Below are 144,179 nucleotides of genomic sequence, written 5' to 3'. Positions count from 1 at the left end.
AGTTTTATGTGATTTTACAGGAAACATAAGTCTGTTAACTAGATTTAAGAAGGATTTAAGATTTAAGAATTCCAACTCTGAAATTCTAGAACAAAAAATTAGATCATTATTTACAAAAACTCAAAAGAAATGCAAATACTTTGTTTCTAAACACTTTAATTACTAAGAACTTGTAAAAAAAAAAAGGTTACGCATGTTAAGGAAATGAATTAATTTTAAGATAAATCACGGTTGCACCACATGACATTTTTTTAAGTCTATGGCCAATTCATCTAGATGAAGAAACACCAAAATCACTTAGAATTATGTTTGTGTACACAACATCCTTAATGTTTGAACAATTGCAACAGGTATTATTTTTTTGTATTGTAAAATTGTTATACGTCATCGACATTTTGCTATTGAATTCTGTTTGATCATATGCATGTCAGTTGTTGCTGGTACCTGTTCTTGTTAAACTAGCAACTAATCATCAGGTACTAGTAGCCTACTTATTTTTCTATTTATTAGATACAATTACCCATTTATTATACACTATATTATATTTCTAAATTGTTATTGGTAGCATATATAGGCTACATTATATATTTCCTTTTTATGAATATCTACAAGTGGCCAACTGAATTGATCACTATTCAATCCACTACTTTTGAAATAAGTACTAGTATCTAATAAATAGTTAATAGTAAAACTGGAAAATATATGAATCACTATGACATTACATACTATACTAATAATTAAAACGTACTACTTAGTTTTAAGGAATACGTGTTCAAATGGATTGCCATTAAAGTTTGATCTTGAAGAATTCACCACAGCATTTGTGAAGTTTTGAAACTAAATTTGTGAAATTTTTGAACATAGAAACTGGCACTCTGGTGTTCTTAAATGATTTCATCGTCTTATATGAGCTGCCTAAACTAATTTACTCATGTAAATGTAAAGTTGTCTGCTGTACTGCTTTATACAGGGACCAGCTTTTATGAGACCAGGAAACATTATATGGAGTAAGTCAATGTATCAGAACCCTTCTGATTAGCTGGTGGACCATAGGGAGTCTGGCAGGCAAGTGAGGCAGAAGGGTCTTGCTGGAACAGGACAGAATGTTTGCGGCGGTTAAACAGCATGAAGGGGCGTCACAACAACATCTAGTGTCAAAAACGCAACATGTGCTTGTGACCTGCTTTGCTATGTTTTTCAGCAGGGGTGTACTTTTGCATTGGTTGAACAGTACAGTACTCGTTCTGCTCAGGGCATCAGCACAGCCAGAAACTCATCATTGCTGCCTTGTCAGACTTATTCTTATTTACTTAAAATTTGTCCAGGCATAATCAAACACCTTTAAACATCAGATACTATTGAAAGACAATTATAGTGGTTAAAGGTGGGTGATCTAATGATAACTGACAGTAGAAGACAAAAGAGGAAAGAGTACTGATATTTGAAATTGACAAATTTCACAAAACTTTCCCCTGTCTCTCACAGTTGTAACTGGAGCGACATCAGGGATTGGTCGAGCATACGCTGAAGAGGTCAGTAAATAACAGTTTTTTTGAAAACATTAATTACATGGGAGTGTAATAGCACCTGTTTTTATACTAAAACGTTCACTTAAGATCTTTGAAGTTTGTAATTAACTATTAATCTGAGATGCATAGTTAGGGTTTCTTAAAGCTACATGCAATATTTGACTGCGTTTGGTGACTTAAAACACCCTTAGCCATCACTTAAAGTCAAGTTTGCTCTATAATTGTCATTAAAATGCAATTTTAGTGCAGTGTTTGATTTTATAGGCGAATTGCCATAATCCAGATGCACTAGTCATTTCCGTTTTCCAAAACCGTATGGATGTGGTCAAGTATTTTAACAGATTAGAATCCGGCCCTCTCTTGGCTGTGACAGTGTGTTCTTGTCCTCAGTCAAGGAAGTGGAAAGTAGTCTGATTAATGAGAGGATGTCCACCATACAATGCGTTTGCAATCTTCCGTATCTTATCAAAACAGTGAAAGACTCCTGTGATTGACTTCCACAATGGCTTTCATTCATATGGAAAAGTACTTACTAATTCACTTCTATTTACCTCTACCTCTATACACATGCACATATATAATGTTTCTTTTACGTATTTGTATCTTAGCTTGCCAAACGAGGATTAAACATTGTTCTGATCAGTCGCTCGGAAGAAAAGCTTCGCAGCGTTGCCAAAGAAATAGGTGAGTTACAAAGTGGAAGTGAAGAGAAAAATTTCCACAGGTTGGAATTTGACAAACCATAACGTTTTAAACTGTCATGAACCATATTTGCATATATACTGCCAAAAGGATGGTCTGATATTCAGCTCAATTGTAATCCATATTTAATCTATGTTCTTTTAGCCAGACTAGTTTTTTTTTGTGGGAAAAACTATGTATTATTTGTAAAGAGTAAAAAGAGCATAAATCAGCTTTGTTTTGTTTGTTCCAGAGTCTCAGTACAATCGACAGACACATGTGATTCAGGCAGACTTTACAGAAGGCCATTCCATCTACCCAGTTATCGCACAACAGCTAGTAGGGCTGGAGATTGGAATTCTGGGTAAGATAATGATCAAGAATGATATCTTTATACAATGCAGTGAGGATGGTGTAAATGAATGAACTGAATTTTGACAAGCCTCATAGGGGTCATAGCTTAAATGTTTTTCATTCCTGGGTCCAAACTACATACTTTGTAGTTTAGTTTTACATGACCATTTTTGCTACTGTACCTTCTTCTATATAAAATACATTTGTGAAGACTACAACTCTAAACTGCTAAATGTGGGCTATAAGGCACTGAGGTTTTATACAAATAATATATATAACTTTTATATATATATATTTCAGTTAAGCTGCAATGTGATAAGTACTATACAAAATAAATAAAATTGGAAATTTCAAATAAATGTCAGCTACACAGCTTTTTCTGTGTTTGGTCATTCTTCCCCTGTATTTTACTTTAATCAGCTGTTAAATAACTGGAATAATAGACTAAATTATTCTCACCATCACCTCTAGGTGTTTAGGAGCAATGGGATTTACCTCTGCCTCATTATTTCAGTGTAACTAGCTGGGGCAAATACCAAATAGGACTTTTTTATGTGTAAATATTAGCAGTAATGTAATAATGTATTTATCTCTGTAAAGTCACAGATGCTGTTTTCCCCCCATCTTATTTTCTATGGTGTAATGTCCATTTTTCTTAGCAGGAGCTCCATGCTATCAACAAGTAGGATAATAAAATACAAATCAATAAAAAGTTGAAGATAGGTGTATAAATGATTAATTTCTTCTCTTTTCCCTATAGTGAACAATGTAGGGATGAACTATATTGGGGTTCTGGCAAATTTTCTGGATGTTCCTGATCCAGACCAGGTCTGAAACACCTTTCCTACACCACACAGCTTGATTTTATTATAATCTGAATCCATTGCATGAGAGTCTACAATATAAAGTACTTTCTTCTGTTTCCAGAGAATCACACAAGTGATAAACTGTAACATGCTGTCTGTCACTCAAGTAAGAATATCTGTATGTGAACCTGTTTACACATGGTTTGTCATACAATATATCATCTCATATATCATCTTGACATAGTACTAGCATACATTGATTACATAGGTCATTCTAAAAAATGGGTGCCATTTTGTATCCTACATATGCACGTAAAAAAAAAAAAAACTTGGCTATAGATGGAAATGGATTTAACAATGGATGTATATAGATATAATCCAGTATTGTCTTTACTGTTACTTTTGATAAATTTAATGCATTCTTGCTGAATAAAACTATTTCTTTTAAAAAATCTTACTGATTCCAAACTCTTGAAAGGGTGTGTATTTATATTGTGGTAGATTTTTCCCCTACGCACCTGACTTAGGTTGAACCTGATGTCCTCTATACTAGAAAATATTATACTCAGTTGAGTTACCTCTGAACGCACAGGTTGATGCCTAAGCCGCAATCTAACCCCACCAAAGAGCCGAACGATGTCTCGCCCCCTATCACTTGGGAATAAGGTCTCTAGTGTTCTTAACGCGATCCACACTATCACTTGGTAGTAAGGTCTCTAGTGTTTCGCTAAATACCTTGCTGCGCAGCATTAATGACAGACAGACTTCAGAAAATGTCCTTTAAATGCTTTAATCACGGCCGGGAGAGCTCTCAGAGCAGTTCTCCAGAGAATCTCACCCAAAAAGAATAATACATCAGTTTTTATAGGATAAAGGCAGACACATCAAAAATAAGATCTATCAATATGATTGATTCAATTGGTAAAGCAAGCCATTTTCACCCTCTGTTACTGGCATAAGCAAAAATATCTCGAATCATCAAAAACGTTGTAAAGGGTTAAGAGTTCACTTGATTACTCAATATATCATGATGACATCATACAGACAAAGAACAGAACGTTTTGGTACATTGTCCAAAGTTTGTCACAAGGTTAGGCCTGGAAGGGGAAGTAAGATTTAGTTTGTTATATTGTTAGACCTAGAAGGGGAAGTCAGGTAAGAGTTTGTCATAATTTAAAAGTCTGATTTTTAGAGTTAGGAACATGGTTAGTTCTAAAAGATTTTTCCTCTCTTCTCTATTAAAAATCCATCACAATATATACATATTTCCAATAGTCTGGGAAGATCAGTAAGATTTATTTTTCGTACATAAATGAATAGTTTTATTCAGCAAGGATTAAATCGATAAAAAGTGACAGTAAAAACATTTATAATGCTACAAAAGATTTCAATGCTTTTCTTTTGAACTTTCTCTTCAACAAATAATCCTGGAAATAAAAAGATTAATATTGGTTTCCACAAAAATATGAATCATCATAACTATTTTTAACATTGATAATAATAAGAAATGTTTTGCATTAGATCAGCATATTAGAGTGATTTCTGAAAGATCATGTGACGCTGAAGACTGGAGTAATGATGCTGAAAATTCATGCCATCACAGGAATACATTATAATTAAAAAATTTTAACTGTATATTGGTTTAAAAGAAAGGCCCTCATAACATATTATCTTCTTATATAAAATGTTACATTGATCTGTGATTCTGATACCGAAAAGAGTTTGGTGGCGACGACAACAGTGATGCCGATAATAACGTTATCAGTTGTTTTGTAGATGTGCAGACTCATTTTGCCAGGCATGGTTGAAAGGTAAACCCGCAGCCGGCTCTGATCTTATCTGTTCAATTATGAAAACTGTGTTTATGCTTTAACTGAGGGCTTGTGTTTACTCTCAGGAGAAAAGGCCTCATTATAAACATATCATCAGAGGCAGCCTCTCAGCCTCAGCCAATGGTGTCAGTGTATTCTGCAACTAAGGTACAACGTTGTTACAAACAAACCACATTTCACATGCTTCTATATTTGAATAAAATACGACCTCGCACAAACAAAAACACTAAAGTGACTAAAGTGTGTCTTGCTCTTCTCTTACACCCAGATATTTGTTACATATTTCTCTCGCAGTCTGCATGCAGAATACAAGTCAGGAGGAATCACGGTTCAAGTAAGTCCAGTACTAGTAAACACCTTGTATAAACATTGTTTGCCAAACGTTGATGTTATTTCTCTTCCTTTGTCCAGTGTGTAGCCCCGTTTATGGTCTCCACAAATATGACTCATAATGTGCCGGTGAATCCACTGGTAAAAAGTGCTGCTTCTTTTGCTAGAGATGCTCTGAACACTGTAGGTTACACAACGTACACAAGTGGATGTTTAACTCATGCACTGCAGGTAAACACCACACACAAATCAGTTTGTACAGTGTGAGAATGCAGCTTTTATACACATTTTTGATCCTCCTCAATACACAGTTTGTACTATATAAAGATACAGGGTTGTGTGATAATGTAGAAATCTGAATATGTTAAAGAAAGATAACTTACCACCCTTTGTTGTTTCAGCACATTGCTCTGTCCATTTTTTTCCCGGGCTGGCTGCGTCTCACGTCCTTTTGTGTAAAACTCATGGCAAAATTTGCTCGTACCATTGAACCAAAATTAAAGGAGAGGATGGCGCAGACAATCGACAAACAGGACTGACACAAACCGTGGATCACAGAGATGTACATAACACACAAACATATGCCTAATGATATTAATAAGAATTATACACACAAACTGTTTCTACTGCAGTGACGGGTAATCAGATGCATTGTAACAATACACCCACGTTTATACATTTTCTGTTAAGTTGGCAGATCTAAGGTCTATGTACAGTGTATTTGTATAGGAATCAGATTCAGCAGTATCAAACTATTGACCCTTTTCACAGAGTTCAATGACATTTACACTGAGCTGGGTAAAAAAAAAAAGAAAAAAAAAAGAGGTCACTTATGCTTACTAAGGCTGTGATTATTTGATCAAAAATTGTGAAATTACAATTTAATATACCTTTTATTTAAAATATAAAAATATTCTCAATGTAATTTATTCTGCAATGCTGAATTTTCAGCATAATTACTCCAGTCTTTGCACAGTCACATGATCCTTCAGTAATCATTCTGGGTTCCAGAAGTAAAAACTCTGTTTTTTGAACCAAAGATTTTGAATCATAACTTGTACACCTTTAAATACAGACTTACTGTGAGCTACGAGGTTGTACATAATCATGTTTAACAGCGGAATTCCTGGTGAAAAACTACATTAGCCATGATGCTGTACAGAAAATAACACCAATCAGAGACGAACAAAGCAAAACACACCAAAATTAGCTCTCTAGCTCCGCCCACTCCCGTGAAGCACTGTATTCTAAATTTGGAAATGTGAAAAAGAGCCATAGGACAGGACTGGAACACATTAACTACTTTATTTATTGCTTTTCCATAATGTGACATGAACACACTCTAGGGTGGAATAGAATTATAATTTCAGCATAAAGAAATAGTAAATGAAGGAAAAAGATGACAAATGTTTTGTTTAATCATTTAATATTAGGTTTACAAACTCTACATTCAGTCATATGATTAAGCTATTGCATATACAGTGCTAGTGCTGGGTAATTGCAGTACATCCTAACTGAACTTCCTGTTGAGCTAAATTGTCAACCAAAGATCATGATTGTATACTGTGATTGTATGAATCTATTTTTGAAAGTATATTAATCTTAATGATGTGCCTTAATTTCTGATTTCGAAATATTCCGGATTATATGTAAACTGGATTGTGTAATCGCAATTTTTACATACTTAAAGCACTGTGGAATTTTTTTTTTTTTTTTTTTATATAATTATGTATGTACAGAATGGAATTACTCTTATACAGCTATGATAAAGGCCTGATATTCTTGGGCTTCTGCATTGTTTTTTGTTAATGCTGACAAATTAACACATGCGCAAATGTGCAAAATATTCAAGTATTATCTATAGCCAGTGTCCCTTTTCAGTTCCCAAAGACCAGCACAGACTCAACACAAACATCATCATCAGCTCGGACCAATCAGATGCCATTCATGACCTTTCACCTCTGCCTTCAGCCAGTCAGAACATTCAAAAGTACAAAGAGCATTTGAACTGTAAAAACGGCAGGGTGCATAACAACAAAAGGTACTGCAAATGGTCTGGGGGATTTTGTGAGCCCCACAATATGAAATCCAGACCTACTAATGAAAACAGGTGCACAAGAAAACACTTTCACTCTTTCTCCCTGCTTTCTCATACAAGCACACACAAAAATGTAATAATAATAATAATAATAAATAACATAGCATGTCTGTCCATATGATTATCCAGTAAATACACCATGAACGCGCAAATCCATTGTAAGAACTCTAATCGGAAAGCTGGGAACAGCATTTCTGCCCTCGCACCAAAAATGACCTAAACCCCTGAGGACTCCTCATTGAGCCTGCAAGCTCTGCCTGGGTCAGAATTGGTTCAGAGGGTTTGTTTCATTCTAAGAAAAAGCAGAAATGATTAACAAAACGCCTCAACAACAGTGCATCACAATAACAAAACGGAGAAATGATTAACAAAAAGATTCAACAGTACAACACAATAACAAAAATTGAGTGAACGGGCTCACTTTGCCCTATTACTGTGCCAACAATAACCATGTCTCATTTAGACAAATTCTTTCCATCCCAGTTAAAGTCAATGTTATTTTTTCCATACAGTGTCTTGCACAAACACAAAAACATGGATCACAGGATCTGTTTAAATATTTACACTGCATTGCAGACACTAAACTTTCTGTTGATGCGATCAAACGCATGAAGAACGCAAAAATAATCGCACACTGCAACATGATTTGGCAGTATACACCCATAAACACAAGCCGTTTTCACCAATAACACACACTCCATCCATCCATCTTTAAATAACATTTTTACCAAGAGCACAAACGCCACCCATTTTTGATGGTCTTCAAAATCACCCACCATTTAAGAAGTACTTATACACTTGTATTCTGCTCACTAACATTTCAGATTTTCCTCTCTATCACACAAACACGCTTTGGTTATTGTTTCTCAGAGCTCAGTACATGTGACTGGTGTGACCCCGTGAATCAAGAGAGCTGGGCCCAGGTCCCGCGTCAAAGCGTCCAGCTGCGTCAGGTACTGCTGTGACAGCTCCGAACTGGAGGGAGGGTGGGGCAAGTACAGGAAGCGCACCGCTGCTGGAGAGCTGTGTTCCTTCAGTAGGGCATTCACAGCACGCAGGAAGTCTTCAGACACCTTTTGCCTCTCTGAGCTTTGCTCTCTAAACATGCGTGCCACATTATCCCACGCCACAATCTTAATAGAGGCACGGATCCTCAGCTTGCCCAGCAACTCTCTAAATTGCTCCTCTTTAGCCAGCCAGCCCTGGTCTCCCGATTCAGACTCCACACAAACGAATATACGTAACCTCGCACGACGCCACCTGCTGGCCATGTTTAACACGCACGCCATCTGAAGCAGGAAAAGACTGCACACGTCTGCGGAACTGGCACTGTCAGGGGACAGTAGGTTTGTCGGCCACACGTCGATGGTGTCCACGCTGTCATTTCCCCTAATGCATGTTACACCTTTGCTATCAGGCGGTAGCTGGAAGAAGTACCTGGCTAAACAAACATTCTTGCCCATTTTTATGGCATCAAGGATGATGCTCACATACTCCTCGGGCTGCAGCGTGCGAGGGCTCTCCGCATGGCGCACCAGTGGAAAATGAGCCTGTAAGGAAGGGAGGTCAACCCCAAAATTATCCCCCTCACCCCTATCGCCCTCGCAAAAGACAGGGTCCTGCAGGAAGTAGTCTTCTGGGTAGCAGTTGTCATAGAAGCCCAAGACCAGGGTATTAGGCTTCATACCTCCTGGAAAAGAAGAGAATACATAGAAGTATTGATACATTTTTAATAATTTGATTCTGATTTGAAGATTCTCTACATGTCATGTTATGCAGAGCAGAGTTTCAAACTCATTTAAACTGTTCATTAAAGGAGAACTCCGGTCAATTTTAACATTGAGCTAATTTTTTTGTACATTTGGAGTGCTGTCAGTACAGAGAACAACGACAAAAATCGGTGTTGCCTACAACGTGTTATCCTCTTTTTAAAATTTGCACCCTGTTGACTTCAATGGGGCAAGTTTTAAACCTGCTTTTAGCCTCTTAACATCCTTGATGTGTCATTACAAGTGCACAGGTCATGTGAGTGATTCCTTCGGAGTGAACGCGGGTGAATCTGACTGCAGTAGATGTGAAAGAAATATATAAAAAATGATGTTTATTCAGCCAGCGCACATACCTGTATTTACATCCTGTTTTCGGTCGAAGTCCACAGTAGTCGTTTGTCGAGTTCACGCGCGTGATCATAGGTACTAAACCTATGCGCGTGAACTCGACAATCGATTACTGTGGACTTCGACCGAAAACAGGATGCAAATTTTAAACCGAGGATAACACGTTGTAGGCAACACCGATTTTTGTCGTTGTTCTCTGTACTGACAGCACTCCAAATGTACAAAAAAATGAGCTCAATGTTAAAATTGACCGGAGTTCTCCTTTAAAAGAACTCGAACAGTTTTTGATTTACTAAAAAGAACCAGCTCACAGTAGCCATGAATCATACATATGGACAAACTCATAGGAGTCATTTGTTTGTGAAACAGTCTATACTGATTTTGTGTGTTTTTGATGCACTAAAAAGAACCGGCTCACAAGATGCCTAACCGCAAAAGTCTGAATGACACAAACAGTGATTGTTTACAGCCAACTCAAGATTATGTTCAGCTAAACTGAAGGAAGTGCTTTCTTTGAATACATTTTAAAGTTCTCTTACAAACTGCTCTAAAGGGAACGTGTTGCTTTTTTCCTTGTGATTTGAGTACTTTTATGGTATTTTTTTTAGCAGTCTATGTGTTTTAATTTGCAAAACAATTGTTTTTTTTAAGTGAAACTATTTGTGCTGCCAACTTGTCTAGGACTCTCTGTCTGTAATTTCACTGGCTAGGCACTTGGACTTTGTACAGTAACAATGAAGATCTAGAATCTAATCATAATAGATGCTTTCTGGCTCTGTGTCAAAAAGATAACCTGATCAGGAAATGTCTCACCCAGTCCAGTGATGCGGAGCAGATGTTGAGTGCCCTGCCTGACGGAGGGAGAAAGAGTCAGATCCACAAAGGCCTTCACACCCAACTTATCCACCAGACTCAACCAGAAATTATACTGCGGCTGCACTGGGTCTGAGGGCAACATGTCTGCAAGAGAGAGTTCAGAGAGATTACGTTTGGTCATTTGCTCCTTTCCATTCCGTGTGCAACAACATGATAAAGTAAAATGAGTTTACAGGAGGAAGAGAGGAAGACTATTTAGTATAATAAAGGGATAGTTCAGCCAAAAATGAGAATTCGCTCATCATTTAGACATTTGTTATTAAGAAAATATTTTGAGATATTAAGTTTTAGAAATGTTTTTTGTCCATCCAATGGAAGTCAATGCGAATCAAAATGGTTTGGTTATCAACATTCTTCAAAATATCTTCTTCTATGCTTCGCAGAAGAAGTCAAACAGGTTTGGAACGACATAATGAGGGTGAGTACATTTTTGGGTGAAGTGTCCCTTGAGGTTCATGAACTATGTTCTATGGGGGTGGATGAGCCCGGGTTACCAGCCAAACTGACTGAAATGAACAGATTACAATTGAAACATTACATTAGCTGCAAAAATGTAAACGAAACAAAACAACATTAGGTATTTTGGTGTATCCGACCTCCCTGAAAAGTGTAAAAGCCCTGTGACTATGTGATGTTATCAAAACATGGCTCTGTTTATTTGAGCATCCTGACCAGACCCACACAGCAACAATGACCCCATTTACATAAACTCAGGAAATGTTTATGCAACTGCACATAGTTTTTGGAGAAAGCAGCATTCTAAAACATTAGGTATACATGATCGCTGATTTTTTCTTTAAGAATCGGAGGAAGCAGTTAAAACGTCTGGATTTCAGCCAGAGACTATAAAAACACATAAGTGGTTACTAACAAGGGTAGAAACTTTTGGTCTATTGGTCTTGTGAAACTTGGGTTCTCTCATAAAGCTGCCGCCTGAACCTAATACCCCTTTTGTCCTACCTAGATCTCCGATCTGTACATGTCCAAGAACAAACAGCCCTCCTTTCTTCAGCTGGTTGACAAAGCAGATGAGCTGACAGGAGGAGCGTGGGTTCGCCACCATCAGTAAGACCTGTGGCCGCCAGAACTTCACATGATCCTTACGGGAGTCTAACATCAGAAGGTACTTCCTCACCTGAAAGAGCAGAGAAAGATTGTCTTATGGATTTAAAATTTAGTGCATTCACATGTGTTTTGTGTGCGTGTGTATGTACCTGATGGAAGATTAGTGCTTGGCTGATGTAGCCCCAGCTGCTGGTGGGAGAGCGGTAGTGCAGGATCAGCAGGAGGAGTAGCAGCAGGACGATACTGGCCGAGGAATACACTGGGTTTATCACGAACATCATTACCACACAGCTGACAATACCCAACAAACACGTGTGCCAAGAGAAAAACTGAAATGTGGGCCTGGAAAGAAAGAAGAATGAAAATATAGACTGTTCAAAAAAATTGGGGTCATTACAATTTTACGAAATAAATACTTTTATTCCGCAAGGATGCATTAAATCAATCAAAAGTGACAGTAAAGATTTCTATTTCATGCTGGTCTTTTAAACTTTACACATAATATTTCTGTTTTTACTGTATTTTTTTTTATCCAATAAATGCAACCTTGGTCAGCAAAAGAGACTATCAAAAACATACAACCGACCCCAAACTTTTGAAAGGTAGTGTACATTTACAAACTAAAGAATAGACAGAACATGTCCTTTGAGTGATTATCAAAAGCAAACTGAAACACCACCTCAGGGTAAAAAACAATAAAAAGGTTATTATTAGACAAGTTAAAAATAAGAGATTCTTACACTGTGAGATAAAAGTCATGAAGTCGCAATTACAATAAATAAAGTTCCAGATGCAAGACATAGTCACATTATAACATGAAGTCACATTGTGAGATATAAAGTCACAATTACCTTATAAACAGACAGACAGACAGACCAGTACCTGAAGTTTGGAGCGGAGGCCCATTCCAGAGCCAGACAGGCCAAATCAACCGCAGCATACGCCAACAGGTAAAACACTGTCACGATACCAGCAATCACATTCAGCTGTCCTGCAAACAGCGTACACTACAACAAACACACACACAAAATCTTAAAGGCACACAATGCAAGATTTGTACCTTAATATAATAGCTTCGAAATCATTTAGATGGTAATGTTGTATTACAAATTTATTAAAGGTTTAATTTAGGTTCCAATATAAACTGAGAAAGTGTAGCACCTGTTATGATGATTATATCAAGAGATTCCTGCCAGTCCTGTTCTCTAAATGAGTCAATTACTGAGACTCTCACCCTTTGTCTTTTCCTGATCATTAAGCTCAATGTACAGCTGTGCTTTTGTCTCTTTGATAATGTTAATGTATGGGCGATCTAGTCAGGCTGATTGGATCACTGTTATGCTGATGAGATCAGGGCTGCGGAAATTCTGGATACTGTATTTGCATACTTTGTAAAGGGAAGGTCTCCACCTCTTCGTAAATCCCTCCTCCTAAATGTATATAAATTGCGATGTAACGTTCCTTAGTTAGACTTGATTGGATGACTACAGCAACGCACAGCGAAGTCCTCAATAAAGAATAACTTCTGCTTGAAAGATATCCCAACGCCTCCTGGTCTCTGCTTTGACGCCACTGGCAAAACCAGCAATGCAAGTTTGAGAGGTCCCCGACAAATCTCGCGAGAATCACGACTTGCTTTACGGCACAACGTCACATACATCAACAACATATGAAGCAGCCTCTATGGAAGACACTAGCACGCATTTCAGAAGTGAATCATGGCAGAGACGACGAAGAAAGCGTGGTCGGAAGAGAAAACGAGGAATCAGGCCGTGAGTGCAGAGACGGCTCTGCGTGAGTGGTATTTACGACAGTAGCGTTAAATACAAGTACTCCACAGCGACTCTGTTTGAGAAAAACAGAAACTGCATTCTGTGTGAGCCTTTAACAGACATACTCTTTATATTTTACGTGTCACAGAAATAGCATCCAAAGACATATGCACACAGCTCCCTGTACCTGCACCAGGCCCCAGGTGTAGAGCACAGATACCCATGGGTTCCCAGAGCTGGAGGTGACTGCAGCCGGAGCCAGAGGCAGACCTGAAACCAGATCACACACACAGCACAGATCAACAAACCCATGACACACCCCAACAGAGCAGTACTATCATCTCACTCCAGGATACTATTACACCATCATATCATAACAGTCTCCTCAAACTCAACCATGTAACTTAGTTACTGCGTCAATGGGTGGTTGACAGTATGATTTCCTAAATCCAGGGAATTATACTGTTAGGACATGTTAGGTATGTTTACACTACCATTTAAAAGTTTGGGGTCATTTTATTTTTTCAAGAAATTAATACTTTTATTCCAAAAAGATGCATTCAATTTGTCAAAAGTCAGAATAAGTACCTGAACACTGTTACAAAAACTTGCATCTTTTTCTTTTGAACTTTCTATTCGTAATAAAATCCTGAAAAACTGTAAATGAATGAAAAAAATTTAATGATGCTGAAAATTCAGCTGTGCCATCATATAAATAAATTACATTTTAAAATGTAATAAATTAAAAACAGCTATTTTCAGTTGTAATACATTTCACAGTATTTTACTAATTAATAAATGAAATTGTTTTATTGCAGCCTTGGTGAACAAAAAAAAATCTTTCAAAAACATAAAAAACAAATCTTACTGACACCAAACTTTTCAACACTAGTGTATAATCATAATCAAATAGTAATTTAGTAAAGAGTCTTGGAAAAAGTGTGTGACATTAAATCATACAAGAATTTAAAATGTGTTATATGTATATAATGTATATATATAAAATATTCTTAATCTTTTTCTTTTATGCAAACAATCCGAAAATAGTGAACTGATGTTTCCTATTTATACTTTAAATAAATGTGTACTGGTGTTGTGAAGAGGCTTGCATTCTAGATATCTTACATTTATGCTGTTTTACGCTTGTTTATTCCTTAAATTGAAACTTTTCAAGATGCTTTACATAACTTTTCTACAATAAGTTTCTATATAATAATAATAATAATAATAATAATCTGTAATAATTCTGTCACCAAGATCCCACTGTGTGACAAATCATTTTCTGTGATTCCTGTGAATGATTTTTTAAATATATGTTTTGACAGGAAAAAGTGTGAAATTTTCATAAATAAATTCTCAATAAGAATAGATTGTTTTTTGATTCTGTCAATTAACCGATTTCAGTAGAAAATGATTGAAGGAAATGTGTTTTGATTCTTTTAGTAAAAATGTCCCTTTTTTACCTTCTTGCACAGAACATATGACCTCTCACACCATATAACAGCCTAGAAAATGTGACAAAAATGAAACAAAACTGAAAAATATTCACTAATCATTTTTCTTAGGAACCATGAATACCGTTTTCCAAGTATTGCTCAATAACAAGCCCAAGTATTTTCCGATAACACTTCTTGTGGAGATGTCAACAACCAAACCATATATCACCATCTCAGTATCAGTTTCCAGTCTGAAATTTGTTCCTTAAAAAGACCAAACCCTCAAACGCACACTAACCAAAAAGCTGGTCCAGAGCAAGAGCGTGGAGGATTCGGGAAGCTCCTATCATGGAGCACATAGCAGCTGAGAGAGACGCGCAGTACACCCCAATCGTCACCAGCGGAGGCCACACGTTCACACGCTGCAACACTGCATAATCATTGATCAACAACAACCTGAGAGAGAGAAACCAAGAGAACGACAGGAGGAATAAAGGAGAGACGAATGAGAGGAAAAACAAAGCATTGTGTAAACGCATAATGTTTTTCCATGTGTGTTCCATGAGTGTCGTTAACGGCACCTGTCGCAGGTAGAGCTCAGGAGCAGGAAGAGAAGCAGGTAGACAGTGAAGGTGTAGGACACCGCTATGATAGTCCCTTTAGGTATTGACTCACTGGGGTCCTTCAGCTCACCTGAGGAAGTGAGACAAATCAAATGACATGTTTTTGACACTCATCCGTTATAAGAGTTATGTTATGAGCATTGTAAAAGGCAACACAAATACATCAGCAACCAAAAAAGAGAATCCAATTAAAGTAACTGCGTGAATGGTGTATGTGGGCGTCTCTGGTTTTGTACCCGACATGTTGGCTCCTGCCATGATGCCTGTGCAGCTAGTGAACATCACAGCAAATACAGTGGCGAAAGACATCATTGTGTTGGTACTGTAGTCCAGAGAGTAGCGCGCTACAGGAGGAGACATATGGACAAAATTCATGCCAGTGCAGTAATTATTTAAATGAATGAAAAGAGCTTTATGTGTGCTTCCTGATGGATGACTGCAATACAGAGCCTGTTATATATGACTGCATTTGAGGTCATCCATAATCTTCCAAGTACTATGCAAACTATTGTGTGTTTGCTATTGGAACAGTTTTATGATTTTAGTGGAAAACTACATTTTATTACTGTACTTGCATGTACTTGTACCACACTACAATAATATCGACACCGTGGAAATTCATGGAGAATTTGCTGTTAACATGTTTGTACATAGGTCAAAGATAACTTTCTGTTTCTGCTGTTGGTCTCGGTACTACTGTACTTACAGTCACGCTCAAAAGTTTACATACGCCTTGCAGAATCTGCAAAATGTTAATTATTATGACCAAATAATAGGGATCATACAAAATGCATGTAAGATATTTTACATAAAAAGATGGTTTACATATAGTCCACAAGACAAAAAAAAAAAGAAGCTGAATTTATAAAAATGACCCCGTTCAAAAGTTTACATACCCTTGATTCTCAATACTGTGTGTCGCTGGATGATTCGAAACTGTTATATTATTTATAAATATCTCTTAATTAAAAACTTTAATCAAACATGCTTTAGTTTAAACAATCTACAAGTCTTTACTATTAAATTTGATCAACTGAATGTATCTTTGCTGAATGAAAGCATTCATTTCTTTAAAAGAAATCTTACTGAACTCAAACTACAATTATATGCAAAAACTCATTATAAACTTCCTTTCCTTGTAAATCAAAATGTTCTTTTGAGGAACGTTCAATTCTTCTTTTGCGTTTTTCAAAATATCATTAGAAAAGTATAAATATCCAATCCTTTTTTTCCACTAAATGTTTTATTTAACATACAGGACTCCATAATTGTGATCAGTCTCATTTGTCTTCGAAGTATTTTGAAATATAACTGCTAAAGAGCATCAACTGTCATCGCCACAACAGTCAGTATCATTATTGCATTGATGATAATCTCACTCACGTCCAAGGTTGTTCTTTAATGTAGTGCCGTTGAAGCCTGTGTAGCTGGGGTTGACAGTGACGCTGTGGTTGTTGTCGTATGTGTGTGTGATGTTGAAGCTCTGTGGACTGAGTATAAGGGGGCTGATGATGATGGAGATCAGAGACACCGTCACCACCAGCAGAATGATAAAAGAGGCTTTGGCGTAGATATGAGCACCGACCAGACACACCACCAGACATAGCAACAGCACTATAGAGGAGTACAACACGGTGTACCAGTAACCCTGCGGCAACACATGCAGCCCCTGTGACACAGCAGAGCCTGGAGAGAGAAGAAAAGAGAAGCTTCGCTGTAAAAAAGCTCTGTGTTACTGATTTAATTTGCTTCAAAAACAGTGTGCTTCAATGCAGCGCTCACCTGGATCCTTCCCGAAGACGTCCAGTATGGCCTCCACCAGGCCGAGGACATAGACGCCACATGCACATACCTTCGCCAAGTAAAACATCAGGCCGATACTGCCTCCAAACTCTGGCCCCAGAGAACGACTGATCATGACTAATACTAAAGAGTTAAACGTCAACAACAACAATATGCAAACACTCAAGAACAACAAATTCCAATAGGAAGGGAGCATCCATATGACTTTGACATAGACTTTGGAGGGAGGAAGGCACCTGTTTGTCAAAATGTAGCCGTTTGGAATGCACTTGGCAAAGAATGAAAGAATGTAATTTCTTCATTATCCTCACCTTAACCCTGGTTTTAGGGTTAAGGTTAGGGTTAGTCATTTAGTCGGGGCTAGGATTTCATTATATCAATTAATGCCCTCACAAAGATAGTCATACAAACTTCATATGAAATGCATGAAGAAAATGTCTGTAATATAATCACAAACAAAACAACTTAAAGGGTTAGTTCACCCAAAAAATTAAAATTCTGTCATTAATTACTCACCCTCATGTTATTCCAAACCAGTAAGACAAATGAAGATTTTTTTTGCTGAAATCCGAGAGCTTTGCATCCTCACATAGACTGCAACGTAATCACCACTTTCAAGGCCCATAAAGGTACTAAAGACTTAGTAAAATAGTCCATGTGACTAAAGTGGTTCAACATTAAAAGCACAACATTTTTTGTTACACTGGTTGAAAATCTCCTCATATCTTGATAGCATTCACAATGTTAAGCGGTCTAAATGTATTATTAATTTATATATATATATATATATATATGCCAGTGGAAGGCATAGAACCATAAGATCCTTCACTTATTTAATTTGGTCAGAATTAAATTCTACCATTTGTGTCCCCTGTCAGTCAACGTGTGTTTATATAACACTGCGCAGCCTGTTCATGCAGACATCATACGTCATTAGCACATTCTCGTACACTGTGCAAACAGAGTAAGAATGGCAGGCAAACAACCTAACTTTCCTTCTGAACTGACAACAAGTGGAAGATTTTCATGTTTGACAGTACAGTTACAGTTGTACCGGTGACTTTGCCCTATGCAGAAAACTCAGTGAGATTCGACTGTGCTGCGCTATGTCCTGACATCGCATATGAATAAAGCTGAAATACAGTGCATTCTTTCCTTTATGTCAACAGGTCAACTTCTGAATTGGAGTCATTTCACAATCACACACTTATGTACACAAGCAAGCGCTTCTGTTTCTCCCCTCACTGTACTGTAAAGTTTTCTCAGAGGTGAATAACACATGATGTAATCCGAATCGCTATAACGTTGTCTCTGGTCGTCTCGCTTCTGGCCTGTGTGCTTTCATGTGTTTTGGAGGAGGCGTGTCTTTGGACGGTGATTTGCAGGGAGGGTGGGATCGTATGCTTTCAATGCTAGCCGGCTAAAGTTAGCATTTCCCAGATCACCTATTGCACCTTTAATGTTATGAAACGACGAGAATACTTTCTGTGCGCAAAAAAACAATGACTTTATTCAACAATTTCTTCTCCTCCGTGTCAGTCTCTGACGCTGTTCAAGTTGTAAACATAGTGCAGCACTTCCGGGTTCTACGTCAGAAAGCCGGCTCAGTATTGGCCGGCTCCTGCGTCAGCAGCTCACGCATGTGTCGAGGTGCTCCTGTGAACAGCGTCAGAGACTGGCACGGAAGAGAAAAAAATAGTTGAATGAAGTAGTTTTTTTTTTTTTATGCACAAAAAGTGTTCTCGTCACTGCATAACATTAAGGTTAAACCACTTTAGTCACATGGACTATTTTAACAATGTCCTTAATACCTTTCTGGGCCTTGAAAGTGGCAACTACATTGCAGTCTATGGTTGGGGTCTGAAATCTCTCGAATTTCATAAAAAAATATTTTCATTTGTGTTCCGAAGATTAACAAAAGTCTTATGGGTTTGGAGTAATTAATGACAGAATTTAACCAGAAGGAGAACCAACCCTTTAATTGATTCTGTTTCTTCTTTATCTTGAACTTTCCTCCCATCTAGCTTAAAAATGAATCGACCCTGTGTCAAGTGACCATAAACGATAAAATGACTTCCTTGAAGTGACCATAGCATGCAACCTTTGTTAAAGGAGAAGTTCACTTTTAAAAAAAACTTTTGCTGATAATTTACTCACCCCCATGTCATCCAAGATGTCCATGTCTTTCTTTCTTCAGTCGAAAAGAAATTAAGGTTTTTGATGAAAACATTCCAGGATTTTTCCCCATATTATGGATTCCAATGGGACCCAAACGGTTCAAGGTCCAAATGACAGTTTCAGTGCAGCTGCAAAGGGCTTTAAACGATACCAGACGATGAATAAGGGTCTTATCTAGCGAAACGATCGGTCATTTAAAAAATAAATAAAAAAGTTTAAGTTTTATAAGCACAAATGTTCGCCTTGCTCTGTTCTGTGATGCGCGTTTGTGACGTCACGTAATACGCAATTACGTTGAAAAGGTCAAGTTTGATGTGTTTACAAATGTGCGGGAGGAGGACCATATACATTTTAAAATGTATTTGTGTCAGTTTAACGTTTAAAATGCCCATTCGTGTGCGTATCCTAGGTGCTTTAATATTAAAAAGCCAAAAAGAACATTTTTCAAGCGTGACCTTTTCAACGTAATTGCGTATTACGTGACGTCACGAACGCGCATCACAGAACAGAGCAAGGCGAACATTTGTGCTTATAAAACTTAAACTTTTTTATTTATTTTTGAAATGACCGATCGTTTCGCTAGATAAGACCCTTATTCATCTTCTGGTATCGTTTAAAGCCCTTTGCAGCTGCACTGAAACTGTCATTTGGACCTTGAACCGTTTGGGTCCCATTGGAATCCATAATATGGGGAAAAATCCTGGAATGTTTTCATCAAAAACCTTAATTTCTTTTCGACATGGACATCTTGGATGACATGGGGGTGAGTAAATTATCAGCAAAAGTTTTTTTAAAAGTGAACTTCTCCTTTAATGGACTTGAAGTTATCGAAGGGCTGGCCCTTTGTGAAGGGATTCAGTTGTTCACTTTCATTTGGAAAGCCCCTACAAATGGTGTCCCTTTACCTAATAGAGTGCAACAGTCGGGTTCCAGAAGTAAAAATTACATTAATTTTCATCAGTCCACGTTATTTCAGCGTTTTTGTTTTTCAATAATTGTGTTTAACAGTGGAATTCCTGGTGAAAAACTACATAACCAGAGAGTCAAAAAAACAACACACACCAAAATAGCTCTTTAGCTCCGCCCACTCCCATGAAGCATTGCGAATTATGTAATCGAATCCATCTCCCTACGCTCTCAAAATGCTGAAATGTTTGTATTATGCATATTTTTGCAATAAACTTAAAACGTATTGGTTTTTATAATCAACATATAATCAACATTTGTAAATGAGTAGTTTTTTATTTCTCTATCATTTTAATTTGATTATGCAGTTCGCAATGCTTCATGGGATTGTAGTTCTTTCCCTCAATAAAACCGTTAAGTACACAGTCTTGTACCTTTGTCTTTTTCTTTGTAGTGTAGTGATTCACTTCATAGCTGATTGGCTTGGTTCAGGGCTTATAACTCTTTAACAAAGACTATTTTAAAATCCCTATGGGAAAAATGAATGAAAAAAAATATATACTTCTGGAACCAGCGCAGCTAAAAAAGGGGGCGGGCACTGTTGCACTATTGCCCTTCAAAAAACAGCATTTGGAATTCACCCTGCAACTAGCACGCTATAAGGCAGAGAGATTGGTTAAGGATACAGTAGGCCCCGCCCCCTTCCACAGCGCCATTAGTTGAAATAGCACATATAGACAGGATTGTCAATGAAATGATGAAGTAGGCCACACACAGCATGAGGAGACCATGGAGAAGACCGGCCTGGCCCACAACAAAACCTGAAACATAGATGCTTATCAGAATTATTTATGCACAAAAACACACCCAGAGCCACACAGAGGGGAATTATATTGTGATACATCACCATATTAAAATGCTTTATAAAATCTCCTGCCATACTCCTCTGTCTTTTCCAATGTCACACTCACCTGTGCGAAGAAAGAGCACAATACTAAACATGGAGAGGATGGTGGGCACCATGACACCAAAGAAGGTGTTGAGTTGGCGGGGGTTTGATTTGGGGGATCCCTCCCCTGTCACTGCTGAAACACCCCTGGAATCTTCAGCATCTCCCATCATGCTGTACACCCCGTGAACAAGAAGAGGCGAGTGCTCGTTTGCCATGGTCTGAAAAACAGGAACCTACAGATAAAACCGTTTCCTGTTCAGTACAATCAAACAAAAAAAGACACAAATAGATTTTTTAAACTTTTGTCAGCTATTAAAAGAGCTTTGACTGTTTTTATTATTATTGAAATATGCTAAATCTAAATTACTGTTTTAATTGGTAAGTATTTTTATTTTGCAAGGGTGCACTAAATTAGAATGATTGATGAAGCATCATGTAACATTGAAGACTGGAGTAATGAAGCTGAAAAATCTGGAATAAATTACATTTTAAAATAATAATAATAATAAAAAAAAAACTGTTATTTTAACCCTAATCTCAAACTTTTGAATGGTAGTGTGTATTTTTGTTGTTGTAATAATAATAATTATTTTTAAAATGGGTCAAAAAGGAGACATAAAATTACAATAAAAAGCAGTCACTCTTACTATGGTAATGTCAAGTTCATGATAATTGGATAAGGATTTCTTATATTGGATTTATGGTTTGGTTTTTTTTTTGTTTTTTTTTTTACAGAGTTTACTTTCAAAACATCTAACTTAGCTGATTTATTATTTTAGAGCTGAGCATAACTCATAACATAATCCCTTCACCATAGAAATGTCAGTGGCTAAGAATTGTATTTATTTCCATGGCTTTTTCAGGCCTGAATCAGTTTCAGACAGTGGGAACCCTGAAACTACAAGACAATGAATGTCTCATTGAACGTCTTGGGTGTTTTTACAACAAATGTTGCATCGTTCTAGTAGCGGAAGTGCATGACAATGCAAACAATCTGAAATACGCGGTTGAAAAACAAATGTTAAGTCCTATAAAGGTAAAGAGGATAACCAGACTATAAAATACCCCGCTGCCATACAACAACAACAACAACAACATCCAAGTAGTTTGAATAAACTAGCAGACATTCATTCCAGAAAAGGCATCTGACATTTCTAGAGGAGAATGTCTCCTCCATCTCCTTAAGCAGTCACTAGGGCGTGTACGGTTATCATTCGTGACACATAGAAGTTAACGTTAACGGTAAAGTACAGTAGGGAGGTTAAGAAACAAACACAACCTACCTGTCCTTTATAAACACGACGCCGATCTAAATGCGGTATGTTACTTCCGCTTTTAGGAAGAAACTACACAAAACCACAAGAAAACCAAACTACTCGTTTTGAGAATGTGGATGCAGGATGTCCTAATCATGTTTCATCAGAGCATCATGTCGAGTTGGTTTCGTTTCTTTAAAGAATCGCAGGTAGAAAGTTCTCAGATCTCGTGATCAAACCCCCGGGACATGACGGATGGTGTGAGACCCCTGTGGACCTGACAATGAACAACAGACAGCAGGACCTAATGAAAACATAAATCTATTACGTAACGGTCCATGGAAAGGTCCTAATCGAAACCGTACTTTCATACGGCAGTACGGCGGGACTGTGCGCCGCCTGGCTGACCCTTTATTTGTTTAAAAAAAAAAAAAAAAAAAAAAAGTCACGGGACAGAGAAAGTGCCCATGTGACTCCACAGAGAGGACGGGTGAAATATCACAAGAGGGGGATGATTTTGAGTAGAACATGAGAGAACCATGTGCTGTTTACTAGTTAACTCGTTAATTAAAGACCTATCTGATAAGTCAAACTCTTTTATTTATTTATCAGAATTCAAACAATGTACCATACATACACATTTCTTAATTTTAGGTTGTATCAAACTTAAAATTCAAACAAAAAAAATGATCACGTTTGTAGGCCAACTAGATAAATGTGTATTTCACGAGTTCACACGTACATGAAATCTAATAGTATTATGCGTATTTGGCTTGCTGTCCAGGGGAGGGCTCCGAGCTCGGAATTTTGCCCGAACCCAGAGTAGGCTTACTCCCCCTATACTGGGGTAGACCCAGCCGAGTGTGAGGTGATGGGGTGGTGGAGGGATGCTGAGAAACTTGCGAGACAGAAGGTGAGGAAAAGCTTTATTTATACTGGCTTCCTCTTGAGTTGATTACCTGAACGTGCTCCTCCCGAACTTTGTTACATAAAACTTCATTTAGTAATTGTATTCCCCCAGCAGTAGTCTTTCTGCTTTTATTTGTCAGGTCAAAATGTTAAACTGATGCATTTAAAAATCTTTGAAGTGCTACATTTATACCAAGTATAAAACAAATAATTAGTTTCAGTTCTGATTTATGCAGGATGCACATTGTTGCATGACAGTGGGCAAAATGAATTCTCAAGACCAGAAAATGCATTATTGAAAAGTTTATTCTTAACTGGAACCCATTTCAAATTTTCGCAGTGTAACATCAAGTTGTTCTTATGCATGAAAACAACTCGTAAATTCTGGCTATGCTGCATGTTTGAGAAGGTATTTTGTACATGTATATGGATATAAATATGTTGATGTGTAAAAATGTTCATACAATCAGGCAAATATATATCTTCCAATATAACTCCAATTGATTCTGGACCAAACTGTCACTGAATTATTAACTTTATGTGAGGAGTGTTTTGCACAACCCCATAATTCTTATGGCCTTAGACTGAATTAGACATTCGCTATTATTCGATAGTACGGTATATTGCGGTAATGAAAGTACGGTATTGTTATCATGCACACTTCAAAATAAAATGAATCATTCTAGATACCTCATTATTCGAACTGTTGAGATTTTTAGAAAGCACATTAGCTTATTTTCCATTAACTGGTTAACACTGATGACTTTGTTTCTGAACTCATGGAGATTAAATCAAATAGCCTTTAAATGTTCTCATTTTTGTATTCACTATGGTATTAATCAATCAACAACACCAAATACTTGATATTTATTTTTAAATAAACATAAGCATTTAATATTTATTAAATACTAAGCATTTGTTTACACTTGTACATTTTAATCTGGATTAAAACAGGCCAGCCCAGAAAAGACATTCAGATAATGGTTGAAAAATGTTCTGATTCTTTATAGTTGTATTCTTTTGCACTTTAATCTGTTTGAAACAATCTGTTTAATTAAAAACAATGCACAATAAAAATGTCCACTGTATGTAAATGCTCCAGGTTATTAAGAGGACAAGTTTGTTCATCTTTTTAACCTGTTTTTGTAACATAATTCAATACCGCCATAATACTGTATACCAAGTTTCCGCAATTCCAGCTTTGAAAAGTGATACAATCACAAGCCTAGACTGAATCCAAAGACTGTGTGTTGAGATGCGACCAGACATAGGAGGGTCCGGCTGGGAGGAGAGGGAAGGAGGGATTGGCCACAGGAACAAATGTGGGTGAGTGTTTGAGTCTGTGCTTTTTGAGTTGACCGAGTTCTCTAAAGCAGCATCCGCACTCGGCGCAGCGGTACGGTCTCTCTCCCGTGTGAATGCGCTGGTGCTTGTGTAAGCTGTCCAAATGGCGGAAGCGTTTCTCGCAGTATCTGCAAGGATACGGCCGCTCTCCCGTGTGTATGCGCTGGTGTGTTTTCAAGCAGTAGAAACGTCTGAATCCCCGGCCACAAATGTTGCAGCGGTGCACTTTGTCAGGGCTATCGACTGTCCCGCTGAACCTGGAGTCACTCCCCGCGGGTGGCGCCAAGGCCAGCAAAGCATCGCCATCGCTCTCCGGCACTGGAGGCGAGGAGATTTGTGGTAAGTCTTGCATGGAGTTGGATGAAGAGACTACAGCTGGATTTGATGAGGGAGGCTCTAATGTGAGTGAATCAGGATCGTCTTCGATTTTAATGGTGCCCTGTTTGATATCATCAGTGTCCTCCATCACCTGTATCAGCTCCAGCTCATTAACATTCCCAGCAGGTGTGCTTATTTCAAACTCAAAATTCGTCATGTCAGACTGCTCCTCTGGTGGGTTTGCGGAGGGGCCTGAAACTTCTGGCTCTTCGTGTCTCCTCTCAGTGTCTGTTGCTGCAGAACTGTTGTCTGCAAAACAAAGAAAAGCTCACGTTTATATGAATGAAACTATAATCAGACTAAAGAATCGGACATGCTGTTTATCCAATAAAGCCTACTGTTTCATATTTGATACATTCATTTTCTAAGCCCTCTAAATGATCAACATGACCAAAACTTGCACATAATCTATAACATGACAGTTCATACTTTTTCAGTAAGTAAAAGGCCTTTTAGAATAATTCTAAAAATGTCCCCCTTCAGGTCATGGTACACATCTTTTTTCTGTAAAGTAAATGTTATAACTTTTATATTGTTAGTAATATGTCAAGATATACACTTACTGGACTGAAGCAATTTAGGATTACTTGGTTATCTTGCATCATATTTTAGAAAAAAATGTGTTAAAATGTAAGTATCAAATATGATACAACAGGCTTTTGAGGAAAGTTTGTTTGTGCATTTATCAATCATCATGGGCCAGTTGTTCAAAAAGTTTAATCTGGATCAGAATGATCTGGATTTGGAAATCCCATGTTTTGCTATCCAGGATCAGGTAATCCATCTTACTTTTGTGCCGGTTTTTCAAAGCAAAATTAGATTGTTTTTTTTTACTACATTTTCTTCCTAGAATCCACCTTGAGTTGGGATCAGGATAATCCTGTTTTTTTGGGATCAAAGTTATCCAAATCCTACTGACAAGTTTTGAACAACACAAACTGAAGGTTTGATCATCCAGATTAAAACTAGGATTGGATTCCGTGATCTAATCTGATTTCAGATTCCTTCTTTCCCTTTTGAACAACCCATTTTCAAGATTTGATCCAATCCGATAACCAAAATCCGTTCAGTTTACCTTTGAACAACTGGCCCCATGGTATTGCATCTGCTTTGCCCTTCACAATTAAAATGACAGAGCTTTGATCATAAAACTTGCATATTATGCAAGCAGTGTTATACTGTTATAAAAGTCTCGTTGATTTACATTACAGGCTATGAGAATCTTTGCCTTATAGAGAACATCTGCACCAAATGTTTTTGCACAGTTTGGGCATCTGAACAAAATTGTTAGCTCTCATATTCTCACTACATGCAACTCTTTAAAAATATATATTTTGTCTAAAGGCAAAATAAATAGTTCCATTTCAAACAGATATGTCTGGCTATCATTTCATATGTCAAGCTTAAGATGGTTAATAAACAGCTATAATCATTACTCTATGGCAGGGTTCCTCAAATCCGGTCCTGGAGGGCCACTGTTCTGCAGAGTTTAGCTTAAACCCACCTACCTAACGTTACCTGATTTTCTAGTGAAGACCAAACTCTGGAGGGCAAAATTTGCTTCGAGCCTATTGGTAAATGGAAATAATAGTAACAAAAATGAACCTTTTTCGCCCTCATTCGTAATGTAAAACGTGCCTTCTGTCTCATCTTCTGGTTTGAAGAGAACAGCACTGTTTTCCAGAAGAGTTTGTGCGGTCGTGTGGTCACTCCTGAGTGCTGAACTGTTGCCAACTGAAGACCCTCGTGTCTTTCTGCGGTTGACACACTCACGAGGCCAGTCAGACTGTACCGTGGGGAGACAGAGGCCAACACTAGGGAGATTTTTAGGACTGTGAATTCTTCCCGGTGAGTTTCGGAAGGTCTTGCGGGAGGAATCTCTGCTCTGCGCCTGTGATGTGGGGCTTCCATCCGCAGCACATGATGGAAACACAAAGTGTGCGTCGTCTGCGTTTGTGTGCACGATATTTGACCCAGGCAGGGTTCTGTTGAGAAGTAAACACTGTTTGATGTTCTTTTCAGCCGCAGTCATGTAGTAGCGAACCGCTTTCAGCTCGCTCTCGGAGATCTCCAGTCTCTCGCGCAGGCTCTGGTTCTCTTTGTGCGACTCTGCGGCAGCATTACGAGCCGCGGCCAGCTTTATGCCAACAACTCGCGCTGTTTCTTTCAACACTGATTCTACTGCGCATCTTACCGCATGGTCGATAGTGGAGGCGAGTTCGCACTTGAGAAAAGAAACGCTGATGTCCATGCTCAAAGTCATGGTTATTCTGATCCACGGCAGTATTTCACTGTGAGATGTAATGTAAATGTTACATACGTGATTGCAGAGCTCAAAAGAGATGGTTTGGGTTTCTGTCTTAGCTAACTGAGGGCTAGAATAGAATAGTTTACGGCCTCGCTTCCATTACCAGTACTTCGATACGTTACCTGGTTATAATGTTAAAAGCACAGAAAACCTAAAGTGTTTTGTAAATCTTGCTCGAGCTGTCGCGTTCTGCCATCATCACAAGTAGTGTCGAGGAATAATGACGTCAACAGCAGCCTGGGATTTGTAGTTTTCATTCTTTGAGCCTTTAGTTGTTGTGAGTAAAGTCATTCTGTTTATTATTAGGTGATTTACAATATACAGTACTGTGCAAAAATCTTAGGCACGGTAGTATTTTCAGCAGATTTTTTTTTTTTTTTAAACCAGTTAATTATATCTTGCTGTAGCGTGTCAGTAGGAAATATCAGTTAATACATTTCCAAACATTAATTTTGCCATTAATTGAAATAAACCAGTGAGATTTTTGTATGCACAAGGAGTCTGACAACAGCCTGTATGCTCCACACGGAGATTTGATCTCACCATCACCATCTGTCAGTGATTAGCAGGGGTGCCGCTAGCAATTTTGGGCCCAATGAAAGAATATGAGGTTGGGTCCCCTACCGCACCCATTCTATTAATAAAATAGATCTCTGGATGCCCCAAAAGTGCGTGGGCCCTTAGAATCGTCCTAACAGACTCCTTGTGCATACAAAAATCTCACTGGATTATTACAATTAAAGGGATAGTTCACCCAAAAATGAAAATTCTATCATTGTTTACTCACCCTCAAGTTGTTCCAAACCTGTATGAGTTTCTTTGTTCTGCTGAACACAAAGGAAGATATTTGGAAGAATGTTTGTAACCAAACAGATCTCGGTCCCCATTGACTACCATAGTATATTTTTTTCCTACTATGGAAGTCAATGGGGACCGAGATCTGTTGATTACAAACGTTCTTCCAAATATCTTCCTTTGTGTTCAGCAGAACAAAGAAACTCGTACAGGTTTGGAACAACTTGAGGGTGAGTAAATGATGACAGAATTTTCATTTTTGGGTGAACTATCCCTTTAATCGCAGAAATTTTTGGAAATTTAAACTGATATTTCCTACTGACACACCTAAAACTCTACTCTCTCATTATTAATCCACTGGAATCGTATGGATTACTTTTATGATGGATGGATGGGCTTTTTGGAGCTTCAAAAACTCAGACATTATTCAATGTCATTACAAAGATGGGAAGAGCTAGGATATTATTAAATATAAATCCGATTGTGTTTGGCTGAAAGAAAAATGTGATATACACCTAGGATGGCTTGAGGGTGAGTAAATTATGGGATAATTTTAATTTTTAATTTAAAATTTTCAAGGATGACAGAAGAAAAAGTGTTGCATTAAAGGATTAGTTTCACTTCAGAATAAAAATTTCCTGATAATTTACTCAACCCCACGTCATCCAAGATGTTCATGACTTCTTTCTTCAGTCGAAAAGAATTTAAGGTTTTTGAGGAAAACATTCCAGGATTTACTCGTACGTCTCCAGAGTCCTGCACACGGGTGACACGCAAATATTTAATGTAACGGGTGGAATAAGACATAAAACCTTTTTTTTTTCTGGTGAAAATACTAATGTGCATGCCTAAGACTATTGCACAGTACTATATAGATATATGTTTAAATACATTTTTGAATATAAAAGTGGATCCATATAAGAATTATATGTGAATTTATATAATCAATGAGTTCGTCATGGTGACAAAGGGGAAGTGTATTAGGCTACTTATCTCTGAGTAGCTTATACTGTATGGAATAATAAAATTACAACTACCTAGTACCTGTCTAAAAAGCACATCTGGACAATATGTAAATTCTGTGCATTGAAAACTGATGTTTTGCATAAATTGAGTGAGACACAGTTTTAGGTTTAAGGTTTTGAAACTGCTGTCTTATGACCTTACACTGCAGGATGTTGTTTGATTAAACACACTTCAGGGTTAAACATTAAAGGGAGCTTGAAGCAGAACACTAGATAAATCACTGTTGGGTTAAAGATCAAACGACAACTTCGTAGAATAACAAAAGTTTCATAGAATCCTGTCCATTTGATTTCATGTTTTTTTTCTTCAGTTTTGATAGTTGTTGGAAATTAACTATTAACTAATTATTATTATTATTTACATATTAAAACATTGTTTGACTTATACATGGCATTTGTTCAAATGGTTCTCATTTACACAGCATTTTCCCTCAGCATGCTGTAAGAAAGAGCAATAGCGAGCTCTAGAGGTCGACAAATGGAATTACACTCTATAATGGAAAAACTCTTTATTTTTAGATCTAACGTTGTTGCTCTAAATTAAAATCGGGTCTGAACCTTCCTCTTTCTCTGCCATCTGTGAATCTGAGCCCAGAGCCCTGTTTAGCCCATGTAGAGAGGAGTGTGATCACACTCATCTTCTCCAGAATCATAGCCTATATGTTGCCAGAGGGAAGCATGTTTAAAGCTTTTAAATTTCAAAATGTTCTATACATGGTTGTATTCTTATTGCTTACAGACATGAAGTAAACTCCATCATAGACTAGGTAAGATATTATGTGACCTACCTAAGTGGCTATGAATATATGTGTGGAGGATTAATGCAGAACAGTTCATGTCCATCCAACCACATACTGCATGCTTGGTTCTCTGGAAATGGTGTTGCTGGGCAACCCATCCACAGCTACTACAGTACCTTATGGGGAGTAAGGGCAGGTGGAATGTACCATCACTACATTTGTTGAGGGGAGGGATGCAAATCACATTTTGCTGCCCTACTCAATAATGTGTGTGCCAGTTTAAAGGGTGCACAGTTGTAGATGTAAATAAAAAAGCAATAAATAATTATTTTTTAACAATCAAAGTATTATAGCATACACAAAAATCGGAACACACTTTTCTTTTAATACGGACCAATCAGCAAGTGCACCTATAACATGTCTATGCCCCTCCCCTCAACGGGTAATTATGGCAGGTGTAATTAGGAGTGTGTCTCCGGTGGGTGGCAGCTTTTTGTCTCTAGAGAGAAAGTGCGCATTACATTACTGAATGCCTTTACAGGGGAATTTTAATTACAGCTCGAAGTAATTTGAGAAAGTGTGAGGTTGGTTAACTTATCTGGGTTATAATTAGCTGTTTGGAAAATGCTGGAGTGGAGGCATTTTTGGATGTGTATTTACTATATTGGAAATAAATTGATTCTAAAATATGTTCAAGTTAAAAGCATACGCAATCTTTTGAACTTCAGGCCTCATATGACGTACGAACTGTGTTGCCATGTCCGCGTATTATTACTGACTCGGCTTGTTATTTATTTATTTATTTATTTTACAGCGCAAATTTCAAGTATATGGCCAGTCTTTTAAATGTATTTTCGGAAAATGCAGTCACATTTTTATTGCTGGTCCTTAGCCTCCAAATCCCAATAAACTGCGACCAACTAATCGCACTTCCAAATAGCCTACACCCAACTATTGGAGGCTTGGAGCCATTGTAGGCCTATCTATCATAGTCTGTTCCCCTCTCTTAGCTCCGCCATGTCTCTTAGGAGAAGTCGCTTCTTTTTTGTTTTTCCCTGCGCGATCTGGCAACACTCTGCTCAGGAGCGCATTCATGGGAGTCACTGAGCACCGCGTAGGGGTAATTCTGCACAATGTCACTATTCTTTTCAAGCCATTTATTTGTCAATTTCTGCAAACATTTAAATTGAGATCCACATATTCTCGTTTCCACATTTAATGAAAGAACTGACATTTTGCTTTAGCGACCTAAACTCAAGTGTGTTCCAGTGTGAGGTGCTGTTCACCCCCCTGAGCCGCTGTTTGGCACCGCGGTGGAGGTCTGCGCTGCAGTGGTACATTCGCAATAAAATGGGTGTGGTTGAATCGCGCAATAGTGATGCTACGTGTTTCTGGTGCAGACCGAATGATTTCATATGGGACTGAATTGACAGCATAGTGAGCGCACATTATTTGAATTATTTAAAAAAACAACTATAGCATACTGTTTATGTTGAATTCACCCCGCCTCCTATTCTGGCACAGTCACATTTGAACTGATGGATGGGTTAAATGCTCCTCCGGAGAGATAACCAAGTCGAATTTAGTTACTTTATTTTCATTTTTTGAAGGGCCACGGGGTGCCTCGCATTTCATTGAATAGGACATTTCTTGGACGCGGCGGCCAAAACGAAGCGACCAACACGAGAAGACTGAGGAAGAAGGCACTCGGAAGGAAAGAGGCGAGGATTAAGCAACGCAATATAAAGACAACGACGACGTGTTCTTAATTCGAAAGCTTTATTTGGACTTATTACATTTATCGCTAATTATATTACTTGAGTCGCTTTTTTTTCTCTCTACTAAAGCAAAGTGTGCTGATGAAATCAGGAATAACGTTACAGTGGTTTCTTCCCATCCTTTCAAAACGACCAGAGGGCGACATGGTGGCTCCATACTTTTTGGTAACACCGTTTTGATTCGTTTCATACATGAAACACTGAGTCGCCGAGGCCTAACTAGCACCAGGAAAGAACCGACAGTATGCAGTCCTAATCATTTTCCAGCAGAAAAATTCCCTGCGAATTACTTCCGCCAGCCACTTCAGCATTCCACTCACTTTACGCGAGGAGTGACTAAAGCCAAACAGGAAGATTAACAGGTACTATTCAATTCTAAGATTCATCCGAATGGTGGGACCGAGATAAGACATATGATGAAAAGTAGGAAGGGCATCAGAGTTTTAAATGATTAAAATGGTTCATGTTCATTTGTAATGCGAGGATCAACTTTATAATTTGGGATTTTATTATTTTTGTCACCAAATCACATCAGTGGATTGTTATTCACAATCAGTAGGAATATTATGGAGATTATATATCATAGTACATTTGTATTTAAAGGTACTGCATGTTTAATTTGAGCCGTGAGTCGTGAATTGGAGCAGAAGCCTCCTGTTCTTCAGCTGGCCGCAGCCTCCAGCGCTTTACGCCACAGCTCTGATTGTGGCAAGCTGTTTTAACTTATATTCCTTATACTAGTGCTGTCAATCGATTTAAAAAAAATCGAATTAAGCGCGTATTTTTCTGGAATTAATCACGATTAATTGCACATAACATCAATTATTGAATTATTGCACATAAGATCTTTTTTTTTTTTATTGTCCCAAGCCCACAGTAATTTTTTTACCCTTGCCTTACATACTCTGCCTATGATAAACCCATTGTAATAAATTCGGTGCCTTTAATATATCAGGGCTTTATTTTGACTCATGTAACCTTGTTCTTTAAGATTTTTTTGGTAGGTCTAACAGGTATATACAGAAATTTAATAATTAAACACTGCACATTGCTGTCACTTTAAAGAAATAGCCTAGTTCACCCATAAATGAAAATTATCCCATAATTTACTCGCCCTCAAGCCATCCTAAGTGTATATGACTTTAGTCTTTCAGCCCAGAACAATTGGAGTTATATTAAATAAGATCCTGGCTCTTCGCAGGTATGTAATGGCATTGAATAGCCAGTTTTTGAAGCTCCAAAAAGTGCATCCATCCATCATAAAAGTAATCCATACGGGATAATAAATGCCTTCTGAAGTGAAGTGAGTAAGAAAAATATCCATATTTAAAACTTCGTAAACTATAGGCTAATCACTGGCTTCCAGCAACGGCCCTATATACGCACGTTTACTAGTTACATGGTTTTCGCGAAAGGTGTCTATTCTTAGGCTATGCCTACGTCATCTGTTAGGTCAGAGGTCACCCTTCTTGGAATCGTATGGATTACTTTTATGATGGATGGATGGGCTTTTTGGAGCTTCAAAAACTCAGACATTATTCAATGTCATTACAAAGATGGGAAGAGCTAGGATATTATTAAATATAAATCCGATTGTGTTCGGCTGAAAGAAAAATGTCATATACACCTAGGATGGCTTGAGGGTGAGTAAATTATGGGATAATTTTCATTTTTAATTAGAATTTTTCAAGGATGACAGAAGAAAAAGTGTTGCATTAAAGGATTAGTTTCACTTCAGAATAAAAATTTCCTGATAATTTACTCAACCCCACGTCATCCAAGATGTTCATGACTTCTTTCTTCAGTTGAAAAGAAATTAAGGTTTTTGAGGAAAACATTCCAGGATTTACAGGAGTCCAGAGCCTTGTACATCTCCAGAGTCCTGCACACGGGTGACCCGCTAATATTTAATGTAACGGGTGGAATAATATTTACGTATCGGGTGCGGTGCGGGTCGGACGCGCGGTAGATAGGCCTACGGGTGGACTGCAGGTCCAATAGCCAATACTATTTCAACTCAATTTGGTGCATTTGACAGCTGCTTTCAAATGGTCCCATGCTTATTTGTGTTCACGCTCTGTCTGAAGAGCGTTAAAGGCTGCTAATTACAGCACAATTTGACTCAGAATGCTTAATGTTGGTTTTATTGCTTGTGTTAGGATACATGAGAAAAATGATTTTTGTCTACCTCATGTAGGAGATTTAATGCGGGTGCGGTTCAGGTTGCGGTTTTTATGTCAAACGGGTCGGGTCGGGTACGGACTAAAATGAGTGTTTCTGTCAGATATCGGGTCGGGTGTTCTGTTAATTACTGCGGGTGCTGGGCGGGTTGATCAAACAGGACCCGTCCAGGACTCTGTAATGGGGTACAACGGTTTGAAGGTCCAAATTGCAGTTTCAATGTAGCTTCAAAGGGCTCTACACGATCCCACCCGAGGAATAAGGGTCTTCTCTAGCGAAACGATCTGTCATTTTCTAAAAGAAAAAAAAAAGATATATAAATACTTTTTAACCACAAATGATCGTCTTGCACTAGCTCTGCGATGCGCCAAGCATTACGTAATCACGTTGAAAGGTCACGTGTGACATAGGTGGAAGTACCTACCTAGTGTTTACAAAGCGAACGTGCAAAGACTGTCAAACACCATTTACAAAAAAAATTATTAAATAAATAAAAGTTAAAACAACGATGTTGGACGATTTTGAAGTTGGAGGACAAAATGAGTTGGAGTTTTTTGTCCCTCTCCTACCTTTTTTAATCGGAACAAGCATGACCTTTAAACTTGATTACGTAATGAGTGGCGCATCACAGAGCTAGTGCAAGACGATCATTTGTGGTTAAAAAGTATATAAATTATTTTTTATTTTTTTTCGAAAATGACAGATCGTTTCGTTAGATAAGACCCTTATTCCTCGGCTGGGATCGTGTAGAGCCCATTGAAGCTACACTGAAACTACAATTTGGACCTTCAAACCACTACTGTACCCCACTGAAGTCCACTATATGGAGAAAATTCCTTGAATGTTTTCCTCAAAAACCTTCATTTCTTTTCGACTGAAGAAATAAAGACAGGAACATCTTGGATGATGTGGGGGTGAGTAAATTATCAGAAAATTTTAATTCTTAAGTGAACTATATTGCGCTATATATTTTTAACGCGTTTTAACGTGGGGCTATATATCCACTACTATGTTTTTGTAAAAATCTCTTATGTAAAGGTAGTTATTTTACAACTATATGAGTGCTTGGCGGGTATTCTGTGATTTTGTGTACTACGGTTGACCGAAATGTTACTTGTATTTCTTAAACGAATTACAAAACCATGTTAGATACAATCAGGGACATGTGATCAATAAGAAAATACTATTTGTATCAAAGAAATTCATTAGGAAACTATTCTAACATATACAAATTTGTCTGTGACAGGGCCTGACATTTTAGGGGTGAAATGCATATAAAAATGTATTTTATTCAATCATAAAAACATGCTGAGATGGTATGATATGTGTTTCTCATAGTTGAACATGTCCTCCGTATGACTCAACGTTCAGATTTAAGAATAAGCTATTTTTTCCCCCAAGATTTTTTATAAGTGGAAATGTACGTTTCTGGTAGAATGTCCCTTAAACTGAAGAAGAAGAAAAATGAATCACAAAATGAATGTGTTAATTTTGACAGCCCTACTTACTAAATATATATATATTTACTATAACTTGTTTTTAAATTACTAGTCATCAATCTAATAGTGACTACCGGTAGTTCCTTTTCACTAGATACTGAATTCACTGGAAAGCCTACTTATTATTCACTTCCTACTGGTAGGAATTCCAGTTGTTGCTGGGACAAATTTGAGTTTTTACTATTCATTGGGTACTAATACTTTTTAAAAGAAATTTGGGTAGTTACTAGTATCTATTTCAGCTTTACCAGTATATGTATTAAATACTAGTGCCTATTAATAAGACCCAAGTATTTATTGCCTTTTTGCTTGTCATGTAATAATTAGTCAGAATGGTTACTTTATTCTTATTATAGATAATCTTATTGGTAGATAAATAAATAAATACTAGTACAATTTGAATTCTCACTGTCTAATAATAACTGGTTGGTTCTGTATGTTCAAGTACTCAGAAAACTGGAATAGTAACTATTTAAATTAGTTCTAAAGAATAAGTAGTGACTAATCAAATTAGCAAAGCTAGATAGAACCATTGGAATACATACCAGTTATAAGTAAATAGCTGTTAGCTTATCTCACACACAGATCCCCAAGACACTAGGCAAACAATAAAAAATTTGTAACATACAGTAAAAAAAAATTAAGAGCTAGGCTTCATGTTAAAACGGCTTGCCATACGTATGTCAGTAGCAAGATAAAGAGGATGTTAACCGTGCATATGTCTGTTGTTCTGGGCGTAGGACGATCCGACTGAAATATAAACGTAACCCATGTGATCAAGCAAACGCACGTTTTGCAGCTGTCTCTCGGGTTTAAAAGGATAGGTTGCGGTTTCAGTGAAAACCACAGTGCCAGTAAACGATAGAAATGCCGCTTACTTTTCTCCCTTTTCTCGCAGTATGCAGAGAGTGCATATGCCACTCTGCATTAAGCTGTAAGGGTGGGGCCAAGGCTGACATTTCTTTATAGTTAATGCTATCAGAACTCCGTCTAGTTAATGGACACAAATCCACGGAACATATGATCATTGTCGCGTTTGTGTCGGTAATGGAATGGAACGTTGGTTTAACCGAAAATGGTTCCGTAGACCTGCCATTCTGCGTCGACGTGATGAAGCCGAATGCAACATGCAGTTTCCACATCTCATCTGTTTATGGCGTTCTGTGTGTAAAATAGTCGTAGAAAACATTTTACCTTTGTTTCATGAAGACGGAGAAAACATTTGCCTACTCCGAGGCGGTGGCCTTGTTTGGTGCTTAGCTGACAGCCCCCTCAAGTCATGTTTAATGCATGAAGTCGTATTGTTTTACATAGTGCTGACAATATAACACCACTGCAAATATGGAAAAAAAAAACAAAAAAAACAGCAGGTTAATAAATAGATAATGTTTGATCCTCAGGCTGTTTCTAATCCATTTATACCCGATTTCAAACACTACATATCTGTCAAAATGGCATTGGTGCACTAGTGTGGACCAAAGGATAGGCTAACTAACCACTCTCCCCGTAACCAACTGCTTCTTTCCCAACTTGCAGTAGCAGTTTTAACATTAAGTGACATGGCATCTGACGCACAGAAGCCAATGGCACATGTCACTATGGGTATTGGCACATCCGGTCTTCATTGGAATGTGCCAGTGGATAGTGGCATGTGCCAGTGGTGGATAGTGGCATGTGTCAGTGGTATCGCGACACACTGACACTGACATGACACCATGTCACTGTGTTCCGACACCTCCAGTAGTGACTGACAGATTAATCGAACACCTATAGCCTACTGACGTAATTGTGGCACAAAATCCTAAATAAATAGCCTAATTTTGTGATATTTAAAATATCAATTAAACGAATTAAAGTGCATTAATATTTTTTCAAACGTGTTATTTGTGTCACGTCTGTATTTGATTGGTATGTGCCACTGAATGTTGTGTAATACCAGTGCTACTTTATGTTGTTTATCTCGCAAAGTCACAAACTGCCCATTCTAGGAAAGACACGAAACAAATCTATCATGGGTCATACGAATAACGTATTAACAGTTGCGTCCGTTACTGTAAACCTTTATTTTTGCGTGATGCTGCTCAGACGCACGCCAGTAGGTGTCAGTATAAGTGAGTGTAACACTGGCCAGCGCAAGATTCTCATCTCATTTGTTTGTTAGGCTCTGTATCTGAAAAGGAGTATACCGAGCTACTAGCAATATTCTTTATTTATACAAGTGCAAAAAAGTGCTCAGTACATTTTAAAAATTCAACAAACGTTCGGTCGCACAGGACCTTCCTCAGCACCTTTAATATTTCAAAAATAATTTTATGGAATTATTCAATAAATAAAATTATTTTTTGTTGTACAAATTAACTATGTGCATATGTTACATAATCTACATTATACTCCGGCAGACAGCTGCAGGTGTCACTATTGGAGGTGTCACTACTGGAGGTGCCACAACATAAAGAGACATGTCAGTTTTAGTGACACAGGCCAACTGGCATGTGCCAGTGGATAGTTAGTGGCATGTGTCACTAAAACGTGAGATGTGCCAATGGATTGCGTCATATGCCACTTGCATAACAATTTGCTTTATGCTGTCAAAAAATATGATTTATAGGCTAACATCGCTAAGTTAATGTGTAGCCTACAACATGCATAAATCGATACAATTATTTTTGAAATATTAAAGCCACAGATGAGAATCTTGCGCTGGCCAGTGTTACACTCACTTATACTGACACCTACTGGCGTGCGTCTGTGCAGCATCACGCAAAAATAAAGGTTTACAGTAACGGACGCGACTGTTAATACGTTATTCGTAGTGACCCATGACAGATTTATTTTGTGTCTTTTCTAGAATGGGCAGTTTGTGACTTTGCGAGATAAACAACATAAAGTAGCGCTGGTATTACACAACATTCAATGGCACATACGAATCAAATACAGACGTGACAAATAACACGTTTGAAAAATTATTAATGCACTTTAATTCGTTTAATTGATATTTTAAATATCACAAAATTAGGCTATTTATTTAGGATTTTGTGCCACAATTACGTCAGTAGGCTATAGGTGTTCGATTAATCTGTCAGTCACTACTAGAGGTGTCGGAACACGGTGTCATGTCAGTGTCAGTGTGTCGCGATGTCACTGACACATGCCACTATCCACCACTGGCACATGCCAATAATGTCAGTGACACATGCCACTATCCACTGGCACATGCCAATTAAGACCGGATGTGCCACCGGATGTGCCAATACGTATAGTGACATGTGCCATTGGCTTCTGTGCGTCAGATGCCATGTCACTTAATGTTAATACCGCCTCTCCCAACTTGCTTGAAGACCTTAAAAGGTGAAGAAAGGTTTTCAGTCATGTAGATTATCTACGATTCCTCAGAGCATAGCCATTTATCGAAATGAAAGGTTTTGTGGGTAAATGGCATTATACTGATTGGCTCTGATGTAAGTTTTAAAGTGGGTGTTTGTATCTTTAATGCTCTTTGTGTAGAATTTCACCACAGATTTTCTCTTATACATTTTTTTTTCCTCCTTCTGTGGTGTTGTGTTTGTGTTGAGGGAGTTGAATCTCTCTAATAAGTGTGTGGTAAGAGGGTAATAACAATAATTTTTGCATTCGCGTCTCACAGTTCTCCATCAGCATTGAGACAATAGCCATACCGAGATCTGTGTGGCTATAACTGGAAAACATGCAAAGAAGAACTGTTTATAAGATCTAAAAGATCTTTGTGATTGGTTGATGATTTGTGACATATTTGACTGTAAAAATATATGCAAAAAATCCTGTGTGTTTTTGCATGCCAGTATGAATGTGTAACCTTATGTTCGATTTCAGGTCATGTCGATTTCTTCTCTCTTTCTGTTTGACACACTCACTTTTAATTTACAATCTATTATAATCCTGATCCCAGATCTTGTTTCTGTGTTTGGAATGGATCTCGGAACATTAATCCTATTATTTTATAGATTATGCCAGATTAAAGATTATGCCGTAATGTTAATCTAAATCCCGCAGCACATCTGCACTATGAAATGATTAGCGATGAACAAATATTTTATAAATATTTTATATGTAACAAAAATCTTTATACAAAATGGTGCACATCATTTAGTTTTGTGTGTGGGAACTTTCTCCAACTGATCAGTATTGTGCAGTATGTACAGGATTTCCTGTTTGTTTACTTTTTGTAAAATCTTATAACCAAAGTGAGATTTATATATATATATAAAAAAAAGGTTCTAATTTCAAATTGCATTTGAAACACTTTAATTATGATGTTATTTTGCTGGTCAGCTTGTCAAACCTAAAAAACTGGGTTTAATAGGAACACTGTGTCCTCTAACATTATTCATATGTCATGTTTTAATCTACAGGTGTCTGAGGGGGTGAGAGAGGTCAGAGGGTAAAGGTTAAAGATCATTTCAAGATGAGTGAGCTTGAGCAGCTTCGACAGGAGGCTGAGCAACTGCGTAATCAGATCAGAGTGAGTCCCAGTACTGATAATGCTGAAATATAATGGTCTTTATTTTTCACTCTCTGCTTTGGGGTCAGGGTTGTATCATGTCATAGCTAAATACATTTATATGAAATTCAACTTATGACTGATCCTCATTTTAACTGCTCTAAAAACTTTTGCAAACTCAGTAATTACACAGTTTGTCAAATTATGAGTCAAAAAGGGTTTCTTAGACTATGACTATGGGTTTGGCTCCACTATGCTCACATTTCTTTTACACCATGCCAGCTTCTTTGGCTATTTTCATCATGAAAACCATACTTGAATTATAAAATAAATGAGATATATAAGACCCATAAGCTTTTTCAAGGCTATTAACAGAATAAAACATTTTCTCAGAGGGCTAGAAATATTACAATCTAATAAAATATGTTTGAGGAAATCAAATCTAATCAATTTAAAGACTTTTGGTGTTGGTGTAGTTATTGTGTTTGCCTTTTAGAGAGCCATAAACCATGTGCATTGAGATATCCTGATTACTTCAGAAACAGGCCATACCTCCACCTGCAAATGGTGACTGCAAAATGATTCAGCTAACATTTGTCTGTTGTCTCTCAGGATGCCAGGAAAGCATGTGGAGATTCCACACTTACTCAGGTAAGACATAATTACATTTAGGACCTGAATGATGTGATCTCCAGGGGTCTATGGGTTTTCACTCATGTGTTGTGTGTGTGTTTGGTAGATAACAGCAGGCCTGGACCCAGTGGGGAGGATACAGATGAGGACGAGGCGCACGCTGCGTGGGCATTTGGCTAAAATCTACGCCATGCACTGGGGCACAGATTCCAGGTATCGCTATCTTCAGCCTTCTCACAACTGTGCCACAGTCTGCTCTCACACCTGGCATCAAAGAGTTAAAAAAAAAAAAAAGGTTAAAAGTAGCAAATGAGCATGACTCAGCAAGTCGTGACTTGGCTTTGGTTTTTCACCTGTTGGCGGCACAGAAGACAATGAACAACACGACACACTGACCCACATGTTAGCTTATCATCTACGGCTACACTGGTGTCACAATCGAAATGAATTTCTTTAAAGACGTGTCATTTTTGTGAGCTTTCATAAGCTCCAAGGATGTGTTGCACTTGAGTGCCATCTACACAGTTACAACTATAAACTAAAGCCAAAATTATACTACAATTGTCTGCGTTCCGCTCTGGCTCATGGACTGTCTGCGTGATGTTATTTTCGTTAATATCACAATCTGCTGATGTCTACGCACTCTGATGATCTAATTTACTCTATAAAGGTTGCGCACTTCAGGGGTTGCATTTTGTTTGGCCGCATTGGTCAAAGAGGACGCCTCGTTTCAGAAAAGTAACAGTTATAAAATTTCTTGTGATGTATAAAGTATTGTAATTCATTTCTTACTTTGGAATGGAGGCAGCGTAAATGACGTATGCAGCCGACAAATGCAACTTCCAGAGGATGCAGCCTTCGAAATGAGACACAGCTTTTTTGTCATTTATAAAACAGTGCATTTGATTTGAGTGCTTGAAAAGGAAGGTCCATTGGTGCACAATCCGTGCTCGCAGTCAAAGAAATATACTTCAAAAAGTCTTACAGGCTCTTACAACTGTGTATGAGATGAAGCGGAAAGTGGAAAATGAAGTATATCTGGGCCTTAAGTAGACAATTCAACATCATTATTGTTTTGAATAGAAAATATTACCATAGAATGAAATTCAGCATTTTAATAAAATAGTAACTACACACTGTATATGCTATCTACATAGGCTATTGGATTAGCATGATAACCATAGAGATTGCATGAGGGAATTTTAGCATAGAAGGCTAATTGTTATCTTGTAAATCGCTTTGGAGTCCAAGGGAGACCAGATTCAGGCCTGTGATCAACAGGGCACCACAGACTAGTAACCAGTTCGAATTAGAGTTGCTGCTGTGTAAAGATACAAAACACAGGGATTTATTGGTGCCCTAAGCAAACAAAACTGGAAATCGATTTCTTGGTAAAAAATCTCCAGTTGGTGCCCCCCATGGTGCCATACTCTGCATATAGAGAGTGGCGGTACTAAGAAAACATCAACTTATAAACAAATAACATATAAGCTTTGTGATTCAATAAAAAAATTTTCTTGCCCACTAGCTAAATTAAGTTTGAATAAAGAAATGAAGAGAGTGCAACTGAAAGCTTTAAATGTAGTTTATAAAGTAAATAAGTGTGTGTTTCAGTAAGACCACCAGCCATTTTCCAGTCTTATATTCTCTTTTTTTATCTATTATTTTATATATATATATATAAGTCCGCTTTCTTTTCTTCTCCTCTCCTCAGGCTTCTTGTTAGTGCCTCACAAGATGGAAAACTCATAATCTGGGACAGCTACACTACAAACAAGGTCTGTAGCTCCATCATAGTGTTACACATACAAGTTAAGCTTTCCATGAACTATCACCATTGAGTAAACCAACGGCAGGTTGTTCATGTAGTAAGTGATTTGTAAGGTCACATTAACATCATCAGGTAAACAAATTATTATTACTATGGTACTAACACTGCCAAAAGGTCAGTTATATATGTTGTAAAGATTATCAGCATGTGTGTTTTTCCTGTCATTATCCAATGTTCAACAACCTGTTTAAACCTTCGCGTGTATATTATAAACTTCAGATGCACGCCATCCCGTTACGGTCATCATGGGTGATGACATGTGCGTATGCACCATCCGGAAACTTTGTGGCCTGTGGTGGACTGGACAACATTTGCTCCATATACAGCTTAAAGACGAGAGAGGGCAATGTTAGAGTCAGCCGGGAGCTGCCTGGTCACACAGGTTTGATACACACACACAGGGCCTCATTTATAAACCGTGCGCTAAAATCTGTGCCAATGTTCATATTTATAAAAATGGCCTTTGACGTGAACAAGTGCTTAGCGCTTCGTCAGGGTCTAAGCAGACGCACGCACTTGTCCTTGTGGCAGAGAATCGGAGTACTGCAGGTATTTGGAAATCTAAGCAATTTTTGCCGCTCATCTCAAGTAAAGGATTTGGACGTTGACTGGTGCTCTTTTTTATGCTAATGACGTTAATTAATAGGCGTTTACAAGGCAGAGATCTGAAACCATTCAGCTGCATTTAAATACTTTAATTCTGAGTTTCAAGACAATGTTACAACAAAGAAAAACAAAGCAAAACAAAAGACAAAATCATCTTAAATAATAATACCCAGAAGAAAAAAAAGAAGAAGGGTAAATAAAAGTGTGGCTTAACAAAACAATGAAAGTGCACAGTCTGCATGATTAAAGAAATTTTAACAGAAAATGAATGCTGGAAATAAGATTCAGTCTAAGTCAGACAATAAAACATGTTCCCTGACATATTGCTTAAAATGGCCCCAAGCTTTATTAAACTGGTTAGACGAGCCTCTTAGAGAGTGTTTCATTTTTTCTAACTTTAAGAAAAAGAGGACATCTCGAATCCATTGTGTTGGAGTTGGAGGCCTACGATTCTTCCATCTCAGCAATGTTAATCGTTTTGCTAAGAGCATGAGAAAAGCTGTACAATCAGATTGTATCTTTGTAAAATCACATGATTCAGAAGTGATTCCAAAAATAGCTATCAGTGGGCAAGGGGAGATCGATCTACCTAAGAAACCAGAGATGGTCTCAAAAATAGTGACCCAGAAGCTCTTAAGCTTTGTAGAAAACCAAAAGATATGTGCAAGCAGGATCTAAATGCTGAAAGTGCTTGGATAGTTTCAGCTTTGTCCAGTGTACAAGCTGCGCACAATTTCAAGATCATTTGGAAGAGAGGCGTTCGCACGTTCTTTGTGTGTACGTTCGTTCTCTGAATCACACGTTTTGAGAAATGATAAGAAAAAGATCAAATGTAGGACGGTTTCTACGCAACCTTTTATAAATGAGGCCCACATACTCGCACCCTCATTTACAAATGAATGGCTCCTGTTAAAAGAAATATCAATCTCAGAATGTTTTATATAGTTTATATATTTTTTGCGTGCAATGTTGTTGGCAGTAATCAAATGCACTACTCATGACTGTACTTCTGAAAGTAAAAAGAATCCGATCAAATCACAAAAGGATGTTTCTATAGCATCATGCTGTTTCAGGGTGTGACATGTTGACTTCCTGCCTGTTCATTTCCTAGGTTACCTTTCCTGTTGCCGTTTCATAGATGACAATCAGATTATCACCAGTTCAGGAGACACAACCTGGTGTGTTCAGTAATAAATATGAAACCCTACACTCTTCTACAGTGGTTCTCAAGTGGTTTTGCTTCAGGACCCAGATGTACAGTATGGCATCTCCAACATAGTACCAAAATTGTTTAGCGTACAAATGTAAACAAAAATGGCCTTAAAATCAAACCCTGTTCATTTTAATAATGTGCATTTTTGATTAACGATTACTATTAAAGGTTTAGTTCACCCAAAAATGAAAATTCTGTTATTTACTCACCACCCTCATGTCGTTCCAAACCCGTAAGACTTTCATTAATCTTCGGAATACAAATGAAGATCATTTTGATGAAATCTGAGAGCTTTTGACGCTTCAAAAAGTTCATAAAGAGATCGTAAAACGAATCCATATGAATTGAGCGGTTTATTCCAAATTTTCTGAAGAGACTTGATCGCTTTATATGATGAACAGATTGAATTTAGGCTTTTATTCACATATTCATCAACGCACACATGAATTATGGCGAGCGGAAGCTCAAGCATGCTTGCTTGATGTGCGAGAACCAATGAGGTTCATTCTCGCGTGTTACTTCTCGCTTGCACATCAAGCAAGTACGGTTGAGCTTCTGTTTATATTCGCTGATCAATTTTTTAAATGTGAATAAAAGCCTAAATTCAATCTGTTCATCATTTAAAGCGATCAAGTCTCTTCAGAAAATTTGGACTAAACTGCTCAATTCATACGGATTAGTTTTACAGTCTCTTTCTGAGCTTTTCCAAGACTGTCAATGGAGGGACAGAAATCGATTTAATTTAAAATATCTTCATTTATGTCCCGAAGATGAACGAATGTCTTACGGGTTTGGAATGATAATCGGGCGAGGAATCATTTTTGGAAGAACTATCCCTTTGATCTCAGCAACTAATATTCATCACACAAACACTTCCAGTCAGCACAAGCCACTTTAATCACTGTTGAAAGATTTTGAAGATAAAGATTACACAACTTACCCAACTCCATGCCAAGTGAATCTATGGCAAAATAGTTTGGACATCAACAGCAAATGAAATAGGAAGTGTTTATCCTCTCTTTTGAAAGTTAAGCCTGTTAATCATTATTTGCATTTATCATTGTTTGTTTTTTTCCCTGCTGCCCGTGTTCTTGAGAACCACTGTTTACGTTCAGTTACAAGAGGTCAATAACCTATGTGCAGGTTGTACGTCTTAACCTATAGCGTTTGTGTTTGTTCCAGCGCTCTGTGGGACATCGAGACTGGGCAGCAGACCACGCTGTTCTCGGGTCACAGTGGAGATGTGATGAGTCTGTCATTGGCTCCAGACTCTCGGACCTTCATCTCTGGGGCCTGTGACGCCTCCATTAAACTCTGGGACATCAGAGACAGCATGTGCAGACAGACGTTCACCGGTCACGAGTCAGACATCAACGCTGTCTGTGTGAGTAAACGAACTGCTTAAAGAAATACACATTACTGTTATTTCCTTTTTCACTCATTTTCTCCTCCATCTCTCAGTTCTTCCCCAGCGGCAGTGCATTTGCAACCGGTTCCGACGACGCCACCTGCAGGCTGTTTGACCTGCGCGCAGATCAGGAGCTCTGTTTATACTCTCATGATAATATCATCTGTGGCATCACCTCTGTGGCCTTCTCCCGCTCTGGCCGCCTGCTGCTCGCTGGATACGACGACTTTAACTGCAACATCTGGGACGCCATGAAGGGAGACCGAGCAGGTGAACATGCTGGTGTTATGAACACGTGACTTGTAACCATTTGCACAGTGCTTTATTTGTTTATTGGGAGGTCCTGTAACTATCGTGATGTAGGATCTAGGAGGTTAAGGTGGTTGGAGGAGTGTTTAGTCTGGCATAGGTGGGAATATAAATTAATATAAATACTGTTTAGCACCAAATGATTGCATCAGATGATTAAAACGAAACTATATTGCTCTCGTCCCATTAAGATCAACAAAAGCTGCCTACAGTGCAAGCTAGTTTTGTTGCATTGTAGTGTAATTGCTTCACATTGCACGTTTTATTTACAATATAATTTTTTTTAAATGCTCATTAAAATCACTTAACAAAAACACCAAAAAAATGCTTTTACATAGATACATTTTTACTATATGACTTATTTTTCAACATTGATAAGAAAATCATTTTTGAAGAAGCATGTGGCACTGAAGACTGGAGTAATAATGCTAAAAATTCAGCTTTGCTGAAAAGTATATTTTAAAATATATTCAAATAGAGTATACACATATAACATTTTTTATTTATTTTTGCAGGAGACTACTTTAAAAACATTTTTTTTACATTTCAAACTTCTGAAATATATTTTTATATAAATATATTTTTTCCATGGTGTATGAGGTGGGAGGTCTACTAAAATACTCTTCACACTCATCGTCTCTTACAGGAGTGCTGGCTGGCCATGACAATCGTGTGAGCTGTCTTGGGGTCACAGATGATGGCATGGCCGTGTCTACAGGTTCCTGGGACAGCTTCCTGAAGATCTGGAACTGACAACACAGCTCACATATAGTACACATTATTCACTCATCATACACACTGTATGTACTTTACTGTACATATGATGTACACTTGCCTACACAGACACACATGCCTGACAAAGAACTGTACATACTATATATAATGGCAATTAGTTATAAGTTTACACCAAATCTTTTCAGTGCCACACCATTGTATACATATATAGTTACACTATAGGTAGGTTTGAACCACAAGTTTAAAACAGGAATGTTTACACACACACTTACACACTTTTTCCCTTACTTAAGCTTTGCTGGACCTACACGGTACCTTTACTCACTAAGAGACACAAGTGCATTAGGAGGAATGCGTGTTGAGTGAGTCGTCTAATTTGAGCGTACAATCCAAAACATTTATTTGAAACCCGTTCGACATACTTTTGATCATTTTGAGACCTCGGGAGTTGGAGTTGATCCATTGAAGCGCTTTCATTTTTATTTTGACTCATTCTGTCTTCTATACTCAAAATTAAGCCTGAAGTACTGATGTTTCTATGAGCATGTAGAGTTAAAAATATGGAAGTCCCTGAGACAGTTACCCACCAGGAATGTCCTGGGCTGTGTTTCCCAAAAGCATTGTGAGATAAGTTGATTAAGCGAACATTGGTGGCAATGGTCTCCACCATCAACTTGGGCTCACGATTCTTTTATGAAACGCAGCCCTGGTTGATACAGATCACACTATGTAGTCCATGTTTTTATAGATGCGTATGCCGGCATATTCCAGTATACAAGTAAATATGTGATGTTTGTCTTTCATTTTTGTTTAGATTTGACCTTTTTTAAAAGCTTATTTTATTCATGTTTTCCTGTGTGCCACACCCTAAGGAAAATAAAGAAAGCTGAAACAAATGTGTTTGGTGTCACTAAGTGAGTGACTAATGGTCGATCGCATATGTATATGTAAATACTTATAATTATTAGAAATGACTCAGTTCATAATAACTGTTCTAAACATAGACTTCACATTAGACATCAAATATTGAGCCAAAACAGTATTAAAAGCGGCTTAGAATACAAAAGTGTCCTCAAAATCAAGCATTACATTTTTTTTTTTTTTTTATACCATAGAATAAACTGCACTGGCCCAGCAAGCAATATTATGAATGTGTCAATGTTATGAACGCTTATACATCAACATAAGTGTGATATTGAACAAATTAGCCATATTTATAAATTATGCAATAAAGTTTGATTGGATGCACATACTTTTAATGTCACCATCAAAAGATATTTTGTAAAACATTTCATTGCCTACTAATTGACTTTATGATTTAATCTATTTGATAATTATCTAACATGTCATAAAATGATATGGACACATGCAGGAATAAGCTAATAACATGATTCAAACAAGAGAATTAAAATGTATTGGTTAAAGAAATCTAACAGTGAGTGAGCTTGGAAGGAATAATAAAAAAAAAGGAGTTACACAAGGAGTTGTAACAGATCAAGTTATTTTAATTCTCAAATAATGCTGTATTGAGACATTACAGACTTGTGAATGCATTCAATCGTTAAGACTTAAAATCATCTGTTCATGAAATCATTCCCTCTCCTAAACAGAAACACTAAAAATGTCTGAAACATCTACTTTTTTCTGAAACAAAAAATTATAAGCAGTAAATTATAATCATCAACCCATCACAGAGGATCAACTTTGTCAAGACCTCCAAATCCAACCTTTAACCTCTCCTGGCTACTGCTATGAGATTGAACCAAAAGCACACAGTAAAAGAACTACAAATGATGAACTCTTTTTCTTTGGAGTTACAAAAAATCAGCCAAGGGATTAATTTGTATTACTAGAGAACGACAAGAGAAATGCCACTTGTTGTTAGAGTAGATAAATACCTCAAACACAGCAGTAAAGGCCTTAAAACGCAAACCAGACAGCTCCGCGTCTCTCGAAGACCGCTACACACGTGACCTGGTCTAGATTTTTAAAGACTGACTCTTGTTGGATAGAATAGAGAATGGGCATTTAATGATAAACATTTGTTGCAGACTCTAGGAAGGGGATGGAGTGTAAAATATCATCTGTACAAGTGCACCTAAACCATGGATTCGGTCAAACTCTTACAAGCCTTCAACAGATCAGTTTAATAAACCAAAATAAAACAAACTGATTACATTCAATAACGTCTGCAATAAAGCCAACAACGTGTACCTTCAAAACAACCCCTGACATGTGAGATTTCACATCAATACGAGCTTTTGTACGAGATCAGGCCTGTGGTCAGCTGCTGTAGAATGACTAAAATGTGTTCGTCAGTGGCATTTACAAACATGACCGGAGTCGCATCTGTGGCTCGAGTCCAGTGGTGATGTGTGTATGTTTGAACATACTGGTTCTCAATAGCTTTCGACTGGTCTTGTTTTCTCTTTCTCTCCCCCCCCTCCCGCTCTCTTTCCTCTGAGGGAATAATGAACAGCACACACGCGGATATAAACGCAAAAATAGCTCTCCTATTCACACATGCACAGTCGCACACCCACACGCTCGCTTTTATAACACTCGCTGGGAAAAAGAGGGGAGAGAGACGAGTCGAACTGAATGTACATCTCGACAGGGAGAAGCTTTGTGCTCCAAAAAAAAATGCTGTTACATACATAAATGCAATTCTTTATTCATTTCTACTGACAAGGTTACGTTCATTATATCCTTTTTTTGTCAATTCACATCTATTTAGGTCAAAAATAAGAATGATTCAGGGGTTATATATATATACACACACACATTTCCTCCCGACAGGCCATGGTAATCCAAATATAAACTTCCATCTAATTAATAAAGCATATCTCCCCTCTATTTTTTATTTTGTTGTTCATTATATCATAATTCTGCTATAAAAACATAAATTCTGTCATTAGCGTGAATGCTGTTATACACATTTACTTTTAAGCATAAAGGCAAAATCTCAGCAAATTCCAAGAGCTCTTGGGATGCCAGGGACTGTTACATCAAACGCATGCGAGCAGCTCCTCACCATGACAACCCGAACCTTTTGTGAACCTCCGGCATGAAAACCAGAGGCTTTCCCTGTTTGGCAAAATGATATAGCCACTGAAATGGGAGCTACAAGCATCACCATCACGCACTTTGGAACAAAGAGCTCATCGTGTCATGTAACTGTAGGGCGTTTGAACTGCATTATGGTGTTAAAGGAACATCTAAATACTGCGGAGGAACCTGTTTTGAGCCTTCACACTGGAGGAATGGACTCTATATGGCATGGCTTTGTGCTAAAACAGAGTGAGAGGAGCCTGTCTTGGTGCTCTGGCTATTGTCAGTTTAAGTGCACTTTGTTGGCACAAGACCTATAACTGCGCACTGGACTTATTCTCTTCCCTGAACTTCAGTTCTTATTGAAACAATCACATGCTCACACACACACACACACACACATGCACACAATCGATCAAATACACCCAACCCTAATCCAAGGCACTGTTATTTCAGTAAACATGGCAGTTTGATTTACTAAGCAAGAAAATGCTTAAGTTCTATAGCAAGTAAAAGATGAGGGGCGAGAAGAAAATGAAATAAGTCTCAGAGAGAGTGAATCGGTTATAATGGCACAGTAGTGTTCAAGTACAGTTTGATTTCGCACACCTACAGATGATGAAAAATCAAACTATTAGTCTCCGACTCTCTCTGAAATGCAACTATTTATAATTATTTGTCTGAAGTGTTGCGCCGCAATGTTAAATGATGACTGACTGAATGTGTCATTGGCATTTAGTGCTCGTCTAGACTGTGCGACAGCAGCCAATGAGTCCAGCGAGAGGGGAGGGGAGGGGAGGGGCAATTAGGTAACCCATGATGATTGTACCGCCACAAACTACTTTACAAATCAGTGCTAAAATCATTTAGTGTTAATAACTACAAAAAAAAATGTTCAGGAAGGACCAAAGTGCAACAAATATTAGAGTACACAAACTTGTTACAGTGATACAATGGTATAATACCATCTTTGTCAAATAGGGAATGAGAAATGAAAAGACTAGACTGAGAAGGTGTTCTATTCATGTAAATGTAGATTATGAGTGAAAAGTTTGAGAATAATCTCTGGTCTAGTATTGCAGAGCTGGAGACAGTAACACCAGGCACAAACCCGTCACTAATCCTTAAACTATTGCTTTATAGTGATCCTACTGTATCTTACCGATTCATATTTCCACCGCTCACTCTCTCTCTCTCTCTCATACACACACATACACTTCGTTTGCACACTGTCAGATAAACAAAAGAATATTCTTGCTCCGATCCACCCAAGTCTTTGTATAAAGCATGACGTTTCTGTTGCTAAAACATGGTGGGGTCCAAATATTAAACAAAAAAAGTCTGATCAAATGCACACGTCCCTGATGAACTACAAGCCTGCCTAAAAAAACTACACTTTCCAGAAGCAATTTTGACAGCACAAACTTGACTCGGTTATGAAATCACTCTCAAGTGTATTATGCAGTCGTGTAGTGATTGTACTTCTAAAAAAAAAAAATCATGTGCCTACTGAATACAAATAAGACTTATCTAAATACGATCATGACTGCTATGTACAATTTACATTGTGACAACCGAACTATACGTTTATGCTGCCAAAGAGTGCTTTTAATCATATCCGGAGTAACTTACTGTATCTTCCTGCCTAAAATCAGAATAACCCAAGAGAAACTCCCTCGTGAAACTTCGAACAAGAACGAGCACACAGCACATATTGCAATAGAACAGCTATAGAACAGCAGATAATAAAAGTAGGAATAATACCAAATACGTTTACATACGGAGAATATTAAACTGTAGTATATATATGATGATACTTCTCACATAGAAAAAAAAAAAAGTGCTTTGAAAAGCGAAACCAGAGACTGTTGCTCCATTATGGGTGACTTGGTCTCACCAGCTGACTAGTGGAAAAGTAAAACGCAAGATTCTGCTTTGTAAGCGGCCACCAACATTTCCATCGAACAAACAGTTTGGTGACATAGGCGTCAGATTATTGTTTATACATCAAGAAAGTGAAAACCTTCCCTCGTTCAGAAGGGAAGCCATCTCAGAATATGTTAAACCTCATATTGTTAAATCAGTTTCTAAACTTCTACTTGTTGAAAGAAAGCATTATATCACTTTTATCTGAAACTCTGAATGCAACCATTAACAAACAACTACTACACTATACAGTGGAAATGGAAAATTACAGATGTTGCAGTACCACCTCACACCACTGGAGTTTCAAGTTGTTTCTGCTGCTCAAAGTAGCTTATAAAGTCTCTCAAACACACACACACACCGCTGCTGCGTCAACAATTGAACGATTCTCGTAGTTTACACACATTTCTAGTAGAATAATGTACAATTATCCTTTTTGTCTGGTCCTAAAAACTTCAGAAATATCATCGGAGAGGAACGTTGGCCCCAATGAGCTGAAAGCTAACCCATAATTAGATGAACACCACATTGAGGTCAGCAGCGCGCTCACGGCAGACACACACACGCCTAGTACAGTTGGCTCAGAGATCACAGGAGAATGGTGAAGGAGTGTCTTCAGGAAGATGTGAAGTAAATAACTATGTGTGTGTTATGTCTGTAGGAGTGTGTGTATTTACACAGTGTGAGAGTGTATGTGGGTGGTGTTGTGTGTGAGGACTCTTTATCTCTTCAGTGTTTGTATGTGTGCACACAGCAGAATCTATGTTTATGTGGCGGCTCTTTCACCAGTTCATAATGCAGTTTCTGTTGAGGGTCATAAAGTAGACCTGACTGCTGCCGCCAGAACGCACTGAGGCAAAGAACACCTGAAAGAAAGAAAGAAAGAAAAAACATGATTGCATTATAAAGTGGATGAGTTTTGTGAAAATAATATTTTCTGAGTATTTTTACTGAACTGATATTCAGTTAGTAGTAAATAATATTTTAAGTATTACCCGATTTTAAAAATCACAAAGAATTACAACATTACTTGAAATTATGACACCCTTTAAGTAACATAATTTGTTCTCTACAGGAAAATCTTATCACATTTTCTCAATTTTTACAGCAATTGTAGCGTTTATCATTATAATTTTTTTTAATACATTTTGGTTTATTTAATCTGCATTTATTTTGAAAAAGAGGCCCTATTTTGTACCCCATTTGTGCGAAGTGCAGTGTGTGTGTGTGAAAATGTATCACCTTGTCATTTCTTTCACACAGGAACTTAAGCCTCTGAGCTCTCTTGTGCATGAAGACTCCATCCAGGTGTCCCGTCTCAACAGAACGGATCTCAATGGCTTTCTCTCCCCAGCCCATAATCTGATTAGAGCAGATGTGGGCTATATGCGTAACACAAATAAAGAGACATAAGAATATTTTATCATTCACTTATCATTAATACAGTCTCTAAGGGTCATCTACAACAAGAAAAATATACTGCAACACAATCCTCTGTTGGATAATTTGTGTATTTGAAACAAACAACTTATGTGCTTTCATTCAGACAGGCCTTTCCCCATTTTCGCGATTCTGCAGAGAGAAGAATATGTTTGTGTGTGCACACTCACCCACTGATGTGGGCATTTCTCCCCACTGCAGCACTACATCTTTAATGATGCGTCCATACGTGTTGACGTAAACACCCTCATCCTCATAGCACAACAGCATCTCCATCCCATCTGAATTGGGCAGGAATACAATTGCGTGAGGAATCACCTGTGACTGGATCTGACAGATGCGAAGAAAGTGAGAGAGAATGAAAGAGAGGAACAAACATCAAAGGAGACTCATTTCTCTGCAAGTATCCATTCAACTTTCTTCTTTATTTTCCAATTGATCAACAAATCACTGATCGCTTCCATGTCATCTTGTGAAAAAGGTGCACCACATGACAGCGTAACTCACATGTACAGGAATGTAGATGTCATAGTTGTTTCCAGAGTCAACATCAATGGCATGGAAGCCAGCACTTGACCCATAGATGACTTTTAACCTCTGACCCTCTTCCACTGTGAGGTCAACCAACAGAGGCCTATGTGGCAGGTCTCCAAACGACTGGGAAGAAAGACACATACGAATGAGTCGAAGGCTGAAATTACAGCACATTACAGAGATTGTGTGGAATGATGAAGTGAATCTTTTACAAAAATTTGCCAAGTTAGTTAATCCAGTGTTTGTCCGGTTTGCTGTAATATTGTAAAGAAATGCTTTACAAAAAAAAAACTCAAAGTGAACTTGAAACTTGCTCTCTCTCTCTCTAAAAAAAGACTATTTAATTTACTATTTAAATATAGCATAGGATTTATTATTCCTTGCACTACCAATTACAAGTTTGGGGTTGGTAAGATTTAAAAAAAAAAAAATGTTTTTGAAAGAAGTCTCTTATGCTCTCCAAGTTGTTTGTTTGTTTTCTATTAGAACATACTTTAAAATGTAATTTATTCCTGGGATGACAAAGCTGAATTTTCAGCATCATTACTCCAGTCTCTTCAGTGTCACATGATCCTTCAGAAATCATTCTAATATGCTGAACAAAAAAAATCTCTTACTGACCCCCCAAAAAACAACAACCTTGTAATGGCCAGTAAACACCATGTAAGTCGAGCACATGATAAATAAACCAATCTGACAATAAGAAAAACTTGTGGTCTACCTTGAAGGCCATGAATTTGTGGTAAGGTTTGGGAGCCCAGGCGTAAACCTCCACTGCATTCTTCATAGCGATAACCAGAAACTTAATCCTTTCATATTTCACTGAAAAGAAAAAAAAAAAGTTCATAGCACCTTTAATAAATGTAATGAAGTACTTAAATGGCTACGGAACTGTAGACACCTCAGTTCAAGCGACAGCGCGGAGCGCGAGTCTTTCACTTTAATCCAAGTTATAGCACACACAAAAATTATGCATGAACATCAAAAGATGTTTAAAGATACAGTACAACTTACCGAAATGATTCAATTCCTCAATCAGTGTTTCAACCGTGGATAATCAATAAATCATCTTGTGAACAATGCCACATAATGTTGCATTTACCTCAGTAAAGTTATTCAGTGTTCACAGTTCACTAGTATGGATGTTTTAATAAATTTGCCATCAAGACGAGTGTTTATGAATTGCATACAAACATTTCAGTTATTTTCAAAATGATTTCTGAAAATAAATACCAATTGAATATAATAGCTCTGTTGTTAATATTAACATCTAATACTATAGTAAAGTACCAAATGAGATTGTTCCTTGTATAGTTTACAGCATTAGTTAGGAGAGATTTTTTCCTTAAGAAAATCTAATTATTGGTATCTGCAGATAAGGAGAAATTTAGTATCAGTGCAGTCTATAATTGTACACTTACCAACTTTGTAGTGGACACAGCCCTCCATTTCCCCTACAGTGGTCCAGCCCTGTTTCTTCTCCACCTCTGGGTCATTATGGAGGATTTTATTCCTCAGCCAGGCCAGATAATACACACGCACCTTATTCTTCTTGCCTGAGAGAGAGAGATACTGAACATGAAGATCCTCTAAATGATGTGCTTGTATGTATCCATGTGTCCTCCTAACAGGGTGATGAGTAGATGCATGTGTGTATGCGTTTGTGTAAGTGATAAGTCCGTGTGTAACCTGATATAGTGATGAGGAGGTTCAGTCCCTCCAGAACGTCCATCTGCTGAAACCTGCGCGAGTTGATCAGGGGATAAACTTTACCCTGGCCACTTCGATCCAGCAGCTTCAGGCCGTTCTCTGTCCCCACCAGCAGATTCACACCTGACAGAACAAACACAGTTATAACACACACCCTCGTGACCTATAACATGCACAGGCAGTGTTTGGAGAGCTACTCTCAAAAATATAGCTTGTCAAGCTTTGGGCTTCACTGAATTTAAAGTAGTTCAGATGCAGTCAAAACTATTTTGATAAGGCAGTTTGACAGACTCTGAAGGAGTAGCAGCAAAAAACAAAGGAAAAAAGGAAGAAAAAAAGATACACTGTTCAAAACAGCAAAAAACTTTGTGGTGAAACTAAAAAAAAAAATATATATATTGAATTCCAGGCACCTAGAAATGTTTGGAGCTAAGAAACATGACCCAATGACCGTTTCTATACTTTTTGTCCACATTTTATGTAATTTGGCCAGTGGGTGGCACTGCCACCAAACTAGTCTTGCACATTCAGGGAATTAAGGCAATGACAACAGAAAGTTCATATCAGTACATCAAAGAGTTGCACACACATAGCCTTACTTCCCGAATGAACTCATAGTGTGACAAATGCTGTAAATAACTCGACTGCCAAGTGACAAGCTGATGAAGCAGGACAAGTTTGGAAAAGATTTGGGCAGAAAATGTCAATGGGCAGAAAGTTGAGTTGAAGGTAGAAATCACTTGTTGCACTGGCATCGCCGCAGAACCAGAGGAAACGGTCCTGTTTCTAGGACACTTGCTTCAAACATTTTTAGCTTAAATATGCATGGGTTTGAGGGACATTGAGACACGTTCTCATCAACGTGCCAAATTGCGCAAACTTCACACAAAACACACACCAATGAGCTAAAATTACCCGAAATGACCCAATGGTACTTGAAATCAAGGACATTTTAAAAGGGCTCTCGATGCGCTAACTTGGACCACTTGGACATGTCTGTTTTGTACGCTAGCTCAAGTTGTTAGCAGCTCTCTCAAAAGCAGATATACATGTGTTCAGATTGCGAAACTGAATTGTTAAAGTCACCATGAAATCAAAATGGACAATTCTTATATTTTACGGAATAGTGCAGTATTTATTATAAATAATGTATCCGTGCACATTTTTAAAATGCATGTGCCCTCGTAATCTTTAATAAAAAAATTAATTCCTGTTTACTGGCGCAAGGCCTGAACAACCTGTCACTCACATGAGATCACAGCAGTAGCAAACCACAACGGTCCAACTATCCAAATGATTTCCGATGGACAAAATCAAGTCAATTGTTTCTAGTTCGAGAAGCTGTTTCACTTTAGATAAACGTTGCAATAGGGAGGATAAGACTATCACATCTGTTTCATGCCGACCTTAAAAGATAGCTGAGAAACCATAATGAAAAATGTAGTTAGTTAGTATAGCAAACACTGGCAAGCTTTCACGCACGCAGGCACGAACGCACGCACGCACAACCCGTTCTCGTTCAGCTCTTACCCCAGAGAGCAGCACAGAGGATTTCAGAGTTGAATCTCTTCTTGTATTTGCGGATTTCAGGAGTGTCACTGACTGGACGAGTGTTGGTGGGATTGACATTGACCATGGAGCCTTTCCTTACTTCCAGCTTCAGCTGCTCAAAACGTGAGCCCAGACCTACAACACCCACAAACGACACAAGCAGAGAACCGAGAAGCACAGCAGTGAGTGATTGAGTCATCTGTCAGCAGCAACTTCACAACAATGAAGCAATGATCGTAAATTATTTTCTAAATCAGTTCTTTTGTTTTCCAGTAAAAAACACATAAGGATCCTTAAAATAAGATACACATACTTTCAAATAGATTAATTCTTACGTCAAGACACACTTCAAAGACTTTAGATATACAAAGACAGTACACTCATATTACTATGAACGGATAAAATAGGAGTTGAAGTGTTGTGGAGGCAGTCAAATGCAAATATCTGTTGCAGTGTGACGTCACAAATGGACGGAGGTGGAAAACAAGTCTCTTTGGCAGCTTGGTATTTTTGCAGCGAGGATGAATTTTTCAGATGTTTTTAATAGTACAGTGACCTCTTATATGTCAAAAGATCAAAGAAAATGTGATTCATTGTGTCATGACCCCTTTAATGCTATTTGAGCATTAGAAACAACATTAATGGGACAGTTCATGCGAGATTGTAAAAAAATAGCTAGCAATTGTCAGTCAATTTAATACCGTACCTCCAACAGAGATGTTATCTCCTGTGCCCCCTGATGGTTGGTACATTCCTAGGTCCACAAAGGTAGTAAAAGAGGACTTTCCAGAGGCCTTTACCAACCCCCTGGACTGATACTGAAATTGATTGCATGATCTTAGTTAATCAAATCAACTACACACATGTTGTGCAGTGTATCTGTTTATCACTCAAACAAAGTAAGAAAACATGATACAATTATATATGGTGGAGAGAATGAAGCTTTTAAAAGTTAGGTGGGCAGAGCTCACATCATAGGCAGAGTCTTTCCCAGGGGAAGAGTGGGAGGCCGAGTCTGTGGGAGAGTGGGAGGGCTGAACCACATCAGGCAGGTTGGTGTATCCATTATGACTACGCTTCTCTGGAGTCTGCCAAAAACAAACACACAGAAACAAACACATATTGGCACTGGTATTATTCATGTTCTACTTGATTTCACATAGGAAAAACACAGTCCATCAAAAGCAGTAAACCCTTTTTTTTTTTTTTACACATGCAAACAAACACTCAAAATATATTTTTTTGAGGCACTTCTGATTGAAACTCTCAAACTGTAGGTAGTGAATCACCCCCCAAACATAACCCTCACAGAAAACTTACATTTTTACATTTTATTTAAGAAATGTTTAGTAAGTTTAATTAGCCATTTGAATTAAACGGACAGCTGGATGTCCTTATAATGTGGGTGTAGAGACCTGAAACCTGAATACATTTAATCCTCAATGTAGGTAAAACCAGTACATATACACTCACACACACACACACAAATCCTACCCTTTGTACAAGCATGGTTTGGTCTCCATATCCTCCAGCACGTTCTTCGTCTCCTCCTTCACCTTCCTCCTCCTCATGGACCACCATAGTGTTTACAGAGTCAGAATCTGCATCACGTGGGCTGATACACACATTAAAAGAAAACAAATGAAAAACAAAAAACAAATCATCCAGACATTTTTTTTTTTACAGACTTTGTACCTGACATAGTGGAAAAAAAACAAACACAAAAAAACACAATCGTTGTCTCCTACCGGTCAGTAGGGCTTTCCTCTTCTGCTCCCTCTCCACTCTCACTCTCTTCACTGCTTTCACTGCTTTCTGAGGAAGAGGAGTAGTCATTAGCCTTCACCGGGGGCCGCGGCTGCTCCTCTGCCCGCTCCTTAGAGTACAGCCCATGGTCCTGACACATTCACATGAAGAAGAAATCAACAGGCAAGTGAGCAACACTTCATCACATCTCACATCTAGAGTCACCATTACAATAACATTGGATCTCCCCAGATTAAGTCAGACCATAAGATTTCGATCATGCATTCTGGCTTTCAAAAGCTATCTGGAAAGTGGGTGTGGTAATGGGATCTTTGGTGGGGAAGGTGAATGTGGTTATACAAAGGCTGTGAACGTGGGACTGTCCCTCTACAGACACGATGTTTGTGGACTGGTGTTCAGTTGAAAACAACAGGACAGAGATTTCTGGAAAAAAAACGTGAGATGCTACGCAATGTTCTGAGATGCATGTGTAAATAGCACATCCTCTGTGAACGGCTCTTAAAGGAATAGTTCACCCAGAAATGTATATTCTGTCATCAACTTCTTTCTTCAGTGGAACACCAAAAAATACATTTTAATAATGTCCACATATGTCACATGATCAAATAATGAAAGCCAATGGGTTCAAAAACAACACCTCAATGAATGATAGTATGGGGGAAAAAAACATTTTAAATATATCTTATTTTGTATTCCACAGAAGTAAGTCACACAGGTTTGGACTGACATGAGGGCCAGTAAAGAATGCAATTTTTTTAGTGAAATATCCCTTTAAGAATGGATCCCTGCAAAAATGGATTGCTGCAGACACTTTTTGTCTATTTAATGCTTTTCTCATCTGCCTTTACTCATATGAACTCATCTTCATTGGTATGCCTTTGTCAGAAAATATACAGTACTGTTCAAAAGTTTGATGCTGGTAAGATGTTGTAAAAATAAGTCCCTTTTGCTCTCCAAGGCTGCATTTATTTTATCAAAAATGTTTTCTATTTTAACACATTATAAAAGTAATTTATTCCTGTGATTGTAAAGCTGAATTTTCAGCATCGTTACTCCAGTCTACAGTGTCGCTTGTTCCTTCAGAAATCATTTTATATGCTGATTTGCTACATTTCTTATAATCAATGTTGAAAACAGTTAACCACTTAAACATCTGTGGAAACCCTGATTCGTTTTTTCTCAGGATTTTTAAATGAATAAAAAGTTCAACAGAACAGCATTTATTTGAAATGGAAATCTTTTGTAACATACAGGTCTTTACTGTCACTTTGATCAATTTAATGCATCCTTGCTGAACAATGGTATTAATATACACTGACCCCAAACTTTTGAATGGTATTGCATATGGTAAGTGATTATTGATTCACTTGATTGATTCATCTGCATATCCAAACCGTAATTAATTCGATTGACAGACTTAATATTTTAAATCTTATGTAATTTATGTTGTGATTCACCAGAATTACATTTTTATTATTCATTATTTTCAAAATGTAATGAAAAAACAACATTCATTTGACAATTAGCATCATTATGAGAAAATGCAAGCATGCAAGAACACACACCGATACAGACTCATGCTGATACACGGATACGGGCACTGACCTCTCCTATCGCTCTCTTATAGCTCTGAGGGCAGGAAGAGGGAGGAAAAGAGATTGATGTGAGGAGAGAGGGATGAGAAGGATAAAGGAGCAGAGGAAACGTAAGGAACAGAGGTTAGTGTTTAGAGGAGGGCCGAGTGTGTTCATTCTATACAAGACACAGGCGAACGATTTGGGACACTATGTGCATGAGTGAGTGTGTTTTAACATGCGACTCTTTTGTTTGTGTGTGTGTGTCTGTATCTTACCGCTGGCCTGCTGGGCCTCGATGAGGTTCGGGATTCTCCTGGTTTGTGTCGGCCGTCATGAGAGAGGGTGGGGGAGGAATCCATCTTGGACGAGCCTGAAATGAACCCGCAACAACATTATAAACTTTATAATTCCTACAGACAAACCCTGTTTTCCAACTGCAAATGTCCCCAGATGGATTGGAATGATTCAACATTATGTTCTATTATCTAACATTCATACAAACCTTTTTTTAACATTTATTAAGCAGTGCCACCTGGATTTCATGTGAAAGTACAATTATCTGTAAATATTTGTGGTCCTGGTCCCCCATTCACAAGGCAATGGTGGCACCGGCACAGAAATACTCATAATTCTGCTTTTCTGCAGGACAGGTGAACATGTATTGATTAATTTGTTTGGGATTTTTATAAGCTAATCTTGCTTTTCTCCCTCCCAGGATTTTTTGCGGTCAAACTGTGGAAATAGGACAAATTGCAAGCTAACGCAAAGATTGCAAAGTGTGCTTGGTTTTGCACTAAATTCTGCAAGTTGGCAAAACACGACCCACACAACACTCACTGAGTATGCGGTGTCTCTCTAGAGAGCCGGTCTGTGGCAGGTTGGACATGATGCTCATGCTGTCTCCTCTCTCCCAGCGCTCATTGCGACTCAGATCGGGATTACTGACACGGAATAAACACACGGTGCAGGAGTCAGTGCAGTGATATGATTTGTGTCACTTCAGTTGAATGTGTGTGTATGTTACCTTGCTCGGACTGGGTGTCTGATACCGGAGGAGAGATTTGTGTTCAGTGCGGTGGCTATGGAGGCTGTTCTCTGAGGAATCTAAGGGAGAGAGAAGGACAAGGGATTATGGGAAAGTGATACATTAAATCACCTATTACATTGTGTATTTGCACAAGCTGTTTGCACAAACCTGAGCTTTACAAAAACTGTATGAGAGAGAGAAAGAAAACAAAAAACAATATTCTGTCTTACTTTAGGAGGTTGTTCAATCTCAGGAAGACGGATCCAGGGTCCCCGGTCGTCTCTCATTGGTCGAGACTGAGGGGCAGGGGTCTCTGAGGTGGGGTCAGAGTTCTGACGGACTAGTTCTCTGGAGTGTAGAGGACGAGGTGTGGGTGTGGGAGAGGGATCCTGGGTGGGGAAGGCGGACATGGTCTTAGTGGGCTGATCACAAAGAGACTGGGAGCGAGGGACAGGAGCGGCGTACGGTTTTAACGGCACCAGGTGGGCCATCTGGAACTACGGTAGATGGGAGTGAGGACAAGAGGACAGGATAAAAGATGAGACATAAGCCAAAAGAAAAGTGAGAGGGTAAAAGGTAGGCCAATTGGGCAAGGTTAGATTTTTATTTTTATTTGAGAGAGAAATTAGGATTTTTTGTTTGTTTTGCAAAAGGGGTTTAGAAGAGTTTTAGAGAGCGTAAATCAGTAAAGCAGTTTACAGGCAATGAGGGTTGGGCAGCAGAGTAAGGTAGAAGATCAAGTGCAGGATATGCAAGTGAAGAGGATGTTCCCAAAAATGTTGGAGGATTACAGAGGAAGCGAGTGGGCCCCACAGGAAAGAAAAAGAAAAAAGAAAGTCAATGAAAAGAGAGTAAAGTGTTAGCCAGAGCATGCAGCATTAAAGAACAGAAATGATGACATCCTCCTGCAAATCACTGTCTTTTTCTTTCTTATCAAGGCTTTTTATGGCTATTATTAATCAGTTAAAATGAAGTACATGATAAATGACTATTAATTAATAAAAAAAAATAATGGCTAATAACAACAAATCAATATATGCTGGAGAAAACCCTAAAATGTACACTACCGTTCAAAAGTTGAAGAATATTTTTCTTCAAGAATTAGTTTTTTTTCCAGCAAGAACATATAAAACTTATTTAAAAAAATGACAGTTAAGACATTTATGATGTTATAATATTTCTATTTCAAATAGTTCTTTTGACTTACTATTCATTAAAGAATCAGGAAAAAATGTATCACGGTTTCCACAAAAATATGAAGCAGCATGACTGCATTAAACATTGATAATAATAGGTGTTTTTTGAGCGACTGTTGACTGTTTTTGATAAGAAATATTACTGACCACACACTTTTGAACAATAGTGTACATAGTTCAAAGACATTAAATTACTGAGGTGGAAACCTATAAAAAGTGTCTTTAGAAATCAATATATTGTTTTGTATTTGCATTTCCATATCATTAAGTTAGGGACACACCAAACCGACGCCAAAGAACTAGCGCTGATAAAAGCCGGCTGTGTTGTCGCCTCGCATCGCCTACGTCGGGGAAAAAATCTGTGCTTGAACACACCGAAAGGACTACAGACGACTGTCGACTAGCGCGCGTGTTCTGCGCCTGCGTGTAAATGAGATAACTGTCAATTGAAGCAGATAAACTCATCTATATTCGTCATTCAAAAAGGGAACGCGAAAGCAGTTATACAAACCATAAACAAAGCAAAAACCATTTTTGAATATAAACCATGCTGATCACGTTCTTTATTCCACTACGCTCATGTTATTATGAAAATATTTGCGCTGTTGAACGCTCGGGTAATATGACGTGAAATTAGAACAGCTTTTCTGTCTGTGCCGTCATGACTTCTTCGCTTGCTTTCATCACTTTCGTGTTTATTAAACTCGTTTGCTAAACTGAACAGCCAATCAGAGTTCTCTCTCTCACCGACGGCCCGACGCAGATTCTGTTGAATCGGCCCAAAAAAAAAAAAAAACGTCCAACTTGAGCCAATGGTGCAGAACACACAGAAACAAAACTATGTCGGCCGGATATCAAAAACGGCCTGACGTTGCCCGATGGCAGACCGTCGGCTTGGTGTGTCCCTGACTTAAAAAAAAAGACATTAACTAGCATACAGTCCAAAGCAGACTCACACAGATGTTTTCTTGTATTTTTTAAGAAATATTTATTCACACTGCATTCTAGCCGAATATGACCGCTGAGATTTGAGTGAGGGAATAAAATGACAGGTAGCACACCTTTCCCTGCCCACCCTGTGGTTCCACGGGTCTCTGCATGGGTGGAGTCTGCGAAGCTCCTGATTGGCTGATTGATTCTGAACGGGACTGTATGTTGGTGTCAGAGACTGTAGTGCAGATTTTGGGAGAGCCCTGTCTGTTCAGTTTACTGCGCTCCTCAACCTGAGAAACAAAGCATGAGAATTTATATTGTGATGCTTAAATTCAGAGCACTATTGTTTTCAGCAGGGTGTAAGCGTACCTCTCTAGCCCAGGCTGGTTTGTTGTTCTCTAGGTTCTTGCTGTAGTGGTACATCTGTGGTTTCTTGTCTTGTTGCTGCTGCTGCTGCAGTGAGACGAGATACGCGTGCTCCTGCTGCAGCTGTCTCTGAAGTCTCTCCGACTGTCTCTGCTCCTCCAGCTGTTTACGCTTGTACTCCTTCACACACATGAACAAACAATTAATAACTTATTAACTAGAAAAAAAATGTAGAAGGCATTTTTTGCAGGCACAGGAAATAATTAACACAAAACAGCACAGTGTCACATGCGCAAACACGGAGACACAAAGAAAAATGTAAAACATATGCCCCTTCCCAACATGCAAAGGAAATAATTATGAATTAATGAATAATTACACACAAAAACGTGATTATTTGAGGTTTAGGATATATTGGCTCACATTCTCTGAAGTTTTTGACAACTAAAGAATGAAAGAAAAACATTTCCCTTAGCTGTAAAATTCTTCTGTCAAGGATTTCAAACAATTGGACAATATGTAAAACAGCCTTGCTGTATTGGGTACACAGTGATGTAATATTGTGTGTAATTATGTCATATTGTATTTTCTTCTGATATTTTGACCTTGTTCGCAGCAAATTGTACATTTAAAATGAAACTAATCCAAGCAATATAAACAAATTACCAAATCAAATCTTTGTTATATTGACTAAAACATAAACAGAGCTGTGAAGACACATACACGTGTCTCACTTCAGCAAGGGTTCTCATGTTTAAGAACAGGGGTCTAAAACTGCTTTATACTTAAGAGCGTTGTTGTTTTCATTTATAAATAAACTACCATTAAAAAGTTTAGAGTCAGTAAAGTTGTGTTTTTTAAATTAATACTTTTATTCAGTAAGGATGCATTCAACTGATCGGTAAATACTTTTATAATGTTAAAAAAAGATTTCTATTTCAAATAAATGCTGTTCTATTGAACTTTCTATTCATCAAAATAATCCTGACTTTTTTTTTTTAATCACTGTTTCCACAAAAATATGAACCAGCAGCACAACTGTTTTCAACACAGATAATGATAATAAATGCTTCTTGAACAGTAAATCAGTATATTAGAATGATTTCTGAAGGGTCATGTGACACCGAAGACTGGAGTAATGATGATGAAAATTCAGCTTTGATCACAGCTAAATGACATATTTAAAACATATTCAAATAGAAAACTGATATTTTACAAGTGTAATGATATTTCACAGTATTACTGTTTTTACGGCATTTTTAATCAAATAATTTTAAATAGCTTATTTTATTTTAATTTGGAAGGAACATTTAAACATTTAGCTCAACTTAAGCTTCTTAACGCTAGCTTTGGGGGAATTTTACTTAATACTGTATTTTTCTTTAATGCATATTTTCATAAAATGAATAATTAAATAATTAAAGACCCATGCTCCAGAACATTTCAAAACCCTGCTTTGTATGTTTCAAATTCTGAAACCAGGCGGATTCTGATGATTCCAGCACAATCTCAGGGTCCTGTAACATGACACGCACCAAAACTGTCTGAGGACTGACAGAGGGAAGAGAAAGAAAGGAGTGTTACCATTAGCAATGCCTGCTCCTGCAGTAATTGTTGCTGCAGTATCTCTAACTGCCGCTGTTCTTCCTCCAACTTATGTCTTATAAACTCCTACAGAGAGAGGGATGGAGAGAGAGAGAGAGAGAAATGGGGAGCAGTGGAAGAGGAGAGGAAGGAAGAGACGGATCAGAATAGACTCTAAAGGATAGAATAAAAAGATATTTGAGGGAGCGGACAGATACACCTGTCTGTGCAGCCTCTGAAGATAGAGGCAGACATTTTAAAGAAGTGTTTCTGATGGGCTTTTTAAAATGGCTGAAGACACCTCGACAGAATGAAGAGATTTGTTCCACGCGCTTCATTCACTTACTGCGGTAGAGCCGTAACGTCACACCGCTTTTATAATCTTAAAATGGCACGCAGTGAGTGTTTACAACTAGTTCCTGCCACTCTGAGGAGTGTGTGGCGTATGCGTGTTTCTCCAGTCGTTTAGAGGAGGAAAACTGAAGGAAGTGTGATGTGAGGCATGTACATGTGAGGTCGTTCTGAAGAGTGTGTCCTGTGGCACATTGAGCACTAATTCATGCTGATTGGTCTTTTGTGTTTCTGTCAGTTTGAATTGTATTGAATGTAGGGCTGCACACGGCTCACCCACACACACACACACACACACACACACACACACACTGCATTTGAGAACCTGCTGCCATGGCAACCACTCCACAGACATTCCAGGGCCAGAGCTGTGCTGAGTGGGGAACACCCACGCCAGGCTGCGATAGGCCGGCCCGGCTGCAGTTCTGTGGCTGTGATTGGTTACCTGCTCTCTCTCTGCCATCCTCCTGTCCTCCTCTCGTCTCATGTCATCGAGTCTCCGGTGAGGAGCTTTATCCTGTTGCTGCCGCACCATCTCTCTCTCCTTCCTCTGTTGCTGTGCGTGATAGAGATAGAGAGAGAGTGTGAGTCACTTTAACATATTTGGCTGAAATAATGAGAGCCTTCCTATTGCTAAAAAATCATGTAATGCTTTTGAGAAGGGAAATTAAGGGGGAGAGAACAGAGAACATAGCCAGAGAAAAGAGAGAAAGCGAAAGTGACTAAGACATTGGGCACAGTTATGGTGAGAGAGGGTGAGTATAGTGATATTGGTGAGTCAGTGCACTGCGGTGCTGTACTCAGTGGGTTAGTGGCTAGATGGTGCTGCTGTCACACTGCACATGGCCTATATACAGTATGAAACTTTGAACAGCAAACCTAAACTATATCATTCCCAACACAAGCAATTTTACAGTATAATTATTAATTAGAATTTAAATATCACTGATAGCAAGACAAAGTGTGTGTGAGAAATTTGAGATATATATACAGTATATATGTATGTATATATATATATATTTTTTTTCATATACAAGTAGTATTAGAGATGAGAAAAGCATCTTGCACTTCAATGGATGAACATCCGACTACTCAATGACAAATTTACTTTTATGATTAGTGAGCTAGAAATAGTGCAGAAGAGTTAAATATTAACTTTAAAATTGTTAAATTAATATTATTTAAATACCAATAATGTTATTAATAATGATGTTATAATTATTATTAATATTTATTGTTCCTATTATTATTATTCTATCAAGTAAGATTATTAAATGTTTTCGAAAGAAGTATCTTATGTTCACCAAGGCTGCATTTATTTGATCAAATATACAGTTAAAACAGTAATATTGTGAAAAATTTGTACAATTTAAAATAACAGTTTTCTATTTAAATACTGGGTTTTGTGATTTTGTGCTTTTGGAAACATTTCTTAATGTTCAAAACAATTGGGCTTAATATTTTAGTGATAGATTTTGTCACCCCAGAATTCTTTTTGAAATGCATTTAATTCAGCATTTATTTGAAATGGAAATCTTTTGTAACATTGTAAATGTCTTCAAGGTCCTTTTTGATCAATTTAATGCATCTTTGCTGAATAAAAGTAATACACTTTTGAATGGTAGTGCATTATTAAATGAAAATAATATATTTCAGCTCAAAATATTCCTTTGCTTTCAATGGGATTGCAAATTTGGTCAGATTTTTAAAGTGGTCTCAGACTTTTGTACCCTACAATACAAAGTTAATTAAGTGCCATATTCTATATCCCCCAGCAAACATGTCTTGATCCCACCTTTTCTTGATTTAATTAGCTTAGCTGTGAGGGGCTTGACTTTGGGAACCTCTCCTAGTGTACAAAGGCAGACATGAATATAATGGCTTATGATGCTCAGTACATAACAAATACACACACTCCTTTGTGTTGTGGCCTATTCATCACCCCCATGTCTCTCTCAGCTAGTGTAGGATAATCAGGCAGTCATGCTAATCATGTCCTTCCACAGTCATCCAGTGACAATGACCACTCAAAACTAAATCAATTAAAAGTCTGACTTTGCAGAGTATGTAGAGTTCTCACCCATTTACCGGGTGCGTCTCTCAAATTCACCAACATGTACCTAACAAAATTCCACAAATACCTCCCTGTGTTCACTCTAAAGAAGAAAGACCGGCTCCAGATAAGAGAAAAATGTTCAGCACTTCAACAAACACTGCTGTAAATCTTCTGGCTGTGAACTACGTGTTTTATGTCAAACATTGACTTTTCTAAAATATTCTGCTCATAGCAGCGTTCAATGACCTGTTCTGATCTATATTCAGTCCAACATTCATGGACAGGAAATAAAATCTACAACACTTTAAGGATTAGGCCACCAAACAATGAAAATCATGTCATTAATTACTCTTGTTATTACATACTTGTATCACCTTCTATTCTGTGGAACCCAAAATAATACACTGGGCACGTTTTTAAATATAATGAAACTAAATAAAGATGGAGCTGTTATGCTTCAGGGAAGGTTGCAAAAAGAACCATAAAAGTATTATAAAAGTAGTTCATAGGGCCAGGTGATATGGCCAATTTTTTTTTATTCTGTGTGTGTGTGTGTGTGTGTGTGTGTGTGTGTGTGTGTGTGTGTGTGTGTGTATATATATATATATACACATTTTTTAGTCAGAATTATCGCGCTCCTATTCTTTTGCGATCTGTCTTTTTGGCGCTTGCGTGCGGCGGTCCTCGTTCACTGAAGTTTAGCAGAGACTAGCTTACATAAGGCTCGTCCACTTCAGACAGCAAAATGGGAATTTTTGCAAGACTTTCTAACACTGACAGATGGAGATTATACCTGTGAAATGTAAGTTATGCATGGAGGAAAATACCACATCTCAAACAGAGCAAGTATCTGTCAGTGCACAAATACAGACCACCTTTTATGATTGGCACGCTGCCCTTATTTCCTGTGAGAAGAAAGATGATGTTCAGTGACTTTCATGTGCACATGCATGCATGTGTACCTCCTCTAAGCGACGCCTCTGTTCTTTCTGCTCCTCTATCCGTTTCTGCCGGTCATGCAGCAGCTGGCGTTTGTGCTCCTCGGGGTCTCTGCGCTGAGCGGCGAGCTGCGCCTGCTGTCTTTTTAAGGCCTCTGAACGCTCCTTATTCTCTTGCTGCAGCCGCAGGAAATCCCTCCGCAATGTCGACTCACCAGGAACATTCAAAATAGAGCTTCAGACATAAATAAACAGAGAAACAGGAGAGTCAGTTGATTTAGACAGCTAAGGTTTGCAAGGAGGACTGTACGTTCATTTCTCTCTCAGTTACATCAAGGGCATGCACTCATGTGCAAGTGAGTAGGGATTGATCCATGTTGAGTAATATGATAAAGCATACGAGGAACCATCTATGCACATAAAATAGTTCCCTAAACAAATCTATTAAGGGTGTAATTTCTGCCCCAAAGCTCCAAGCGCAATTGCAAAAATAATGATTGTTTCCAAATAGCAGATGTCATGATTTGATGATCCCACCTTAAACAAACAAATGGCTTACTTATTACTGACTCATTCAGACATGTACAGACAAGTCTTAAATCTTTTATCAGAAGTTTTATGTGAATCAAAAGATACATTTAATTCAAGCCAAGTCTCAAATCAGTTATCTACTAGTTCAAGTCAAGTTAGTTATGTACTAGTACTCAAGTCAGTTATCAACTAGTCTCAATCTCAAGTCAGCTATCTACTAGTTTAAGTCAGTTCTCAAGGAAAATTGATTACCAAATCAAATCTTAAGTAAAATTATCTACTAGGTTATGTGAAGTTTCAGGTCAATTACGTAATAGTTTAAGTCAAGTTCAAAACCATTTTTCTCACTTTAATGCAGCTCGACCCTAGAGTTTAGCTATCTCTGGTGACTCTATACATTAAACTTTGATATAAAATTCACACACTATATAATGCTAAGTTAACACAAAATGTCAGTAACACTGGGGAGAGCTTCTGCAATGTTGTGTAGTGCTATGTAGGGTTGTGTAAACACAGATGCTGCTGTGTTTACCTGGATTCTCTCTCATCACCTCTGTTCTCATCCTCTTCATCACTACCGCTGTACTCGTACTCAGTCTCCTCTGAGAGGAATCAAGACAAAATGAAAAAGTGAGAGAGAGAGAGAGAGAGAGAGAGAGAGAGAGAGAGAGAGAGAGAGAGAAATGGGGAGCAGTGGAAGAGGAGAGGGGGGGGGGGGGGGGGGGGCAGGAAAATAACAAGAAAGACTTTAGGCATTAATATAATATGGCTCAACACAGTTTATGCATACTGCAGCACTTTAGAGTCTAAATCATCTGCACTCTTCCTTAACTGATACCGTGTGAGCTCTAATAATAATGCTGAAGGCTGCTGGCTGGATGCTTCCATTTTTAGCTGTTCTTCATTCTTCATATCCAGAAAGAAACATAATTCAAGCCCAGCTGTGCTATTTGATTACACTCCTGGCCACAGATCTCATGAGTTACTCTAAGCTACACAGTTATGCACAAGCACCCTATTTGTGGTCCAAGGCAAAGATGATCTCTGATTGGATGGGAGTCTTGGTGACCTCATTGCACAAAGGCAAGCAAACAAACTTTATTAAATATCCTGTTCCACCACAGAGCTCCGGTGGACAAATTATAATCTATAATCCAAGAGGAGCCCCTGCATCTGTCCTGACTCTGATGATAAAACTGATTTAACTACTGAATTAATTATTAAGTGCTTGGGTCATGAAATGTTTGGGGCTTCTGTGTTTAATAAAGCTCTATTGCTCTTATGTTTTGTCTAAAATCATTTGCAAAGGCAACATTAAAGAAAACGCATTGCACATACCTTTCTCGCCACGTTTCTTGCGTGTACGGTCGATGTGATCTTTGAGCTGGATGCGGACCTGTCTCTCAGTGGGCTGGTCTCTGATGAACGAGTGCTTCAATAGCTGTTCTGTGGATGGACGACTCGGATAGGACTTCACAAGACAACCCTCGATGAAGTCAATAAACTTCTTAGACCTGAAAGAGACAGAAAAACATGTAAGAAATTAATGTATTAGCAAGAAAGTCAATTAAAAAAATAAAACTGGTTATAGAATGCTATTATACAAGGCCCACAGGCCTCGGGTCAGTGCAAAAGAGTTTCACGCCAGCTTCAATTTTTTTAATTTTTTTTATTATGTTTTAAAGTGCCCCTATTATGCTTTTTCGAATATTACCTTTCATGCAGTGTTTGATACAGCTGTCTGTGACTGTTAACGGTCTGCAAAGTTGTTAAGTCAAAAGTGCACGATAAAGTAATTGTCTCCCAAAAGAAAGAAATCGACTCTGGACAGCCTAAACGGGTCGTCAGGAACTATTTCGTGACCTGCATACGTAACACGGTAACACATTTGCCAAATGCCCGCCTATGGTCTTGCATTGGCTGCCCGCAAACAACATTAACTTTGATCTGCCCTCAAACACTGAAGCTGGTTTTGTGTACATGTCAAGAAGCTGCTGTTTTATGCTCTGCAAAATCAAATTCTCTTTGTAAACACTTCCAAAAGATGTGAAGAATTACCACAGCAATACAACAGCAGTATAACCTTTTGATTCATTTGATTAAATGATTGAGGTCTAAATGGGATTTACAAAAAGCTTCTCCATTAAAGATGTATATATTTTCTTCTGGGTTTTCAAAACAGTAGGTTTGTGTTTTATATTGTGTAGGTCTAACTCGCGTTATTACTGTCTTACTGAAATACTTCGGCAAATGAGCTCTGGGTCCACTACTGCCTAAAATTGTGTCCATTAATGCAGACTGTCTATTGTTGTTATTGGATGGATAAAGGATGGAGCAAGATTTGTTTTAAAAACTTTAATGTTTCATCAGTCATTCACGTCAGTGCTCGGCTAACGTATGCGTTGATATTGATACAGTTATTGATATAGTTTACACACGTGCACTGCAATAAATTAGAAATCTACTTGTTGATGGACATGCACTTGTTAATGCTGAAGAATTACAGTTGCAACATCTCACAATGTACTTCAAACTGAGTAGCGCATCACTGAGAAACATCCTGTTCAAGTCGTCCTTCCGATGCAGGTTCGGGTTGAATAACTAGTTCTTCCAATGTTTCATCATCGGACTCTCTGATTGATATGGTAAAATCGACGCCGTCGTTTCTGTCTTTACAGTGTGTATAATCGGTGAACTTGAGGAAGCCTCCGGAGCTGAAATTCAGTTATGGTAATGGCGTTTTGTTTCCGACACACACTGTAAGCGGTAGACCAATCACAACAGACTGGGCCGTCTGGCAAATTAGAACTGAGTAGCTCACGGAAAGGAGGGATTTAGAGAGACTGAATCTTCGGACGAGTCGTTTGAGAATCATTGAAAAATATGGTGATGTGCAGTGTATATTGTGAGAAAATGAAAGTGCTTTTTGACCTTTGATGCATGTAAACCTGTTGCAGAAGACCTCCAAAACAAAATTATGAACCTTTAAAATAGCATAATTAGGGCACTTTAAGAAATATATTAACCCCAACTTTTGAACAGTCAGTGTATATTTCTTTCTGACGAGTAGTAAAACTATATTGCTAAAAAGAAACATATTAAACAAGAAAAACTCCTCCTTGATGAGCCCTGTAATAGTTTAATATAAAGTCATAAAGGAAAAAAAGATTCTAAATTATACAAAATCAGACAGACACATATTGAAAAAATGCCAACAGAACAGGCTGAAGCAGAATATCTTACACATCATTGCAAGTAACAGAGAATGTAGTAAAACGAAACAAGGCCGCCTTTTTTATTCAAACCCAACAAATGCTCCATCTCTACTTCTATAACCAGCTGTTCAAGGGCAGGGCTCTGACCAAAAGTACCAAAATAACTCCAATCTGAAAACTATAGCATGGCATGCCAATATATGACAACTGCAACCAACAGGAAGAAAAGATAAAAACATAGATGAAATGAAGGTAGAAAGAGAACACATTTTTCGTCATGCAACAGCACTCTATATGTGTAAAAGGTGTATAAAGGTGTGAAAGCAAACGCTGCAACTCCTGCCTGAAAAACGAGGAAACCACATATAAAAAGAGAACCTATATGGATGGCAGCGATCATAACTTAGTATGCAGTGCATGTATATATAGATGAGGGGAAAAAAGGGAGGGAAGGAAGAAGGAAAATATAGCTTGATCTTAAAATAACAGCTGAAACAGCGTGTCCTCACCATTTCTTGGACTTCAGTTTAGGAGGAGGGTTCCGTGGGATAAGGAACAAAGCTCGCATGGGATGCATGTCACACAACGCTGAGGGAAAGAGCACAGAGATCAAACACGCTGATAAAAGACTCTTTCACCTATGTGCCCAATTAACAAACTAACTGATTCAAGAGGTGACAACAATTCATGAACGAAAGTAGAGCGGTGACTGGGCCGCTGCTACACGGTGTCCGTGTGAGCGTGTAAGAGAGAGAATATGACTAAGTGTTGTGCTGCATAAGTTATGACAATGGAGTACAGATAGACCTCTGTTACTCTATTACTTCTTTTGTTCAACTGGCATAACAGGTATGGGAAAGAGGGACATTTAGCGTTACTGTTTGCTTGGTTTATAAAATGTGAAATGTTTTAAATAGAATATTTTTTAAAAATTGAAGAAAAAAGCACATCATCTTTAAGGCCCATTTACACTAAGGATGTTAACTATAATGAAAACTATAATAATAATAATAATAATTTTAATTCTATGAGAATAGGAAAGTCCACACAATAAATATAATGATAACAACAGAGGAACGATATCATTTGGATCTTTTTCAGAACGTTTTTTCCAGCTGATGAACGATATTTGACAGCCCATGAGAATCCACCCGACTCTAAATAGCTTGAGCATTTAATGCAGAAGACGATAACTGTGCTTGTAAGAAACAGAACGTTATAGCATACGTCACCCCATTTGCATTTCAGACCAGAGTATGTGAGGGGTAAAGTGAAAGCAGTAACTGTGCAAACTCACATATTCAACCCTTTTTGGAATATTCACTTAAAAACAGAAGCTGCAATTGCGATTGTAATGTGAGTGTCATACTGCTGCTACGAGGGACTGATAGTTATTTTGTTCATATTAAGGTCTGGATCCACACTGTAATCTGCATCTGTAAACACACAGACAGTGTACTTACGAGGTGCTCCTTCAGCCATCTCTATAGCGGTGATTCCCAGAGACCAGATATCACTCTGTTGTAAAATTAAAATTAAAAAAAGGTTATTTTATTCAGGCAAAGTCACACACAAACACACAATCAATCAATACAAGGGGTGCAATAATAGGGATGGGTGGACTGAAATGGACAAATTCATACTACCAATACTAATGTGTATTAACAGGATCCTCACATAAAAATAAATCCAGTTTAAAGAAAAAAACATTAATAATAACAATTGCATTGTTTATTGGTTATGTACTATACATTAACGTGTATCATGAGCTAAAAGGTGAAAAACAAAGAACTTTGCCAACAAACAGTAGTTTAGACTTAGAGGAACCATTTCTCCTCGCAGACAATGCTATAAACCAAACAGAGAAGGTTTATAGGCAATGCTACAAACCAAACAGAGAAAAGTGTAGTATTCAGTATCACTTCACTGAATAATTACCAAGCTAAATGTCACGTGTATTTTCTGTAGACAGGTTTTTAAGGGAATTAATATTGCTTTAAATCTCACGAGTTGTTGATTGACAATATTGTATTATTCTTGTTAAACAGAAAACAAACAATTAGTCCCATTTAAATGTTGATAATGGCTTTATAATGTTTAATTGATATAATTAAACATCCCCATTTTATCATCAGAATTCACAAACCCTCTCCTTGTGATAGAGGCCAGTATTGGTATCATCAGCATATGATAACAGGGCTTTATGTGATCTCAACATGGCAGCCACCATGACAGAAGACCCTCTTATGCAGCTAATTCTAGATCTGTCTGTTAAACTTATTGTAAAATTTATTTGTCAAAAGTACCAATTGTTTCTTAAGATAAAAAAAATGGGAAAATGCCTGATGTACCTTTTAAAACAAAGACAATGTGGCCCACACACAGATGTATAATACCGTCAAAAGGTTTGAGGTCAATGAGATTTTCTAAAGAAATTTCAACAGCTTTCATGAACATCTTTCAAAATAAAAGTCTTGCATCAGAAAAAACATAGAATTAAACAGATAAAAAGTCTGTTGTTTCTTTGACTGCACACTTCCAACCTACTCAAAACGGTCTTGCGACCCACTTTTGGTTGAGAAACAGTGGTGTACATCAACAGTCAGAAGCTCATTTTACCCTGTAATCATAGGTGGAGTCAGGATTCTCATCACAGGCGATGACTTCTGGGGCCATCCAGTACGGAGTGCCAATGAAAGTGTTTCTTCTGCCGACTGTACGATCCAACTGTGCACTCACCCCAAAATCCACTACAGAAAGAGTGAGGAAAGAAGCAGCAATTAGGGTCTGTAATATTACACGACACGTTTTGCTTTCAAAGTCTTATGAAACCTGTTGCGCAGCCAAAATGTTTATATTCATCAATGCTAATTCCTTCCTTCTCATACACAGACACACTCTTCCACTTAAGCCACACTCTCCCTCGGGTTGTGGTGTGTGAAGATATTTTTGTCGTGGTGTCAGGCCTATATTAATGAGCTTCAGTGCTTTGCTCTAGTTGTTAAAAGATGTTCTCTAATCAGACAGGATATGGGCAAGACAACAGACACACTCAAACATACAAAACTGGGCTACACAAATCAAATATCACAGTTACTGAGCTAGTCTGTTTTTTTTTTTGTCAAGCAAATATCCCACTCACCAAGTTTAACCTCTGCGTTCTCTGTAAGCAGTACATTCTGTCCCTTGATGTCTCTGTGGATGACTTTATGAGCATGGAGGTGAGACAGACCCTGAGGAACAGAGAGACAGCGTTTACTGGCTGTGCAACATTACATACACAATTCAAATAAGTACTCAAGTAAGGCTGCAGTTAGGCACCATCTATCAGGCATGTAATATGTATTGTTAAAGTCAGCATGAAACGAAAATTGAGATCATCTTTTTTTCCTATGTTGCGACACATGCAGTTTGCTGGAAGGGATGCATTTTTGTCCCGCACACTTGCAGGCACACATGCCATCAGTAAAGAGATGTCATTGCGAGGGGGAGGAGTTAAAGTTTTTGTTTAAAGACTACAAAGGCACATGACTGAAGAAAAAGGAATGATGCACACAGATAAATCATTCATAACGAACACTGCAATAAGAATTGTCAATTTTGATTTCATGGTGACTTTAAGAGTCTTACTCTCAGTATCTCTCTGCAGATATAAGCGATCCAGTCTTCTTTCAGAGAGTTGCCCTTTGTGTTCTTCACCAAGTCTGTCACTGAGCCGGCACCACAAAACTCCATCACCAGCTGAACAAAAACACACATATATGTACATATATGAAACTGCAAGCTGATACAAGCCATTGTTTTCCAAATCAACAAGGTCCATGACCAAGAAATATATATTTTTCATGCTAAACCATTTCAGTTAATGGCAGACTATAGATGTATCTGATCACAGTGTCATGATGCAAGAATTTGAGCAGTTATGAGATCAGTTATAAGGTCAAGAGACGATCAGGTTCAGAAGTCTGAGGAAGCACAGACCCAGAGCTGGTCATCGTGTCCGGGCGGACTCTTCTTCACGAAAGCTCCGTAGTAGGTGGCAATGTTTCTATGGTGACTGTACTTCTTCAGCATGTTGATCTCAGCTTTAATCTCCTCCTCCTCTTCCTCAGTCACATCCATGACCTTTATGGCCGCCAGCTGGCCCGTCTTTACATGACGACCCTGAGGCAGAAAGAATTTCAATAGCAAGTAGCATAGAAATGGCTAATTTACTAACTTTATTTGTTAATACACCATAATCAGAGTAGATACCACCATATTTAATTTTACATGAGCAAAAATTAGGCAGTAAGGCATAGAAGTATGATGAAAACTGACAAAAATATACTGGCATTCGCAAGTGTGGGGTAATTTCTTTTTTTTATTTTTAAGAAATGGATACTTTTATTCAACAAGGATGAATTAAACTGATCACAATTGACAGCAAAGGCATTTGTAATGTTACAAATTATTTATATTTGAAATAAATGCTGTTCATTGAACTTTCTATTCATCAAAAAAAAAAAAATTTGGCTGAAGCACCACAATCAGCATATTGATTTCTGAAGGATCATGTGACACAGAATACTGGAGTAATGGCTGCTGGAAGTTCAGCTTTGCTGAATAAATGACAGTTTAAAATATATAAAAATAGAAACAGTTATTTTAAATTGTAATAATATATATAAAAAAAAAGACTTGGCGAGTATAAAAGACGTCTTTCAAAAAAATCTTACATACCACAAACCTTTGAAAGGTAGTGTATGTATTTTCAAACAAATTTATTTTGGCTCGACAAATGATTAAATCCAAATAAAAGGTACATTATAGTACATTAATGTATAACATAACAGTATATTAATATATAACATATTGCGGACTGTACGTCTATTGTTCACCACCTTGTTCTAATTTGCATATAATTACCCTTTCAAAATTATTGTGCTAAAACCATAGTACTTTGAGAAATAACACGGGAAGACACATAGTATACACTAGTCTACAAACTACATTATTAAACACAACACTAAAACTAAGCTAGATAAACCACATCACTGTCAACCCAAAAGCTAAACACATTCATACCACATTCCTTTAGAAACTACAGTACACACTCATTAAACATGACATAAACTATATCCTCACTAGTCTATAAACGACACATTTTCCAAACAATACAGCCTGAAGGAGAAATTACACCCTACACACTCTTTAAAGGCCGCTTATGCCATACATTGCAATAATTACAGAGGCCTTTAGGGTTAAAATCACTATGAGTCTGCAAGTATAATGACTTATTACACACTACATATCATGTGGTTCCTTAAAAATGAAGAATGTATTTTTTTTCTATATTAAAATACTCTCTCCTATCCCAGCTTAATATGCAGACTATAAGAAAGCCATTTGTAGACCAATTTATCCAAAAAGTGTAAACATACCTGACTAACCCGAAACAGCATCACTGGACTATATGTTTGACTGACTAATTGTAGATGAGGAGAGTTAAGGAAATCTGTTTGAAAACCACACTTATTTTTCAAATTCTGTTTGGTGGCACTAATAGTACAGAAATTACGCAATTTAGCTTTAACCATTGAATGTATCTGCATTCATTCTGTTCTCCATTCATTCGGCACTGTCAGCTTCCTCCCCTCATCCAGGCGTCTTCATCTCAACGGTGAGTATTGACAGGTCTGAGCACAGCTGCAGGGATCTGAGGTACTCTGTGTTATTGCACCACGCTGAGAGTGCAATGACATTCTCACACATGCCCTCACGTACACATGAACACAACTGCTTTAAACAACTTCTGTCCTCTGTTACTCATGTACCAGCAACCACTCAATCCATCTTCACTCTCGCACTCAAAACACACATGTCGGTACATAACTCAATTTTTCTAAGAACACAAATTGGAGTTTTATTTATCATTCGAGAGGTCATCTAAGATTGCTGAGTAACAATAGGATAGCATTTACTCCTAACAAATATCGCCATCCCTCTTTCTCCTGCCCTCCATCTGTATCTCACCTTGTACACTTGTCCGTAGGTGCCGTTGCCCACGACTTCCACCAGCTCAAAGATTCCTGCTGGGTCCTGACGGAGAGAAACAATTTTTAAGATCGTGAAATCATACAATCATGCAAACCCCTAAAATAAAGACTGTAGAGGGAAATTCATTTGGATTTACGTACTTCAGTCCAGTGACATTAAGACCCCAAAATACCTTAGAGGCTTAGGCCAGAAACATCCTTTACTCAGGAATGTGAACGCAGATGCCAGAATTTGACCAACATGGTTGAACATTCTTTGATATGCGCTCTTACGTTGGCAAAGCAAACCTCAGGGGAAGGTAGAGGTACATAGAATTAATTAATTCTGTGCCATTAAAAAAAAGAAACTGTTCTCCATTTGGTATTTTAGTGTTGTTGTTTTTATTTACAGTTAAGACCAGTTATTAGATTTTATTTTATTTAAAGTCAATAAATAGTTACATATTGACTTTTCACATCTTTTTAGAGGTGATATAAATCAAATCTTATAATTGGTCTTAACGGTTTTAACCTTTTCTCAAGAACTGGCTTACATTTTTTAAACATCATTTCATTAAAAGAACGGTTAATGAAACCGTTAAGTAACCAGGATATTTAAGACAAATCAGAATCAATAAATTCTTGATGAAACGGCAGATTTTTTCCCTTATATTTTATGCTAATGTAGTTATGGCTCCCCTTGTGGCAATGCTGAGAATTGATCAATTGTGGTCGGGCATTTCAGCATGCATGAAATAGAGCTAGCATAGCTAGAAGTGTCTGCATTTGTAACTTGCACTGGGTGTGTTTCGAACCTTATAAGTCAGAACTTCTCTCTGTACTTTCTTATTGTCACTCTCAGTGTAAAATATCCAAACTACACGATTTGAACTAAGTCTACGATGACCAGGAAAGAAAATATTTCATGGCCTAAATCAAGCTTATTTTTGGAGATAATTTTTCTCTCTTAGACGAGCAGCTCCCTTCTGGCTCAGGATGGCAATGACAGAACCATTACCTGCTCAGCCATTGAGAACAAGACAAGGCGTCATGCTTTTACAAACCCCAAGGTTTAAAAAAGGAGTTGATGCTGCAATGTCGTGTATTAAGACCCATTATGCAACTCTCAAGCAGCTTTATGTACATCTTATGTGTGGCTTCAGCTGGGGAGCGCAGCCAAAAACTAGAATGAGTAGAGGGTTAAAAACAGCCAGCGCAGCACACACACACACACACAGTGCGTGATTCAATATGGCCTCGGTACAGCTCTGTGGGTGGACAAGGCTAACGTTCTTCCTAGCTCTCACACACATATACACACCATGATCATCTCGCTCTCATCTGCCTCCAATAACTGCAATCTTTTTCCTCTCTCACTCTCTTCATCTCCTTTTTATCTTTTCCTCTCTCCCTCTCTTAAAGAGATCTGGAGTGGTGAGCTGTAAGTGAGCAACATGCTCTTATGTGAAACATCAGTAAGAGGGCGAATGGAAATGAGAACAGACACAAACAGGATTAAAAAATGAGCATTTATAACATAAAATAGCACATCATATCAAACCTATATTTTAGTGCCCTTATAATATTCAAACTGAGTTTAAAAAGATCAAAGGAAATTAGTCTATACTCTAGAGAGATCATCTGTCTCAGATGACACATACGCAGGGAAATTAATAAATGAACCGATGAATAAGATGATAAACATATAATAAGGCTTTCCCTGGAGAATACAGGGGGGAAGTTTGCCTGTGGCTTTTAAAAAATTGTGAAACAACAGAATTTAAAATAAAATAAAAAGCAGGGTAAATCTTCCAAATGAGCCAGTGTATGTCCATGCATGTGTGATGAGTGACACTGCAATGTACCAATGGAAATATGTGCCAATATATGTAAATGTTCACTGAAAAACCCATTTAAAACATACAGAAAAAACATCAAATCAAATTTAAAAATGACACAATTTTTTATTGATATTTAAATTGCCATGCTAACAGAGAAATGATGCTCTCATAAAAGTTGAGCAAATTAGATTACTAAACCCATTTGAAAAAAATTCTTTATTTTACAGTGTCCTTGTTAAATATGTTACATGTACTTACCATAGTAATAACAGTAAATTATGCATAATTACATGCAACTAACCCTCAACCAAATCCTAATCCTACCCTAACTAATCCTATCCTATAGTAAGTACATGTTTAATATCACTCAGTACTTAAATATATAATTACACTGTAACAATGACACCTAAAATAAAGTGTAACCAAAATTGCAAATTACAGTTTGTTCAAAGATTCAGTCTCTCTAAACCACTTTTTTCTGCAAGTATACCCAGCCAAGTCTGTTATGATTGGTCTACCGCTTGCAGCGTGTGACAGAAATGAAACACCTTTTCCCATTTCTGAATTTCAGCTCCGGAGTCTTCCTCAGCACTTGATAAGTGCTGAAAATAGCATCTTCTGACAAAACAAATCAAACTCTTCCAGGCCTCAACTACAAACACAGTGTTTGAGGGAAGGTCAAAGGAGACGTTGTTCGCGGGCAGCCAATGAAATTGGAATTATCCAAATTTGTACATTGTTCCGTAGGTATGTAACAGGAAGTGAGACTGGAATTGCTGACGACTTGTTTAGGCAGTTCAGAATCAATTCTTTCTTTTAGAAGACAGTTACTTTGTTTGTAGTGCACTTTGATCTTTAAAACTTTGCGACTTTTACATTCATAAACAGCTACACACAGCATAAAAGGTAATGTTCGAAAAAGTAAAATAGGGGTACTTTAATACGGGTAAAGTTATCACAGCTAGACTACTTAGTGTTGGGCACTACTAGTTTACCTACATTTCTCAGTAGCGTAGTGGTAGCTGTCGCTGTTTTCTGAATCAAATAGCTGTTCAGTAGCGAAACTCTCTTTTTGATCAAGTAGAGCGGTAGCGTCCACACAAGCTACATTTTCCCAAGCATTTCTAAAGCTCAAGCTGAAATCGGAAATACAACTGCTAAGTATGACTGATGCTGGATCAGTAAGAGACAGTGACGACTTCTTCGTGTTTTACGGTGGTTGGCAACTATAGGACCATATGATTTCATTTCCACGATGCGAAAAACACATAAGGAAACGTACCCTGGTAATCCAGAGTTCTCACGAGAGCACAAGCTGAATTTGTTCAGCGAGTTACTCTGGTGTCGAGTAATGATGCTCATTTAATATGCCCCTCGATCTGAGCTGCACCAATCACATCGGGTTATCTGATATAGGCGGGCCAGAGGCGAGCTAAACAGATGACGACAGCGCTGTGATGTCGAAGTCATTAGAAAACATTGCAAGATGGCGATGGATGAACACCAGTTGTTTGAAACGGCTTTGGCCGCTACAATGAACTAGTTAGACTTGGCTTTTTATCTAAAAGAGGAACAGAAGACGGCGCTCGAATCGTTCCTTTGCAAGAAGGGCGTTTTTGCTGTTTTGCCGACCGGATACGGTAAGAGTATAATCTACCAGTTAGCTCCGCTGGTAGCTAAGCGTATGGGGCTTGTTGTGATTGGTCATAGTGTTATCCAGTTGCGTGCAGTGAAATTTTCAAATGCATGCTTGGTGCCGCCCCTCGAGCTGGGCGATTTTCATTAGTCGACGCCAAACCATTAAATCTTTTAGATTTAGGTCTGGATTTCCAGGGTAAAGGAAACGTGGAATCCAGGCATAAAAGCGTAATTTACTGTATAACGCGGAATTTCACGGAATTTGTCAGATCTTGGATGAAAAGTAGGTCAGTAAATTTAAATAAAATCGCGATATAGACTAGTGTCTGTGAATATTAAACTGCATAAAGACCATTTAAAAAGGAATCATGCATGTTCTGCGCATCTCTGTGAATGAATGGCGCAGACGCGGGACCACACACTCACTGAAGCATGCATGACGCTTGCGATGTTTTCAGCCTATATGAGGACATTAATGGATGAACTTCATCTACACAGCCGCTCTGAGCGCCACTTTAGCCGCATTTTAGCTTGATTTGAGAAAAACTATCGTCATATTATAAAAACACAGAGAGACTCAAAGGTTTACTCGGCAACCCGTCAATATAAAAGGTTTAACCTTTGAAGAAAGTTTTGCTTCAATTTAAATAATTGGTCAAATTTGCTTTAAATTTTTTATAATTGGTCATTACAGTTTAAACCAGTAAAATGGAATAAAATAAAAAAAGATTTCATAGTGGCCTAAAAATGTATAAATTATTGTTAAATTGTATACGTTTCATGATTTCAATTAATTACACATGCTTTTTGATTACTACAATTTAATTTAACCATTCAAATGGGAGTCCAGAAAAATTAACACAGAAAAAAAATTTATTTGGAATGTGGGAAAAAATAAAACGTATTTTATAGGGCCCTACAACCAGCTTTTTGGTGCATTACCACCACCTTCTGCTCCGGACAGTGACATCACGTCAATCCTTGGCAACACGTGAGAAATTTACTTAATGGAAAAAGATGCACACACTCTCGACACCTGGTTTTGTTATAGTTTTATATAGTTATATGGTTTTATATAGTTATGTTTTTTTTTTTTTTTGCCAAATTGGTTTGGAACAGTTAATTAGGGTTGTGCGTGCCGATGGATGACCGACATCACGATGGAAAGCCACCATCGTGATGCCACGCCCCCCACCCTGTCAGACCAGCCCAGTCTCACGGCAGTTCGTGAAATTCGTACACCAGTGGTTGGGAACCTATGGCTTGCGAGCCACACCTGGCTCTTTGGCAAAAATCACGTGGCTCGCAAGGTCTCTCACCCTTTACCAACAAACGATAGTTTCGCTAGATAATAGATCGACAATAGATGATAGATAGATTGATTTATATGATGGACCGATTTAATTTAGGCTTTTATTCACATATAACATTTTTATTTTTGGGTGAACTCCCCCTTTAAGGCTGGAAAACAAAAATAGCTTTTGGAAATATTTAGAACAGCATGCAGTTATCTGACAGGAAGATGAAGCCATTAGACACTAAAGTAATACCCATCAGAGCCAGCCTATGGTTATCAATATTTAAGCATCACTAGATCAAGTTACATCATTAACCTGCAACCTCATGAATACAGATACCAACAAACATTAATAAATATTCTCTCCTTGCCAATGTATGGCAAACATCTGGCTTTAGGCACATGTGCACTTCAGCTGGTTTATTTTGATCAGTCAATAACAAGCTTCTGTTACATTTTGTAAGGTACAGTATAGCAGATTTTTCTAGTCATCATGACATGCATATTCATTAGTTTGTGTTTAACCAATATCTTACATCACTACTATTTGATATCTTGGTTTCTGTTAAGATATCATTAGCATTTATGTCGCATTTACATAAACAACCCAACTGTCAAATAGGCTGCTATTATGATTATGTAAAAATTATGCTGCACATGTCCTGAAAAGTGAAGCCAAAACGTTTCAATCGCCCCCAGGTGGTTGGGCCCTGTATAGGTCATAAACCCCGCCCTCTTCATGTAGTCTAATGGCCTATGAGACAAACTAAATCAATTTACACTTCAATTTTTTTTTCCAAAGATGGTTTCTGGTAGTTTGGTTTTAGTTAGTAATTTGATGTTGTAAAACCGAGAGTGACACGTCATGATTCTCTGAGCGAAGTAGCCACTGAAGCACCAACAGACTTTTTTTCAGGATTTTCAGGAGGAGTTTGGAGCTTTTATTTCTACATTTCAACTGTTTATTTCACACTGACATGAGTTGTCCTGCAGTAAACTGTACTAACTGATTCTGCGGGAGTGTGGGAGGGGCCTTGATACCTCGGCTCCACTTCATACTTCTCCACTCTCACTACCGCGCAGACTCGGGTACCGAATCAGCGCAAAATTGGGACATTGGCGGCTTCACTTTTCTACAATGAAAAAGAATGAAGGTGCGTCGTCCATCTTTTTTTACAGTCTATGTTATGTAATACTAGACCAATTTAAATACATGACTTTACAAAATTCAGGAGCCAGCAAATTACTTCAGCTGATTCTGTGCCAAGTTTGATGCTCTAGCAAATCAATGTTATTTAAAAGTGATCCTTACAAGAACTGAAACTGAGATGACCACAGGTGAACTTGAGAGCAGGTTGCTCTCAAGTTCAAAAACAATGCAACGAAACTACAAACCACCTCGGCCGTGTGCGATTCTAGCTAGAGGGCCACATGTAAGGCAGAACTCTTGAGATAGTCTAAATGTGTTATGCTCGCCTAAATGTGCATCTACGCTGTATGTGGGTGTTATATAGGACAGCTATCAAACAATGAGCTTAAGTGAATCATCGTGCTCTTTCTCTCTCTCTAGGGGCAATATCACACACATCACACCCTGGGAGAGCCGTGCCCAGGAACTCACTGTACCAACACACAAGAGATATAAAGTTACGGCCAGAGGTCTATCGTTTATGGCATATTCACAACCGCACTAACACACGTAACTGCTGAAGTGTCAAAAGGATGGAGTCCTGTCGTGTTTATGTCCAGTCCGCAAGGTTCAAAGCAGTTGTTTAGGAAGGACACATACCTCGACAAACTATTAAAAACATTTTTGTTAATTGAAATAAAGCTGGAAAAATATATATAAATATTTTTTTTTTTTTTTTAAACATTAAAAATTGGAAATTTTGCTTTGGCAACTAACTAAATGATTGGAGAAGTCTGCCATAGATTTACTGTATGACATTTTAATGAAACCTAATTGAAAACTAAGTGAAATATTTTTAAGTTGAATAATAGTCAGTTGGAAATAAAAACTAGCCTAAACCTGAAAATGAAAAATAAATAATTTAAACCTAAATAGTAATACAATAAAAATGACAAAAGCACATAAAAATTATACTAAATTAAAAAGTAAAATGATTTTTATTTTCAGATTGACATGTTACCTTATCTATATGCCAGTATTCACCTAATTAGTGATCATAATTAGCCCTAAGACACTGGATTAGCCACCTGCTAACATAGCCTACCTCTAAGCTAGATGACTAGATTAGCCTTCTGCTTGCACATTAAATTCACAGTCTATTCTAGTATACAACATAATATGCCAGCTATTCTAAGGCTAATGTGCACAGTGCATAGGTTTGGGGTCAGTAAGATTAAAAAAATTAATACTTTTCATTCAGCAAAGATGCATTCAATTGAGCCAATGTGACAATAAATTCATTAACAATGTTACAAAGATTTCTGTCTAATCACAGAATCCTGCAAAAAAGCATTTCGTTTTATATTAAAAACAAGAGATGTTTTAAATAGTAAACATATTGATGACAATGAATTTCTGATTAAATGAATGCAGCCTTGGTGAACATGAGAGAATTCTTTGAAAAATATTCCTGACCGTTACTGACAGAGTGCATAGGTAATTTGTTGCTAAAATGGTATTTTAGCTGGTTTCCTGCTAACATAGGCTATACTTTGGTGAAGGATTATCATCTTCTTGCCATAAAGTCTGGATTAATGTCAAGAAAATAATCTGCCCACTTCTCCATACTACGTGGGCAACTCATTTTCTCCCCTCACAAAATGGACTCAATCGTTGCTGTAAACATATCAAATGTATCCATTAACTGAGACTTTCCAGCATCTGGTCAGTAGGGAATGGTGAGTTTTTGTAACAAAAAATAAAAAAAATAAGAAGCCAAGCCATTAAAAACAAAACAAAAAACAGACAGTCCACTGAATCATGCCTTTACATTTGTATTGTACGTAAACATGGTGAGTGATGGCCTAAATGTAAAGTTACACTAATGTTTTTGCAGGGCATTCCCCATTCAACAAGGGAGATATTCTAAGATTACAGAGGAAGCATATTCAGTGTCAACACTTATTTGCAAACTAGGCCCTCCCAAACCACAAATGTACGTGTGTGTGTGTGTGTGAGAGAGAGAGCGAGAGACCTAGACTTGCACACACAGAAATAAATAAACACTCCAGGCCTTGATTATTTTATTACACAATACAGGCCCAAGACTCACCTGCTCGCAGGAAATAATCAATCACGAGCTAGTAAACCTTTAAGATCGTTATTAAAAGCTCGTTATGTATATAGTTTCCTCATAACCCATAATATCGGCATATATCATACTGTTATGGATTTGTTTGGGTGTGAAGGCCTCTGGCAGGTGCAGGCAGGTGAACAACACATAAGTTACACACACACACAAACACACACTCACCCGCAGGGCGGCCAGGTCGATGTCATCCAGACTCCGCGTAGGTGCGTTTTCTGACATTTTTACAGCGATTCAGGAGGAAATTCTAAATATGTACTCCAAAACTGCAGCTACGACAGCGGTATTTTTATTTGATCAGTATATTTCTTTCAATGGACAGTTCAGAAAAACTTGTGAGGTCCCCGGAGAAACATTTGGCTCGTCCCCGCCGCGACCAGTTTAACCGACAACAGCTGCAGGATTTCTGACCATAAAATGTTTGTTTCTTCTTTATCGGAGAACAAAGGGTTCTTTAAGGCTAAGTGATCCGGTTCTTCATGCAAGTGTTCGAGAAATGCCTAGCGAACATTTATCGATGATAAAGGCTGAGGTTGAGCCTATAATCCTGAAGACTGCATGGCAACATTTACATGAGATTGAATCAGATGTGCCACACTGCACTCCGTCTCTAAACTCATTTTGGCAGCACTGCGTAAGTTAAGCCAAGCCTACCTCAGTCAAAGCAGTAGAATAATATATACACGAGCAGTATAAATCACAAAATATGTAAATAAAGAGGCAGAACTTCAAGATAAGTCAAAAGCCGAGCTCCAAAACAGCGGCGCTCGCTCGTGATATCCGCGTCAATCTGCCACAGCCGTCATGTTACGGCGCAACCCACGCACACGCCTTAAACGGGATTTCTGTGTGGATTTCGATGTCAGTGTTCGGCTCAGTTAATGTCCACAGTTTTCAAAAGTCTCTACAATGTGTCTCGGATTGAAATACACGGTCCTGATGTCAAAAACAAGAAGTGTTTACGTCGAATAAAATTCCGCCCGCCTGGCAAACTTTCATTCCCTCCTGATGTCAGTCAGCGGCACCTCCCGGTTGTGCGCAAAACCTCCGGAGCCGATTTGTTGAAAGGGGGAAGAACGGAAAATCAGAAACAGCACCTTGTTTTCAGGCCGGACCCTTTAAGGCAGTTACTCGTCACGATGCATAACGTTACATAATATTATTATGATTAAGATATTTGTTAAAACGAGTCGCCTCGGGAATAAACTTTGTCCTTTTGCTGTAATCTCGTTTGTTTTCATGGATCAGATTGAACTTCTCTCTCCTGTGTTGGTATGATCCTATTCCTACTTCTACTGTGTTCGGGTTGTGACGTCCCTCCTCTGCAAGAATATACAACACTGTTTTCCAGCCACTTTATTTTCCCCCCTCCCCTGCACTTTTCTCACTCCCGTCTTCCTGTACTGTTTGACTGAATTGCTACGGTGCTACAACAGGGACAAACTTCCCGAATAAGCTAGTTACAATGGAGACAGGTGGTAGCCTACCGGGATAATACCTCACTAACTGTAGCAGAACATAAACAATAAAAAAATAAAATAACTATAGCAGAACATAATCACACAAGCTGTTTTTTGTAATTGTTTTTAAGTTTTACATTGACTTCTATTGCTTTTATACTAAGCTAATGATATTTTGTTCTCATAAACTTACATAAGCCTAACTCTCACACTTTAACAATTTTCTAATTTAAGACATAATTTAGTATGTTTATTATAGGGATAGTTCATCTGGAAAACAAAATAATAATAATATTAACATTCATCATTTGCCCTCGTGTCGTTCTTGACCCTCGGTGGAACACAAAAGATAGTGGTCACCAAAAAAGTATCCAACCAACGTTCCTTAAAATATTTTCTATTTTGTTCTGCATAAGAAAAGTCATACAGGTTTGGAATGACATGACAGTAAATTATAGTTATAACTTTTATAGACTATTTGGTTGCGCTAGTTTTAAATATATATATTATTATCATTTACTTTGCTTTTAAAAAAAAGGTCTTATACTTAAACACTTTATTTACTTAAATTCTTCTGTTTCAGTTGGTTCTTTTGTTTTGTTGGCTCTTTAAAGCGACCTTGAGTTTAAGAAAGGTGCTATATAAATAATTGAACTTTGTTGGCTGGTCCTGACAATGTTGGTAATTTCAGGCTTTATTACATTTGTGGGACTAACCGGTCCCCACAATGTAGGCAAAACTTCACACACACACACACACACACACACACACACACACACACTCACACACACTCACTCTCTCTCTCTCTCTCTCTCTCTGCACGTGTTTTGTCTTGGTAGTTTACATATTCAATTGATTTTAAAAACCATTCCAGCACTAAAAGAGGGAAGCAAGATAATTTAATTCGGTATCGCGCACTGTTACCTGTGCCCACAGCCGCGCGCACACAGAGAGAGACTCCAAACTGATTCCTCCACTTGGATGAACACACACACAAATTATGTCAGTCAAAATACCCGTCTCAGCAAGTATTTTCGTAAACATGTCTTCAGTGAAAAAGTTGAGAAAGAAATCGGATGTGTATCATTATACTGGATCAGTGCGTGCATGGGGTCTTAAAGTGACAGTAACCTATACATACCTGCTGTTGTCTGTCATGTTAATCAAACAACAAAACACAGCTTTAACAAAGATTTATCTATATTACATTTATACAGTGGACATAGTGTTATTTTACATTTAATTATTACATTTCTGTACCCGAAATGAATACTACAGTTAGTCCTTCATTTATTTGTGACTTTATGTTGTATTTATATATGCTTGTAATTGGTTTACTGTCTGTTCTCTTGCCTTTAATAATGTTTTAACTTTATTAGTTAGGCTAGTAGTTTTTGCTGTGGTATCGGAGTACTTAAAGTAAGCTTAAAAAAAAAAAAGAGTACATTTAAAAAAAAATTGCTGAATGAAAAGTATTAATTTATTTAAAAAAAAAAAAATCTTACTGACCCCAAACCTATGCTTCTTGCTGATCCGAAAATTGATCCGATTCGTGACCTAAAAACTGTAATATGATCCAAACCGCGAGTTTTGTGATCTGGTGAACAACAAACAACACAAAGCATCTCTGAAGTGAATGGTATATTTATTCAGATGGAGAACAGATGAAGGAAAAATAATTGATTGCTCAATTGCTTACAGATAACTGTGATATTGCATTTATAGTCATTAATCCAAAAATACATGTCATACATGTAGCCAAAAACACCATAAAACAGTTTTGAAAGTGAGTTTTGAAAAAGTGACATGTGATCTAGGACCTTTATAGAAAGCATGCCGTTGTAAAGACTGCAAGTCTGTCCTTCACAGCCTCGTTTTCATCTGAAGAAAATTCTATTTGCTGTCTATCCTAGCTGTCTACAGTAGACATCCAGAAGTTGTGAAAACACATAGTGTTAGCCAAGATTAATTTAAGTATTAGTCTGTGAGCTCCGTATGCTTTCTAAATAAAAGCAATTGTATATACAGTACATAAAAAGTATAAAAATGTGCAAAAGCAGATTTTCTTTTTAAAAAAAGCATAATTGTCAGTTCATAAAGTTGACTGCTTGATGTGATTAGAATGTTACAGTATATTAATGATTGTGTCTTCAGTGGTCAAACCCTAAAACATTCTCTTCCAGTGCAGGTAAAGTCACCTACAACATTCTACAGCATTACATGTGAGATTACTAATCATTTACAAAGTGGGGCATTGACAAAATTAGCTTTGCTTTTCTGGTCTCCAGGGTGCTCTCCACTTGTGTCGACACCCCCTTCAAAAAACTCAAAGTGGAACCTTCTGGGCCACTGACATAATTACATAACAATAATTTCTTCTGGTTGTCATGGAGATGGGGTGGGGGGTGGTTGGTGATAAATGTTGAGCTGAGAGACTCCCCCTGAATATCTCACCATGTATGATGCCCCACCTGATCCCTGCTCCGTAACACTCCCCCCTACCTGTTTCGAAAAACATTACATAATTTTCCCTTACCAAGTACGCCAGCACCCACAGTTATCCCTGTTTTTACGGTTTGTCTATTTTTTCCTGATTCTTCTCGATCTTCCTCTCTCTTTCTTTCGTTCTCTCTATCGCTCTCTCAGCAGCCAAGACCAAGTCAGCTCTTTATAACCGTCACCATAACAACCACAAATGTTCTGACAGATTTGCTGCCACTGCATTGAGAGGTGTAGTGCACGCAAGAAAGAAATAAAGAGAGAGGGAAAAGAAGGTAAAGCAATGCTATCCACCCACACATTCACAACAATAAATGTACGTTCTGTTCCTCAGTCATCAAAAATACTCTCTCTCTCTCTTTTTCCTTGTTTTCTCTTCTTTCTTTGTTCCTCATTTTATCCTCGATAATATGCAGCACATCCTCGGCCATCTTAAATACTCAGATCATGACATCTGTGGCCGTAATGGGCATTTGGGGAGAAGATCGATGTCATTTCATTGTATCTTCATAAAATGAGCAACTGCCCCGTGGGATTCTCCTAATATAAACGCATTTATCTTCTTATATAAGATCAGCATGTGTTTCTACACTGTATTTGGGTTAGTGTTCAGAGATAATCATACATGTACTACCATTACGTTAGTCCAAACATAAATGGACAAAAAAGTGTGGCAGCAGCTTATAGCTTAGTTAGCCGATGTGTGATATTTTAAACTCTGTAATCCTGTTTCACTGGCACACTTTTTGATGCTTTTCCCTGCTACGTCCACACATCCATAGGAACCATTCCTTCTTTGCTTTTAAATGACGGGAGCAAGTACTCCTCACAAAGGAAATGCAGCGGAAAATGGACCAGAATGCCCTGGATGGCCTGTAATTCTTCTCTGGCTTTCTCCGGGTCGGTAAGACTGAGATTCTCCGTGTTCACGTGCCCCAGCAACTCACGCAAGTTACGGATGGAGTCCAGTGGAAGACATCGGAAGACCTGCACAGTGAAGAAAAGGTACTGCAGTACATCCACTGGCCAACTTTTATTTTAAGGTGAAAAGAATCCAGAAACCCAATCCATAACTAGAACATGCAACCATCGAGATCTCTGGGATTAGCATTGTGAGTGTAAATATGTGGGTAATGATAGCATAGAAGTACATGGGAGTGGTGCTATTGTCTGCAGGACTGCTGCACAACCTGCAAATTACAGTAATTGCAGGTTTTGTCATAGTTTAGACTTGCATTCAATGCATTTGTATCAGTTCAAACCCAGCACAGTGACTTTAAATGAAAACCTTTAGTTAAAGACATCAGATTCATAAATGGCATAGAGGGGGTGTGGAGAAATTCAGAACACAAGGTCTGTCCCTCACCTTCTCATAGATGACGGCATTGGTTTGGGCGATTTTGTTCCAAACGTTGTTGAAGAAATGATCACTGATTGGATCATCAATGTCCAGAGTTGGGTCAGATTTTGCTCCGAGAAGTACACTGAGGAGAGGAGGTAATTTAGAATTTAGACAGTTAGTTTAGTTTAACAGTATTTAGACTTTTTTTACTCTAAGGCCCCCTTTGTCCAAGACAATATTCAAAGGCCCTTCTATGTGCAGTAAGCTGACAAGTACCTCTTGTACTTCTGTTGTAATAAAAAAAAATAAGATGCTAGTTTAATGCCGTACATCTTTATTCTCAGGGGTCGTTTACACAACACCATTTTCAACTGAAACCGGAAAACCTTTGATGCATTTTGGCCATTCATTTTCACAAAAACGCAAACTTTTGAAAACAGGTTTTAAAGTGCAACTTTTTAAAAACAATGCTATTATTGTCTCCGTGTAAACTACAAAAAAGACTGATGTCATGCGCGTGCATATTACATGTTCAGTCTATAGACGGATTGTTTTTTTCATTTCACAAAGTGACATCGTCAACTATCGGCATCTGTGTGAACAGGGAACGTTTTGACAGCGTTGTCGTCTGCAAGCGAAACACTTTTCCGTTTTTAGTACATCGTTGTCATGTAAATGTAATGTTCATTATTGTTTTAATTATGTTTCACAAGGCAACACTTCAAAACGAACCATAGTATGTTGATAAATCACGTGAGAACTCCCCCTCCCCCTTTCCAGAGTTCTCAGTCTACATCTTATTTCAATTTTTAATCGTATCATATCAAGAGGTATGTTCAGAGCATTTTACTTCATGCATTAGGGACAAGTCAACATCAAAAAAGAAAATATCAACAAACTGATACAGTGCACCCTTGGGGTGTAGAAAGCCTGCGGAAAGTCTCATAAAGCAAATAGAAATGTGAACTGTGAAAACTATTACGTGAGGAGATTAAAGTGGAATAATTCAATCAAATCATAGGACCCAGAGATGGACATTAACACAGTCACTTGAGGTCACATCCCAAGGCTAGCAGTGAAAGGTGCTGCAGACACACGTCATTAGAAGCATCTCACTGTTTCCCTTGGCAACCAAGAGATGTTCTGGTAGCTGGCAGTATGGAACGCAGCGTGCCAACACAAATTGCTCTGCTCACACACACACGCACACACACACCTCTCTTTCACTCACACACTCCTACACAGACAGGGGAGAAGTTGGACAAAATGGGAAGCCGAGGTGCTTCACTGCACAAACAGAGATCTATCATAGCTACAGAACCATTCTCATATAAAAGAGATGGATTATGACTATGTTTAAGGTATTTCATGGAAAGAAATGCAAAAAGATTGGCTATTGACTACTAATGATATCATACTCGTATCTCTGTTACTCATTTCCAATCAATTGTGCTTGACATTTCGTGACATTTCATGACAAATTGCATAAATTAAATCCTTTAATTTGACACAGTCATTAAGGTCAGCTAGTCTTGCAGATATTTGTGCCTTACCTCATAATGATTCACATCAGTAAATCATGGTTTGAGATTCGTCTTGAACGATTCATTATCTACCTCATGAAACTCATTTGTTGTGAATCTAACTACACTAGCGTTCAAAAGTTTGGGCTCAATACGATTTTCTTTTTTTCTTTTAGAAATTAATACTTCTATTAAGCAAGGGAACATTACATTACAAACGTGACAGTAAAGATATTTAACATTTTACAAAAAAATTCAAATAAATGTTTTTTTTATCTTCATATTTATCAAAGAATGCTGAGGAAAAAGAAATTATCATGGTTTCTTAAAAAATCTATTAAGCAGCACAACTGTTTTCAACATTGATAATAAGAAATGCTTCTTATGAACCAAATCATCATGTTAAGTTGATTTCTGAAGGATCATGTGACACGTGAAAATTCAGCTTTTCACAATATTTACTGAATTTTTAAATCAAATAAACGCAGCCTTGGTGAGCATAACAGACTTCTTTCAAAGGCACAAAAATATCTTACCAACCCCAAACCTTTAAAGTTTAAACGGTAGTGTACACTGGTTGCACTGTGCATATATGTTCTTGCTTGCAGTTTGCGATGACAGCTCAATAGAAAGACATTTATTTTTTATTACACAGCCTTGAATCACATTGGCTTATTCAGACTGATAACTCACAATGCCATAGCGCTGTAGATTCAGTACTGGAAACGCTGGAGGATCCAGTTTTCTGAGCCTCCATGCAAAGCATTTCCAAAGACATTTTCATTCACTATGGAAATTTTCATGACTTTTCCAAGCTGTGTTTAAAATTCCCTAAAATTTCAGGTTTTTCAGAGAAGACTCTGATATAAGTCTAATGTAAGTTTCATATAGTATATGTGTTTGATTAACACTATTTGTTTTGGTTGGTGGTTGTGACTCTTTCTGACTTCTTCACAGAGAGCTAGTCAACTTTAAAAACCTGTTCTGGTGCATCTCTCTCGCAGCTTTGGACACAAGTATACACACCTGAAGCACTCCTTTCGTAAGGCGAGTGCTAGTGGTCCAGCCTGGTACTCCTCTCCGTTCATGACTGAGGGAACTCTTTCCTCATCCTCAACCAGCACTGCCAGCTCACTGTCACGACTGCCCAGCATGCTCCTGTCATTGATGTTGGCTGACCCTGATAACAACAGGAGAGGAAGGACATTTTGAAGAACTTTAGATTTCAACATACAGGAGGATTTTGGAGCTTTTTCATGCAAATAGTAAGTATCATGGGTCAGCGATTCCCAAATTCCATCCCAAGGTGCAAATACCCCAGGGGTACTTTATATATTTTGCTTTGTTAAACCTATATAAAATAGAAATTATTTAAAGACGGTCATCAGATCAAAGCTTTGATGATGATTCATTTTCACCATAATCCACCATGGGTCTGTGGGGGGTTTCAAAAGTTTAATGTTTTTGAAAGAAGACTCTTGTGTTCACCAAGGCAGCATTTATTTAATCAAAAATACAGTAAAGCAGTAATTTTGTGAAATATTATTATGATTTAACATGACTGTTGAATTTAATTTATTCCTGTGAAGGGAAATCTGAATTTTCAGCATTATAACTTTCTTCAGTGTCGCATGATCCTTCAGAAATCTTTCAAATATGCTGATTTGGTGCTCAAGAAACTTGTCTTATCATTATTATCTGGTTATCACCTTCTAATTACAGTTTAAAACAGTTGTGCTGCTTAATATTTTTAACCGTGATATTTTTTTTGCAAGATTCTTTGATGCCTAGATTTATAAAAAAAAAACATAAAAAAAAAAACATTTGTAACAACACAAATGTCTTTACTGTCATTTTGTATCAATTTATTGTCTCCTTGTTAAATAAAAGTTTTAATTTCTTCAAAAATCTGTCTTACATCCATCTTTGAATGGTAACGTACATAAAAAAAGGTTTTGACCTATTGTCCTGAGTCACAGACATAGTCTCTTGTGTCTTATTGTGTTAATCTGAAGCCAAATGTCTCACCTATGATGTAGCAACGGTCGTCAGCGATAAGGGCTTTGCTGTGGACATAGATGAGCTCTGTAACAGGGCATTGGCCGAGCTGAGTGTGTGTGCGCAGACCACACAGAGAAATATACTGTGTCCATTCGTCCTGCACTGATGAGAAGATGAGACAGTCATTAAAACAATAAATGGTAAACCATTAGTGTGATTGGTTAATGGGTAGAACGTTATAATACATTGCTAAAAACAACAACATCAGATAAACTAAATCATTTAGTCACTGATAAACAGACAAATGTGAAAGTAACAGATGGAGAACAAGACAGTATCTAAAAATGTACTCTACCAGAGTGGCAGAATTACAGACAGCTAAATATGTTTCTGCCAGATACTTACTTTGTTCCTTTAATCTTGAAAGAATGGAGTGTTCTCCTCGATTAATCGTTCTACACACAGAAAAAGTTCTCTTAGTAAAACACGATCGCATATTTTGGGTGGTGAGAGTGTGTATTAATGTAGATGTTCAGCTGGAGTGTGTGTGTGTACCTGTAGGTGAAGTGAAGTATAGCCTGAATGGCGTTTCCTCCTCCCTGACTGATGTCACCCTCAAAGCCGGGCAGCAGGGGAATTACAACAAACACCCTGTACTTCTTCCCCTCACTAAAACAATTCAAACAAAGCTTACACTTCATGCTAATAAGAAACACAGCAGAATACATTTCATTTGACTGCAACTTGTATTATTTTCACAGAGGTAACACACCTGTGAGCCCGTAGGATCCGTTTGACAATAGCATCTCCGATGGTGTTGTGTACATTTTTCTCATCTGAGCAGCTGATGAAGAACTGATTCTAAAAAAGAGGAGGGACAGAGAGGGGTTTGTTTCATTTGTCTCACTTGTTTGCTAAGCTCTGGGAATCTGGTACTGAAATAATGTGATTGTCTAAGAGCATCAAACGAACATGGTGGGCTGCAGCATGTGATCTTTGCAAAAGTTCTATTTCCAGTAAAGCTGCCTTACTAAATGTTCTACAGCCAATGACCAGCAGCCAACATTCTTACTGTAACATTCTCCCTGTAATGGCTTATTCACACCGCCCCTACAGATGTCGACCAACAGCAACAGACATGTTCGTCGGGTTTTGTCAGATCAGTGCGTTATCCCTGCTTGTTTCTGGTCATTGAAAGTCTGAGATGTTATACTGTAATCTGGCGATCGTCTGTAATGGTCGGTAATGGTCTGTTGGTGCAGTGTGAATTAGCCTTAAGATCACTATTGTCTTACCTAAGAAACAAATGTTTATGAATATTTTATATAAATAAAAGATATTTTGAAGACTATTGTTAAATCATCAGTTACTCACCCTGATGTCGTTCCAAACCTGTTTGGGTTTCTTTCTTCTGCAGAACACTAAAGAAGATATTTTGAAGAATGTAAGTAACGAAACCGTTTTGGTGACCATTGACTTCCATTGTATGGACAACAAAACACTGAGACATTTCTCAAAATATCTTCTTTAGTGTTCCGCAGAAGAAACAAAGACATACAAGTTGGAAATTACATGAGGGTGAGTAAATGATGACAGAATTTTCATTTCTGCGTGAACTATCCCTATAAAAATCACCATAAATAAACTTAGGATAGCCTCAATTTACTTCTATAATCTAGCATACTAGTAGACTAATTAGATGTGTGTAATACAGAATTATAAATGACTAACCCTGACATTGTTTTCTTTAGAAAATAGATAATAATTGGAACATTCTTATAAAATACTTAAATAAAATTTAAATAAATTCATTAATAAATGCATCATTTTTTTTCTTAAGAAAAGTCCATCTTAAATACTTAATATTTATTATTATCCATAACATCCATTCTTCTTAGTTTAGCTGACTCGCATTAGGACCCTGTTTCTGAGCATGAGGCAAGTGCAGAGGGCTATTGTGTGTTGCCAGCTGAATGCAGTAGAATCACATGATCCTAGTGGGAGAGAACACTGTAAACAACTCCACAACACTGAGACTTTGTGTGTGAACAGAACACAGTGTCTGTTCAGCTGTATGTGCGTGAAGTCTTATGAGTCAGAGGTAAATGCTTTTGGTAAGGTCATAGAATGAGTGTTACCTCTATATAAATGTAATGCTCGCTGTTCTCAATAACATGTACATAGGCATTGAGGATTGAATGTTCACATGTGCCAGTGGACCAGCGATCGACAGAACGAAGAACCTGGGAGTATGAAAGAGAAACAGACATAAATAAATGATGATGGCAAAAAACAAAACAAAATAAATGAAATGAGGAAAACTGCATGAACACACATGTACCTGTACAGAGGCTTTTGTGACACCAGGGATTGTGAATGGCAGTTTATTTGCCGTGGAGTGCGATTTCGGCAGTAGGTACGGGTAGAAGTCATCCTTGTACTTGTTCTTAAAGATCTTAAAAGACAAACAGAATATAAGAAGAAAAAAGCAATGATAGAAGTTTCCAGAGTGCATATAGATTCAAAAACAATCACTAAAATTAGTCATTTGATTTCTGACCTTAGTGAAGTTCCAGCGCTGGATGAAGTGTCGTGCAAGATCTCTGGCTGCTTTCCCATGATGCACCGCACCCAGGTCTCGCCAGGGGATGCGTGGCACCTGAGTTCTGTCAACATTGTCTGAGGGGGAAAAAGCAGAAGCTACTCTACCGGCTATACCCACATTCAATATTCCCTCATCTTTGTTCTTGCAAAGCATAAATATCAAATGATAATCATAAGAAGAATTCTGTTCTTTAAAAAAAAGAATCCTAAAAAAACTGTATCATATATTTCACAACAGTGAAAACTTGAGCACCAAATCATTACATTACGGTCTGACAGTTCTACCAGGAGTCTGAAAAGGACAATACATCTGCAACGTCTTTGCGGAGAAGGGAGAAATTGCGATGACAGCAACCCTACAGCATGACAGAAAGAAACTCGGGCTGTGTGATTTTAGTACATTTCTTTCCTTCACAGCGGTGCACTTTCGTTCTTCCCTAAAAGCAAATCAGCTAGATCGGCGATTGTCATAGAATGCAGTCTACTGTTGCTAAACTGCAGCATGTGCTCGATGATAAAGAGTTCTTAAAACTGCATTAAGCCACGAAATAGAAATTGTTCCCCAAGCGACTTTCTGTGTGTGCGCTAAGAGATGGAGTGGAAAACAGACGGGTTCGCACCTAAACGGATAAATACACACAGAAATATGTAAAAATGCCTGGCTTGGTGAGTATACGATTAAATACTGTTGGTTATGTCTTAAGTAAACAAACATTTTGTAGAAATTCGTCACATGTGAAACAGTATATTGGATCCGTGCATTAGGACTTAAAGTGACAGCAGCCTAATATTCCTGCTGCCGTCTGTGTCATTAATGTTAATCAGACAAGAAAAGACAAAGAGATAATCACTCAACCGCTCTTTAGTAGATTTAGTAGGATTAATCTATATTTAATTTATACAGTGAAGACTATGCAGTTTGCATTTGCACTATGCATTTGATTACTTTCTGTTGATAAAGACTGTTCTGTTTTTTATTTTAATTTCACAGAAGTCTTTCCTAATCACCTCTAAGAGAGGAAATGGAATATGTTGCACATGTTATTTGCCAGTAAATAAAGAGTTGTCAATTCATGATATTTTCTCACCTCTTCATTTTTTTAATACTTAAAATACATTGTTGTTAAGACTAGCTAAATAACCTCAGTGGGTCTATTTGAAGCCTTCTATTTATCACGTAGTATTATTTATTTCAGTGATCGGTATCGACCAATACTGCTTCCAGTGATCTATAATTGGCCCCAAAAAACCTGATCGGAGCACCCTTCAGGTTTCAGTTAAAAAATTATGCTGTTTTTATAAAAAGATATGCAAGTGTTAGATGGGTTATTTAAAAATATATATATATTTAGTGATGTAAGTCTACATTGGACTGTGTACCTTGATAGGGCTGATCCAGCTGTGTCCAGTCTCTCTTGATAAAGTTGCTGTAATCTTTTCCCAGCCACAAGAGGGCATTACAGCTCAGATCGACTTCATCTTCACACTCTGACGCAGATACTGTCAGAGGAACTGCAGAGCCATCCACAGTATCAGACTGAGTCAGGAAGAGGGAGAGGGAGAGGGAAGTTAAAAGACAGAAATTAAACAGGGAGAGATGAAGACCCAGGGATCATTTAAGGATTTCATCATATCTACTAGTCACAACTGTACCTCTGGGCCTGCCTCTGCATGATTGGCTGGTTTTGGCGGTTCCAGATCACTCAGCCTATAGTCGCTGTCATCCCACCTCCCAAACGCAAGATCCAACCCACCCACGAAGGCCACTGATTGGTCGATGGCTACCATTTTCTCATGATGGGCCCAGAGGAACACAACTGAGGAAACATGATCAGGGTGACGCATCACCTAAGGAAAAGGAAATATAGAATGAATCATCTATATAAAAAAAGAACACAATAAGACAGCTGTCATGATGTGAAAGAATGACAAAATTGGGAGGGAGAAGAGAACAGCAGTATGAGCAGATGTGTGTAGTAAATCAAACCTTAATATTGGGGTGCATGTTCATTAGTGTTCTCTTGCTGTAGCCGCTATTGATACCCAGAGCCAGTTCCACCTCCTTATACAACAACACACACACCTTCACTCCCTGTTCCTAACACACACACACACACACACACACACACACACACACACACACACACACACACACACACACACACACGAGTAATGTTAAAGTTTATGGCAATCAACATATTTAAACACTTACATAGTTTGACAGATGGACTGCTTTTTAAGATATATAGGGGAGAGAACTTATGAAATGTATAAAGGAATAAATGTAATGTAAAAGATTTTTCCCCCATACTGCTTTGCGTTTGAGAATCTTGTCCAGGCGCCAGTATGTTCCTGTAGCTGGACGTTTGAGGAAAACCTCTGGACTGAGCCTGCAGAGAGAAAACTCAAATGTCTTCACAGCACTTTCAATAATGACAACATACAACACAACATTCAACAATGACAACACAATATTGTACAACTGAATCTCAGATATTCCCAGCATCCGAAAATGCCTACTTCCCAAGTAAACTATGGTTAAAATTTTTTTGGAGTTTGTAAAATGTGTTAATGTTTTTAAAAGAGGTCTCTTATGCTCACCAAGTCTGTATTAATTTGATCAAAAATACAGTTTAAAAATCTATATATAATTTATTCTTGTGATGGTAAATCAGAATTTTCAGCATCATTACTCCAGTCTTCAGTGTCATGCTTCAGAAATCATTCTGATATGCTGATTTGTTGCTCAAGAAACATTTCTTATTTCTATCTTTGAGCTGCTTTTTTTGTGGAAACCCTGAAAAGGTTTTTTTAAGGTTTCTTCGATGAATAGAAATTTAGAAAAAAACAACATTTATTTGAAATACAAATCTTTTGTAACATTATAAATGTACAATTTAATGTGTCCTTGCTAAATAAAAATATAAACTTACTGATCCCAAACCATTGAATGGAAGTTTTTAGCATACGAAAAGCAGTAAGTCACATGAGTAGTATGTCCGTAGGTTAAAATACTTAGATGACCTGTGTTTCAAAGAACATGTTACTATCCCATGAGGCCACAGGAGAGGAATAATCCTCATATTTGTTAATGGCGGAGAATAGTGATGCAACCAATATCGGGGGTCACATAGCAATGCCAACATGGTGGAAGCAGTATGTCTGGATTGTATATATACCACACACGGTCAAAAAAATAGGCTCTTTTTCATCAAATGGAGTGCTGTACATACACTGACAGTATGTCATTTCAAATGGAGCAACTGACGCTTTCAGGCCATCTACTGTACATGTGTGTGTGGTAGCACACTTACCACCAATCAGTGATGAAGATCTCCTCCTTGGCCTGTTCCAGTGCATCAGCCAGGTCAGAGAAATAGCCATTCCCGTTAACATACCTGTCAATCAACCAGTAAGTAATTTACTCAATACCCACTTCATTGTCTAACTAGTCAATCAATCAATGTTCTTTGAACAGAAGTACATCCAAGAACATATTAATTATGTATATGCACACACCACTTTGTGAGGGTGTCCGGCCTGGGTGGGGCAAAGCCTTCGAAGCGATGGGTCTGGAGGAAATCGCATCGCTCAGAGAGACACCGAATCTCATGACTCCACCACTGGGCCTGCCTGTAGCTACTGCACTTAATCACCAGCTTCCTACAAAACACACACACACACACACACACACACACACAAGCTGTGGCTACACATGCCTCTGTAAAACTGTCTATATCAGTAGTGGGAAGACTTCCTGATATTGGTCTCCACTGTTTTACCTGCTGAAGTTCTCGATGCAGACGCCATACTTAGTATCAGTGTAAACACGTCCAACCAACACCTTCAGCTCAGGGTCATAAAGCAGTACAAACGACACATTGCCGGGATCTCTGCTCATACACAGCCATGATAGAAAACAACAACAAAAAAAATCTATTACAAAAACATTAGTCATTATTTAGAATGCAACATTAAATATTAATCCACATTAAATATGAGTATTGTAACAAACAATAACAAATGCTGAGTCTATTCAGAGCAGACTCCAGCAGCATTTTATACACAGAATAAAAAAGTATAAATATATGATTTCAAAAACAATACAATAATTTTGTCAGATTCGCATTGATTATACACCACCGTTCAAAAGTCTGGGGCCAGTACGAAATTAAGACTCTTCAGCAAGGATGCCTTAAAATGATAAAAAGTGATTGTAAAGATAATTATGTTACAAAAGATTTCTATTTCAAATAAATGCACTTCTTTTGACATTAATCATAAGACATGTTTCTTGAGCAGCAAATCAGCATATTAGAATGATTTCTGAAGGATCATGTGACACTGAAGACTGGAGTAATGATGCAGAAAATTCCACTTTACCATCGCAGGAATAAATTCAAAAATATATTCAAATAAATTGTAATAATATTCAACAATATTTCTGCTTTTACTGTATTTCTGATCAAATAAATGGAGCCTTGTTAAGTATAAGAGACCTCTTTCAAAAACATTAAAAAGAATAGTAAACGATAGTAATTATGAGAGGTGGAGAAGGTGTAAAATAGTGGAAGAGAGTTTTATATATAGTGCTAATAATATATACTGTATATGTCAAACATATATAAACAACTGATGAGGAGGTCCACACCCAGATGAGGCCAGTCAGCCACAGAGACAACACCTCTGATTGTCCTTTATGAAGATATGTAAACAAGCACGACATTGAATAGCCAATATATTTTATGATGGGACGGTCAGAGTACCGGCAACATGGGAGAAGTACGGGTACGCAAGAAAAAGTAAGAGTATGCTACAGATTAAAATATAGAAGTACCTGTACTGCATACTGACCCACTTCGAGCATTGCCCTCAGGGCTTTTTACTAGCACACAATAAAGGGCTGGGCAAAGTTTCACTTGTTTTCAAGGAAACCGTTCTGTTTTCTAGCATTGTTTGGCATACAGGCATAATGCATGGTTACTGCAACTAACTAAACCAGGCTCAAGCTACAATAGTAGAAGTAAAAACTATGAGTCATGTCATTTCCTCAAAATGTCTTTCCTGCAGTATTTTAAAATGCTGTTAAAATACTGAGAGAGGCATTCAGTGCTGTGTGGCTAAACTCCTGACCTGTGCAAATGTATCTTAAATTCTATTAGAGATTTACACAATTGTGATAGTCCTTTAATGACCTAGTGTCTGTTCTGGTTAATGACACAACACCGATGACCTCTATAATGGATATAGTAAAGGGAACGACCTGTTTGACAGGCTTCTAATCCAAGTACTAACTCCAGTATCATCTTAAACTACAGCTTTAAACTTTCTATAACCTTCTGTGATTTTGAAGCAGAAAGTAAGCGGCAGGCTGAGAGGGATCAATATTTGTTTTGAGAGACAATCCTTTCCACCCTACATTGTATATAAGTGCATAGATGAAACATGCTGGATGTAGCGTCTCCCTGCTGGATGTGGTAATCAGTGTTTTCTGAGGGTAAAATTAGAGGTTTGCCACATGACAATAAAGGGTTCTGGTAAATATGACTCATGCTAAAGGAGAATGAATATAAATATTTATGTTGTAACATGAAACAAACAAAAAAAGCATGAAGCTATGTAAGGTAACCGATATCAATTCACATGTGGGTTTATTTGTTTTGTACCGAACTCACCTGGACATGTACAGGAGGAACGAATCCTTCACCACAAGCCAGCGACGGGACCAGCGGAAGCAGAACTGATGGTGTCCGATACAGTTGAGCCCCTGGATGCGGTGACCCCCGGACCGTTTCAGAATATAGCCTTCTCTGAGACAAACAAATAAACAAACAAAAACTAAAAAAAGAGTTGCAGAAATACATGTAAGCAACAATGGAATAGTACTAAAATCACAAAAGAAGAAACACACACAGTCTGTACTCACAGGCCTTTGGGTCCAAGGTCTCTGATGAAGGACAGCGGACTGATTGCCAGGAAGTCTAACTGAGAGCATGATATACACACACTTTTAAGTATGTATGCAACCAAAATCCTCTGTAACTTTGTATTTGTGTGTGTGAGGGGGTCAACTCGGATACACTAAGAATACAAAATTGTCTCCAGAATTTAGCTAAATCTGACAATAAGTCTTTTTGGAGACATCCGGGACATCCTTAAAGGTCCCATGGCATGAAAATGTCACTTTATGAGTTTTTTTAACATTAATATGAGTTCCCCTAGCCTGCCTATGGTCCCCCAGTGGCTAGACGTTGTGATAGGTGTAAACCAAGCCCTGGGTATCCTGCTTCACCTTTGAGAAAATGAAAGCTCAGATGGGCGAATCTGGAAGCTTTCCCTTGTGTCATCATAAGGGGAAAGGTTACCTCCCCTTTCTCTGCTGGCCCGCCCATGAGAAAATGAGCTACGCAAGCGCGATATTGGTTTTTCCTTGAGAGACATCATGGCTTGCAAACAAGCGAAGCATGGCAGTTTCTCAGTGTTTGGATGTAAAAATGAACACAAAAGTATTTTTTTAGTTCCTTCATCCGAGCCTCTGAAGAACCAGTGGGTTATGTGAATTTCTGATGTGTAATTGTTCAAGTTCAGACTCTAATCTTTCTCTTTAAAATCATTCAATACTGTTTATGCATCAGTAAATCAAGCCAGTGACTAAATTATCAACTTCACACCGTTTCTCTTAGTAGGATGTAAAGTAGTAGTAGTAGTATTTAATAAAATAATCTTATTTAAACTGTAATTAAAATATATACAGAAAGCGATCAAAGAACAATCCCTTTCCAATCGCCCAAGCTGTCAATCACACAACGTGAGTTTATCTGGACACTTGCCAAAACTCGTTATGAAATCAATGACGCTGTTACACTGCACAACGAAGCTCTTACCGTATTTACATCATGTTTGCATTGGTGAAAGCATTAGTGAGAGTCCAGAAACTGCGTTGCAATGATAAGATCTTCATTCACGCGATCAACAGACTGTCTGTCATCTGCTCAATGCTCATCACTGCAACCTTTTATGTGATGGGAATAGATCTAAATACTTTAAAAACTTCTCACGATTCGTTAATCTTGATAGCTGTAATAGTAAAAACGTATAATAGCTGTAATAGAAAAAGTTTTCGAGAGAGTTCCACATGTAATGCTAGCAATTTCATATGCAAGCATGTCAGCCAATCACAGCAGTGGGCGTTTACACTGAAGTCTCTCAGCAGACACGCCCCTTCAAACAGCGGTCAAATCAGAGGCTAAAATCAGGCTAGGAAAAATGCCTTTTATTTCTAAATTATGAAAAAAAATTATCTAAAAAACATACTAACATTATAAGGGCACCCCAGGAAACATAAAATAATAAAATTATCCATGCCATGGGACCTTTAAGAAACATCACAGATCGACCGATATTATTATATTACTATTATGTTGTCCACTAGCCAATATCCAGACAATTGTTTAATACAATTTCAACAATAAAAACATATGCATTTTTTTTTTTTATTCAGTAGACCAAATACTGAAGGACGGATAACTGTCAGTATGTAAAGTTGAAAATTATTCAAAAGGTATATGAATATCAGTTAAAAACATAGTTAAACCATATAAAACCAAACCACATACCAGTCAAACGATTTACAATAATGTTTATTTCTTTTAAATTATGTGTATTTTAATTCTAAAAAATGTAAAGTCTTTCTTTTAGGGGTAGGGCAATTATACGTATTTACAGTATGTGCATGTATGCTTCTCACCAGCCCATGAAAGTTCCTGTAGAAGGTGTTTTCTAGCAAGTTGTTTAAATATTCCTCCAGATATTTCTGGAAAACACAAATATAAACACCTTGTACAACACGTTAGGTGTGTAACTTTTGGAAAGAAGAGATGCTTTGCTTTAGTACATATGTACCAGTTTGCTAGATGTTCTCCTGATTCTATCGGTTCCATGTAAAGTCGGCATGTCCTCTGTCAAACCTGCCAGCTGTTGTCTCTGAATGGCAAATCTAATTCAAATCACAAGCAAAATGAAAGGAAACCACAAGGTCAAAACTCCAGGCCAAACAAATGAAGCGTTGTGAATTTGCGTGTGTGTGTGTGTGCGCGTGCGCGTGCGCGCTCACCTCCCCAGAGGCAAGAACTGTAGCAACACTTTGTGTTTGTACAGGTCTCTGTGGAGCTCCTGGAAGTGCTTGTACTTTTTTTTCACCGTCCATGTGAACTCACCATGTGTCAGACGGACTGTGTACAAAGTGCACACATTTACCTACAAACAAGATATTTAGACTGTCAGGTATAACGCAACAATACACTGTTAAGTAAAAACTCACAAACGTACCTTGGAGCGGGTAGTGTATCGCTCCATGTTTTCCACTTTGCAGGTGATAGGTGTGCCATGAATGAGAGGAGGAATGGCTCCCTCCTTCAGGTCTGCTAGATGATGTACAACGAAAAAGTCACGCTCCTCTGATAGAGAGATACAAAAAGACAAGAATAAAGCCACTATTGCGAAAATGCTTTTTTCGTTTGCCTAACTTAATACTAAAAATACAAAACAATATAAGTGAAAAGCTGAATTGAAAAATCATCATGAACTTCTGTTTTAATGAAAGCAGCACTCAAGATGCATGAACTCCGCAAGTTTGTGTAAAACCCAGTGTTGTAGTCGAGACCAGCTGACTCGAGTTTGAGTTAAGGTCAAGACCAGAAGAGAGTCAAGACTGAGCCCACATGCTCCCAATTTCATAACAAGACCAAGGCCATAAAACATGCTCTCGGACTCAGATTTAAAGACCACATTTTCATGGTCTTGGCCTTGTCGTGGACTCTGAAGCATTTGAACTCGGTCTTGATTCAGACTCGAATGAGCTGGTCTAGACTAGCCTACATCACCGGTATGATTTAAAATGATCCAAAGAGCATCTTGTGCTTCAATGAGAATATCTTACCATCAGTACAAAGAGTCAAATGATCAATGTCACAGATTTCCTTATTTGATTAGTTTCCTTATTTTGATTACTTCTACTGTTGTGGCCTGTCTGGGTTCACCCCTCGCTCGGGACGGCAGGACTTTACACAGATGCACGTTTTTTTATTTAAGTTTATGTCTTTTATTTTTACACTCAACACTTGCACCCGCACACAACACATCCATGCACCTGCCCTACACTACTGATACTGACATTCACACTCCATATTTGGTTCTGCTGTTTAAATTTGTGTTAGATACACAATAAACTCATGTTTTGCACCGTTTGTTTGTGGCATGGTCTCCTATCTATTGTTATGGCCCTGAGTCAGTCATAACAAAGTGGGGGCTCGTCCATTGGTTTTGCGCGTTTTGTTGCTAGTCATTTGATTTTTGTTTAGTGCGCGTTGTGCTTTGATTTAGTAATTTGTTTAGGAGCACTTGAGGGGCACATGAGAGCCAGTGTAGCTCATAGTAGGTGGTTTTCTGGGGGGAGATCCCGTGACGTCATTGTCCTTATATGGTTAGTTGTTGGAGCTCTTGGAGACATGCCTGAGTTTGATTAGTTTTGATTAGTTGTCATTTGTTTGCTGGCGTACTCGAGCGGGAGTGCTTGGGCGTGTGTTTTGGCAGTAGCTGCTCGTAGGCCTTGTAGGCGTAGCAGCGTTTCCCAATAGGGGGTTCGCTGCACTATTGTTTTAGTGTGGAGGTACGGCGGGTAGAGCTTCCCATTTTCCTTCTCCCTACGTCGGCTCGGGAGCATTTCCGTGGTTTCAGGGGGGTTGCCAGCTTGCTGGTCGCCTTTACCGGGCCATCGGGTTGTAATTAGTAGAAATAGTGCAGAATCTGAAAAACTATTTATTTTACACCATAATAATTATTTGTTTATTTTCAGGTTTGAATTAGATTTGAATCCCAGACTTTGGCCCCTCCGTTCCACCTCGTTGTGTTTTGAAGACCAGCCACTGTGACAGGCCTCAGTATCAACAATGTTATATCACCAGGTCAAAGATCAGGCAAGTCACTGAGTTTCAGTGTTGAGAGAAAACAGCCGTGAAGCCAGTCACTCCTCTCTCTGCATTCTACATGTTTCACAATATTTTCACAAGGAACAACAACCCATTGTAAAACTTTCAATACCTGTTCTTACAGCATGACTGAAATGTGGATGTGGCATAAATAGAGACAAAACAGTGATTGAAAAGAAGTCTGTATGTTAACTGTGAGTTGTTAAGGAAATAACTAATAACTGTTTTTGTTCTGTAATAAAATAAACACTGAGAAAATGTCACAAGCGTTATGCCTGTCCCCTGAAATTCCTTAGTTGCAATGACGAACTGAGCACTGGAATTATCTGATCACATCTGAGACATTGTTTCAATCAAATTTTCTTACAGCTCACATTGTCATTGTCAGAGTCTTGATTGTCTATATAGAAAACCTTCTGTGTTCTTGGTACATGACACTGTAACTACAAATATAAATGGTAAACTTATTTGTTCTTGTGACAAATATATATCTACATTAAAAAAAAGCTGTTGTGCTCTTTGTAACAATTTTAGCCAACACCAATAAACCAATAATTATTTTCATGTTGTTCCATTTAAAATGGATAAACGGTTAATGTTAAATGTCTAAACTATTAAAACAATAAAACAGACTTAAAAACTCCAATAAGTTTTGAAATTGTCCATCAGGGTGTGGACAGACAATAGAAAGGTATGCAAACAATTTACACGGTGATCATAGCTATGAGGCAAACAATGAACAAGCTAAAAAGCCAATGAAAACTGTGTGCACAAGTGGTGCATATTCAAGCTCAAAGTAAAAACACATGAACTAAACGATCATGGTCTTTTGGGTTCACTGGAGAGTTACAGGCAGGTTTCAAACTTTGTGATATGTTAATAAACACTATTGTATGTGATTTGTCTCACCACTATTGTTTTTGATAGATTTCAGCTGATCCTCAGTAAGGTCGCACAGCACGGTGTCCACACATTTTCGCCACCTTTGAGCTGCATTCGTCTCAGGACTAGCCATAAGGCTTCTGGACCACGACACACCTGTGCAAACACACCAACAAACGAACACCCACGCACACAAAGAGGGGAAAAATAAGTGATATATAGCTCATTGTTCATGAAGGCTGGAAATGAAAAGCGCCTTATATTCAGGTGTGCATAATTATTAGGCACATTTTCGTTTACAGATAAAATAAGCCAAAAAAGAGATTTAACTCAGACTGAAAAGTAAAAAAATTATGAAATGCCCATTAGAAGGATGCAATACTAATGCAATACTAAAAATAACAGTTAAGGCAAGACCATTGGACAGTGAAATGCTCTTTGGGTCAGCAGGGTCAGACAAAAAACAGGTGGAGAAGAAAAGACACATGTTAACTGCAAAATAATTAAGAATTAAGGTAAAGAATTAAGTGTGAAACCATCAAGAACCCTTTAGTCTCCAGCACCACCATTTTCCAGAACTGCAACCTACCTGGAGTCTCCAGAAGTGCAAGGTGTCAGGATCTCAGAGACTTAGGTTAGGTAAAGAATCCTAAAAAATGACCCCCACTTAAGAATCACAAGATGAAGTGTAATAAAATACATGAAGACGTTTTTTTTTTTTTTTTTTTAGGCTTTACAGACAGACTTGAGAGTAACTCTTGAAGGACAAGCACCACATCCTCTACCACTATTTGAAGAATTCATCTTCCAGAATCTGGCAGTAAGTTTTGGAGTTCATTTTAGTCCATCTATACCCTGAAGTCCATTTTGCACTCCCAAAAACTCCCAAAACTTAGCATTCAAGATTTAAGACAGTTTAAGTAGAAATTTTCATTTCACATCTATGCTTAAAAAGTGATTAACAGGTAAGAAATGGATTATAACTATGCCATAAATATAATTTAGTACCATAAAATCCCCTAAAAATACACAATATTAAATAAAAAACATTATCGAACTAAAATATAGTACATTCATTTGATTTATTTTTGACTGCCACATGAGCAGCAGCAGAGGGTTAAAAAGTGCTGCAGGGAGGAGAGAGATGGATAGAGAGCTGGGCTTCTAACACAAAGTTCACGTTTAATAGCAGGATGTGGAGCTTCGGGAACTAAAGAATCATCTAACCATTCATATCATCTATATCAACACATTTTATCTTCTATATGCTTTTTGTTATATTACTTGAAACCAATATTTCCTTAATCTTCTATATATTTCTTTTGTGATGTATTATTCTCCTTTTATTATTTGGTTCTTTTATTTGCTGTTTTTATATATATATAAGCACGTTTCATATTTTGACAGTTTGTATGCAATTTAATTGTAAAGCAACTTAAGCCGGATAGCATAATATGTATGAAAAGATGTATGATTAAAACATTAATTATTGTTATCACTGTGCATGTATTTTATATTCACAGGCACAGGATTTGTCTGCGCAATGTTATTATCACATAATCTGTATTCATTTAGGAACAAGTAAAAATAACTAGGACAAAAAAGCTAAAGCCCTTGTGGCTGTTAGGAATAGGAATCAATCCAGATGGTCTTTGAGCTGAACTGCGTTGTATTTCTAAAGCAACTTTGCCACTAGACAAAAGAACACAACATTCTAGCAATAAAAAAACTGCACTCCAGCTGTGGCACAGATGACTCACTAACCTATCATAAGATATCCATGACATTGTGGGGAACCTCCAGGAACAGGCTGTGAAATAGTGCTGTTGTAAGTAATTAACAAAGCAGAGTAAGATACCTTAGGTAATATGATATTAGCCATGTCTCTGAGGTTCTGTTACGACACTGGATATTACTCTGACATTATCACTGACACAACTGACAAACATTTTGTTTTAAAATAAATTAATACTATTGCTTAAATTGATCAAAATTAAACTTTAAATTGTTGTAAAAGATTTATATTTCTTTTAAACTTTCTAATTATCAAAGAATCCTGAAATCTCACAAATGTCACAGTTTCCCCAAAAATATGAAGCAGCACAACTGTTTTCAACATTAATTGTAATAGGAAAAATGTTTATTGTGCACTAAATCAGCATATTATAACGATTTCTGAAGAATCGTGTGACGCTGAAGACTGGAGTAATGGCTGCTGAATATATTTTCAGCTGTGCCATCACAGGAATAAATTACATTTTAAAATACATTAAAATAGTTTTATTTTTATTTATTTTTAATTGTAATAAAACTTATTTTACTGTATTTTTGATCAAGTAAACTAAGCCATGGTGAGCATAAGATGCTTCTTATTTCAAAAACAAATTTCCCTCCAAACTTTTGAATGGTAGTGTATTATAAATTCAAATATTTTAAGTCAAAAAGGAAGAGAACAGTACCAAGAAAAGGTAATAGGACCTTATTCACAGCAGCGCCATCTTTGATTTTTAACAGGAATGAAAGCAAGGCTGTGAGGGATAGACATGCATCTATTCAGTGGGTTGTGCTGTTATATGTGTTTTTGGATTGTTCTGCTGTCAAAAAGAAATTTCAGCTGACGAAAAAAACTCCAGACACCATGAGCTGTGGAAAACTTTGAGTAATTTAGGAGCTTGTACAGCTTTTTACAGCAGATGCCAATGAAAACACGGTAAGTCTATCCCTCACAGCCTCGCTTTCATACCTATCATGGCGCTGCTCTGAATAAGGTCTGTTAGAGGGTGCTGCACTGGCTGACTGGGCCTACTGTTGCCAGGCAACCAGGCGAAACACTAGACACAGTGGGAGAGAGAGAAGCTAAAGTAAACTGGAGGAGCTGGAAGAAAGGGAGGGAGATGTTAAACACATCATAAACGTATAAAAAGATAGCAGATAAAACCGATCATAAAACCATGTATGAGTAAAATGATTTGACACTGTAGTTCACTCTCAAGATATAGCCTACTGCAGCTGTTTGCATTTGATTTCCAAATGTGCAACTCTTTTGCCTAGATATGAAAACCACAGCTACAAATCCTGAACCGTGCCCATGACTCAAAACTATGTGATTTCCTGAAGAGCAATTTACCTGATAACAGCTCAAGCTGCTTACAACCACAATTAATTAACAGATACTTGGAATGGAAAAGGGTAGTTCACAAAAAACAATAAAAAAAATTCTGTCATTAATTACTCACACTCATGTTGTTCCAAACCCGTACTTTCGTTCGTCTTAAGAATACAAAGTAAGATATTTTTAATGAAATCGGAGAGATTTATGTCCCTTGATTGACAGCAATGCTACTACTTTGATGCTACAAAAAGATCATATGAGATCGCAAAACGAATCCATTAATTGAGCGGTTTAGTCCAAAATTTCTGAAGAGACACGATCACTTTGATGAACAGATTAAATGTAGGCTTTTATTTATATATTAACATTCATCAACTCGCACATGAATTACGGTGAATGGAAGCTCAAGCATGTTCACTTGAGTGCGAGAACCAATGATGTTCATTCTCGTGTTACGCAGTAACGCAGCGCGTTTTGTTTGAGCTTCAGTTTCGATTGGAATGACATGTGGGTGAGTAATTAATGACAGAAGTTTCATTTTTGGGTGAACTAAACCTTTAAGTCTGTAAAATTGTGTATTATGTAGGTAATGCATGCATTCAATACATAATTATTATGTAAATCAAAACCAATCTAATATTCAAGTAGGCTACTTGAAATGATTTCCCCCCAGGACATAGGCAGGAATACGATTATGACTGATATCTAACTATTCTCGTCGTATCTTCTTCTGTCCCGTGAGCAGTGTGCACACACAACTATCCCAGACACTTTCCTCTTCAAAAATCTCTCCAAAACTGCTTCTTCCTGGCAACCCGGATGAGGCTGTGCACTAATAATCCTTAAACGGTCAAGAAGAGAGTTGATGTGGGAATGTAACGTTAACCCGTGGCCGTGAACATCACGCGTTTACGGTGCAACAAATTCTGTCTAGATAGGCAGCTCACTAGTTTTTTAGGACAGATCCATTTTTATGCATCACTGACCTTCTTCATTTCGTGACCATTAACATTCCTGTCTCGTGTTTTATGGGACACCCTTCACTCGCCAAATAAAACGAAACTCTAAAACCTCTATAAAATCGTATGAGATTTATAACAATAAAGGGGTTCACAGATTGTAAAGACAAGCGTAAGAATTATATTTTAAAATACAGTTGAAAATATGTATGAAGCCACATTTTCCGATGCACGGTGATCGTATTTCCTAAACAAGAGTAATTATTAAATATTACTCACCCACAAGGAAACTGTCGCGATTAAGTGTTTGTTTTGCTCTTTGTAGTTTCGTATGTTGTTATTTCCAAGTTATACTCCAACTTCTGGATAACTTTTCTTCCATCACAACTCCCAAGGCGTAGTAGGTTTGCTGCTGTAACATTCAACGTAGACAAACTTGAGAGGCCGAATTTACCGTAAAGCCCCGAGAATGATCTCCAGAAAGAATCCATAAGTACGTATGCAGCTACATTTTCCATGGCCATTCTGGCGCATATATAAATGTGGTCCGTTTAGAGAAACATTCCATAAATATATTGTCTCTATAAGTGCTGTCTGGATTATTAAAACAAATATTCCCCAAGTGTATTTGTCGTTGGCGTAAACGTTCCACAACCACACCGTAATTTGCGTAGATGCGACGCGTGCTGCAGCACAGATACGCAGCGTCTTGTTACAGAATATCCTCAGAGGCGCTGATGGAGCATCTGTGCTGGTGGAACAGTGGATTTATGAGTACTCTAACAACACACTTATAATATCTAAATCAGAGGAAACACTCAGAGAGCTTGGACCACAGGAAGCAAATACACGACAGAAACCTCTGGGTATGGCAGGAAATTAACACCCTCAGTGCACTAGGCTAGCAACAGCACAGGAAATCGTCATTGTGGAATTATAAATACCGTTTAAACAGGCTCACCCTTTTCACATGAAACCATTTCACTGTGCACTGTAAAAAAATCTTTTTCACTGTAACTTGAAAACTAAAATGTAACTGCTGCTGAAGTCAAGAGTTTACAAAGTTCCTTGCAATATATCCCTCCACTTTTATACATGCACATAATTATACACACATACATATATTCACAGATATCGTGACCGACCGTAGGCCTACTGTGTTGTCTATATTAGTAATTGTTCTATTAATTTGTAACTGTTGTCTGTACCTTTACATATTAAAGTAAAACTCTCTCTCAAAAAAAAAATAAAAAAATACAAAAGATGTCACTGGATTCTACACTTTTGTACTTTATTTACCCCTCAAGGGTACATATTAGTACCTTAAAGGTAGCCAATATAGTATTACCTTTAAAATAAAAAAGAAAAGTGTATATAAGTATACCTTTTAAAAGAATTCTGCCCCATAGACAGCTTTTGTACAATTTTTCTTTCTACGAGTATGGTATCTAAGCTAAAAAAAATTATCAAATAGATGTCTACCTTGAATATGCCAGTTCATTTTTTCTCCGTCTTTGGTGCATGTAGAAAAATGCACAGTGCTCAATAAGGATTTAAAAGTGTTCTTACAAGCAGACTTCAAACTTTTTTTCTTATAAATTTGCAGTGCATATCTTAAGACAGTGTTAATTAATATGTGTGTGTGTAAAGCTTATAGTAAATAACAAACTGTAAAATTGCATAAGTGAAATTTAACATTTAAAACGACAATGAAATACATAAGATAGAACAAACAAAAATTTAACATGCGTCTCAATAATACTAATGCTAAATACTACAGTACAATCAGTTATAAAAAAGGGTCTGATTGTAACACACTGTGAACAGTAACACACACTGTAAACAGAGACGATAACCTGGGGTTGGGGCATTGCAAAAATGCAGCCACAGTGAACTGGAGAACCATTACATGGTATGAAATGAGCTGAAATCTTTCTAATTTATTCCTTGTTATTTCACTAATTCTTTTCTTTCTTTTTTTGCACAACTATAAGCAAAATGTACATTCCTATAAAAATCCCACTAGTGTAAGTAATATTTAGTACAAAATGTCAATGCATGCATGGACAACCATAGTTCCAAATATCAAATATAAGACAAGATCTCATATCAAGTCGAACGATACTGTTCAAATCATGTACAGCTTGTTGTACTCTAACTCCAGATATAAAACTTGTCCTAGCATTTTTTATGTTCCAAATAAGCAGAAAGGAATTGCCTCTTTGCTCGTTCCATCTCTCTACCTGTTGGACAGAGTCTTCAGAGTTTCTTCTCTACTCAGGTAAGTACTTTTTGTTCTCCCAAGGAAATGGGTAGTCAGGTGCCTGGTTGAAGTGACCCATGAGGAAGATGGCCACTGTTCCAACAGAGAATAGCAATATGGCTGCCCAGAAACAAACCTTGTCAATCATCTTTCCAATCAGCACCCAACTCTCCATCTCCTGAAAAAAAAAAAAGAAAAAAAAAGAGGAACACGATGAAAAACAAGATAAATAAAACAAGTGTGTTAGTGGAGATGACCGCACTTATGATGTTTATAAAAGTGTTCTCTTGCTAGGAGACAAACACACACTTACAGATCCGATGTCATTCTGCTGCTTAGTGGATTCAGCAATGAAGTTACAGGCATCCACACACTCTTTTATTTCTGGTGCTGTCTTTGCCAGACTCTTGTATAGGTTTGCCGTACTGCTCACATCAATTTCATCCACTAGAGGGAGACATACACAAACACATTTGAAGCTACAACGGAATTAAATGTTTTACACACCACCACTAATTGTTAAAGTCGGCATGAAACAGAAGTTGACAGTTTTTTTTCATCCATATTGTGTCATATAGCCGAGTAAAACGGCTTCTGGAATGAGTATGCCGGGACTTCGTCCTCGGGAATTGACTGGATCATAGGAAGTTGGTCGTTGCTAACTAAATGGAGGCAGATCTGAATACCAGTTTCCAATCAGTTGTGGAGGATATTTAGTCCCACCTTCTGCTGAGACATAGGTCATGAAGAGTGCACATGAAATAAAAAAAATAATGATGTGCATGGACATTTCCTTTATAATAAACACTGCAACATTATTTAAAAAAATAAGAATTGTCCATTTTGATTTCATTGAATCAAAATTTTATGGAACATTGCAGTGTTTATTAAATATGATTTATCTGTGCACATCATTTTTTCTTTCAAATTCATGTGCCCTTACAATCTTTAATCAAAAAACTTCCCCTCCGTCTTGTAACGACATCTCATCTCTTCTCTGATGAAGTGTTCACCTGTCACTCGGATGAGATCACAGCAATTGCAAACCACAACCTTTCAATTAATTCCTAAAGGACAAGATCAAGTTCCGCCCCACAAGAAGCCGTTTCACTTGGATACTTCCGTTTTATGCCGAATGACCACATGTATGCATCTGTAGTTCACTATATTCCTGTATAATAATGAATTCTTTAGGTAAGTGAATGTTTGAATTTGTTTTACCAATTGAGCGCATAAGTCCATGTCTTTCTCTCTGTTTATCAAACATCATCTCACTGCGTGGCTGTTTCAAAACATATTCCTCTGCCCTCTGCATCAGCCCAAACGAACTGCGGCGCCTCTCCCTCATTTCATACGTCCCTCCACCTGGCTCCTCCTCATCCACAAATGAGGCCATGCCAAGGAAACGAGGGACCACCACGAGGAAAATCTAGTGGATGTAAAAGAAGGACTACAGATTCAGCAATATTTATAATTAGGAAATATTATATATTTAGGACAAAACACACATAAACGCACATGTTTGATGGTGTGCGACATGTTGTGTGTACTAGGACTGCGGAGGGAGAAGTTGAGGACAATAATGCAGTTGGTCACGATCAGTGTGGTCATACACATGACGAAGATTAAATACCTAAAACAAAGCAAGAAAGAGTGGAATTAAAGCCAGTAAGACTGATACAACTTGGTTTAAAAATCAGCTGTCTACACACTGACACTCACTTGCCAATAAGAGGCACGGAAAGTGACGTTTCTGGAATCTTCTGAGCAATCAGGAAGAGAAACACAGTCTGAGCCAACAGTACAGAAATGGACACAGTCAACTTCTGCCCTCCAGCTAAAAGAGACAGAAAGAAAGATAAACAGTGTACAGAGACAGACAGAGTGCAAAAGAGATACGACAGACGGAGGGAGTACCACTACCAACATTGTAAGACAAAAAGAAAGGGATCTTAATACTGTATTTTGAGGCATACTGTACATTAACCTCAGAATATCTACACATGCAAACACCTTTTGCAGGTAGAAAAAAGGCCAGAACAACCAGAGAGGAGATGAGAGAGCAGGGCAGGATGATGTTGATGATGTAGAAGAGTGGTTTCCGCTGGATGATGAGGTTGAAATACACCTCCTGGTACTCTAGGTCATCGGGGGAGTAACGCGAGTTGGTCATCTTACGGGCGGGACGGTGCTTGATTGCCCACTCCCCGTTTTCTGTGAGAACATATAATTAGAGCATCAGAAGAAAGACATGTTATTGGATGATCCTCCTCTTAGTATTAAATGTGATGTAATAAATGCTTTGTAAGCATTTCAAAATGCTTTGAAATGCTTTCTCAGTACAACTGAAAAATTATATATATCATTTCCCTATTTTATCTGTTCTTGATTTATCTTTTTGAATTGTAATTGCTTTAAGAGTTTCATCATTATTTTTAATCGGTTCATTGAAATGTTTAGTTTCAAATTTTGAATAAATTACACTACCGTTCAAAAATTTGAGGTCTATACATTTTTTTAATGTCACCACCAAGGCGGCATTTTTTATCAAATATACAGTAAAAAAACATTTGTGAAAAATTACAATTCTACAAAATTCTATTTTAAAATGTAATTTATTTCTGTAATGGCAAAGCTGAATTTTCAGTTACTCCAGTCTTCAGTGTCACATGATCATTCAGAAATAATTTTAATATGCTGATTTGGTGCTCAAGAAACATGTCTTATTATTATCAATGGTATAAACAGTTCTTCTGTTTCATATTTTGTGGAAACTGGAATGCTTTGTTTGCAGGATTCTTTAATGAATAGAAATTTCAATAGAACAGCATTTATTAGAAATAAAAATATTTAGCAACATTATAAATGCCTTTACTGTCACTTTTGATCATATTAAGTCTGTCCTTACTAAATAAAGGTATTCATTTCTTTAAAAAAAAATCTTAGTGATCTCAAATTGTGTCTAAGTGTGTGTGTGTGTAAATTGTGCACCTGTGAAGGCCTCAGGATCGATGTCCACCCACTCAATAGGCTTCCCTGTATCTGCATCTTCTGCCAATATCATAATAATTTCATTTGCACTGTATGTCTGAGACCTGTAGATGAAATAAAAATAAATAATAAAAATGAAAAAATCATGAATCTCCATGAACCCATGAGCCTTGCATTTAAACACAAATCTCACTCTGTGCCAACCTGAAGACTAGTGTGCAGTTCTGCCAGTCAAAAGGGAAGTAGGTGATCTCAATGGTACAGGTACTGCGGTAGATGGCAGGGGGAAGCCAGTACATGGAGCCATCACTCGAAATCAACACATTAGCGTAGTATGCCACATCAAACTTGCCATCAATGCTGTGAAGAGAGTAGAAAAGAGATCACTTTTCAAGTGACAAAAGAGAAAATATTGGAAAACTTACTCTTTTACTGCTAACTCACTTGTTTTCCAAAACTATGTCTGGTAGCCACACAGTGTTGTATGGCACACGGATCGTATCAATGCCGTGATATTCAGATGTATTCCATGCAAGACGGTAATCCTGCCATTGCTAAAGAGCAGAAACATGAAAGAAGAAAAGCAGGAATTAGCAGGACATAGAACAGAAAAAAGAAGTGCAGACAGACACATGTACCGCGTTACAAGACATTTTAGATTATAATCGTGAACAAATGAAGGAGCAAAAATATAGGAGAGAGAAAATTGTTCAGAAAAAAGATCAAGTAAATATGGAGAGATGATGCAAAGGAATAAGAAAAAGCAAAAAAAAAGAAAAGTATTTTACATCTTGAAATATAAGATAATTAAGATAAATGATTATGAAAGATAAATTATTTCTTTGAAGCATCTTGAAGGCTATTCCGACAAAACAAGTTTTTGTATCCTACTGCACCGCGTTTCTATTGTTTTTCTGTAAACACACGAGACAGACGTCTTTAAATGTTTAGAACGCCATGCCAAGTTTAACTTTTAAAAAGGTTTTGAAAACTTTTGAAAAATGTTTCATTTCTTTTTTTACATTGGGCATCACATTTTGTCTGCATGAAAGGGAAATTCACCTGTTCAAAATGCATGTTATTGATCTTATGTAGATTCATTTATGTATATGCTTTTTTTAAGCACATCATTTTTCATGTTCCAGGAAAAAGTCAGACCTCTCTCTTGTGATATACAGTACCAGTCAAAAGTTTGGAAACACTACTATTTTTAATGCTTTTGAAAGAAGTCTCTTAGGCTCATCAAGCCTGCAGTTAAAAAAAACAAAAACAAAAAAAAAAACAGTAAAATTATGAAATATTATTACAATTTAAAATAATGGTTCTCTTTTTTAATATACTTTAAAATGTAATTTATTTTTGTGATGCAAAGCTGAATTTTCATCAGCAAGTACTCCAGTCTTTGGTGTCTTATGATCCTTCAGAAATCATTCTAATATGCTGATTTATGATCAATGTTGGAAACAGTCGTGCTGCTTAATATTTTTTTATAACCTGAGATACTTTTTTCAGGATTATTTGATGAATAAAAAGTTAAAAAGAACTGTATTTATTTAGAATAGAAATCTTTTGTAACAATATACACTACCGTTCAGAAGTTTGGGAACAATATTTTTTTTTTTTTTAAGAAATTAGTACTTTAATTCAACAAGAATGTGTTAAATTGATAAAAGGTGATGGTAACGATTTATATTGTTAGAAATGTTTTTATTTTGAATAAATGCTGTTTTTATGAATAAATGCTGTTAACGTTTTACTCATCAATGAATCCTGAAAAAAGTATTCCAAAAAAAAATATTAAACAGCACAACTGTTTCCATCATTGATAATAACTGAGTATCAAATCATCATATTAGAATGATTTCTGAAGGATCATAAGACACCAAAGACTGGAGTACTTGCTGATGAAAATTCAGCTTTGCATCACAAAAATAAATTACATTTTAAAGTATATTAAAAAAGAGAACCATTATTTTAAATTGTAATAATATTTCATAATATTACTGTTTTTTTTTGTTTGTTTTTTTAACTGCAGGCTTGATGAGCATAAGAGACTTTTTGCAAAAGCATTAAAAATAGTAGTGTTTCCAAACTTTTGACTGGTACTGTATGCCTGACTTCTATAATCATTTAAACCCTGTCCCTTTTTATTACTTTTATTTTATTTTATTTTTAACAATGGACTGCAAGCTCTCAAACTACCTCCATCCAATCAACAACCAGTGAAGAGAAGAGAGTACTATTGTTTTCTTTTTCGATGATCTGTTTCACTCGAATGCACGAAAAGATCCGTCATTACTTCTGTTACATTGCGACTTTAAAAGTAAAAACACGTTCTGTGTGAGCGGCCCCTAGGAGGTTGCATAAGATACTTACAATCTCAATCCAAACATTTGTAGTGAGAGTCTCCGCTTTTTCATTCTGTTCAGGGAAGAAAAGATTCTAAATGTAAATAGTCTCTAGCTGTTGCACTGTGCACAGTCCCTGTTGAATATATAATTGAATTATTTCTAAAAGAAACTACAAACATTATCTAAATATTACCAAAATATTTTATAATATACTAGCAATGATGTACATGCACATTTCTAAAAACAAATGTTATGTTATTTGTAATATTTCAGCTTTTACTTATGTTTACTGCTATTTAGATCACTGATATAATGTAATTATATATACAGTGAGGAAAATAAGTATTTGAACACCCTGCTATTTTGCAAGTTCTCCCACTTGGAAATCATGGAGGGGTCTGAAATTGTCATCGTAGGTGCATGTCCACTGTGAGAGACATAATCTAAAAAAAAAAATCCAGAAATCACAATATATGATTTTTTAACTATTTATTTGTATGATACAGCTGCAAATAAGTATTTGAACACCTGTCTATCAGCTAGAATTCTGACCCTCAAAGACCTGTTAGTCTGCCTTTAAAATGTCCACCTCCACTCCATTTATTATCCTAAATTAGATGCACCTGTTTGAGGTCGTTAGCTGCATAAAGACACCTGTCCACCCCATACAATCAGTAAGAATCCAACTACTAACATGGCCAAGACCAAAGAGCTGTCCAAAGATACTAGAGACAAAATTGTACACCTCCACAAGGCTGGAAAGGGCTACGGGGAAATTGCCAAGCAGCTTGGTGAAAAAAGGTCCACTGTTGGAGCAATCATTAGAAAATGGAAGAAGCTAAACATGACTGTCAATCTCCCTCGGACTGGGGCTCCATGCAAGATCTCACCTCGTGGGGTCTCAATGATCCTAAGAAAGGTGAGAAATCAGCCCAGAACTACACAGGAGGAGCTGGTCAATGATCTGAAAAGAGCTGGGACCACCGTTTCCAAGGTTACTGTTGGTAATACACTAAGACGTCATGGTTTGAAATCATGCATGGCACGGAAGGTTCCCCTGCTTAAACCAGCACATGTCAAGGCCCGTCTTAAGTTTGCCAATGACCATTTGGATGATCCAGAGGAGTCATGGGAGAAAGTCATGTGGTCAGATGAGACCAAAATAGAACTTTTTGGTCATAATTCCACTAAACGTGTTTGGAGGAAGAAGAATGATGAGTACCATCCCAAGAACACCATCCCTACTGTGAAGCATGGGGGTGGTAGCATCATGCTTTGGGGGTGTTTTTCTGCACATGGGACAGGGCGACTGCACTGTATTAAGGAGAGGATGACCGGGGCCATGTATTGCGAGATTTTGGGGAACAACCTCCTTCCCTCAGTTAGAGCATTGAAGATGGGTCGAGGCTGGGTCTTCCAACATGACAATGACCCGAAGCACACAGCCAGGATAACCAAGGAGTGGCTCTGTAAGAAGCATATCAAGGTTCTGGCGTGGCCTAGCCAGTCTCCAGACCTAAACCCAATAGAGAATCTTTGGAGGGAGCTCAAACTCCGTGTTTCTCAGCGACAGCCCAGAAACCTGACTGATCTAGAGAAGATCTGTGTGGAGGAGTGGGCCAAAATCCCTCCTGCAGTGTGTGCAAACCTGGTGAAAAACTACAGGAAACGTTTGACCTCTGTAATTGCAAACAAAGGCTACTGTACCAAATATTAACATTGATTTTCTCAGGTGTTCAAATACTTATTTGCAGCTGTATCATACAAATAAATAGTTAAAAAATCATACATTGTGATTTCTGGATTTTTTTTTTTAGATTATGTCTCTCACAGTGGACATGCACCTACGATGACAATTTCAGACCCCTCCATGATTTCTAAGTGGAAGAACTTGCAAAATAGCAGGGTGTTCAAATACTTATTTTCCTCACTGTATGTCTGTTCACTAAAAACTCACAATACTTGTTACTGTTGGCAGGGAGATTAGTTACCAAGGAGATGAGGTTGGTAAGGGTTAACTTGACCTGAACCTTCACTTTTTCATCAATGTTTCTTGCTGGTCGAATATTTTTATTGTAGTTCTTAAATTTATCTGCAATCAACTGCCTCTCCTCATTTCCACTGACTGCAAAATAAAGAATGAAAGACAGAAATTAGCTTTAAAACATACTAACAAAAACATTGTTAGTAGACAAATTGAATAAATTAGTGAAAGTGTGAAAACTCAGAGTTTACAGAATTTATTACTAAAAGTTAACAGCGTAATATTTAAGATTTCCTAGGGAGATATATCAATTATCATTAAATTTTAATGTTACAAGATTCCAAATCATAGCATAATATTCATAATATACATTAGCCATTTAATAGGCTACTTTACAGACTCAGCACTGTAAACCCAATAAAGTACAGTAGCTTACACTGCTGTAACACCTAAACACAATGTTAATGTTTGTAACAGCTTTATATTACATTTTTATATTATTAAATATCCACAAAATAGAAAGGACCTTTATAAAATATAATACACTTCAATATAAATCTGCCCGCGGTCACAGTGCACTGGCAAGTGTGATAAAGACGAAGAACCACGTCAGTCACTGTTTGAAGAACACAAGAGCACGTACCTTGTAATACTAATACAGTGGCCACGAGCGCAAAAGCAAATACACACGTCCTGCCAAACCGGTCGGCCATGGCCATGGTCGCCAAAAGACGGTCTTGAAAGTTGGTAACAAAGAGACAGACACGTAACTTTCCAGCAGTCAGTAACCAAGCTCGCTCTCTTCTCTTCGGTGCTACAGCTGTCACTGCACGAGGCTCGAGTTACAGCGCTCTTAAAGTCACATTCACTAATCGCCAATATCATAACGCCATTAATAATAAGCAACAATGATTCAGATTATGTAGGCTACTTCTCAAGTATGACTGTAAGTGATCTCAGATATAATGAATAGAGCCAAAACCATGCTGACAGGAGCGTGAATTTCAATTCGCTTTGGTTCACTCAACTGCTGCGCGAGCTCATGATGATGCTTACAGTCGTGCATTTCGAGTATCATAATGGCTTAATGACGATACGTATAACGGTTATTGATAGTGTTGTTCAGCCTTGGGGAATTGTGTTTCAGTCTGAGCAAATGATAAGCAATGTCAACAGGTGTAAGGGTGGGGAGGGGGGCTTTAGGGCCACAGTGTTGATGTCTCCCATGCACGTGGGTATAAATAACCAGTGCTCTGCTCTGTATATCACTGGAACAAAGTAAATGCAGGGGTTATGGAGCCAATGGTGTGTTGTGTTGTATAAGAAAAGTCCGTAAAAATATGCCCCAATGTACATAATATGAAGGAATTTTTTCACTGGTGTTTTACTTGTATTTTGAATTACGCATTGCATAAAATAACAGATGTCCTGGCAGAAAATTGCCAGTACCTTTCCTTTTTCTACAGATCATTTTTCTCTCACATTGTACATGGGGACCAAATGTCCTCACAAGAATATAAAACTTGAAATGATCTTACATCGGCATGTCTTTATGAGGGAAACACTTATAAACGCAATAGGGTTTGGTAGTAGGGGTAGGGGACAGATAATATTATAGCTCAGTATCAAACCAATAAAGGTCAATAGAAAAGTGTGTGTGAGGGAACAACGAGAACTGTTAAAAGTTTATTTTTGTTCCCAGAAGGTAAAAAGCTCAACGGTGAGTTATGAGAGATGTCTGAGTGGTGAGCTCATGTACAAAACTGTCCTGCATGTCAGGTTTTAAATGATTTATGAGGTCCAGCACACACTATGATAGCTGACACTATAGGTCGGTTATAAAGAATGTCTGCACACCATAGAGAGCATTTCAAATGAAATAGCCACTATGATCTACTGATGTTTCAAATTTCAATAATCTTATGCACACAGTCTTTAATAACAGGTGAGGTCAGGCTCTTTGATGCCATTTAAATTAGATTATAGAATCATGTTGTTTATTTCATGGATTTTTGTTTTATTTACATTCTGTATGAGCCAACTGGCATCGATGCATTGCTTGGCCAGTTGCTGGCCACTGGGATTAAGTGGTACAAGGTACATGAGCTTAAGTGTTACTGGATTGCAAAGCTTGTTGGTGGGTTTACCGGAGCATGAATTCCTGTCTCCTTTGTGTACTATTAATATGACCTGAAATTGAACCGTGTTCTATGTGGGTAACCGGAAACTCCACATCCGGAGAAACGTGACACACTGTCTTTGCCAAATGAGAATGTCAAAGATGCATGTGATAAGTGTCATGAACAGTGACTTTTTGTCTTAATTTTCTAAATGTGTCTTACCAAAATGTATTCATCATATTGGATTAATCTCACCATGAGCATGTAGCAAACATCCCAAATTGTTAGATGAAAAGCCTTCTGAAAAATTGTTGGTAGATACAAGAGATGCCCACTGAAGCTAAGCAGGGCTGAGCCTGGTTAGAGACCTCCTGAGAAAACCAGGTTGCTGCTGGAAGAGGTGTTAGTGAGGCCAGCAGGGGGTGCTCACCCTGTGGTCTTTGTGGGTCCTAATGCCCCAGTATAGTGACGGGGACACTATACTGTCAAAGAGCACCGTCCTTCGGATGAGACGTAAAACCGAGGTCCTGACTCTCTGTGGTCATTAAAAATCCCAGGATGTCTTTCGAAAGAGTAGGGGTGTAACCCCGGCATCCTGGCCAAATTTGCCCCTTGGCCTCTGTCCATCATGGCCTCCTAATCATCCTCATATACTGATTGGCTTCATCACTGTCTCCTCTCCACCAGTAAGCTGGTGTGTGGTGAGCGTTCTGGCGCAATATGGCTGCCGTCGCATCATCCAAGTGGATGCTGCACATTGGTGGTGGTTGAGGAGATCCCCCCCTTCTATGTAAAGCGCTTTGAGTGCTGAGAAAAGCGCTATATAAATGTAATGAATTATTATTATTATTATTATTATTACAAGGGTTGCTTGCGTTCGCGCTGAGACGCATGGTGTATGCGGACTGGGAAGCAGAGAATGAGAGAGTAGGCCTTGTGATGTCTGTGTACTAATCTTGCCTCACTACTCTGTTTAAGGAAAATAAATACTACGTGTCGATCATCCCATTCATTGTGTGGTCGTGTTTCCTTGGTGTCCGGAGGGTACCACTTGAAGTCTGCTACACTTGCATATCCGCACCGCCTCAATTCCAAATTTATTCAAGTAATAAATAAATAAATATATTAAAAACAGTCCAGCAGGGGGAGCTCTGCTACACTCAAATAAAGGTTCTTCAATGGTTCTTTGCAGCACTTTATATACACCAAAAACAACTTGCACTTAGCTTTGGTTTTATTGATGTATTAAATTATTAACCACAATTCATTTTGTGATTCCAGAAATGTCAAGAATTGTATGTTTGTTTAAATAAAAACAGTAGTAATTTAAAATAAATATATTGCAGTTTACATCTTGATTTTGTCTGTTTTTAGCATTTTAATTTAGATTATAGTTAGATTATTTTATATAAATAATTAGTCAATTGAAATACCTTTAAGTCATCCTGCAGCCCCCTTGGTTGCAGGTATAACTTCCTATGTTTAATTAAGGTTTATATAGTTTCCATTACAGAACTGAAGATAAATTTTTCCAGAGATACACCAGGGGCCTGTACCATGAAGCCGGATTAGGTGGCTAGCCGGCTATGTTTCAGCTTAGTTTCCGCCAACTCTGGGTTTTAGGTACTATGAAAGTAGCTCGGCTTTAATCGGTGTTCGTTGCCATGGTATCTTACGCTGCACGGCTAACCTGCTCCGGGGCAGGTTATGTTCTGGATTCAAGATCTCAGACTGAAGTTTGACCAATCAGCTGAGAGCAAAGAAACATATAGGTGACGTAACTTATTCCCAGTGTCTGTTGCAATGACTTCACCTTTTCTTCCAAATCCTGTGACATCTCAGCGCAAATTATTAGACGAGCACTTCGTAAAGAAAGAGTTTTTAGCCAGACAAAATCCCCTTGCCTTTCCTGATAGTTATTTGTATGAAAGATACAGATTTTCCGCGGAAGCAATGTCTTATCTTTGCGAACTTCTTGAGCCGCACATAAAGAATTTAACACGTCGAATTCATGCACTTACCTGAACATGCGTTTTTTTTGCAAGTGGCTACATTCTTGCACGGTGGGTGACGCACAGAAGCTGGGGGAAAACACGGTTTGTCAAACCATTCGCAAGGGTCCTCGCTCTGCAGGAGTGAATAGTTTCATTAATAGTGTTCCCCGGACATTTATCGACCATGTCCATAAAAGAGGGCTTTTATAAAATTGCCGGTAAGATATATTGATAGGGTGACATCACATGAACACTTTTTTTTTCTTTTTTTCAAAAAGCAAATTTCACAAATGTACTATACAATACATGTTAAGAATTATTTTAAATCTTTTTTATTATTATTCTGCTAATCTTATGATATGATTCCCTAGAGTCATTGCAACATGTATGCAGTCTATTGCTCCAATCTCCACTGCTCTAGGGGAACATGAGGCAGATTATGTTAATAGGAAATCCTATCACAGCCTTAATGTTCAGGTAGACATGATGTGGATATGTGAATGATTATTTTCTGTGAGATGAATCTTTAAATTAATAGTAACATTAACAGATATAACAATGATCTACTAAACATTTCATCTACAGACGACTTGTGGTGGTCATGAACGTATGATCACAAGTTTGGATGCTAAATGGCCTGGCTCCAGTGCTTGACTCACGAATTTTCCATGAGTCTTTGTTGTGTCAGCGCTTTGAGGAAAGCAAGTTAAATTTGGTACAGTACACAACACTGTTAATTTGAACTGAGATAGAAAAACCTATAACCCCCTATCATGACCCTCAGACAGGGCCATGCACAGCACCGCTTCAGTGTGGCCCTCAGTTAAACCAGAGTGAAGATGACCTTTGGCATCCTAAAGGCACGTTTCAACTGTGTTCGGCGCTTCAGAGTCACCAGAGCGGACCACCCAACTGGTGCAGATGTAGATGCAATCACCATACAATATTACACTTAATAAAAGCACATTGAAACTGCAGATATAGGTCTCAAACTGTTTTATTGGTTTTGTGGGATGAGAGGGAGAAAGAGAGCAAGACAAATTTGCATTAATAAATATTCATACTAAAGTGTTACTTGGTTAAATAAGTTCACATACTGAGATCAGTTTTATCCAGCTGTTTGATCTCCAATTGATCTCCAGCTCCTTTAGTGTGCAGTCTAGTTCAAGACTCCTTTAGTGTGCAGTCTAGTTCAAGACTCCTTTAGTGTGCAGTCTAGTTCAAGACTCCTTTAGTGTGCAGTCTAGTTCACGACTCCTTTAGTGTCCAGTCTAGTTCAAGTCTCCTTTAGTGAACAGTCTAGTTCAAGTCTCCTAGTGTGCAGTCTAGTTCAAGTCTCCTTTAGTGAACAGTCTAGTTCAAGTCTCCTAGTGTGCAGTCTAGTTCAAGTCTCCTTTAGTGAACAGTCTAGTTCAAGTCTACTAGTGTGCAGTCTAGTTCAAGTCTCCTTTTGTACAGGGCCCTGACTGAGTCTGTTTCCACCTGAAACATAGGCCTCGTTTACACTGCAGGTCTTGATGCCCAATTCTGATTTGTTGCCTAAATCCGATTTTTTTGACTGTCTGTTTACACGTTCTTTAAATTGTGACCCATATCCGATTCATATGTTTACACTTGCCATGGCTAGTAGCCTATATCTGAAACATATCGCGCATGCTTAAAGGGTTAAATTCTCTTGCACAAATGGACGGACACAAAATATGTTTCATGCTCTGCGATATGCAAAGTTGCCAAACACCACTTTTGAATAAGAAACAATGTCTATAAAACTCGTTATCCACGAATCACAAGCGTATCGGTGAGAACACTCGTTAAAACAACATACACACACCCGAACTTGACTGCACATCACATATTTGAGATTACTGATACTGCTTTCATTCGTAATGCAACGGACCGATCTACGGCACATAAATTAAGGGCTGTTCACTGTTATACAATAAAGAGCCTGCACAGCGACAAGAAATAGAAATTAACACAAAAAAACTGTCTAGAGCCTTTACTTACACAACACTGACAGTGGAGTTGCGCTCAGGAGTAGAGCAGCTATGGACAATTTTCTTTTTCTTTTTTGAGCGGCTGCGGACAAATTCTTTCTATGCACACACAATATTACATCACAATCTGCGCGCATGTTTTAAAAATATAATTGAACATGTAAATAGTCCTAGCACTTTTTAAATTTAAATAGCCCACTTAAAGTGTTTATTACAAATAAATTATTAATTGCTTAAAATGAATAAATGTAAATGAACAAAAATTTTCGTTAAATTTACAATCATGTGAAAACACTTCCCGTGCCCCTCTCCACATTCCTCTCCTACAATGACACAACGTTTCGTCGGGCCATCCGTCCCTTTGTAGATGTGCGTCGGGGTTTCTCTCGTCATTAAACCGCGGAGACGTTGCCTAATGCCTCAGAAAATCCGATCTGCCTGTTTACATGACAGTCGCATTGGCACATATCCGATTTATTTCCACATATGAATGAGGCCTGAAACCGATCTGGAAATATCCGAATGCATGCGTTTTTTTCCTGTTTACACTGTCATAGAACACATCCGATCTGTGTCACATGTGAGCAAAAAATCGGAATTGGGTCACATTTCACTGGCAGTGTAAACGGGGCCATAATTCCACCACAAACATGATCATTACAAGTTTTCTGGAGGCTAATCAAATCACAAAAAGTTCCTTGACTTCCTACAAACACAGGACTGACTGTAATTTATGTCAAGGGTTTTAAATCCTTACACATTTCTTCTGAAGGCCATTGAGGTAGAGGCCTCAGTTTCTGGGGCAGGTTGTGAAAAATCCTACAATAAAAGAGATGTGTAAGGGCCCGTCCCTTTTTTATGCCACACATTCAAATGTTTGCCATAATAAAACGTCCAGTGCATTCACATCAGCAACTGTCTGAGAACACACAGACAGAGTGTCTTCATTTCCTCCACCCTAATAAATAAAAATAGGCCAAAGTAAAGCATAACTGTTGTAAAGCAGGTTATGTTTGGTGTGTCTGCTGCATACTGACCTCTGTGTGGGAGACTGTGTGTGTGTGTGCTGGCTTCAACAGGGACACTGTATTTCCCTCTACTGCAGAACATACAGTCAGCCATATTTACAACTTAAAAAAGTGGTAATGTATTGCACACCCAGTGTTACTTGCTTAGAGGAGCCAGCACCAGGGTCAGATTGTACAGCACCTGTAATCCCATCCATAATCGGCCGCCCCTTATTGCCTACTCAGAGCCAACTCCTCCAGTAGTGTATTCTGGTTTTCTGAATTTAACTCTTTATTTCTGTTTGCTGCAAACAAGTGTTTGTGATAAAATGTTCACAAAAATAATAAAAGATTGTGGTAAATACTCACCACTTTGAATTATATTTTTATATTTTGTCTTTATCTGCTGCCAAGAACATTTGGAGTTGGGGTTGCATCTAAAAATCAATGAATATTAATCTTTCTTAGTACATGCACATTTTTATATATTATAAAAATAGGCTATAGTATATTACTATTACACGTATAGGCTATACATTATACATAATTTTACATAAATATAGAACGTATTTGTTTAACTTGCACATTAACAATCAGCAATCTTTCTCCAACAGTCTTCTCTTGCTTTGGCAGCAGAGACCGTATTGTTTCGAGCTTGAAATACATATTTAAATTCATCGTAATTCTGAATAATTATCTCTTGCTCCTCCGCGGAAAAATATAACGCTCTCGCTCTACTACCCGCGATTGGCTGTTCAGTGTCGACGTCACTCTTTTATGTGCACGCGCGCGTGGAGTAATCATAGCTTAAAGATCAAAGCCTGAGATGACAGAGAAAGTTGATGAGCTGCATCATGGTACCAATAAAGCCTGATCGCATCGGTTTGGATTTGTCAACTCAAAACCAATCCTGTAACCCCGAGTTTGTTCAGCTACCTTCATGGTACAGGCCCCAGGGCCCCTGGTTGAGAACCACTGCTATTTGTGTTCTTGAAATGATTGTGGTATGAGATTGAAATTACATGATCTTCAAAACATTGTTGGGAAATCTGTTAAAGGAGCCGTATGTAAGATTGTGGCCAAAACTGGTACTGCAATCACTTTCAAATTACTGTAGAGCGGTGTATCCCCTCCCCCTCCCCCCTGACTCTAGGTTGCCAGTTAGGCTGCAGGATCCAGCAGGAACGTAGGCTGCTACAAGGAGCTTCCAATGGCAAGTGACGAGTCCTACACAGTACTTTTTTTTCTGTTAATTATGTTTATGCTTCATGAGAGATGTTTTGCGTATTTCGGATTCATAACGAGGTCTTTTAGGTTTCGTAACGTTAGACATTTTTTATCCGACACGTTAGCTGCAGCTGTGGTAACTAGAGCAGAGCTGGCAACCCGGATGCCGAAACACTACTGACTTCGTGATTAGTAGATAGGTGGAGGCTGGAGGGTGGCGCATCAGGCCAAAACACAACATGACAACATCAACATCAGTTGAGGGCTGCAACTTCACTTTTAAATGACAATATCCTGGCCGGACTACTGTTGTCAGTGATATAAGTATTTGAAATGAACATTCTTAATGTCTAGTGACATATCAGGGCCATTTTATGATTAATTGAAATACATTTCTTACATACAGTTCCTTTAAAACTGTTCATTCGATTCCCTCTGCATTTGAGTAAATTTTCCTTCAGTTTTGTGTCAAAAGTCCATTAATATAGTTCACCTGAAGGAGTGAATGAAAACGTGTGAGCGAATTTGGAGACTGATGGTAAGCTACGTTTACACGATGATACGTTACTCAAACGGAGAAGTTTTTCCTTTGAGTTTTCCGCGGACAGACGACACCATTGTCAAAACGGTCCCCATTCACACGGATCGAAAACGAAAAATGAGAAATCGAGCCAAAATCTCAGTGTCCGTTTTTAGACTAAACGAAAAAAAAGAGCTGTTTTTTTCCATTTCTCGTTATTCCATTCCAAACAGGAAATTAAATGATCAAAGCGTACACGGACCCTAGGCCATTAGATGGCGATGAAACTTTTTTTAAAGGTTTGTGTTTTCAGGCATCCAAAACGGTCCGTGTATGATCTGATCATTTCATTTCCTATTTGGAATGGAATAACGAGAAATTAAAAGACGGATCATTTATTTGTTTTTTCGTTTAGTTTAATAAACGGAAAATGAGATTTCGGCTCGATTTCTCAATTTTCGTTTGTGGTTTACAAATCGGTTTATGGCTTATATTTAGTTCGCACATGTGGGCGGCGCTGAAACGCCCCTTTCATCTGATTGGTCAAACCGCTTCGTCTTCAGTAGGCTACAGCCAGAATAAGAGTCCATACTGCACACTCAAATCCCACTTTAATAAGCTTTTGCACCACTTGCTGACATATGATGCAGAAATATGTGAAGCTTCGTTTCTAATGTACGACACTTAAGAGATCGCAAGCCATAGGCTACAATATGCTGACATGGAGTTTGGTGTTTGACCAAATTTGGTGTTCAAATTATGTCATAATAATTTGAAACTTATTAAAATGGCTGCTCCAGTAGTAAGATGAAAAAAATTTATCTTCAGTTCTGTTATGGAAACTATATAAACCTTAATTAAACATAGGAAGTTATACCTGTATGATATTCAGCTGCGGGCATCATCTTCTGGTCAGACGCAGGAATTAATTCAGTGCGACTTATACTAGCAGTGCATTATGTGTATTCTCTAGCCATTGGACGCATAAAGGAAAATTCACTTTGACGCGTTCTGTTTAAACTGCTCATTTGTTCATTTCTGTTGAGACTTTAGAAGCATACCAGCATCCGGAACAAGTGGATGGTCTATTTTAAATGGTGTCATGGATTGCATTTGAGCTTATGTTTGTCCAGAGTATTTGACTGCAAATTGTTTTGTAAACGAGGCACAGTGTAAAGGAGAGTTTGCAAACAAACTTCTGTTGATAGATAAGATGAAGCAGCCAACGGTATTGTCTCTGACAGCAGCTGCATCAAAATCCGTAAGTAAATTATTTCATAATGCTTTGTCTGTAAATGAAGGTTTTATATGTTTTCAAAACTCTTCTCGCATGCAATAGTGAGTGGAGTGGCTGTTGATATTGTTTCCTGTGCAATGATGTTAGCCAATCAAACAGTAGCCGTATGCTGAAATTCCTTTAAGGAACCACCTCTTAAAGCAACACCAAATATTCTTTTATACCTCAAAATAATATTTCCAAAATCGTTTCAGTGGTTCATCAACTCGTAACAGGGTGAACGGCACTTCTGCATTCGCTTTGCGACCCTCTATCAGCTATAACCGCACTATGCAAGTTTGCCAGATCGGGTAGCGGATCTGTAGTTCGAATGAGACATAAGAAACTACAAATTTGACTTGCTTTACGGCAAGCGTTACTATAGCCGATAGGTGGAGGAGCCTATATAAAAAACAGCCGTTTCTGATGTCGCAATACATCATATTTTCATAAAACCATGCAAAATACTCTACCTTGTCTGTGGACATCGTTATTTCCAAAGCCAGTGCTAGATAAACAAATAGCGTGTGTGCGACGGTAGGCTGTGGTAGGCTAAATTATTTACGACAGCGGTACTGGATAATTCCGCTTCCAACCTGTAGGGGGACGGAAGAGGAAAAGTGCTTTGGTGTTGCTTTAAAAAAATATGACGATATGTTTTAGCCTGAAATAAATTCAGCTCGGCGTCAGAATTTTTCTTGATTTGTCTTGACTTTTAATATATCACCTTAGAGATAAGAATAATTTAATCATGAGGAGGGAAATAACATTGATAATATATAGCGTGTGAATTAATGATAGCTTTGATCAGATAACGTCACCCTTGATGAGTGACTATGTTTGCCTTTATGTAAATGAACTGAGGTCTATAAATTATAACAGATGACTTGGGTAGACTGCTAATGCCTACAGTCATACTTACTCTGCCAAACTGGGGCATTCAAATTCATCAGCTTTCAAACCAGTGTGGTGAGGTTTTTAGGGCATGACAGCTTTTTTTAAAGGGTAACTAATGGTGCGTTCCAGGCAACCTGTAACCCGTGTTTTTCCAACCTTATACCCGTGAAAGTGCACTGGAACGGCAGTCAAACCCGTGACTTCGTACTAGATCGATGTACTTCCAGTTACGAGCTCTGACGTCACATAGCCCGCGAAACCATACAAAACAACAATGGCAGCCCCTACGGATGCAGTGTTTCTGCAGGCGGTACACGGTGAGAATACACTGTCTTTAGGACAATATAACGTTGCAGTCAAATTAATAATAATATAATAATAATAAATAAACAAGGAGTAAGCACCTTTGGCGACAGAAATTATTACAAATGCGCATAAGCCCCGTAAGGTCCGCCATGCTGGTTTGTTTACATCTAGCTACCACAATTCCTTCCTTGCGCTCAGGTAGTTTGGCGTGACTGGCCTGGAACGCTACAAAGTCGTGAGTCGTGGTTTGAAGTCGTGATTTACGTGCTCAAAAACCTGCCTGGAACGCAGCATAAACCCCTGGTCAAAGCCTGACTCCACCCACTGGCAATATTTGAAAAATGCTGAAAAAGTGGGCAGACCCCAGCGGAGATAGAGGGGACGAACCGGGGCTGAGCGGAGGGCGTGCACCTGAGACCCGCAGTGTCAGACTCTAAAATGGAGAGTGACTCACAGGGTCGCAACTGTCTATGGGTCGCAAGCATAGACAGTAAAAGAAACGACGTAAGGTACATGATGCATCTGATGAGTTTTATCGAGTTGATGTCAATAGCGCGCGCCCTCTGTAGGCATATTCATATTTTGCCGCTATGTGAAAAAATCCAGCAAAATGCGCCGACGCGTTTGTCGACCCCAGAGGATTAACTTTAGCCTAACCATAAATTGTGATTATATATAACTTAGGCCTATATAATATGATCACTCACATCAAGATGCCGCTGCGGTGGTGGAGTCCATGCAGGAGGAGCAGCGTTTGGCACTGCGTCGCTTTTAAGCGCGAGCTGTGTGGAGAGAAACCCATTTCCACCTCTATTGCGTTGGAGAAGCAATCCCGCGTAAAATTCAGGTTGCACACTTGAGCTCTACTGGCACCTAATTTCCAAGTCTGCTGGAAAGCTATGCAGTCCAGCAGTGCTGTTGCAACCAGCAACACTACACCTAACCTACCCTCCTGACCACTGTACTAAATAAATCTACGCTCACTAAGCTATCCTAACTGATGCGTGGTAGCTCGTACCAAGGGAGGGCGTGGTGAACTGGTACCTGCTTACGTCGCGTAGTACCGCAAACATCCGATAGGAAAATTCAACTGCAGTAGCCACCGTTCAACCTGAAGAGGGCAGCACTCAGACGTTTTTACGCCATATATTGTAGAATTAAAACACTTTATACCCAAATGGCAAAAAAGTTACTCGAATCAATGAACAACACTAATAAAGCCCCATTCTTACAGATCATTAACTAAAAAAAAGTTGGCTTAGGGTTTAGTTAAGGTGCTCACTGACATATTAGGTCAGAGTGACTGTCGATCCAGTGCTGACTTGATTAACATTGGCCATCAACCATTCTAATATACAAATATCATGGTCTCTTTGAAAAGTGTGTCAGATTCACTAAAATTATACAAATATATGAATTTAAGGTAATTAAAGAATAAAAACCAACAACATTATTTAGCTGCCTAACCAGAACATTTGAATGTGACGCATTTGAATTCAACATTTGAATGGGACATTTGAATCTTTCAAACAGTCCTTATTTTCTGTCGAAGAAAGAAATCTCTCTTTCGTTGAGAGATGCACATATTGGACAGATAAAACCCAGGACCTTCCCTTGCGGATTTCAGGATTTCACAATTTATTTGACACGTGTTGTAGCCTACAAGTGTGTAGCGTCTGTACGTGTTGGTGTAAAGGTTACTACAGTTTGCTTAGGGGTTGCCTAATAAGGAGTGATTTGTTGTTCCTGACTAATCTATGGACTCTGATTGAGCAACATCATTGGAAACTGACAATACAGAGAGAGCAGGACAGGAGATGAGAGAAAGAAAAACAACATAATGCAAAGATCAACTTAGCATAAGTTAGGCTGGTGGAATAAACTGGAAAGAGAGGAGTAACACAAAACAGGAAATTACATAGAGTTTGTGTCTGCAGTAGTGTAAAAACATGAGAGTAAGGATTCGCCAGGCAATTTGAGTTGGAGCGAAGATTGAAACCCAATCAAAAAAACACTGTGTAAGAGAAGAAATATACTGAGCGCAATGGTGGTGGTGGTGTAGAGATGCTGAGGAGAGAGCGTGAGTGAATAGACTGAGAAGGAAAGAGAGGCCACCCGAGGAGACGCAGCGGAGAGGAAGACAGCAGATCATTATGGGAGTCAAATTCAGGGCTTGTGTTGCTATAGTCTTCATCCTCCTTTTGCTTGGCTCCATGTGGCTACGTAAGTTTTTCCATATTTTCTTTTTATTTGTTCTTCGACTCGATGTAACATATTTGGTGCATGTACAATTGGTTCATAGGCCAGATTTTCTTGCACACCAAAGTGGTGGGGTCAGGTTAATAGATTTTCTTTTTTGAAGTATTGTTTTCTAATTTTAATTTTAACGAAGCTTGTAATTACATCAATATCGGTTTTGCTGCCTTAAATTTTTGAGTATAATCAAATTGGCTTTTCAAGTAATTTCAACTTAAATTATATTAAGCTGACTTAAATTGAGTTGAATCTTGTATAACAAGTTGAAATTGCTAAAATAATTTTAATGTTAATGTAAAAACATATGTTGTCATGTCTTCATCATGATTATATTTTTTTTACAGTGCACTCATCAATGAACAGACGCTGAAAATATATTTAATCTTATTTTGTATCTTAAATATGTGTACAGTTCATGAAAGTAGATGGAGTGTTTCCCATACTGATTTATCTGTGGCGGCTCGCCACAATATCAACATTGACCGTCACAAATACATTTCAGTGCTTCCTATTCATTAACTAGACTGTGGCAGCCAGAAAGTATATTTAAACTTCCCATAAAAACATAAATGGTCTTTAATGTTGTGTTTTGCACCATTGCTGTCAAACAAACTAAAATCAAAGCGTGATAAGGCTATGTGTCCTTATCAAAAGACTGTCTGACTGCACTGCACAAAGAGAAGTGTGCACTTCACTCCGCGATCAGGTCCTTGTCTCAGTTCAAAGTGAATGAATGCAGTGAACTCTATCTGTGCATGTGCTGGGTTTAGCGTGCTTTTAGGAACGCAGTTACGGATTATTTTCACATTTGTATAGTTGACTTTTTTTTTTTTATCGTCAAAATAAAAACTCACAGGTTAAGTTCATCTCTTGGATGTATAGAAATTGACAAAAAAACGAATTATGAAATGTTCATTTATTTAGTGGTAGTATTATGTAGTGTAATGTAGACTGAGACACTATATCACAACTAAAAACAGGTTTGAGTCCCCTTTAAAGTTCAGGTACAAGTCAATGCACTGACTTTGTTCAATTTACACACTGAATATGGGTTGGAGCTCTATATTTTCAACTCTCAAAGTGCACCAGATTTATGAATTTAACTTTAAAATGTAGGCCTACACAATTTTGTTGAGTCTGATCTTTTAATGATTGAGTTCAAGTTCAACTCACCGGTCTCAGAGATAATTTTGTTTTCCAGGAAAAAAAAAGTAAGTCATTATGTTTAAAATGGCATAAGGATGAGTAAAAGATGACATGTTTTTTATTATTATTTTGGAGGTAACTACTCCTTTAATATTCAGATAAATATTATTTACAATTGATTACTTTATCTCATGCAAGTCAGTGATACAGTTTATAGACCTATAGGATAGGGATGGGCATTTTTGTCAACATTTTCTCATTTCTATCATTGACAGGCCTCAAAAAACAAGTAGGCCTACTCGAGTACTACTCGGAGGGCAGGCGTGTCCGTCATGAAAATTAAAATATTTTAAGACTATTAACGAAAATTAATGTTGACAAATAAAAAAATGACATGAAGACATGCATCTATTAAACCATGAACGTATATCACTGCTAGATTATGATGCATCAATGTTATTGGAAAAGAAACATCTAAAAGGAATAGCTGCTTGAGGTAAAGCTGAAGATTAAATGATCTCCAGTAAACTGAAGCCCGTTCTATGACACATCCTTTGAGATTAATAATCAGATATCCTAGATACATAATATAAACGTAACATTACAACTTGCATGTTGTAACTTAATTTTATTTTTCATGATAGAAAGTGATTACAGTCACTGCACGTTTTTGCACCATAAAGAGAAACAACTTTAAATTATGAGAACAGAATAACACTGCTGCATTATTAATATCATCAATGATTTTGAAAAAGAAATAGCCTATCTAAAAGGAATATGACTGCCTCAAATAACCCAATCATAGTCAATAATGTCAGACATTGCATTTGAGCTGAAACTGAAGAGAGAATGAACACCGGTTGGTAAACTGCAGCTTTTTGCTAGCTGGTTATTAAACTCAATCAAACGCGTCTAATATTTGACATTATTCAGATATAGACATCATAAAAGTAATCCTTCAACTTACATCTGCACAAAAAGACGTGAATGCGCACATGATCTTGATCGTGCTAATCTGATGTGTAACTCTTGTTGTGGACACTCTCTTCCATTAACAGCGCACTGTAAAAACTAAAGCACAGAGAATTTACAACATTCTATTACAAACGTGTTCTCATTATAATGTTTTGTATATGATAGATTGGTGCTGCACATTTTGCACTTAACTGTCATGATTAAAGTGATTCCAGGCATCACTGCAGTGCGCGCTTTCAAATCCAGTTTCACTTTATTTCGCCGATCTGGAAGGCGTAATATCTAACGCTAACAAATCAGACCGCAGGAACCACCACACATGCTGCAATAACCAATCAGAAAAAAAAGAGAAATATATTTTTTAAAGTCAGGGCAATCCTCGTTTTCACGACTGATCATCGCAGTCACGTCCGAGCACTCGCGTACTCTTGCCCATCCCTACTCCTGGATGTGTTTCTGTGGGAGTCTAATTAACTTACACTCTGTGAAACTATGTGATTTGAGTTGACTGTATTACTTTTTAATCTTCTCTTCCTGTTTAAAAATATTTATTCTCCCATCCTCTGCCTCTCATTGTAGATGGGAACCTGGAGCAACACTGGGATATTTGTTCGTTATCTTATAGCCTAAAAAACAAGGTAAGAATGGTAAAATATAAAACAGAACACGATATAATACGAAGCTGTCAGTTAGTTCCAGCTTGTGCGTGGTAACAGGAACTTTGCCCATTTATTGTCACTCATTTTATTGCACCACTCTCCTTAGAAATCTGTCCCTCTTACCTCACGTTTCCACCTCTTGTCTTTTCTCAGCCTCCGTCTTTGGCTTTAGTCAATAGTTCAGATAAAGGTGAGGCTCCACTGAGGGTGTGTCCTGGTCAGAGGTTTCAAATTGCCGATTTGCTGGCTCACCTGCAGGAAGCTCCAGTCTCGGCCAATGATGTGCTGCTAAAGCCATACCTAGCAAGCTGGGATGAGCTTATCAGGTAGGTTAACGGACATAATCTCATCATATAGCAGGCTATGCTAACCTAAATATTCCAAAGCTATAACATACAATGCAGCAAGATGAAGAACACGAACTCCAATAAACAAGTTAATAATACTGAATAATTTATATTTTAGACACATTATTTTGTGCATTATTTTTATTTTTTTTACCAACAAGTAGCAAAGCAAGAATAAACCATTGCGTGTCTCCGAGCAACACACATTAGTGGTGTTTCGTTCCAGAATGAAACAATGTTGTTGAACAAATTGGTTGAATGATTCAACAACTCACTCAAAAGTCACTTGTCGCCACCAACTGGATTGCCAATGTAACTTGCAGAAAGAGTTACTAGCTGCGTCTAAAAAGCAAAAGTAGGTAGGTACTACATTTGAAGAACTTACCTCTAGTCTATACCATTAAAAAACTATGTATTATATAGCTAGTATGAGTATAATTCGGTGTCTCAATGTCATGTGACAATGCGCCTGCGTCAGTTGTGTCGCTTCACTGCCATTCACAACTGCTCTCCCATGGCCTCATGGAATAGTAAAGTGTCCATCAGATGCAAGCCTCAGAATCTCACCAGACTTAGTAGGTCATACCGGTACTTTTCACCTAATGTTTTATGAATAGGCTACTATTGGCCTAGTTGTGTCCCAAATGTCACTAAACCAGGGCTTCTCAACTTTGGTTGAGAGGTTCACTTTCCTGCAGAGTTTAGCTCCAACCTTGATTAAACTCACCTTCCTGCAACTTTCTAGTAATCCCTAAGTCCTTGATTACTGTGTTCAGGTGATTAGGGTTGGAGCAAAACTCTGCATGAAAGTGATCCTTGAGGGTCAGAGCTGAGAACTCCTGCACTATACACTATTCACTTATACTATGTACTACATGCATCCATCTATTGTATGAATTGATACAGTTATTTTGTCATCCAGCATCGGTGTCTGATAGCTGTAAAGAGAGCTGCCACAGTGCATTCACTCTTAACTTTTTTGTTGAATTAAGTGTATCATCTGGGTATTGTAAGCTTTTTTTCCACTGTAAACATACTACTCACACTATTTATACTACAAAACGGATGTATAAAATAGTGCACAAGTACATGAATCGGAACGCACCATATGAATTCGGACATACTACTCTTTCCACAACACATGGCCAATCAAATCCGAGAACTGCAACACTCTGATAATAATATCATAAATAAAGTAGAAACATGCATGTTCAAAATATCTCTCCTCTTTTCTGTGCATTTAAGGTTTTTGGAAGCCTTGGGGCCAATGGTGGGTTTAATTTCACAAGAAATTGATTCAAAAACCACCATCATCCGTGACCTGGCACAAAAGGCGGAAAAAGAGGCAGAGAAGAAAATGAAAGACAGAAAAAGAATGACTCAGCAAGGAGACACAGTGCCATCTCATAACAGATCTTCTAGCTACTCTGAAATGAACCACGGCCTCTCATTTGGATACACATCTGTTCGGTCTATGATTAAATGGGAGTTGGAGAATGGTTTAGTGGATTTTCACCAGCAGACGAACTCAGGCTGCAGGACTCTTCTGCGCTTACACCGCGCTCTACTCTGGCTGCAAAACTTCCTGCAGGAACTAGGGAAGGATGCAACTGAAGGAGGGCGTCTACGTAGCCCTTCTGACCTCTGCAAAGAGACTTACCAGCGCACACTGGCCCACCATCACACCTGGTTTGTGAGAAAAGGAGCAGAGCTGGCTTTTCTTGCTATGCCTGAACGACCTTATTTCTACAAGTTGGTGTGTGTGGGAACGCAGGCAGAAGCCACTGTGGTACTGAACAGGGTTGTGAGAGCGATAGAAGAAGTGTACAAGAGAAATGAAGTTGCTCTAAAGGAACACGGCATGCTGGATCTACCCTGAGTGTAGAAAGAGAAAGGGAAATAAGAATGGGACCAACAGGACACTAAATTACAAGACTAAAACTTTGAACCTTTATAAGAAGAGAATGAAGACACAGCTGGATAAATGGGAGAAATACAAGAAGAAATACTCAAAGAAGAAATACTCAAAGAAAGGTCAGCTTTCTTAAAGGATTATTAATGACAAAATTCATGACTTGGATTGGGCAATTTTGTCAAAAAATCACACAAACACCTTAAACATGTAATAGTTTTTTGTTGTTAAAACAACTTACAATTTACATAAATACAGAATATAAATCAATAATGAATATTGTTAACATAACTTTTTATAGAAACTAGGCAACTGTTCAACATGCTGTGCTCAGTGTTTGTCATCTGTTTTCCTGATATTGGAGAAAAAAAAAAAAAACATGCATTGATTTTTGTGGAGATATTAGCAGTTTCAATAGGTTTGCACCATAATAGTAGTTGATTATGAAAGATCCAGAAATGCAGGCACAGAAAAAGTGACAGACTTTGTTATGTAAGTTCAAGTTTCAGCAGAAAAACGTTTTTACAATCCATATGCTTATCAAATTCAGTTTTATAACTGTGCAACTGATACCTAATGATTGTCCAGGCGATATTCAACTCTCACACACACATGCCTACATCTATTCTGGCATGATGACATTAGATAGCAACTATAGCAATGCAACTATTTTCTTTCACTTGTTTTCTTTAAGCGGTCGGTTTACAGAAACCACTCAAGGTGGCAGGGGAGGAGGGGTATGGAACAGAAAGTGTGCTAAATTATATTATTTTACAATAATTTTGAACTGTAAACTTGAAAATGTACTGAATATTTATGAAATCACATTTTTAGACATAAAAATGGATATTTAACCTTGCATTGAGTCACATATGTATATTATTTCACTTTAAAGAAAGGTTCTCAAATAAAAACTCAGTATTTATTGCAATGAAATTGGCCATAATTCGGATTTAACTGAGGCTGTTTTTCATAAAGTTTCGCATAATGACCACTGCTAACATGCATGAAAATGATTTATAAGGGCAAACTTACACAAATACATACGGCATTCATATTCTCATGTGGACAATGGAAATACTGAGCATGCAATTGTGTGGGTATGCCAGCTCTGCTCTTTATTAGTCTGTTTTAGTTGAACAGATATCACTAATGTAAACTCGAGAAACCTTGGTTTTAACCCTTTTTACCTCCAGAATTGAGTTATAGAATTTCTAATGCAGATTTTATTGATGAAGAGCAGACAGTGTATTTTTGTTCATTTTATTAAGTTTGTTATTTCAATACATTAGATTAAGCTTCTGAACATATACAGTATAAGGCATTTATATAATTAATTTAACTGACTAGGTAATATAATTTCACCCTCTTATTGTTCATCAAACATTTCAGCACACTTTGCGCAAAGTCCAGTTCTGTGTGAACCACTGAACACTGAGACATATCGAATGAACTGCAGTTTTGTTCTGTGATGTTGCTGGGCCTGTTTACACAACCCACTTTATCTGTTCAAATACATCCAAACCACAGCATTTATTATATATCCCTTTTCATATGCTTCATATTAGATGGATGACTTGTCATCTTGTTTTCAAAAGCTGTTCAGTTCATATGGTTAATATGTTCACAGGAGACATTTAATTTGTTCTAACAGATCATCATCTTTGGCATGATCTGTTTTATCACTGTGACATTTGTAGTTTTATGAAACATAAAAGTTGCATATATTTTGGTATTTCAAAGGCTACGGTGAGATCCAGACTAGTGACCATGAATTATTACATTCTCGGGCTAAGTAAGCCTTGTGACCTCCTTTATAATAAGCACTGCAAAGCTTAATATATCGTATATTCCCCAGCTGGTACATGCTTTTTTCATAAAATGCTCAACAAAAATAAAAATATAGGTTCTTTGAAAATATACTATCTTTTCTGTATTGCGTGTGATTTTAAAACACATCTAGCCATTCTCATCTATATATTTATTTAAATATATGCTACTAATACATAATTATCTTCATGATCAGCCATTCCACAGGTAAATAAACATATATTACGTAACTTCTCTTTATACACGAAATGGACACAAAATAAAAATCTATATTGCTTTTCAAAAGATGCATATTAAAGGGATAGTTCGCCCAAACATGAAATTCTGTCTTCATTTACTCCCCCTCAAGTTGTTCCAAACCTGTACGAGTTTCTTTCTTCTGATGAACATAAAATAAGATATTTTGAAGAATGTTCGTAACCAGACAGTTGGTGGTAGCCATTGACTTCCATAGTAGGAAAAACAAATGGAATGGAACCATGGAAGTCAATGGGTCTTCTTTTGTGTACAACAGAGGAAAGAAACTCATACAGGTTTGTAACAACTTGAGGGTGAGTAAATGATGACAGAATTTTAGGTGAACTATACCTTTAATAAACACATGCTAATAGGTACTATTAAACGTGTAGTTCACCCGTAGAAACGGTGGGGGGCGCTGTTTGCAAAATCTCCAAGCCTGCTTGCAGCAAAGTCTGCACTTACAGCTGTTCTCTTTTGGTATTGAAAATGAACAGCATTCTCAAAAAAAAAAAAAAAAAAAAAAATTAGAACAATATTGGAATTATATTGCACAATTAGAATTATGTTGATCTTTCACTCCAGAGTGTACAGGACTATTGAACAGGATCAAGTTAATGATATGTGAGCCGGGACCTGAGGTAAATGAATATTTCATTTTGTTGATTTGAAGCTTTCTCTGCTGGGTCAGATAACATCCTTACCTTGCACAAACAAAAAATATGCAATACAGACATCACAGAGCAACATGTGAATGTGATCAAATGTAATGAAGCATTTTGTGTCACTCAGTTGAATATTCTTCAATAAATGAAGACACTTAACTTATGTCTGATAGATGGATAGATAGACAGACTTTTGGAGAAATGTCAGTGTGTAGAGCACCATACCTATTTAGGATTATCTAGT

The 144,179-nt window shown here is 37.8% G+C and overlaps 8 protein-coding genes across 16 annotated transcripts in view; 3 read left to right on the top strand and 5 right to left on the bottom strand.

Annotated features, from left to right (window-relative positions):
- hsd20b2 (hydroxysteroid (20-beta) dehydrogenase 2) overlaps positions 1–6,332 on the top strand; it is a 7,699-nt gene extending 1,367 nt beyond the window's left edge. Inside the window, exons 2-11 of one of the 2 annotated variants that reach the window (XM_084414338.1) lie at positions 1,486–1,532; positions 2,138–2,213; positions 2,464–2,574; positions 3,325–3,392; positions 3,492–3,536; positions 5,147–5,181; positions 5,268–5,349; positions 5,471–5,536; positions 5,614–5,763; positions 5,934–6,332. In XM_084414338.1, the coding sequence (XP_084270464.1) occupies positions 1,486–1,532; positions 2,138–2,213; positions 2,464–2,574; positions 3,325–3,392; positions 3,492–3,536; positions 5,147–5,181; positions 5,268–5,349; positions 5,471–5,536; positions 5,614–5,763; positions 5,934–6,071 (818 nt within the window). In that variant the 3' untranslated portion in view covers positions 6,072–6,332. Of the gene's footprint in view, positions 1–1,485; positions 1,533–2,137; positions 2,214–2,463; positions 2,575–3,324; positions 3,393–3,491; positions 3,549–5,146; positions 5,182–5,267; positions 5,350–5,470; positions 5,537–5,613; positions 5,764–5,933 lie in introns of both variants that reach the window. The other variant, XM_084414337.1, reaches the window with a different exon arrangement.
- A 617-nt stretch (positions 6,333–6,949) lies between these two features.
- slc12a9 (solute carrier family 12 member 9) lies at positions 6,950–23,035 on the bottom strand. The gene is made up of 14 exons (XM_084414336.1): positions 22,642–23,035; positions 21,378–21,576; positions 21,093–21,227; positions 17,302–17,439; positions 16,903–17,205; positions 15,756–15,863; positions 15,478–15,589; positions 15,195–15,352; positions 13,648–13,730; positions 12,571–12,695; positions 11,838–12,030; positions 11,584–11,758; positions 10,561–10,707; positions 6,950–9,320 (listed from the first exon to the last, which is right to left on the bottom strand). Exons 2-14 carry the CDS (start codon positions 21,571–21,573, stop codon positions 8,497–8,499), a joined length of 2,697 nt encoding a protein of 898 aa, XP_084270462.1. The 5' UTR covers positions 21,574–21,576; positions 22,642–23,035; the 3' UTR covers positions 6,950–8,496.
- Positions 23,036–24,344: 1,309 nt separating this feature from the next.
- Positions 24,345–27,781, bottom strand: LOC311293095 (uncharacterized protein). Of its 2 annotated transcripts, none has more exons than XM_084413124.1 (2): positions 26,884–27,781; positions 24,345–25,494 (listed from the first exon to the last, which is right to left on the bottom strand). In XM_084413124.1, the coding sequence occupies exons 1-2, from the start codon at positions 27,506–27,508 to the stop codon at positions 24,749–24,751; spliced, it is 1,371 nt and encodes a 456-aa protein (XP_084269250.1). In that variant the 5' UTR covers positions 27,509–27,781; the 3' UTR covers positions 24,345–24,748. The 2 variants fall into 2 exon arrangements, with proteins under 2 accessions (XP_084269250.1, XP_084269249.1); XM_084413123.1 differs by having other exon boundaries at positions 24,355–25,494; positions 26,851–27,764.
- A 3,421-nt stretch (positions 27,782–31,202) lies between these two features.
- On the top strand, positions 31,203–47,679 carry gnb2 (guanine nucleotide binding protein (G protein), beta polypeptide 2). Its single transcript, XM_084413125.1, has 10 exons — positions 31,203–32,253; positions 39,960–40,069; positions 40,661–40,699; positions 40,788–40,894; positions 42,396–42,459; positions 42,732–42,894; positions 44,230–44,296; positions 45,514–45,715; positions 45,793–46,009; positions 46,695–47,679. Exons 2-10 carry the CDS (start codon positions 40,013–40,015, stop codon positions 46,799–46,801), a joined length of 1,023 nt encoding a protein of 340 aa, XP_084269251.1. The 5' UTR covers positions 31,203–32,253; positions 39,960–40,012; the 3' UTR covers positions 46,802–47,679.
- Positions 47,680–48,267: 588 nt separating this feature from the next.
- mink1 (misshapen-like kinase 1) lies at positions 48,268–87,955 on the bottom strand. Of its 7 annotated transcripts, none has more exons than XM_084413115.1 (33): positions 86,773–87,955; positions 78,552–78,617; positions 76,518–76,700; positions 76,167–76,277; positions 75,679–75,769; positions 75,156–75,286; positions 74,000–74,054; positions 73,046–73,124; positions 70,660–70,835; positions 69,854–69,923; positions 68,815–69,025; positions 66,242–66,352; positions 65,446–65,532; positions 64,285–64,305; positions 63,865–64,041; positions 63,624–63,785; positions 61,597–61,863; positions 61,364–61,443; positions 61,177–61,280; positions 60,615–60,709; positions 60,368–60,391; positions 58,744–58,892; positions 58,490–58,610; positions 57,967–58,083; positions 57,702–57,813; positions 56,975–57,130; positions 55,424–55,567; positions 55,156–55,290; positions 54,456–54,556; positions 53,708–53,857; positions 53,371–53,530; positions 53,003–53,142; positions 48,268–52,626 (listed from the first exon to the last, which is right to left on the bottom strand). In XM_084413115.1, exons 1-33 carry the CDS (start codon positions 86,827–86,829, stop codon positions 52,543–52,545), a joined length of 3,927 nt encoding a protein of 1,308 aa, XP_084269241.1. In that variant the 5' UTR covers positions 86,830–87,955; the 3' UTR covers positions 48,268–52,542. The 7 variants fall into 7 exon arrangements, with proteins under 7 accessions (XP_084269241.1, XP_084269245.1, XP_084269243.1 ...); XM_084413119.1 differs by having other exon boundaries at positions 61,597–61,755; XM_084413117.1 differs by lacking the exon at positions 60,368–60,391.
- A 1,740-nt stretch (positions 87,956–89,695) lies between these two features.
- On the bottom strand, positions 89,696–113,845 carry pld2 (phospholipase D2). The gene is made up of 25 exons (XM_084414320.1): positions 113,255–113,845; positions 108,932–109,060; positions 106,365–106,492; positions 106,150–106,292; positions 105,939–106,032; positions 105,784–105,849; positions 103,963–104,021; positions 103,712–103,846; positions 101,819–101,929; positions 101,556–101,699; positions 101,351–101,434; positions 100,348–100,426; positions 100,024–100,134; positions 99,690–99,884; positions 99,417–99,573; positions 97,993–98,111; positions 97,774–97,887; positions 97,571–97,675; positions 96,205–96,293; positions 95,988–96,101; positions 95,838–95,887; positions 95,460–95,594; positions 94,458–94,611; positions 91,933–92,050; positions 89,696–91,553 (listed from the first exon to the last, which is right to left on the bottom strand). Exons 2-25 carry the CDS (start codon positions 109,035–109,037, stop codon positions 91,329–91,331), a joined length of 2,835 nt encoding a protein of 944 aa, XP_084270446.1. The 5' UTR covers positions 109,038–109,060; positions 113,255–113,845; the 3' UTR covers positions 89,696–91,328.
- A 201-nt stretch (positions 113,846–114,046) lies between these two features.
- On the bottom strand, positions 114,047–123,640 carry chrne (cholinergic receptor, nicotinic, epsilon). The gene is made up of 12 exons (XM_084413523.1): positions 123,208–123,640; positions 122,572–122,705; positions 120,606–120,650; positions 118,674–118,783; positions 118,434–118,589; positions 118,230–118,333; positions 117,252–117,452; positions 116,961–117,075; positions 116,757–116,871; positions 116,460–116,667; positions 115,552–115,685; positions 114,047–115,416 (listed from the first exon to the last, which is right to left on the bottom strand). The coding sequence occupies exons 1-12, from the start codon at positions 123,281–123,283 to the stop codon at positions 115,249–115,251; spliced, it is 1,566 nt and encodes a 521-aa protein (XP_084269649.1). The 5' UTR covers positions 123,284–123,640; the 3' UTR covers positions 114,047–115,248.
- A 12,034-nt stretch (positions 123,641–135,674) lies between these two features.
- Positions 135,675–141,925, top strand: gltpd2b (glycolipid transfer protein domain containing 2b). The gene is made up of 4 exons (XM_084415262.1): positions 135,675–136,131; positions 138,865–138,923; positions 139,098–139,270; positions 140,537–141,925. The coding sequence occupies exons 1-4, from the start codon at positions 136,062–136,064 to the stop codon at positions 141,168–141,170; spliced, it is 936 nt and encodes a 311-aa protein (XP_084271388.1). The 5' UTR covers positions 135,675–136,061; the 3' UTR covers positions 141,171–141,925.
- Positions 141,926–144,179: the final 2,254 nt, after the last annotated feature.

This window comes from Rutilus rutilus, assembly GCF_951802725.1.
Source record: "Rutilus rutilus genome assembly, chromosome: 7".
NCBI classification, from domain to species: Eukaryota; Metazoa; Chordata; class Actinopteri; order Cypriniformes; family Leuciscidae; genus Rutilus; species Rutilus rutilus.
This window is presented reverse-complemented; position numbering and strand designations above follow the sequence as displayed.

Excerpts from the sequence above, each read along its gene's own strand:
- slc12a9 (XM_084414336.1), bottom strand. The coding sequence starts at position 21,573 with ATGGCAAACGAGCACTCGCCTCTTCTTGTTCACGGGGTGTACAGCATG. Across the intron at positions 13,731-15,194 it reads TGCTCTGGACCAGCTTTTTG|GTCTGCCTCTGGCTCCGGCT; the intron begins GTTAGTGTGCGT and ends ATCTGGTTTCAG. Across the intron at positions 10,708-11,583 it reads TGTACAGATCGGAGATCTAG|ACATGTTGCCCTCAGACCCA; the intron begins GTAGGACAAAAG and ends TCTCTCTTGCAG.
- LOC311293095 (XM_084413123.1), bottom strand. The coding sequence starts at position 27,508 with ATGACTTTGAGCATGGACATCAGCGTTTCTTTTCTCAAGTGCGAACTC. Across the intron at positions 25,495-26,850 it reads TACGAATGAGGGCGAAAAAG|ACAACAGTTCTGCAGCAACA; the intron begins GTTCATTTTTGT and ends TTTGTTTTGCAG.
- gnb2 (XM_084413125.1), top strand. The coding sequence starts at position 40,013 with ATGAGTGAGCTTGAGCAGCTTCGACAGGAGGCTGAGCAACTGCGTAAT. Across the intron at positions 42,460-42,731 it reads ACAGCTACACTACAAACAAG|ATGCACGCCATCCCGTTACG; the intron begins GTCTGTAGCTCC and ends TATAAACTTCAG. Across the intron at positions 45,716-45,792 it reads CAGACATCAACGCTGTCTGT|TTCTTCCCCAGCGGCAGTGC; the intron begins GTGAGTAAACGA and ends TCCATCTCTCAG.
- mink1 (XM_084413115.1), bottom strand. The coding sequence starts at position 86,829 with ATGTCAGAAAACGCACCTACGCGGAGTCTGGATGACATCGACCTGGCC. Across the intron at positions 73,125-73,999 it reads GATGGCTGAAGGAGCACCTC|CGTTGTGTGACATGCATCCC; the intron begins GTAAGTACACTG and ends TCTTTCCCTCAG. Across the intron at positions 57,814-57,966 it reads GGAAAGACTCTGCCTATGAT|TATCAGTCCAGGGGGTTGGT; the intron begins GTGAGCTCTGCC and ends AATCAATTTCAG.
- pld2 (XM_084414320.1), bottom strand. The coding sequence starts at position 109,037 with ATGGCTAGTCCTGAGACGAATGCAGCTCAAAGGTGGCGAAAATGTGTG. Across the intron at positions 104,022-105,783 it reads ACAGGAACTTTCATGGGCTG|TTAGACTTCCTGGCAATCAG; the intron begins GTGAGAAGCATA and ends TCATGCTCTCAG. Across the intron at positions 94,612-95,459 it reads CGACCGTTGCTACATCATAG|GGTCAGCCAACATCAATGAC; the intron begins GTGAGACATTTG and ends TGTTGTTATCAG.
- chrne (XM_084413523.1), bottom strand. The coding sequence starts at position 123,283 with ATGGCCATGGCCGACCGGTTTGGCAGGACGTGTGTATTTGCTTTTGCG. Across the intron at positions 120,651-122,571 it reads TTACCAACCTCATCTCCTTG|AATGAAAAAGCGGAGACTCT; the intron begins GTAACTAATCTC and ends TTCCCTGAACAG. Across the intron at positions 118,590-118,673 it reads GACATAGTTTTGGAAAACAA|CATTGATGGCAAGTTTGATG; the intron begins GTGAGTTAGCAG and ends CTCTCTTCACAG.
- gltpd2b (XM_084415262.1), top strand. The coding sequence starts at position 136,062 with ATGGGAGTCAAATTCAGGGCTTGTGTTGCTATAGTCTTCATCCTCCTT. Across the intron at positions 136,132-138,864 it reads GCTTGGCTCCATGTGGCTAC|ATGGGAACCTGGAGCAACAC; the intron begins GTAAGTTTTTCC and ends CTCTCATTGTAG. Across the intron at positions 139,271-140,536 it reads AGCTGGGATGAGCTTATCAG|GTTTTTGGAAGCCTTGGGGC; the intron begins GTAGGTTAACGG and ends TGTGCATTTAAG.